Below are 144179 nucleotides of genomic sequence, written 5' to 3' on the forward strand. Positions count from 1 at the left end.
GTCGAGTCAACAATTTGATCTATGCGAGGGAGAGGAAAATGATCTTTCGGGCAGGCCCGGTTGATGTGCTTGAAATCAATGCACATTCGGAGCGATTTGTCCTTCTTAGGAACCATGACAACATTAGCGAGCCACTCGGAGTGGTATATCTCTCGGATAAATCCTGCCGCCAACAGTCGAGCCACTTCCTCACCAATGGCTTTTCTCTTCTGGACGGCGGACCGCCGAAGATGCTCTTTGACTGGTTTTGCAGATGAGTCGACTCTTAGGCGATGCTCAGCCAGTCCCCTGGGAACACCTGGCATGTCAGCGGGCTTCCATGCAAAAATGTCCCAGTTCTCACGGAGGAACTGGATGAGCGTTTCTTCCTATTTCGGGTCGAGTGTTGTGGAGATGTGGGTCGGAGCTGCATCGGGGTCGGTCGGGTGAATGTGAACAGGCTTTGTCTCACCGGACGACTGAAATGCAGATTCTGTGGCGGGTTTCTTGGATCGCAGCAAATCACTCGGATCTGCGTTTTGCTTGTATTCTTCGAACTCGACCGCTGTCACCTGGGAATCGGCAATCTTTGAGCCCTTCTGAAAGCACTCTTCTGCCTTTTTCCGATCACCGGTGACAGTGATCACTCCTTTGGGGCCGGGCATCTTCAATTTGAGGTACACGTAACATGGTCGAGCCATGAACCGTGCATAAGCTGGTCTCCCCAAAATGGCATGATATGCACTCTGAAAATCCACGACCTCAAACGTCAACTTCTCTTTGCGAAAATGTTTCGAATCACCAAACACCACGTCTAGAGCTATTTGGCCGAGTGACTCGGCTTTCTTCCCTGGTATAACTCCATGAAAGCTCATGTTACTGGTGCTCAGTCGGGACATCGGAATGCCCATTCCTTTCAGCGTGTCTGCATACAACAAATTCAGCCCACTACCACCGTCCATCAGCACTTTTGTCAGTCGAGTGCCTTCGACAACTGGATCGACCACCAAAGCTTGCCTCCCAGGGGTGGCAATATGAGTCGGGTGATCAGATTGGTCGAATGTGATGGGTGTTTGGGACCATCTCAGATAATTTGCTTTTGCTGGGGCGACCATGTTCACCTCTCGGTTAATGACTTTCAATCGACTCTTGCTTTCCACATCTGCAAAGATCATCAGAGTGGAGTTGATATGTGGATATCCTTCCTCACTGTCCTCCTTGTCTGCGGGCTTGTCCGACTCCTTCTCCTTGTCCTTAGACTGTTTTCCCTGAAACTGCTGGATCAGGAGTCGACATTGGCGAGTGGTATGCTTCGGGTAGATGATATTCCCCTCTTCGTCTTTCTTCGTGTGGATGTGACACGGCATATCCATCACGTCGTTCCCTTCCTTATCCTTTACCTTCTTAGGGTTCCAGGATCCTTTTGGTTTCCCTTTAAACTTTCCCTGAGTCACGGCCAGAGCCTCTCCAGGAGCTGCCGGTTCAGCCTTCCGCTTCTGTTTCCGACTGGTGTTTCCCTTTTCCGACTGACTCGGCTTGTGCTTGCCGCTTCGGAGTCGGTCTTCTTCTTCGCCGTTGGCGTACTTGGTAGCAATCTCCATCATCCGACTCAAGGTCATGTCACCGGTTCGACCAAATTTCAAACTCAATTCTCTATTCTTGACACCATCCTTAAAGGCGCAGACTGCCTGATGATCAGACACATTCTCCACAGTATGGTGCAAAGTGATCCATCTCTGAATATACTCCCTGAGAGTCTCATTGTTCTTCTGCACGCAGACTTGCAGCTCCGTCAATCCAGCCGGTCGCTTGCAAGTTCCTTCAAACGTTCTGATGAACACTCGGGACAGATCTTCCCAAGTGTAAATGCTGCTAGGAGGTAATTGAGTCAACCATGCCCTGGCAGAACCTTCCAGCATGAGGGGCAAATGCTTCATGGCCACCTCGTCGTTCCCACCACCAATCTGAACCGCCACTCGGTAGTCCTCAAGCCAAGTTTCAGGCTTAGACTCACCAGTGAACTTGCTGACTCCTGTTGCCAACCTGAAATTGGGAGGGATAACTGCGGCTCTGATAGCTCTGCTGAAACATTCAGGACCAGAAACATGCACTCGACTGCTTGTGGGCGCATCTCTGTCGAGTCCACCTCGATGGGCTCTGTTCCGGTCGACTAAGCCTTGCACGATAATGGATCGCGCGTCAAAGCCTGGTTCTCTGGGGTCGACTGGAACTCTTCGCCCCGCACTGAGCTGGCGTCTGTCATCTTGCTGCCGAGGAGCGTAAGACCCACCCCTCGGAGGGGAATTGGGCACTCGACGCCTATCATCTCGGTCGAGTCGGTCACCATATTGGTCTCGCCGATTCTCGCGCCCTTCACGCCGCGGAGGCGATCTGGGGCTGTGAGCCGACTGAACCGTATTCGCAGCGACGGATCGACTGTGAATTCTGTTGCGCGACTGCGACACGGCCGAATTCTGATCTCCTGCTGCCCGGAGCAGATCCCTGATCTGCATCAAGCCTCTGCCAGCTTCCGACTGAGAGGGCTGGATGGACTCTGCTATACGGGTCGCAGCTGCTAAATTCTGGATTGGGGTTCGATATACCTGAGTCGGCGGGAAGAGTTGACGTCGACTGGTGTCGGGAACTCGTTGCCGCGCGCGCTCGTCGAGTGCTCGCTGAAGATTCTCCAGTCGAGTGCGTTCGGCCAAATTGGCTAAACGAGCCTCCTCCAAGGCGCGAGCCTTGGGGGTTTCTCCTGCGATGGGAGTACGCAGGACATCCACGTTCCTGTGGCAAAGTTCCTCTCTTTGTAGAGAGTCGAGTGGCTCGGGCTGGTACTCTTCGTGGTCTCGTGCGGGGTCGCCTCCGTCGCCTGCCCCACCATCACGGGCGAAGCCAGGGGGACTGCGGGGCCCGTCGACCATCAGGATTTCCGCCGCTGGATCACTGCTATCGCACTCGGATGCAGTCTCTACGGAGCCAGTCGACAGGTCGAACAGGCCGTAGAGAGATTCGTCGGGCTCGATTGCCGCAACTTGGGTGGTGGCCGTCTGGCGAGCCACCGCGTGCCTCACCCACCGCTGAAGTCTCGACCGGCCCGAGCGCTTGCGCTGGCGGGAGACCGGGAGGGTGGTCGATGGGGGAGTCGACCGATACGGAGTCGACGGTTGCCGCAGCAGAACGCCGCGGACACATGCGCGAAAATGCGTCGCACCGCGGACGGGGAGCGCATCGACGTCGAGTGGAGCCTCCTGGAGCCAGGCGGAGTCGTCGGCGACGAAGGTGAGAGCACCGAGACGGATCTCTCGACCCTCAACCAAAACTCCAGCAGTCATCATGATGAAAGTACTCGGAAGAACCGCAACTTCTCCACAAAATCGCTAAAACACCTGCCCCACGGTGGGCGCCAACTGTCGTGGTTCTAAGTCTGACAGTAGAGTGGGGGGTAGGTATGGAGAGGCAAGGTCCTAGCTATGGAGAGGTTGTAAACACAAGAGATGTACGAGTTCAGGCCCTTCTCGGAGGAAGTAAAAGCCCTACGTCTCGGAGCCCGGAGGCGGTCGAGTGGATTATGTGTATATGAATTACAGGATGCCGAACCCTTCTGCCTGTGGAGGGGGGTGGCTTATATAGAGTGCGCCAGGACCCCAGCCAGCCCACGTAATGAAGGGTTTAAGGTGTATTTAGTCTGGGGCGTTACTGGTAACGTCCCACATAAAGTGTCTTAACTATCATAAAGTCTACTTAACTACAGGCCGTTGCAGTGCAGAGTGCCTTTTGGCCTCCTGGTAGTCGAGTGAGTCTTCGTGGTCGAGTCCTTCAAGTCAGTCGAGTGAATCCCTCGTTGGTCGACTGGAAGGTGACCTCTTCTAAGGGTGTCCTTGGGCAGGGTACTTAGATCAGGTCTGTGACCCTACCCTAGGTACATGACTCCATCAGGCCACATCTGCCCTTTTGACTAGTCAATTTGACTTGATCAATTCGGTTTAAACTAGTTATATTAATTTCAGAAAATTATTAAAACTTTGAAATTTAATATAAAATAAACCATACCTCGGATGAAAATACTTTGTACATGAAAGTTGCTTAGAACGACGAAACGAATCCGGATACGCAGCCCCTTCGTCCGCCACACATCCCTAGCATAGCGAACACGCAACTTTTACTCTCTGATTCACCTGTCCGAAAACGCGAAACACCGAGGATATTTTCCCGGATGTTTTCCTCACTTCACCGGTATCACCTACTACTGCGTTAGGTCACCCATAACACCGCGTATTGCCATGTTATGCTTTGTGATGCTTTTATTGCTCTGTTATTTATTGTGTTCCCCCTCCGTTATTTCTTTCCGTTAAACCCTGAGACCGCGGTTGAACCTGTGATCGACTACTTCACCTTCGAGGGTCCGTTTCTGTCTGCAGAGCAACCAGGCAAGCCCCCCGCCCTTGATCACAGATATCGCCTACTCTTCTCTATACTGCTTGCATTAGAGTAGTGTAGCATGTTACTGCTTCTGTTAATCCTATCCTGATGCATAGCCTGTCTTTGCTACTACTGTTGTTACCTTTACCTACAATCCTAATGCTTAGTATAGGATGCTAGTTTATCATCAGTGGCCCTACATTCTTGTCTGTCTGCCATGCTATACTATCGGGCCGTGATCACTCGGGAGGTGATCACGGGTATATACTTATACATATATACACGCTATACAGGTGGTGATTAAAGTCGGGTCGGCTCGTAGGAGTACCCGCGAGTGATTCCGATGTTGGGGGCTGAAGGGGCAGGTGGCTCCATCCCGGTAGAGGTGGGCCTAAGTTCCCGAAGGTCCCCGACTGTTACTTTGTGGCAAAGCGACATGGCAGGTTGAGACCACCTAGGAGAGAGATGGGCCTGGCCCTGGTCGACGTCCGTGGTTATATCAAAATAACACGCTTAATGAGATCTTGGTATTTGGTCTGAGTCTGGCTACTGGCCTATGCGCACTAACCATCTACGTGGGGACAGTTATGGGCACTAGACGTCGTGGTATCAGCCGAAGCCTTTGTGACGTCAGCGACTGAGCGGCGCGTGCCGGGTTGGACCGCGTAACGCAACTTCCTTTGTAATGGAGGTTGCTAGGTCTGCTCTCCGGCCGCGTACGCAACGTGCAGGTGTGCAATGGGCGATGGGCCCAGACCCCTGCGCCATAGGATTTAGACCGACATGCTGACCTCTCTGTTGTGCCTAGGTAGGGCTGCGACGTGTTGATCTTCCGAGGCCGGGCATGACCCAGAAAAGTGTGTCCAGACAAAGGGGATCGAGCGTGTTGGGAAATATGGTGCATCCCTGCAGGGAAGTTGATCTATTCGAATAGCCGTGTCCCTCGGTAAAAGGACGACCCAGAGTTGTACCTTGACCTTATGACAACTAGAACCGGATACTTAATAAAACACACCCTTCCAAGTGCCAGATACAACCGGTGATCGCTCTCTCACAGGGCGACGAAGGGAGGATCATCGGTTAGGATTATGCTACACGATGCTACTTGGTGAACTTACCATCTACTCTCTTCTCCTGCTGCAAGATGGACGTTACCAGAAGCGTAGTCTTCGAAATGACTAGCTATCCCCCTCTTATTCCGGCATTCTGCAGTTCAGTCCACATATGATACTATTAATCCATTTGATACCAATGCATACATATGTAGTGTAGCTCCTTGCTTGCGAGTACTTTGGATGAGTACTCACGGTTGCTTTGCTCCCTCTTCTCCCCTTTTCTATACTCGATTGCTGCGACCAGACGATGGAGCCCAGGAGCCAGACGCCACTGTCGATGACGACTACTACTACTCGGGAGGTGCCTACTACTACGTGCAGCCCGCTGGCGACAACCAGGAGTAGTTTAGGAGGATCCCAGGCAGGAGGCATGCGCCTCTTTCGATCTGTATCCCAGTTTGTGCTAGCCTTCTTAAGGCAAACTTGTTTAACTTATGTCTGTACTCAGATATTGTTGCTTCCGCTGACTCGTCTATGATCGAGCTCTTGTATTCGAGCCCTCGAGGCCCCTGGCTTGTAATATGATGCTTGTATGACTTATTTTATTTGTAGAGTTGTGTTGTGATATCTTCCCGCGAGTCCCTGATCTTGATCGTACACGTTTGCGTGTATGATTAGTGTATGATTGAATCGGGGGCATCACAGTGGGGCACGGCTTGGGCGCGGTGTGCACGCATCAGGGCGCGCCGGAGCGGGCCAGCGGCGCGGTGGTGATGTCGGGTCGCCTTGGAGCAAGTGGGGGGAAGAGGAAAGGCGGAGGCCGAGGCTCACGGCGGCTCGTAGGGCAATGATAGCGGTTGTCGAGGAGGGGGACGAGGGCGGCGTGACGTAGGGGAGGACGACGGTGTGGCGGTCCGGCGAGGAGGCGTGGTCGAGGCAGTGAGGCGACGACGACGACATCGGGCGGTGGCGTCGTCGGGGCGCCGCGGCGAGGCAGCCAGATCGGGAGGGAGAGGAGGCGAGGAGGACGACAGTGGGGCGGCGCCGACGAGGGGTGGCCAGAGGCGCCGGGCGGTGGTGGAGTGGCAAAGGGTTCGGGAGAGGTTAGGGTTCGAGAGTGGGGTGGGGTGGATAAGGAGGCCCGGCTGGGCCTGGTGGGCCGGCCGGTGCGGCGGCCAGCTGGGCCATTCGGCCCAGCGTGGGGGGGGGGTGTTTCTCTTTTTCTTTTTTATAAATCTTTTTCGTTTAACATTTTTAGCCCCAGTTTTGCATTTCCTTTTAGTACCAAATAAGTTTTATTTTGAATAAAACTTGGCACATAATTCTAACACGATATAATGAGATGGAAACAAAAATTATGGAGTGAAAAGGAGATGTCTAACCATTTAGAGAAAATGAAAAGGCCAATTTTAAAAGCTGCTGGACCACTAAATAATTTCCAGGGGCACTTTGGGAATCCAAAAGAGGTTGTTTCCAACATGACAAATATCTAGGGATTATTTGCCACACCTTGAACATTTTTAATTTGAAGTTTGACAAATTTGAATTTTGACTTTAGATTGGATTTGGATTTGAATTTGAATGGTGATTTAGATCAAGTGAAGGTTAGCAACAGTAACATGATGACATGACACCATTAACAGTGGATTACTGTAGCGTGACACTGGGGGTGTTACACTAGGTCAGGCCTATGACCCTACCCTAGGTACATGTCGCCGTCAATATATATTATTCAAATTTATGATTTGAGTGCCATTTGACCCTTCAAGTTGATTCGTGGAAGAAATATATTCAGCGGATTAGGGAGAATCAGAGAAGGTACTACTCTCATAGCATATGCCTGCATTTTTGCCATCATGATTTGCAAATATTTATATAGTAAAATGGTCAATATTTATAAATGATGATCAATATTGCTTCTTTGTTGTTGCAATATGCCCATTGATAATTGATCGATGGGACACAATTTAGACATAGATATTATTCAAATACACGAGTTTGGGTTTTTTATGTTAAGAGGCCCCGATTCTAGTTTCGCCCCGGGCCCCGAAATGTTAGGACCAGCCCTGAAACTATGTGAAGTCCATTATAGACATAGTTTTTTTCGCAATAGCTAAACGCAAGTCGCTTGAAAATAGAACTTAGGTCAGCTGATTTTCGTAGAAAGGAGGCAAGCGCCACTCGCTGGAGAAACTACCCCATGATCTATCTTAGGGTGGCAGGGTGCCCCATGATCTATCTTAGGGGTGTTGGGGGTGGGTGTGCAGTTCACCGAAAAAATGGATCATGGTGGTGGAGGGGGGGGGAGGGGCAGCACAGTGGTGGGGGTGGTTGCGGGGAGGGTGGAGAGGCTGGCGCGGTAGCATCGCCGGCCGCGGACGGTGGCATGAGATGGTTAGGCCGATGGTAGATCGGGCGGTTCGAGGTGAAGACGTTGGACAATAACCGTTTTCGAAAGGTTGAAGAAGCTGATCTGGTCATCCATCTTGCATCCGGCGGCTCATAGGAATCAATTGAACCAAATTTGGTTTTCACGCGACTTACATCTAGCCAATCCTTTTTCTCTCCTTTTGGCTTACTAGTGATTGCTCTTAAGCCCACTGGCTAACTCATAGCCCAAATGTTTCCATGTGGGAGACTTGTGTGCGATTTCACATTAAGTGAGATCAATGAGTTCGAGTTTTTTGAAAAAAAAAACATGTTCAAACATTCTCAAATTTTTGTAGACACACCTCAATGTTTGATGTACAAACTCAAAAAATTTCAACTTCTAGTTTGACTTACATTAATAGAAACAGAAAAGACAATGAATGTGAATAATATCAAAGTTTTATTCCCCAAAGATGTCAATATTCACATTCGAATTTGTCTTTTAATCTCTCAATATACATCGAGTTTTGAGCTGATTTTTTAGGGTTGTAGACATACCTCATATGAATGTTGTCAAATAATTTCAGATTTTAAAAAAATGTCTAAATATGATTTTTTGGGTTGATCTCACGGTCTAACCTAAGTGACAAGTTTTACAAATCTCCCCGTACATGGTCGGCTAGAGACGTGCTTTTCAATATCAAATCAAAAAAAAAAAAAGAAGAGATGGGCTTTGTCCGACTCCTTATCCTCGTTCTTTCACCGACCTCGTTCCATCATCCACGGCCACAACTGCCTATCGCCGAGAGCACGCGGCGCCGTGCATGCCATACTGCACTAGAACACAAGTGAAGCGGAGGAGCTGAAGCCAGCAGCGAGCTCGCGGCGCGATGGTGACGGCACTTTCGTCCACCGCCACCTGCGCCACATCCCTCCACTTTCCACACCCGTCTCCTCCCTGTAGTATCAGCAGTGGCGTCGGCCACGTCCAGTTTTTCCGCCGGCGCTGTCGCGGGCTGCAGAGGCGGGGAGGCGGCGAGGCAGCGCGCGCGGGGCTGGGGGGATTGCTGGGCGGCATGTTCGGCGGAGGCGGCGGCGACGACGGTGAGGCAGCGAAGAGGAGGTACAACGACACTGTCGCGCTCGTCAACAGGCTGGAGCCCGAGGTCTCCGCGCTCTCGGACGCTGACCTCCGCGCCCGCACCTCCGCGCTGCAAGAGCGCGCGCGCGCCGGGGAATCCCTCGGCTCCCTCCTCCCCGTACGTATTGGACAACATCCAGAATCACTTACAATCTCTTAAATACTCCAGATTTCTGTTCAGTTCCGATTCGAGGCAGAGGGAATGGATACGGAGTTTGTAATTAAATTTCGCCCTGACAATGGTTAATCAAATAAAGCAACTACTACCTCTGTACCTTAACATTTGAACTGCAAAAACGTCTTATATCAAGATAGAGGCAGTATTAGTTAGTTTACACTGTCAACTTATGGTCACCACAACTCTAGTTGTAAATTCCCTGCAAAAAATTTAAAAAACTATAGTTATAAATTGTGACTTTGGTGATTGCTTTTTCAGTCCACTTATGTGGGCGCCAAGAACTAGGTTAGGTTCAACATCTAAACATATCAAGCTGCGAAGGTAGTTCAGGAACGTTGTACAATAATTCCTTACTGAAGGCCGTGTCACCCAAAAAACAAGAAGACATTGCTTAGCTTGAAAGGCTTACCATTAGACATTGCTTAGCTTGGAAGTAACTACAATATAATATTACCAGTGTCATTCCTGTACATTGTCGTGAGTTAGTTTGGTATAAATGTTGATGGTACATATCTCTAAAATATAATATGGAATGCAATGTACAGGCACAACAAATGATGTGTTTAAATACAACTAGCCAATAATAGTGAAAAATTGTGTGAAGTACAATCTGAAGTTATGTGATGTGCTACACAGAAAAACATTAGTAAAATATCCTGTAGGCATATTTACAAATGTTTCTCAATAGTTGTAAAATGATTATTCAACATATATGTAATACAGGTAAAAGTTAGAATCCAATGTTAAGTTGCATATTTAATTATTCATTTGTTCTGACATCATTGGTTATTTTAGTATTTTCTGCAACTCAAGACTTTGATCATGAAGTTCCATACAGTATTTTTCTTTGTCAAATCAGCTTGCAAGGCAGTATAGAATAAATAACATTTCTAAATATGAACACAAATATCATGGCTGCATAGTACTTTGTCCCATATTAATTGTCGCTCGAACGGATGAGACAGACGGAGTAGTTTAGAAGCTGGTAAACGTATGTTTATATGTATAGATGGATGGAAGCTTCTGGTGTTGATAAGTGGGGACAGCATCCTAGAGTGATTTTGTAAATATCAGATTATGCCATAATTTGATATGCCATGACAAGGTCAAGGAAGTTGAACGTAACGTGCAACAAACGGACATAGAAATAACCTAAACAGCAACAAGAACATAGAAATAACTTAGCAACAAATGAACATAGAAATAACCTAGAAAGTAGAGTCTGCAACTGGTAATATTCTTGTCGCACGAGCCCACAGAGGATATTTAGGATTGTGAGCAACCAGCCCTAGCCTCAACCTCTTCACTGTCAGCACTGACGTTGTTTGCAGCTCCACCAAAAGAAGAGTGGCTGCCTGCCCCATGCCACTGCTTGCAGATGCCATTCCCTAGCTAGTAAGGTAGCAAGCAAGGAAGCAACAATAGCAGTTCAGCAGCAACTCAATTACTCGACAGAAACATCTAGCATATGCAACAAGCCAACAACAGCAGCAAGCAACTCAACAGCAGCAGGTATACAACAACAGCATGTGAGGTAGCATCAAGCCAGTAACGGCAGTGGCAGGTGGCAGCAAGTCAGCAGACAGCAAGCACTTGAACATTGAGGAGAACTGTCGGGAAAATTACCTTGCTTGCCGCCGGGAGATTCAGCGACGGGCAGTGGTGGCGCACTCGTGCATGGGATCGCGGGAGTCGGGACTGGATCGAGCTGCCCTGGTCGATTGAGGACTGGGACCTATCTAGGGTTGGGCTTTCCTCGAAATAGGCTTTCGCCCCCCTTTATAAATAAAGGCACAAACGGCCGAACTGATACAAAGTGGAGGAAACCCTCAACAAAGCAGGCCAAAAGAAAAATACAACAACATCCGAGCGAGTGGCACAAGTGCCCTTAACCCGAAGCCGCACAAGAAAACAGGAGACGCCACACCTAACAAGACGCCCAAAACTATTGAACAAGAGTGAAACCGCGTCGCCACTGAGAAAACCATCGGACCCTGTAGCACGGAACACACCGAGCATCTCCGGAAGGGGCCGACTCACCGTAGAGTCCTCCCCCCTCGCTCCGGGCCGAGGAGCGCCGCTCCTGCCAGGAGATCGCAAGGACCGAGAACGATAATCATAGGGATACGTCTAACAGATAGGAGACCATCGGGACCACCCCACGCCATATATTGGGTGCCACATGTCAGGAAAAAGGCAAGCCCGAAGCCGCTGGCAAGCTGCAACCGAAATGAGCCGGGGTTCCGCAACGACACCCCTAAGAGGGTGATGACACCACGCGCCACCGTCGTCGAGTCCGAAGGACGGACAAGGGTTTTCACCCCGGAGCCCAGGCAACACGAGGAGACCCACAACAACGCCCCCTGGAGGGAAGTGATGCCCGTAGCCGTCATCGTCGCCGGCACTGACGCGCAGAGCTTTTGCTCGGCCCTCACAAATGCCCTACACAGTACCAAGATTGCCGACCCAACCCGAGAGGGTTGGGCTTTACTAGGCTGCACTGATACTCGGGGATACACATATTGCCGCATATCCAGGGATCCCCGTATCTCTAGTGTTCTATACACTGATACGACAGAGTCTGCCGTATATGTGCTTTTTAGGGAATAACATGTAACAAGGATAGATGTTATTTGATTTCATAACATACAAATAGTAGAACCTCATTTTAAAAATTGAAGAACTCGGGAACTATATGACTACTTTGCCACTTCATTATTGAAAAATGTGATAACTCAAAAACATCTCCAAATGTGAGCTTCTCCCACATCTATATTCCTCAGTAGAAATATTTTGATGGTTTTGAAGCGCAACAGGATAACTAAATGTGAGCTTCTCCCAACTATTTTCCTCAGTAGCTACTAGCCTACTACAGTGTTTGTCTGAAAACTGCAAAAGTACTTTGTTCTATGATATATTCAACATGCCAACATGTCAACTGCTGAAAAAAGATATTTCAAGGTGGAAATATTTTGATGGTTTCTCGGCTATTGCAGGAAGCATTTGCTGTTGTGAGGGAGGCTTCCAATAGAGTTCTTGGTCTTCGCCCCTTTGATGTACAGTTGATTGGTGGGATGGTTCTGCATAAGGGGGAGATTGCAGAAATGAAGACTGGAGAGGGGAAGACACTCGTGGCTATCCTGCCACAGCGTACTTAAATGCATTAAGTGGTAAAGGAGTCCATGTTGTCACAGTAAATGATTATCTTGCCAGACGTGACTGTGAGTGGGTTGGTCAAGTTCCCCGCTTTCTAGGACTGCAAGTTGGACTAATTCAACGTATGTGATCACTCCACGTTGTTCATTATTGTTGTTTGTGCCATCTCCAAATTGCACACTTTGTTCAGTATCCACCTTAATACGCCAAACATAATTAAGGTACTAACGTACCAACTGAACTCTTGTGAATGAAATGAGTTGCTCGTGGAAGTACTGATATGCGTGATAAAAGAACAAAAATACCCAATAATTGTACATGTCTGGTCAGAAAACACATGACAATTGAGATAGATTTTTACTTGTCTGTTCCAGAAAACGCATGCCAAACAAGATGGATGTTTAGCTGATTGTAGTATTATTCTGAGTCCGTTAGCCTGTCACTGCTGCTACGCAACAACTTCATGTGCCCATCAAGCACTTATTTTTGAGTTCTCTCTTTTTCTGGCATCATTTATTGATTTCCTTTATTTGTTATTGATGTTTGTTGAACAGTTGGTCTTTGTTTTGGCAGAGAACATGACACCGGAGCAAAGGAGGGAAAATTACTTGTGCGATATTACTTATGTCACAAATAGTGAGCTTGGATTTGATTATCTAAGAGATAACCTTGCGATGGTAGGCCTCTTCCTTTGTGGACAATGTTTATCAATGTTTGATCGCATGCTTGCCTTTTAAGTTTGGGTAAAATGCACCAGAGGTCCTTACAGTATTTCCTGCGTCAACTAGGCCGTATAACTACGAAAATGCACATTTGAGCACTAAAAGTGGATAAATGGTTCACCATTGGTCCTACCCAAGTCTAACCTCATGGCCCGTTGTCAAATATGTTGTTGAAATGTATATGTGGATTGCCTGGCCCTTTTCATCAGTTCGAACTTTTGGTTGCGTTGTCTAGTGCATGAAGCTTAACATGGTATCAGAGCCTAAGGTCTTGAGTTCAAGTCTTGACTTTCGCAATTTATCCAAAAAATGTTGTTCCCCCTCCGTGTCCACGTATGGGCCTCTTGAGCCATATCACATGTTGACTTCCCGCGTCACATTTGAGGGGGTGTTGAAGTGTATATGTGGATTGCGTAGCCCTTTCCATCAGTTCTCGGACTTTTGGTTGCGTCGGCTAGTGCATGAAGCTTAACATGGTATCAGGGCCTAAGGACTTGGGTTCAAGTCCCGACTCCCACAATTTATCCAAAAATTGTTGTAACGCCTTTTGTGTCCACGTATAGGTCCCTTGAGCATACTCCGAGACTATTTATGTGTTACTTCCCGCATCATACGTGAGAAGGGTGATGAAATGTATATGTGGCCCTTTCCATTAGTTTGAACTTTTGGTTGCCTTGGCTAGTGCATGAAGCTTAACATGCTAGTGTATATGTGGATTGCCTAGTCCTTTCCCTCGGTTCGGATTTTTGGTTGCGTTGGCTAGTGCATGAAGCTTAACATGGTATCGGAGCCTAAGGTCTCGAGTTCAAGTCCTGGCTTTTGCGATTTATCTGAAAATTGTTGTTGCCCCCTCTGTGTCCAGGTATAGGCCTCTTGAGCCATACCTCTGAGTCTATTCACATGCCAACTTGCGAATAGATCCGAAGGTGGTGAGTTGGACAGCTAGGGACGACAGCTCTTGCCGTCGTCGTTGTCGGCAGCCAGGGCGACGTCCACCACAAGGCCGATCCCCGGCCTGGTCCTGCTTCGTAGGTCCTCGGCAAGCGTGGCGACTGAGCATGAGCGCCTTGGGATCGAGCAGCGACATTGGGCTCTGCTCTGACTCTCGTCCAGCGAGCGTGCGTACCAGTTGTGAGCCCGATGAACAGCCGCTGCACACCGGACATCATGCCACCGCTGCAGGGCCTGACCTCTCCACCGCATGTGAAGCCCGGGCCATGGTCAAGTACTATCCTGCGCAGCATCACCGCCCATCAGAGCCTGCCAATCACCTGAAACGGGGGATAAAGAACATGAAAAAAGGTCACATCCATAACAAGTTCTCCTATCTCAACGTCCACGCGAGCATGTGCACCATCCACAAGAAGTAGGTGACTGTGACATAGCGCACAACATTAGCACGGGACCACGGAATTACAATAGACTATTGTGTGATTGTGCAAAATATTACCTACATTGCATTTCAATGCTCCACGCGGGCAGGTCAGACCTGAGTAGGACCTGCGATGAATCACCTATCCTTTTGGGGACTTAAATGTGCATTTTCATACTTATAGGACTGAGCTGACACCCCCGGAATACTTTTAGGACCTTGGGTGCATTTTACTCTCAAGTTTTAAGGACCACTATTTCATTTCTTCCTGTTCTCTCAGGTTCACAGCTTCTGCACTTAACCGAATCTTTATTTGCAGACTGTAGATGAGCTTGTCTTGAGGAACTTTAATTACTGTGTGATAGATGAAGTTGATTCAATCCTTGTTGATGAAGCACGGACACCTCTTATAATATCAGGCCTGGCTGAAAAGCCAAGTGACCGGTATTACAAAGCAGCAAAAATAGCTGAAGCTTTTGAACAAGATATTCATTATACTGTGAGCACAATCAATTCTTACTCTTTTGTTACTGCATATTTCTTATCCCTGTAGAATCTCAGAATGAATGTTCTGTTCTAGATAGATCATGCAACAGCCAACAGATCATTTTAACTGAACAATGTAAAATACAACAAGAACAACAACAAAAACAACAGCAGCCTTTTGTCCCAGGCAAGTTGGGGTATGCTAGATATGGAACCCAACAGAAACATATGGAAACCAAAAAAGTGAAATATAGAAAAAAGTAAACTAAGAATAAAAGAGTAAATTAAGGTTCCGGCACATGGATTGCTGATCTCCATGCAGTCCTATCATGAGCCAAATTTCCAGGTACATTCCAATCCTTCAAATACCTCTTTACCGCCTCCCACCATGTCAACTTTGGTTGCCCCTGTCCCTCTTAGTATTTTTGCTACCCTTTAGAATCCCACTATTAACTGGTGCTTCTGGAGGCCCTTGTAGGATATGTCCAAACCACCTTACTCGCTGTTGGACACACTTCTCTTAATTTGGTGCCACCCTACCCTATCATGTATTACCTCATTCCTATTTTTTGTCCTTGTATGGCCACACACACCATAGCATGCACAATCTGTAATGCTCATTTGTCAGGTGTGTTGTCTTTTAGTGTGCCAACGTTCTGCTCCATATAGCATCACAATTTTGATTGTCGTCCTAGAGAACTTACCTTTCAGCTTTTATGGGACCTTCTTGTCACAGAAATGGCAGATGCTTGCCACCACTTCATCCACCTTTTGCTTTGATCCTGTGGCTAACATCTGTTAAGCAAGGTTTTCCCGCTCTTTCCTTAGAAGGACCACTGCACTTCCCCTTTGAGCTTCCACCATTTTGTTCTTGTGATTTTGGCACCTTTGTCCCGCATAACACAAGTGCGAAGTAGAAATTAGCCACCGCAAGCTTATGCTATGCCTGCACACACTTCCCAGGGTATCACCTTGAGAGAATTCCTTATTTGACACTCCCTTAAAATCATGTTCCTTATTTGACACTGGAAAAAATTTCTTCCCTATATGACCTATAGTCTTAATTTCTTTCCCTATATGACACTCTAGTTCATTTTGTACACATGAAAAGACCTTTTTACTCCTGTACATAATGTGACCAGAAATATGCAGCATTGAGCCTAATTATGAAAAATTCGTTTCTGAGAGTGAGCACAGCTGAACATGTTATCTCCTCCGTTGGTCTTTTTCGGGATGCGTGTGTATTCTGTATTCCTGAGCCTGAGCGCATGCATCCAATGTATTTAGAACGTATTCAGCTGTGGGTCTAGTTTCATGCAGTATGGTTTGTGAGTGCGACGTCGATCGACATTGATCATTGACGCTCTTAGCATTGGAGAAAAGAGGAAGAAACCAAGGCGGGGACCAAGTCCACGAGTAGGTGTGTGTGGGCGAGGTGGCCACTCCGGGCTCCGGCCGTGTTGCGGTTGCTATCCGGCCGGCTGACTCTGTCCGCCCACCCCGCCGCTCATCCAGGGGAAAATTCCTAAACGTAGTAGACTTGACCTGATTTTTTACCGGCCGGCCTAAATCAACAGACTCTTCGAAAGTGCGGGGGGTCAAACCAAACCACATGCTTTCTTGAGGTCAAATGTTTACGTGACCTTGCACGTACGCACCTACTTACGTACGGTGCTCCTCGTGTTGCACAGTTGCATGGTGATGCATGCTGGTGTGCTCCCATATTTAACAAAATGTAGCATGGATCATTTCCACAGATATGCTACTGCAGGTATACAATCTAACCAGAACAGTAGCAAATCGACTGGCATGACAATACCAGCATATCTGATGTCACAATACGAGGAAGAAGGCTTTGTGAGCCGAACACGGTGAACCATGGGGCCACCTGTAAGTGTGTGTGCGCATGTAGGATAAGTAGAGACCGTTGGCTTAGCGTGTGGGGTGTGAAATGAGTTGTATCTGAACTTTTCATCTCCTTTCTCTGAATCTCACCAACCCCTCTTCCTCTCCCACCTGTATCCTCTCTCCCGTCCCGAATTCTTGCCGTATCCTGGCATGATCAATTGAGTGAACGAATCTGGACATACAGTGAAGTTGGTGTTTTGTGCTGGAGAGGGGATCGATTAACTGAGATGGGATACCGGAAAAATAGATTGAGGGAGGTGGGAAACCAAGAAATCGATCGGAAGTGAGATGGACGGGTTGTGGCGCCGGAACACCCCCCCCCCCCCCCCCAAACCTGGGCTCCTGATACCATGTTAGAGGAGCAACTTATCTGTTTGCATAGGCCAAGGGGCAAATATATAGTACAGGAGACTTGGGATACAAGGAATGAAATCTAGACTAATAGGAATACGTATGGACACCTACACCAGTACTCCTTAACGCTCTGTAAGCACCCCGTCATCACGCTTCAGCCTCACAACTTTATTCTTTTACCGAAAAAGGCTTTTGCCCCGCTTTATATATAATAAAGCAACCACCAGAGCCACAAGGTCCAACAAAACAACAAGGTTCACGCCGCACACACACGCACAAACTCACATGGTAGCACACACAGGTCCAAAAAGGGGGGTTCTGCTGAGGGCACAACTCAACAAGCCCAAAAAACGAAAAAACACAACAAGCGGCTCATGCGGCATAACCGATGCATGTGGCACACGCAGCACATGAAATCATGTAGCTTGCCTTGAAAGAAACTTGTATTCTCTCCCCATCTTTCACCTGTGTTCTTGTTTGAATACCGGTACTAATATTCACTTACTGTTGTGTGTTGTTATGGGTGGCACTTGTTGCCTTGGCTCTTAACTCTTGTAACAATTGTGCTTCTCCTCTTAATGAAAAGAAGGGTAATTGTTTTTTGCACGTTCTGTAAGAAGTATTCTATTGCTGTTCACTTCAGAATAGTACATTTTTAAAATATACGAGTACATCGCTGATAGATCTTCTCTTTGACCTAGCCATAAATCTGTTCTTGTATTCATACTCCTGTTTACTAGTTTGTGAGCTGCAATCCAATTCGTTCTCTTATAAATATTATTTTTCAGGTTGATGAAAAACAGAGAAATGTTTTACTAACAGAACAAGGCTACGCTGATGCTGAAGAAATACTGGACATAGATGATTTATATGATCCTCGTGAACAATGGGCTTCATATGTTTTAAATGCAATCAAAGCCAAGGAGCTCTTCCTTAGGGATGTGAATTATATTGTTCGTAGCAAGGAGGTGCTTATTGTGGATGAGTTCACAGGTCGAGTTATGGCAGTAAGTATTGCATTATTTTTTCTCCAAACAAAGTAAGTATTGCACTATTATTCTCGGTGCTGTAAGGCAATTTTTGTATAGCCCAAAATTAAGTCAGTGGCTAACTTCACCGAAAAAGGCTTTCGCGCCGCTTTATATATAAAGCAATGACCGACAATAACCCGGTACAAACGCACGCCACCACAACACACGCACACACCCAAGGCAGGATACATAGGCGCTGAGCGCAGCAATACGACCCTTAGCACTACAAGAGCAACCGGGGACTCCAACAGTGACCACGGCACCGCAAAGAAATGAAGCCACATACGACGAACAGTGAGCTCCATGACGATGCCTTCAGGAAGATTACGACACTGGAGTGCCGCCACCGTCCAATCCGAGGATCAGAGTTTCCCCTGGATCCACACAACGGGCAATGAGAGCCGCGACGACGCCTTCAAGAAGGGAACGAGCAACTCCACCGCCGGTTCGTCCGAAGATAGAGCAGGTTTTCAACCCGGCCAACACTCACCGCCACCGAACGCCACACCCCGGCTACCACGCCGCCCACACGGCCATGGCCGCCGGGCAGCACCGAGCGACGGGCCGCTGAGTGCGGTTGTCCAGAAACAGACTGCAGATGGCCTTCCACAAGATGAAGGCGGAGGGATGGTCCTGCGGAACCATACCTTGGAGCTCGTCGGAAATCATGGTGTACAGCCAACGGACGATGCACCAGTCCACCTGTGTCCAGGCGACGTCGTGGCGGCGGTGCTTGGCGTCGACGGAGCCGTCGACGTGGTCGTAGATGCCGTACGACATGAAGAGGGCGTGGAAGAAGGAGCACCAGAGCTTGAACTTGGGAGGGTTGAGGTGGAGGGTGACGGGAATTTGGCCATGGATGTTGAGGGTGAGGATGGTGGAGAGAGGAACAGAGAGGAGGCTGGCTGGGGCGGCAAACGGATTGGAGCTGGAGGAGCCGCCGGAGGTCAGATCAGAGAAGTCCATGGGAGGGAGGCGGAAGCGAGAGGTTCGGATCGGGAGAAAGAATTAGGTATCTGATACCATGTAGTGGAACAGACTAGAACTGGAGCAATCACACGCTGTATTCATTCACAGGAGAGTACATATATATATACCAGTACATAGGCACAACGTGCACACACTAACTGATTAACTAAGTTCCTAGATGCTAGCTGCATGCGATCAGAGTGGAGGAAGGAGCGCAGGCAGTTGGGAGCAGGGACGTGGTCACGTCGGAGCTGCATGGACTGCATGTGCGGATGCATGCGTCCAACACTCAGGGCTTGGCAGAGGAATACGAAATGGGTGCTGTGGTACTGCTGGGTGAGTTGGTGCTGCTTGGCAGAGGAAGCACAGGTGCTGCTGCGTGCTGTACTGCTGATTCTGCTGAGAGCTGCTGGTGCTGGTTGGAGTTGGTGGTGCCGCTGCTGGCTAGCTTGGTGCTGGCGCACGTAGGAGAGGTCTCACAGCCAAGTGAGTGATCCTGGTTGCGGTGTGGCTGTTGATTGCAGAGGAAGGACGTAACCCTGTAGATGGTACATCCAGGAGAAGAGGAGGCGGAGGCAGTCATGGGGACTGAATTTACTGCTGATATAGGGAAACTTGTGTCGCTAATGATTATGAAAGCTGCCGAGGGGTCACCTCCTGCAGGTGGCGCCATTGTTGTGTCCCACACAGATCTGCTTGAGCTCATGCGCAATGATGTCAAGTTGAATGGCGTGAGCAGCTACCTGAGCTGGTCGAGGCGGGCCGACCAGGCAGGCCTTGTTGGTCTTGAAGACAAAGGGTGTGATGGGATATGTCCTTGGAACGGTTGAAGAACCGGTTGGCAAGGAGAGGTCAGAATGGAAAAAGTGGAGTGTCACTGACTCCATGATACTGGCTTGTATGCGCAATTCTCTGATTCCTGCTATTGCAGCGTCTGTTCAGGCATTCTCGAGTGCTTTTGATGTGTGGACCCTGCTGTCCAAAAGGTACTCATGTAGGGGAACTCTGATGCTCATGTCTCAAATTGAAGACAAGATCCATGCTGTGACGAACAATGTGGTGGTGTATGTGAATAAGCTGCAACACCTTTGGGCCGATCTGGATAAGTGTGATCCCCTTTAGCTTCCCCATGCATAATCCATGGAGATTGCCAGGCACACATACAACGCTTGTGTCTCTAGATGAGGACATTGTTGCGATGTCCCAGGAAGAGGTACACCTGCAATCTAGAGGAGATGGAAATGAATCTGCTTACAGAGTGGCTGACCAACGAGGTTCTAGGGATTGTTACAAGTGTGGTCAACTAGGGTATATCAGTCGGATTTGCATAGAACCACCCATAAGAGGCAGAGGGTATAGTGGTGGCAGCAGCAACAGAGGTGGTCGGAATGGGCATGGTGGTTATTGGAATGCTCTCAAGGCAAATGTAGCTACCTCAGCCGAGGTGAAACAGCGAGGACAGGAGACTGCTACTAGTTATGTCAACTTTGTCGATACAAATGAAGGTAAGATTGAACACACATCAATAGCAAAAACAACAACAAAGCCTTTAGTCCCAAACAAGTTGGGGTAGGCTAGAGCTGATACCCATAAGATCTCGAAACCAACTAATGGTTCTGGCACGTGTGATGTAGGGTAGAACCCTAATCGCCCGATCTTTCACGAAAGGAGCGGATCCCGCGAAGAACGCGAAGAACACGAGGAGGGAAACGAGAGAAAACACAAGGGGAAACACAAGAGGAACACTCAAACTAACAAGAACAAGTCACACATGTGCTAGATCCTCGGGTACATAGAACGATACAAGATCCAAAGTCAACAACGGACGATACAAGAGGTAACCGGTTCTTCTCTGTGAGGAGGTCTTGAATCCACGGGGGGATCTTCCCTTAGAAAGGGGGCTTGAATCCAAAGAGATCTTCTCCGAAGAGGTCGCGGTCTCTCACGAGGAGTAGATCCGATGTGGATGAGGGAAGCTCTATCTTTAAGTATGAGCTAAACCAACGCTAACCCTAGCTAGGATGAAAGGGGGGTCTATTTATAGTCTAAGTGCAAAAGGGGGACGAAGTGAAGGGGTACATGGGCCTCGGGCCCGAGTGGCTGCGCGCAGGCAGAGCCGGAAGTTCCGGGGAGGGTCCGGCCTAACCAGAGAGATGGCGCGGTGGAGCTGTGCTGGCATCCGGGGGCCGGAAGGTCCGGGCAGGCCGGAAGTTCCGGCGCCGGAAGGTCCGGGGCGGGATCCGGGCTAACCCAAGAGTTGGCACGCCTGGGCTGGTCGGAGTCGTCAGAGGCCGGAAGCTCCGGGTCGGCCGGAAGGTCCGGGGGCCGGAAGTTCCGGGCTCTGGCCGGAAGTTCCGGGCTGTCCAGAGAGTTGACGCCTGTCTCTTCTTCTTCTCCGTCTTCTCGTCCATCTTCCTCTTCTTCTTGTCCTTGCTCCTTAGCTTCTCTATTGTACCTGAGTATGCACAAAATATTCATATGAGGTAGTAGCCATGCTTCATGCGCATCGAAGTGGAATTTTGAGAGGAGAGATGTCACCTCGGTTTCAAAGGCTCTTGCATGTGATTGAGTCATGGGTCCAGTAGGCACTTGATGAGACGATGGTAGGTCCATGGGGATGACCTTGGGATGCTCCGCATCATCTCCCCTCCCTTGGGGAAGATCCGTCCTCGGATCAAAATCTTCATCACCATGGAAAGGAGAGAGATCTTTGACGTTGAAGATGTCGCTCACGTTGTACTTGTCGCGTGGAAGGTCGACTTGTAAGCGTTGTCGTTGTAGCGTGCAAGCACCTTGAAGGGTCCATCCGCTCGTGGGCGAAGCTTGGATTTGCGTTCTTGTGGGAAGCGGTCCTTGCGAAGGTGTAGCCACACTCGATCACCAATATTGAAGACCATAGGTTGCTTGTTGAAGTTGAGCTTGGTCGCAAGGCGTTGAACTTGGCGCTCGATGGTGTTTCTTGTATCTTCATGCATCTTCTTGAGGAAGTTTTTGCTCGGGCACTCGCGTCCAAGTTTGTGCGCTCTTGAAGAGGTAGAGGTAGAATGTCCAATGGGAACAATGGGTTGAAGCCATAGACGACCTCGAAGGGGGACTTGCCGGTAGTCGAATGTCTTGCTCGGTTGTAGGCGTACTCGGCGATGGGTAGACACTCCTCCCACTCCTTGATGTTCTTCTTGATGAGTACTCGAAGTAGAGCGGAGCGTGTGCGGTTTGTCACCTCCGTTTGGCCGTCGGTTTGAGAATGGTATGCCGTGGAGAAGAGTAGCTTGATTCCGAGCTTGGCGCATAGGGTCTTCCAAAAGTAGCTAAGGAACTTGACGTCGCGGTCCGAGACGATAGTCTTTGGCACTCCATGAAGACGCAAGATTTCCCTACAAAACAAATTTGCAATATGTGAAGCATCTTCTATCTTGTTGCAAGGAATGAAATGAGCCATTTTGGAGAAACGGTCCACGACAACAAAAACGGAATCCTTGTCATTTCGAGTTCTAGGTAAACCAAGCACAAAGTCCATGCTAATATCTTCCCATGGTTGATATGGAATTGGAAGTGGCATATAGAGGCCATGAAATTAGGCTTTAGACTTAGCTTTGCGACATGTAGAACAACGGTTGGTGAAGCGATTGACGTCGTGATGCATCTTGGGCCAAAAGTAGTTCTTGGAGAGCGTAGCAAATGTCTTGTCGCGACCAAAGTGTCCCATTAAGCCTCCTCCATGAGATTCCTGCAAAAGCAACAAACGAAGCGAGGACTCGGGAATGCAAAGTTTGTTAGCTCTCATAAGGTATCCATCTTTGATGTAATATCGATCCCAAGAAGTATGCATCAAACATTTGGCATAAGGAAAGGCAAAAGTTGTATCATGCTCATATAAGTCGTTGATATGCTCGAAGCCAATTACATCTAATTCAAGTTGCATGACAAGCATGCAAATGCGGGAAAGCGCATCCGCTATGATGTTTTCTTTACCCTTGATGTACTTGATGACATAGGGAAAAGAGTCAATGAATTCACTCCATTTAGCATGACGCTTGTTCAACTTAGTTTGATCCTTGAGATACTTGAGGGTCTCATGATCGGTATGAATGATAAACTCATGGGGATGAAGGTAATGTTTCCATTCATGTAAAACGCGGACTAAAGCATATAGCTCTTTGTCATAGATGGGATAGTTGAGTTGCGCTCCAGAAAGTTTCTCACTAAAGTAAGCTATGGGGCGCTTCTCTTGCGTCAACACACCTCCTATGCCATTACCGCTAGCATCGCAATGAATCTCAAAAGGCTTGTCGAAGTTGGGTAAAGCAAGCACGGGAGCATGAGTAAGCAAATTCTTAAGCTCATTGAAAGCAATATCTTGAGATGGTCCCCAAACAAAAGGCGCGTTCTTCTTGCTGAAAGCATGTAAAGGTGAAGCAATGGTGCTAAAATCCTTCACAAATCTACGGTAGAAACCGGCTAAACCAAGAAAACTACGCACTTGTTGCAAATTGGTTGGTTGGGGCCAAGTTTTAATAGCATTGATCTTGGACTCATCTACATGAACACCCTTAGAAGAGACAACAAATCCTAAGAAAACGAGCTTATCAACACCAAAAAGGCATTTCTCCATATTAGCATAGAGACGCTCTTTCCTAAGAGTTTGCAAAACGGTGCGGACATGGGTGACATGCTCTTGGATAGATTTGCTAAACACAAGAATGTCATCGAAGTAAACCACAACAAATATACCAATGTAAGGGCGAAAGACATGATTTATAAGGCGCATAAAAGTGCCCGGTGCTTCCGGGAGACCCATAGGCATGACTAACCACTCATACAAACCAAACTTGGTTTTGAATGCGGTTTTCCATTCATCACCCTCTTGTATGCGGATTTGATAGTAACCACTCTTAAGATCAATTTTGGAAAATATAGTGGCACCGCTAAGTTCATCAAGCATATCATCAAGGCGTGGAATGGGGTACCTATAACGAACAGTGATAGCATTGATAGGTCTACAATCGGAGCACATGCGAAAGCTACCGTCACGTTTTGGCACAAGAATGACCGGTACGACACAAGGGCTCAAACTTTCACGCACATGACCATGGTCTATTAGATGCTTTACTTGCCTTTGTATTTCTTTGGTTTCTTCGGGGTTGACGCGGTATGGAGCTTTGTTGGGAAGCGGCGCTCCGGGGATGAGATCAATTCGGTGCTCAATGCCTCGTAGTGGAGGTAGACCCGGAGGTAGCTCATCGGGGAAAACATCTTGGAATTCCTGCAATAGAGAAGATAACACCGAAGGTAGATCGTGAGAGTTGTTAGTTTGTGTGACCTCGTCCTTGCACAATAGGACATAGTGTAGGACACTTGATGGGTTCTCACACACTTCTCTCATCTCACGTTTTGTGGCAAAGAGAACTAAGTTTTTCTTGTCGCTCATCGTGGAGTCACTCAATTTTGGCTTGTGGCGCTCACTCTCTTTTTGGTGGATCGCTCTCTCACTATTTTCTCCATGATGGGTGGCTTGCTTGTCGGCGATCACTTGGCTTGGAGACATAGGACGTAGCACGAACTCTTTCCCTTTCATCTTGAAGCTATAGTGATTTGTACGCCCATTGTGAATGACACCTCGGTCAAATTGCCATGGCCGTCCAAGGAGGAGGTGGCAAACGGTCATCGGAAGGACATCACATTTCAATGTGTCTTCATAGGCGCCGATCTTGAAAGAGACTTGTACTCTATGCTCGACTTGTATGGTGCCGGTGTCGCTTAGCCATTGAACCTTGTAGGGGTGAGGGTGCTTCATCTTGACCAATTGGAGTTTGGAGCATAGTTCTTCACTTGTTAAGTTGTGGCAACTCCCTCCATCGATGATGACCTTGACGGATCGTCCATTGATCCCGGCCTTGGTGTGAAAGATATGGCATCTTTGATCTTCGTCTTGTTGATGTTGAAGAGTCAAGACCTTGGAGACAACAAGAGCGGGGCTTGAATCTTCATCGCAAAAGACTTGGTCATCTTCATCTTCATTGTTCACTTGTCGGTGCATGGCCACTTGCTCAAGAGCTTCCATTTCTCCTTCACTCATGGAGTCATAGGTTCCGTCGTCGTTGAGGATCATGGTGCGCTTGTTTGTGCACTCGAAGGACTTGTGGCCTCGGCCGCCGCATGTGAAGCATTTGATAGAATTTGTCTTGATGGTCTCATCGGGTGGAATAGATGATGATGGAGCTTTCTTGAAGTTGCTTGTAGTAGGAGGACGACTTGAGCTTGTCGAAGCTTTTTTGTAACTTGACTTGTCGCCGTTGCTTGTAGAAGGCTTGGTTGAGGTAGAAGGTGTTGGAGTCGTCGAAGCTTGATTGTTGGAGATGCCATAGAACTTGGATGAGAACTTGGCATACTTGAAGTCGTCTTGTACTTGCCGTTCCGCTTTGGTAGCTTGATGCACTAGCTCGATGAGGTTCGAGTATGGTTGGAAGTCGGCGATCTTCTTGATAGGATGATTGAGTCCATTCAAGAACCTTGCCATAGTTTGCTCATCATCTTCTTTGACATTGGCTCGTATCATGGCAATCTCCATTTTCTTGTAGTACTCTTCAACGCTCTTGTTGCCTTGCTTGAGTTGTTGAAGTTTCTTGAAGAAGTCGCGGTTGTAGTAGTTTGGCACGAATCGTGCTCTCATGACATCCTTCATTTGTGCCCAAGTAGTGATGGGTGGTTCACCTCTTGCCTCGCGGCGCTCAATGACTTGTTCCCACCAAATGAGGACATAGTCTTGGAACTCAAGGGATGCCATCGCGATTTTCTTCTCTTCTTTATAATTGTGCAAACGGAAGATCTTGTCAACTTTCAATGCCCATGAAAGGTATTCTTCGGGATCGTTGCTTCCGTTGAACTTGGGCATGGTGAACTTGAGCTTGCCGTAGCGTTGCTCTTCATTGTGTTGGGGTCGGGGATGATAACGCCCATGTTATAGATGATTGTTCAACTCGTGATGCTCTTGCCGAAGTTGGAAGTCTTCCTCATGTTGCCCTTGTTGAGGATTGGGTCCATTGTCTTCTTGTTCTCGATGGACGTGATGTTCTTGTCTCGCTTGAGGGGGAGCTTGTCTATCTTGACGAGGCGCTTGTCTATCTGGACGAGGAGCTTGTTGACGCACACGTCTTTGATAAATTCTTTCTTGAGCTTCATCGCGAAGTGCTTCTTGATGTAGTCGAGCTTGTCGGCCTCGGTCGGCTACGGCACGACTTGATTCATGAAGGGCACGTTGCGCTTGAAGTGCTTGAGCTGCACGTAGTTGTTGTTCTTGGCGTTCCGCCTCGGCGTCTTGTGCATCTTGATGTTGTCGCGCTCGCTCCTCTTGTTCGTGTTGACGTTGGCGTTGTCGTCCCCGAGCTAGCGCAAAGGCTTCTTCGGCTTGACGTCGTCGATGTTCTTGCGAGTCGGTGTCTCGAAGTGGATTGAGGTTTGCTTGACGCTCGTTGCGCGCGGCTCGACGAAGAGTGTGCGATGACGGTGTACTTGAACTGGAGATGGTGTCGTCGGAGTGTTGACTTGAACGGCTCCTTCTTGAAGTGGAAGAAGAGCGGTTGAGCAACAAAGCGCGAATCTCGTCCATCCCTGCGTCATTTTCTTGCTTGTGATCGTCGAGCTTGTTGTCAAAGTAGTCTCTTGTGCGTTGCTCGGAAAGTTGTAAGTCGGCGGCAAGGTTGTCGATGCGTTCACTCATAGCTTGTTGCTCTTGATGTAAAGCACGCTGTGCACCAAAGAGGTGACTCTTGGTGACGAAGGAGTTCATGTCGTCATCTTACTCCATGAAGAGCGGGTTGGTAGAAGTACTTGGCCTATCCATCATTCCAAGACAAGTGTGAGTGGAAGAAAGGGAAGAACCAATATCAAATGTACCTTGACCGATGTTGACAATGGATCAAAAATGACTCCAATGTATAACAAGGAAATAGCACAATTGGTACCAATTCTTGTCGGTTCTCACACCTACACAAGTAAAAGCTTTTGGTGGAGCTTGGTTAGGATGGTGGCACAAAATTTGATGTAATTGTAAGTGAGCTTCAATAATGTTGGAAAAGATTCGCAAGATGTAATGTAACAAGTAGACCAAGCATATAAGGTACACGGAAACACACACGCAAAAAGATAAGATGGGGTTGTGCAACCAAGGGTGAGCCAAAATGTGGAATCCACGAAAATGCTCTTGTTGCGCAACACTAGAGAGACGCTAGCACGATTGCACGATAGGCGGATACAAGAACTTGTGCACAACCTACTTAGCAAAAATGCAACGACTTCTATCCCAAATATGTTTTATGCAAGGTGTTGCTATGATATGATCCAATATGATTGAGTATGACAATCTTAATGTTGTATGATGCTATGGTTCTTGCTTAAAAGCTCTTTGCTTATCTTTCCTCTTTGCTTAAAAGCTTGTTTGGCTCTTTGAAGTTTGAGCTCTTTTCTCATGCAATGCTTGACGAACCAATATAGCAAGTGAGTATGCGATGACAACTTTGTGACACAAGAGATGATACCAAGAGATGCAACACGATGATGGTATGTATGCTATGGGAAGTATGATCACTAATGTGCATAAGTCTCGTTGCCGGCAATACTCAATGGCTAGTCTCGATGGGTAAGCAACGCAAAGGAGTAAGGCTATGATGGCTATCAATGTAATGGCAAGAGTGATATGTCCAATACCAAGATGAGGTTACCGGCCTTGCTTCCGGTATGGTGTCAAAATGGTGGCACGAGTACCAAGTCGTAGTCGAGGTGGTCGTTGTTGATGACCGGTGTTGATGACGCGTCCGTGGCGAAAATGAGCGGCGGTGATGTCGATGTCGAACCGTACCTAGATAGCCGAAACACAAAAGGATACGGTACCGCAACTCAAAATCTCAAAACCAAAGGCGACCAAAATCGTCGGAATAGGTGGCGGTTAGGTGGTGGTGTGGGTATGGATATTGGGACGGTTTTGCGGAAATGGTGGAGGTATGCGGAAGTATATATGGCATATGGTGAGCACCGAAACAAAATTTGGTGGAATTTGGCGGAGATGTGGAGGTAGTGCAGACTTTCTGTCGAAGCCGGAAGTTCTGGGCAAGACGGAGGGTCCGGGGTCCGGAGGTTCCGGGGAGGCCGGAAGGTCTGGGGGCCGGAATGTCCGGGCTGGACCGGAAGTTCCGGGGGTCGGGATTCTGCCAAGAACAGGGACTTAGGCTTCGTGGATTTGGGCGGAAAAACTTGGGGAAAAGGCCAGATCCAAAGGGGAAGAAGAAGAAATTGGAGGAAAATAAGGTGGGGAGGCTAGATCTACGAGCCACACACAAACTTCACGGATCAAAACCAACAAAATCTCAACACACGAACAAATCATAAAAAAAATTTGGGGCTATTTTTGTGGGGAATTTTCAGATTAGAACGAAAAACAACAAAATCAAGCTAGAAAAACAAAGAGGGGGGCTCCGAAATCGTGATCAACCTTGCTCATGATACCAAGATGATGTAGGGTAGAACCCTAATCGCCCGATCTTTCACGAAAGGAGCGGATCCCGCGAAGAACGCGAAGAACACGAGGAGGGAAACGAGGGAAAACACAAGGGGAAACACAAGAGGAACACTCAAACTAACAAGAACAAGTCACACATGTGCTAGATCCTCGGGTACATAGAACGATACAAGATCCAAAGTCAACAACGGACGATACAAGAGGTAACCGGTTCTTCTCCGTGAGGTCTTGAATCCACGGGGGGATCTTCCTTTAGAAAGGGGGCTTGAATCCAAAGGGATCTTCTCCGAAGAGGCCGCGGTCTCTCACGAGGAGTAGATCCGATGTGGATGAGCGAAGCTCTATCTCTAAGTATGAGCTAAACCAACGCTAACCCTAGCTAGGATGAAAGGGGGGTCTATTTATAGTCTAAGTGCAAAAGGGGGACGAAGTGAAGGGGTACATGGGCCTCGGGCCCGAGTGGCTGCGCGCAGGCAGGGCCGGAAGTTCCGGGCGCCGGAGGTTCCGGGGAGGGTCCGACCTAACCAGAGAGATGGCGTGGTGGAGCTGTGCTGGCATCCGGGGGCCGGAAGGTCCGGGCAGGCCGGAAGTTCCGGGCGCCGAAAGGTCCGGGGCGGGATCCGGCTAACCCGAGAGTTGGCACGCCTGGGCTGGTCGGAGTCGTCGGAGGCCGGAAGCTCCGGGTCGGCCGGAAGGTCCGGGGGCCGGAAGTTCCGGGCTCTGGCCGGAAGTTCCGGGCTGTCCAGAGAGTTGACGCCTGTCTCTTCTTCTTCTCCGTCTTCTCGTCCATCTTCCTCTTCTTCTTGTCCTTACTCCTTAGCTTCTCCATTGTACCTGAGTATGCACAAAGTATCCATATGAGGTAGTAGCCATGCTTCATGCGCATCGAAGTGGAATTGTGAGAGGAGAGATGTCACCTCGGTTTCAAAGGCTCTTGCACGTGATCGAGTCATGGGTCCAGTAGGCACTTGATGAGACGATGGTAGGTCCATGGGGATGACCTTGGGATGCTCCGCATCAACGTGGATAGCTAACTTCCACGCACCCCTGTCCATGGCTAGTTTTGAACACGCATCAATAGCATCCCATAAAATAAATTATGCATGGGTGTTTGACTCTGTAGCATCACAACATGTTTCTGGAGACTTTAATGAGTTCGCATCCCATATTCCGCAGTCCCACACACATTAGAAAACTATTTACACGGCAGTGGCACAACCTAGCCCATCACAACAGTTGGGACAGTCAGCTGCACTTTTCCGTCAACTTAGTATCCTTGAGTGCTTTGATTGACCAAATTAATTGTCGAATAATTATGGACAAGGTTGTGTGCTCGATCCAGGAGAGATCAATGGGCAAGAGTCTTGGGACTGCAGCGAGGCGTAGGGGGCTGTGGTACATGGACCGTAGCAAGACAGACCGGGAGGGAATGCACATGCTAGCTGCAGTTGCTGATGATAAGGAGACTAGAGCCTTAATCCATCACTGTAGTATGGGACATCTGTCTTTTGACAAAATGTATCAAGTATTTGTTGATGTAATGAGTGGTGTGGACAAGAGCAAGCTGAACTGTGATGCGTGTGAGTTTGCTAAACATACCAGAAGCTCATATGTGAGTAAGGAGATCATGAGCATATCTTCTTCTGTGTTAATCCATTATGATGTATGGACATGTCTAGTGTTATCTACCAGTGGTATGCAGTACTCCGTTACATTCATTGATTCCCGAGACATAAAGATAAGGTGTTCCGGTGTTCAAAAACTTTTTATGCACTTGTTCAGACTCAATTTAATGTGACAATTCAAGCACTCAAATCAGACAATGGCACTGAGTATGTTAACAAGGCCATTGGTGCCTTCATTTCTGACAAGGGCATCCTGCATCAAACATCTTGTGTGGACACACCTCAAAATCGAGTGTCTGAAAGGAAAAATCGCCACCTACTGGAGATGGCCCGGGCATTGATGTTCACCATGGATGTGCCCAAGTTCCTTTGGAGTGAAGTTGTCATGATGGCCACCTTCTTGATCAATTGCATGCATCCTAGGTGACAGGTACGAAATCACCGTGTGAGTTGGTTTTCACAGAAATAAATTTCCAGTTCCTCCCAAGGTGTTTGGTTGCACTTGTTTTGATCGTGATCATAGGCCATCAGTCAATAAATTGGATCGTCCGGCAGTCAAGTGCATCTTTATTGGGTATTCTTCAGGACAAAGAGGGTACAAATGTTGGAGTCCATCTGAGAGAACATTTGTGAGCATGGATGTTACATTTCGTGAATCGGAACCTTTCTAGGGTGAAAAAACTGATCTCGGTGTTATGTTTGAAGGCCTTGACCCATCTCAGGTTGGTGAAATTGGTCAAGAGGGGGAGAGTAATAGCACATTAGCTCATGTGACTCCTTTGACACAAGCATTGACCTACACCGGTGATGTGCAGGTTTGTGCACCGACTCAAATTGATAGCGTGCCTAGAGGTGTGCCGAGGTGGACAACAGAGCAAGAGGAGCACCTAAAGGTCTATTCACGGAAGCGAGGTGATGATGTTGTATCAGCTCCGATTGGTAGTGTGCCGAGGTGGACAAGATGATGTTGCATCTGCTCCGATTGGTAGTGTGCTGAGGTGGACAAGATGATGTTGCATCTGCTCCGATTGGTAGTGTGCCGAGCTGGACAACAGAGCAAGAGGAGCACCTGAAGGTGTATTCAAGGAAGCATGGTAATAGTGTTGCACATCAGGGGGAGCAACTAGACCAGCCACTGAAGGAACAACAGGGTAGTACGGATCTGATTTCCATCTCTCATGGGTATCAGGCTGAAGGGTGGTAGCTACAAAAGGTCCTTCTTTTGCTCCATTTATCTCTCCATAAGTTGTCGTACAAAGAAAATAGCTTCCATGGTCGACCTCCCAGGCATGAAACCAAACTGATTCTTGGTCACACTTGTCATTTTTCTTAAGCGGTGCTCAATGACTTCTGCTAGCTTAATTCTTGGCTCATCAGCTTAATTCCATGGCAACTAGTACAACTTTGAACATCCCCCTTGTTCTTGAAGATTGGTACTAATATACTCTGCCTCCATTCTTCGGTCATCTTGTTTGATCGAAAAATGAGGTTGAAAAGCTTAGTTAGCCATACTATCGCTATGTCTTCAAGGCTTCTCCACACCTCAATGGGATACAATCAGAGGCCGTCGCCTTGCCTTCTTTCATCCTTTCTAAAGCCTCCCTGACTTCAGTCTCCTGGATTTGTTGCACAATCGAAGGAGTCGTCCAGCTCAATGGTAGATCTCTCATTCTCCCCATTGAACAGCTTGCCGAAGTATTCTCGCTATCTATGCTTGATCTCCTCATCCTTCACTACGGCTTACAAATATTCATCCACGCAATGTCTGAAGATAAATGAGAGGGCAAAAGACACAAGCCTCAAGTGATGACTGACTTATGATTATTATTATATCAGGTTATTTTGATGGTCTGGCAAATCTCTTTATTTTGAAACAATTAGTGTATCTCAAAGATAGGGGCAAAATCTAGTGCAATTGTAAAATGTAAGCCATGGGTGATGATCTAAACATAAAGAGTTTGTAGATTAGTTTCTTTGTTTAAGGTATATTGTTTTATTTTGGCAGGGCAGAAGATGGAGTGATGGACTCCACCAAGCAATTGAGGCAAAAGAAGGTGTGCAGATACAGAATGAAACCATAACCCTCGCATCTATAAGTTACCAGAACTTCTTTCTTCAGGCAAGTGACGATCCTTTCGTTCTAATCCTTAAATGTATTGACCTCTGCGAAATGGTAAGTGCCAATAAGCCAATAATCATTGACTGGCTATATCATCTTCAACGCTAATTGAGCTTTAACAGCCGCTAACCATTGTTGAGCATTCATCTAAAAAGCCCATTGTTGAGCATTTCCGTTGATAGTGGTAAATTGTAAATGTGATGAAGAATGTATGGCTCACTGTGCTAGATTGATCACTCTCTTCCGTTTACTTTTGGAGATGTTCACTGGGTTATTTGGCAGGAAACTGATACGTTTTATGACAGTTTCCGAAACTCTGTGGCATGACTGGAACTGCAGCTACAGAAAGACAGGAGTTCGAGAGCATATACAAACTAAAAGTTACAGTTGTTCCAACGAATAAGCCTATGATAAGGAAGGTGATTGCCATCCTGTTTCATTGTGCACATTTAATTTGTAGTAATTGTAGGTCTCTCGATTCAATTTTCCAAGTCCCCCCTTTCTGAGAATATTCGACTATGCTTCTTCCTTTGCAGGACGATTCAGATGTTGTTTTCAGAGCAACAAGTGGAAAATGGCGTGCTGCTGTTGTGGAGATATCAAGAATGAATAAAGCTTGCCGTCCTGTGCTTGTTGGTACAACTAGTGTTGAGCAAAGTGAAACTTTGTCTGAACAACTACGTGAAGCAGGGATTCCTCACGAGGTATGCTTGTTAGCTTCACAAACGGTACCTAGTCCTGCCTTCCCTGTTTAGCACAACATCGTCACTGTCACGTTAATGGAAACTGCATAATAGTACAAAATAAAGTTTTTGGCTTTCTGCCTTCTCACACTCCACATAGTTAACTAGTTCTTTTTTCTTTCAAAATTTAGTTTGTTAGCAACTTTCTGTTAAATAGACTTTGTAAGTTTATTTAGGATCAGGTCCGGAATGATGATGTACGTTATAGAGTTGTGGTAGCACCGATTGAAGAGAAGCTTGTCCAACATCGTCTGAGATGGTTTGGGCATAAACAACGGAGGCCCCCAGAAGCGCCAGTGCGCAGCGGACAGATAAAGCGTGCTTATAGTGTCAAGAGAGGTCGGGGTAGACCAAACTTGACATGGGAGGAGTCCGTTAAGAGAGATCTGAACGATTGGAATATCAGCAAGGAACTAGCTATGGACAGGGGTGCATGGAAGTTAGCTAGCCACATGCCAGAACCATGACTTGGTTTTCGAGATCTTATGGGTTTCAACTCTAGCCTACCCCAACTTGTTTGGGACTAAAAGCTAAAAGACTTTGTTGTTGTTGTTGTTGTTGTTGTTGTTGTTGTTGTTGTTGTACAGACTTTGTAAGTTTATTAAATGTACTCCAGTTTACGTCTCCTCACCCTCTAGTTTGCGCCTGTTATATTTCCCAAGATCTCTAAAGCAATCTGAAGTTTTTTATTTTCAACTTTCTTTTGAAGGTCCTTAATGCTAAACCAGAGAATGTGGAGAGGGAGGCAGAGATTGTAGCTCAGAGTGGACGCCTTGGTGCAGTGACAATTGCCACCAATATGGCAGGACGTGGCACTGATATTATCCTTGGAGGCAATGCGGAATTCATGGCCAGGCTGAAGTTGCGTGAGATGCTTATGCCAAGGTATTTAAAATCCTTGTCAGCAGAATTCCCAAATAGTATCAGACACCGCATCTGATTATTTCCCTCTACAGGTGCTCAACATTGCTTATATCTTCTTTTGATTCTGAAGTCATGTTGCAGAATTGTCAATCCAGTTGATGGTGTCATTGTGTCCAAAAAGCAGCTTCCACCAAGAAAGACATGGAAGGTAAATAATGAACTATATGTTCAGTAGTTATTTTAATATGCATATGATGACTAGTTATGCAGAGGCCGAGAGTGATCTTAGCAATTGTATCATCTTGATGTAATGATCTGAGTTCAATAAAAGCTTCCTTATCAAAAAACAGTAATGACTAGTGGCCTTCAAGATTCTGTGAATTATTCTTTAGATTGTTGCGTTATGATTTAATATGTGATGAAGTTCAGTTCCCAATGGCTTATTGCACTATCCCCTCTTCCAGACAAATGAAAGCTTGTTCCCTTGTGAACTTTCAGAAGATACACTATCATGTATCAAAGATGCAGTTGAAGTGGCTGTCAAAGAATGGGGAGAAAAGTCATTACCTGAGCTAGAAGCTGAAGAGCGTCTCTCCTACTCATGTGAGAAGGTAGGCCTTTTGAAGTTATCACAAATTTTTGTATGCTCTATTAAGAGATATTTGGGTTACTTAAGTATCTATCACCAAATGATTATTCCACATGTATTTTTAGTTGAAATCTGAAGTATAAGTGTTAAAATAGGTGTCGAATATTGTGGTACAAGTTGTGGTACAGTTGGACTTATAATTAGCGGAGCGTTAGGTGTTTGAGCCGAACATGTGTAACCTGGGCATATTATATAAGGGGACTGCGGGGTAGCCAAATAGACTAGACATAAGCTGCTAGGCAAGACAGATATCACGAGAGGGACGGTCTGGCTCCCGTGGCAGGGGTGGCCGGACTGGCCATGCGTGGTGGTCAGAGCGCTGTCTGACGGCCTCAGCTGGCTTATCATCGACTGTATCATGTGATTTTGTACATGGGGAGGAGCGCCATAGTCATCCTTGGGGATGTATCCATGTTGGTGAATCTCGTTAACAAATCTCGGTGTCGTGCTTGTGTGATTGCTTGTCCTTGACGGATCAATGTGCGCCTCGAATTTTTCTAACAAGTGGTATCAGATCAAGGTTTCAAGGAGGTCATTGTCTTGATCTAGAAGATGAAGAGTAGTCGGGATCGGCAGCCACAAGTCGCTGGATCAAGTTATCAGATTGATCATGATGGTAAGTTTCGGATCCGAGTCAGAGAGTTCTCTTGTAGGGGCTGGCGAGTTGGCCTAGGGGGCTGGCCGAGCCAGGCCAGGAGCAACGGCCCATGCTGGCACGAGCTGGTCTATGAAGGGGCTGCATGCAAAGGGGTTGAGACCCAGGCGCTGGATGTTCAGCCTGGAGTCGTGCGTGGATATCATGAGGATTTGTTTCAAAAATAGACATCGGCACAAGGACTAAGAGTCAGGCCGTGATGCCATCAAGAAAGAAATCGGCATACGTGTGGTGAATAAGGAGTTTGGCTAGCTAGCTTTGTTGATGTCCTTTTTTTGTTAACGTGGGAAGGCTACAAGGGACTTTGCTTTAGTTTTCATCATGGCGATGGCGTGGGGTTGATTCAAGACGGTGTAGACATGAGAGCTTGAAGTCGACGGGCGGGGGTGGCATGTACAACCACCATGGAGTCATGTTGAAGGTGGAGCTGGGGTCTAATGGGACACTAAACTCGATGCTGACAGAGGTTACGGCGTAAGTCAAAATTATTTCAGCAGGAAAAGCGAGGGGCATGTTGTTCGGGCTGGGATCCAGTGGTTTGAAGGATACATGAGACTTGGCATCGGTCGGTGATGACCGGTTGTTCTCTGCAGTGAGGATTGAGGTGGTGTGGGTTCGCGACCTAGTATATTCGTCAGGGACAACAAAGGCTTGGACGGTGATAGCGGCGAGGCGTGCGGTAAGCATGGGACACAATGATAGATCATATCACTGGTGGTCAGACTTGTGGTTCGACGAAGTGTAGAGAGGATGGTGAAGCAGTCTTGGCGAGTACCAGGTTTGAGTTGGTGACTAGAGCTATCAAGTATGACGTGTCAGATGGATGAATGTTGACCATGGAGAATATGCAAAAGTGGCGGAAAGTCTGAATGTCAAAACCTTGGAGAGTACATGGCCGTATATTATGTGGTGTTCAGTGCACATGACAAAGTGCGGATGACAAATGCAAAAAGAGGCGGGGTACTATAGCTACGGGACATATAGACTGTTAAGAAAAAAGGATGAGACAAATGCGAATTTGACTCGAGATGACTAAAGGGCAACCAAGAATTCCTTTAAGTTCAAATATGCAGTCAACAATAGCGATAATGGTGAGCTCGGAAGTTCTTATATGTGGCATCTAATATACGAGTTGTTCACTTTCACACAGATCAAGAGGCTACCAGGGTGACGATACAATGGTGTTGTTGATATGGTGACTTTATGGTCGGTGTGTGATAGAGTTGACGGATACTCTGGGAGATTGGTAACACAAAACAAGAGTGCAGAAACATAACTTTTGTGGGAGCATTGACTATAATGGAGAAAAAGATGGAACTACAGTTGCAGGTGGAGTCATGTGAAGTCAAGGGTGTAGCAGCGAAACTCATGATTAATGGTTCAAGTCCAAGGCACACGAAGATTTGCACATGGTGGCTTCAAGATAGTGAGGTCATATTCGCCAAGGTGGAGTGTTAAAATATGTGTCAAATATTTTTTTCTGAGAAAACGCAAAAGACCTTTGCGTTTCTTTTCATTGGAAAGGCAGGAAGTCAGTTACAGTCGTCCTAGGACGAACAATCGAAGATCGGGTACAACGCTCAGTGCACATCACATGAAGGTGGTAGGACTACTCTAAGGCCTGCTGCTTCGGCCTTTGCCCAGGAACAGGCTTCCTCCTTGATCCGGTCGACTAGTGTGCCTAGGGAGGGCATCGTGTTGTCGAAGACACACCGGTTCCTATGCTTCCAGACCAACCACGGTACGAGTAGTGCAACAGATTGTAGGGCCTTGCATTGTCTTGCGGTGTGCTGTCCTTGGCGTGCTGCCACCAGTCCGTGAGGGTGGGCTCCTGGTTGGGAATCGGTGCCGGCATGCGTAGCCAGGCCAGGGTCACCTTGAGGCTAGACGCTCCACCAAACAGGGCAAGGATTTCCTTGGCAGCAGTCACGTCGGTCTTCGTGGCATGGCAAAAGTGCTTGACATTATCAACGTATAGAGATATAGCCGGTATCGGCCTCCGTGATGCAGCGGCTGGAGGATGCCTGTTTCATGGGCACGCCGTATCAGCTGACTGAGAGTGTCGACCGTGGGCACGAACAGCTGCGGGGACAAGGAGTCACCCTGCCGCAGCCCTACCTTATGCCATATCGGTGGGCCTGGCACACCGTTCATCAGGACCCGGGTGCTCGCCGAGGACAGGAGGATGGCGAACCAGATACACAATCACAGTAGTTCTCCCTTTACTACCCTAGCTAATCAGATGGAACGTAAGATAGCAAGCACAGGAGCTGGGCAACCCAACTGTTGACCAAAGACATGATTTGGAGCCGATGCATATAATGCCGAGCTCGGGACGCCGAATTGTGCTGTAAATCTATTCGGACTTTTGTTTGGCAACACATCTGTTGCCTTATAGAGCCCCTGGCAATTTTATGCCGAGGTATGTACGTGAGACCACTTACCAGGCGGAATAAAAAACGATACCGAATAAGAATTTTGGTTCACTGAAATCTGATTGATATGTCAAAACGTAATCTTATAGAAGGTACCATAATCACCAAGGCCATTTTACATGTTGGGGGTCTAGGGCTAAGGGAAAAGCTCTATACAGGTTCTTGAGCGAAGTTGTGGTCTGCAAAACGCTTTGCACCTTCCTGCCACACGTCTGCGCCACTTTCGCCCGAATAAGAAAGATTCCTTTAAAGGAATGGTCTTCGTCCATGTATATGGAACCGGGCTCGGAAAGAGTCCTAGTGGGTCCGAAGGATGAGTAGGTTTTGATTCGCCTGCGGTGGCGTTGTGTTTTGTGTGTGGTTTGTTCGGTTGTTACCTTGATACTTTGTGCTTGGTGGTTGCTTTATTTATAAAGCGGGGCGAAAGCCTTTTTCGGTATAGCACCATCAGAAACTGCTATTCTGATCTCTGGATATTCTGTTAAGACCCCTCTCCACAGGCATAGGAATCCAGACTCACCTATGTATTTTTACATGTCAGGGACCGACACGTGATGAAGTAATTTCAACTCTGAGAACCGCATTCATGAAGATAGCAGATGAATTTAAGATTTACACAGAGGAAGAAAAGAAGAAGGTTTGCACATAGAAAGGATATTTTATTTGTTTATCTTTGCTATTGAAGACCATAGTGATGAACTGATTATGGCATCATCGTCATTTATTCAGGTCATTGCGACAGGTGGGCTTCATGTAGTAGGAACTGAACGACATGAGTCCCGCAGAATTGACAATCAGGCATTCCCTCAGTTTCAGAATAGATGCCTTTTCAGCCTCTCCAGCTTTTTTCAAAATACTTGTCATTCTACACTCCCAATGCAGTTTTAGTTATTTATTCCTATTTTACCTTCATCAGTGCCATGAAAAAATATATCTAGATACTCATATGCCAGCTTGCACTTCCCTATTTTTTTAGTTCCCCTGCCTGCTGTGACTGTTTGAACTATTCCAAAAAATTTAATGCACTTGCATGGAACATCCATTTCTACTTTAGCCATAAAAAATCTCGTACTCCAAAACTGTCAGAACTTTACTGCCTTCGGAGCTATGTTTTCAAGGCGTCCAGGCGCTTTAAGGCGCTGGGGGGGCGCCTCAACGCCTAGGCGCTCAAAGCGTGAGGCGAGGCGACGCCTTAGACACTTATTATTAGGCGCTAGGGGTACTAATATGGCAGCCATGAGTGGACATGTAACTGATTCATACCTTGAATTTCCTGGTTGTTGAGCCCACATAGCATCCATTCCTCCCATCTTGTTTCCCATTTCTGCCTTCCACAATAGAAATCTGCATAAAGATGAACATATATCATATATGGTTAAAACTAAACTTAATTAATAGATCACCATTGGTAAAAAAACAGAGTAGATGACAGAGCAAGTGCAAAACAAGATGACAAACATGAGTGCATTACATATTACATAAACTAAGTCCACAACACAATAATTTAGGTTCACAAGTTCACAACATAAATTTAGGTTCCAAACAGGCAAACACATGATCATAAGCAAGGCTGGCCACACTCAATTCTCAATAGCCATCATCGAACTCATCGATGGTAGTATTTGTGTTGTCTTCGCCATCTTGGTCAGCACTAGTTGGATCTTCATCATCATCGGTCACATCAACATCATCTTGAAGAAAGTCTGAATCATCATCCTCTCCATTGGGGATACTTGGTTGTTGTTCTTGGTCATCCTCTTCGTCATCTTCATGAAGAAATGTTGGTGACGGAGCAGCCCTTTTGCGCTGCCTTTGGTACTGGACATTAACATTTGAGGCCCCCCTTGCCATGGTGCTAGCTCTAGGAAAGTTGCGACCTTGCAGCGACGAACTTGCACCAACAGCCTCATCAACAAGCTCCCATGAAATGTCATCGGGACACCCTCGAGCACCTTGGGGTGGAGGTATTGTTGGGTCAACCCACTCATTGCCCCAATCAAAATCCTCAATGACTAGAGGGTCATAGCTATTGCCACCCATCTTCTCACGCCTCTTTTGAAACCTATCCAAGTTCTTCCGGTTGTATGAAACAAAAACATTGTCATTCAAGAGTCGGTGTTGTAACCGGTTCCTTTTCTTGGTATGGATCTACAAATAGCAAATAGAGTGAATAAATAACTTGCTGAGATTACTTGCTGAAACTAACTTTCTCTTGATGAAATAAAGACAAAGAAGTTACTCACATGTTCAAATGCGCTCCAATTCCTCTCACAGCCGGATGATGAAGCACAAAGACTAACAGTACGCTTTGCAAACCTTTGTAGCTCAACTGCCCGACCACCATATGAACGCCACCAATCAACTAAAATGGTAAAATAAACACACACATGCATTAGGAGTTTATACTTTGTACAGAAAATAACAAGCTGAAATTAACTTGCTTGTTGCTGAAATTAACTTTAGTTCACTTACGAGGGTTTTTCTGGACCATGTTATCGATTGCCATCGGATTAGCAAAGGGTCCTCTCTTGTCCTCATAGAGAACGGCTTGTGCATCAATCTTGTTGCGAGTATTGACATCAAGTACTGTTCGTGCAAGGACATCATTAAAACAACTTCTTAGCTCCCCAATTAGGGCATCATCACCACTCTCAGCAATAGAGAAGTATTTTCCAGGGTTCAAAAACAAAGCAGCCCCATATAATGGATGATCCATTTGATTCTCCCAACGTTTGTCAACAATGTCAATGATCTTCTTGAGCAAAGCTTGCTTGTTTTGGTGGGGGAAACCTTGATTGATCTTCTCCTTTGCAAACCTCATTAGTGCTGTCATTTCTGGCATGGCAGGAATCTCATCACCATCCGCTACCCTAAGCACTCGAAGTAGTGGACCTGAAGCTCTAAGGCAGTCCTCAATTGCATGCCACCAATCTGCTGAAAGCACAATGTCTTGCACATTCAAACCGGCTGCAGTTTTGGCCAATTTGTTTCCAACCCATGCTTGACATGTAAATAGACTCCTCAATGCTTGCTTGTGCTTGACCAAACTCTTAAGAGCAAGAATGGATGTGGCAAAGCGAGTGGCTGCGGGTCTCACAAGATCCAGCCCACCCGTTGCCTTCCTCATTAGACTAAGAATTCTGCCATGCCTATAGATGAAAGTGGTGACTCGTCTACCCCGTGCAATAGGCCTCTTAAATGGCTTTAGCTTCCCTATATCTTCCAACATCAGGTCCAAGCAATGGCATGCACATGGACTCCAATATAGTGTAGGAATCCTTTCCATTAGTATCTTACCCGCTGCCTTGTAGTTAGCACCATTGTCGGTGACAACTTGGACAACATACTCTTTACCGACATCCTCGATTCTCTTCTCTAGCAAATCTGCTATCATCCGAGCATCTTGGCATTCACTTGATGCATCAACCGACTCCAAGAAGTAAGTGCCCGCCGGGCTGTTTACAAGGAAGTTGATCAAGTGGCGTCCCCTTTTATCGGACCAGCCATCTGACATTAGTGTGCAGCCATATTGCTTCCATGCTACCTCGTGCTTCACCCTCAACTTTTTTGTTTCCTTGACACAATCCCTAAGCAATGGCTCTCGCAGCTCATGAGGAGAAGGAGGCTTGTAACCTGGGCCATATTGACAAGAGGCTTCTATTGCAATCTGGAATTGCCTACAGCTTGCAACATTGAAAGGAATGCCACACTCATAGAAAAACAATGCCCACTGCATACTCACATAGTGCCTCTCTTCCGGTGTTTTTGTGCTGGACTCCATGGTGCTTTGAGAGCAACCGGAGCGTCTTTCATCGACAACATCCTCAGGTTTCTTCCTAAGCATGGAAACAATTGACTTGAGAGCAACAGATTGACACTTTTTGCCTGATATTTTTACTGCAAAGGCTTTCTTGTTCTTGGCTGCTGTCCCTGAACTTGGTCTTGTAGCGAAGCATTGAGCTGTTGCTTCATTAGTGGAGCTTTGAACTGTCCCTGCTACATCTACCTCCACTACATCATCATCATCATCTGGCTGTCCTATGTTTCTCCTGTTCTTTTCCAAATATTCTAACATCTCCCTCCTAAGCTGTGTGGTAGCCTTTGGACAACCCGTTGCATCCCCACCGGTGCCAGCAAGATGCTCTTTGTGTCTCTTGATCCCTCCTTTAGTTATCTTGCCACAAAGATTGCACACAACATTATTGCTGTTGCCAGGTGTCAACCAATACCCATAATTCCAGCCTGGATCATTTGACCTCCGTGGCCTGCGTTCTGGATCTTTCATTGGATCATAAGCATCACCACCCCCATCAGCTCCTGAATCTGCCATTGTGGGACTGCAAAGTGCAAAGTGCAAACAATTAACAATATAATACAGCCATAGAGGGCAGAGCCACAGAGGACAAACAGCTACTATTCTAATAATAAGCTAGTATAAAGAAGATCCACTAACCTACTATTCTAATCAGCTAACAAGGACAATCAGCATCTATTTTAATCACAACTTGCAGCTAACACTACTATAATAGAGGGCAGTGGGCAGAGGGCAGAGGCACAGCACCACATCTACACATGCATATACTAAACAGAGGGCTAGCTTAGAGGCAAAGCAGTGAGGCACAAGCAGCAGCACCATCAGAAAACATGGGCAGGTGAGGGGAAAAGAGAGGCAGAGAGGAGCCGTACCTTGGGAGAGGGCTGCCGGCGGCCGAGGAGCTTGGCCGGAGAGGGGGATGGCCGGCGGAGATGGATCTTGGCCGGAGAGGGGAAGGGCCTGCGGAGGAGGAGCTTGGCCGGACAGGGGGAGGCCGGCGGAGGAGGAACGGATCTGGGCCGGCGGCGTGAGAGACTGAGAGGAGAGAGCTCCTCTCTCTTTTCCCCTCGATTTGGAGTCACAGGTGTGTTCCCCTCTCTCTCCTGCCTCTGTTTACCCCCTCTCTCCCGCCCAATTTCTCTTCCCTCCCGCCAATTCCTCTTTCTGGCGCGCGCCAGCTGCTGGTTCCCGCTCAACCTGCCCGCGCATGTCCAGGGCGTCCAAAATCAAGCAAAGCGGCGCCTTGGACGCCTAGGCGACGCCTTGGACGCCTCAACAGCACAAGGCGGACGCCTTAGACAAAAAACTAAAGCGACGGCGACGCCTTGACGTTCGCGAGCGCTCTGACGCCTAGGCGTCGCCTAGGCGACGCCTAGGCGACGCCTTGAAAACATAGCTTCGGAGGATAAAGAGATGGGGCAACATTGACATTTTACTCAAACCCTTAATTCTTGAGCCCAACTCTAAAAGAACATCCATTCTCAAATGGAGGGAGTACTGTTCAAGGTATTTTCATTAGTATGCAAAAGTTGGCCTCCTGCAGAATGAATATATAGAGAAGTCGGCTTCCCGCAAAGAAAAGCTGAAAATTGACCTTGTAGCCTTACGCAAATCAGAAATGGAGGGAGTACCCATTCAAGCTATTGTCATCAATACGCAAAAATTGGTTTCCCGCAAAAAAATGCATGCCGAAAATCGGCCATATAGTCTTACAAAAATCAGATGAGATGGAGTACTATGATCTTTTGAGGCCTGTCATGATTTTGGAGTCTTCACAATCATGATAATTTTAGGGAATGGATGGAGTTATATGATTTTTGGCTTCTCGTCATGATTTTGGAGTCTCCATCTGTGCCAAGTTTTGGGTGCAACAAATGTTGGAGTCTCCATCTGTGCACAGATTGCAATATTATCTTGTCATGTGCAAATGGAGCAATCTAGTGTTTCTTGGGATTACTCTTTTATTTCAAAGATGTGAAGCATCATAACATATGTTTCACAAGATGTTGAGTTTCAGAGAAAAACGTAATCAAAGATTTTTGACAAGTAATGCGCATTATCCTATATCAACATGAATTGTCCTTATTAGGGATATTTTTTCAGAATGAATAGTATTATAACTATTGGTAATTGAGCAAGTAGCAGGCCAGCTATTTTCTTGCTTGAATATGCAATCCATACATTAGAGGATTGGGGAGGAAGTAATAATTGTAATAACGAGTTAATTAAGATAATTCAATACTCTTTAGGCCATCAAATGGGTGATTAGATGGTCGACATGGGATGACAGGCTTGACTCTAGTATGAACCATTAGATTTAGCTAGTAGAACAGAAAAAAAAAATCATTTGGGGTCACAATGGGGTTAACTTCGCAAAGAACAGATCTACCTATTATATGTTGAAAACACCGAAACATTTACCAACTTCCCAACAGGGGTATGATCCCTTCAGACTTGGTTGTGTATCATACCACCATTGTATCTTTTTATAGATCCATCATTACCTTTGATTGGTTTGCTTTTATCTGGTGTAGCTTCGTGGCCGAAGTGGCAGGCAAGGGGATCCTGGGAGCTCTCGCTTCTTTCTTAGTCTTGAGGATAACATCTTCCGAATCTTCGGAGGTGACCGGATACAGGTATATTTTATTTCCTTCCTTTATTTTATATTATTCCCTTAGGGTAACGTGGCAGCAATATCAAAGGCTGCACAAAGTTTCTGATTGTTGCATTCAAAGCCCTGTCATTTAGCATTTCCCATCTTTTCTGTTGTACTGTACAACTTTACTTGACTCCACTTAAAGCTTCTGATTAATAGAATATTTGGTCAACTTGAAGTTTCGATTATTCGATAATCTGTATATTCCTCATTCATGAAGGTGGTGTGCAACGAATTCGAATCCGTTCGCTGCTAAACAAAGCACCTCATGCCTTCATAATGTAGTTCACCTACCTCTCGCAACTACTAAGTGTCATAAAAAGTTCAGATTAGACTATCAGAATATTATGGAAGATATGGGTCCATGTGCAGTTCAAAGCAATCGCTTCTGCTTGCAATAAGATGCCCTTAGCCAAAAAAATGAAAACCTTGCACAATTCTTCTGCTACACACATCTAAGCTTTTAGTCCGAAGTTCCAAACCTGTTTTAAATAGTACCCGCAGCAGTAATAAATTCGATGTTTTACTACCAGTTACAAGCTTTATGTAGGGGCAGTATCCAAACTGGAACTTGCAAGCAAAGAATTGCTCAATCAATACCATCTACTTTAGGCATGTCTTTTTATAATTTGTTAAATCTTAAAGTCCAGTCCTTCCTACAGATTAGTGAATTAGGAGGGGAGAGGTTCTGTGTTGTAGGGTGAAACCCTAGGGAAGATCTTTTCACACTTGGAGGGGGGAAAAGGATGAACACACAAGAACACAAGGGGGAAAATCACTCAAACATACCCAAATCGCACATCCACTAGAGTAGCATACATGAGATCCACAAGCATACAAGAACAATTCAAGGAAAATAGCACTAGGGTAGAGTTCTTCCCACTCCAAGGAGATGAGGTCTTGATGTTGATCTTCTCCAAGAGGAGGCCTTGATAATCCACAAGGATTCTTCCCAAAGAGGGGTATTGATCTCCAAGAGGAGGGGATACAAGGAGCAAAGCTCTCTAGTGTATCATATACTTTGCTAACCCTAGAAATGAGCTAGATATGGAGTACTTCTAGGCTAGGGACGAATTGGGGGAAAAACGGGGTTACAAGGGTCATTTCGCCCTAAGTGCGCGCAGGCACAGCCGGACATGTCCGGGCACCCAGGGTAAAGAGGCCGGGTACCCGGGGTCATTAGCGAGGAGGTGGCCGGGCACCCGGGGGTGAGGTCCGGGCACCCGGGGTAGCGCCCAGGGAGGTGGGGCGGGCACCCGGGTGTGTGAAGGCTCGGGCACCCGGGGTAGTCAGGGGGCCGCGCCCCACGGGGCCAGCCGGTGCGGGCACCCGGGGGTGGATGGTGTGGGCACCCGGGGGTGGAGGGTGCAGGCACCCGGGGTGTCCAGAGAGCCTCCGGTGCTTCGTGTCTTGGAGCTCTTCCTTCTCCTTCTTCTTGAGGCTCTTGCCTCTTCATGAACTTCTCCTCGATACCTAGTCATGCACAAAATTTCCGTTTGAGGTAGAAGCCATTTCTCATATGAAATCAAAGGGAGCTCGAAGAGAAAAGAGGCAACCTCGGTTTCGATTTCACGTGCATGGGCTCTCGTCATTGGTCCATTTGGTGTTCGAGGTGATGATGAAATGTCCATGGGGATGACAGTAGGATGCTCCGCATCATTCTGTTTGTCTAGGAACAGAAAAGACAGGGCATTCTTTCAATGTGCATCCCAAATATGAAATGTTTATACTGCAAGAGTTTATCTGGTACACTTTGAGTCTCAGACCACACCATTCAGCACATGTGGCTTTTACAGACTACTGTTTCAGCATTCCATGAGAGTTAAAAATAGTGTACATTCAAATTGAAAACATTGCGAACTGTGTCATGTAGGGTCTGATGCAAGCTTTCAGAGTTGAAGATCTTCCTATTGAATCAAAGATGCTAACAAGGGCCCTAGATGAAGCTCAACGGAAAGTTGAGAACTACTTTTTTGATATCAGGAAGCAGCTATTCGAGTATGATGAGGTATTAAATAGCCAGCGGGATAGGGTATATGCAGAAAGAAGACGTGCCCTAGCATCTGGTAGCCTGGAGTCACTTATTGTGGAGTATGCTGAATTAACAATGGACGACATATTAGAGGTTAGTTAGTAGGTACCACCATTTTCATAACAGATTTATTTTGGTAATTTCTCCTAATTATTTAATGCCAAAGTTTACAACTGCAATTGAAAGTTAGCAACTAGGTACCCTGAAATGATGCTAGTTTTCAATGCTTGTAACACTAGCCTCCTAGGAGGACTGTACTCTCCCCATCTTTTCAATGCAATGAAGCGCAAACCCTTTGCGTTTTCTCGAAAAAAATGATGCTAGTTTTTCATCCTATTTGAAGGCAAACATAGGTCCTGGTACCCCAAGGGAAAGTTGGGATCTTGGCAAGCTGATAGCTAAAGTTCAACAGTGAGTTTTCTGATATTATGTATATTTCAGGCGATCTACTAAGTGATTTATTATCTCCTTCATAATGTTTCTATTTTTTTTCCAGGTATTGTTACCTTTTAAATGACTTGACACCCGAACTGTTGGAGAGTAAATGCTCAAGCTACGAGGATTTACAAGAGTACCTTCGAACCCGAGGGCGTGAAGCATACTTCCAAAAAGCTGTTAGTTGCTCTTTCTGGTCTCATGGGTAGAGTTTTCTTGCATGATACACACTGAAAATTATAAAATAGTTAGATTAATGCAACAGATATTTAACCATTGAAAACAAGAATGGAAGTTTCACCTTGCAAATACATATGAATATATTTTACTACTCCCTCCGTTCCATAATGTAGTGCATATAGATTTTTTGAAAAGTCAAACATCACAAACTTTGAACCAATTTATAGAGAAAAATATTTACATCTTGAATGTCAAACCTATATCATTAGATTCATCATAAGATGTAGTTTTTTTTTTGAGAAAACGCAAATGGCTTTTGCGTTTCATTGCATTGGAAAGAAAGAGAATGTACATCCTCCTAGGAGGCAGGGTTACACAGCCGCCAAGAGATCAGTGGACATCCCCGGATGATGGCAAAACGACCCTGAGCCCTCGAGCCCCGGCCTTTGCCCAACATCGGGCCTCGTCCTTAATCCTGTCGACAAGCTCATTGAGCGATGGGCCCATATGGTCAAAAACACACGCGTTCCTATGCTTCCAGATCATGCACGGCACCAAAAGCGCTGCAGATTTCAGCGCCTTGCAGAGCGCTGGCGGTGTGCATTCCCTCGCGCGCAGCCACCAGTCCATGAGCGAGTCGCCGTGCTCGGGCGCCGGCGCCGGTAAGCGCAGCCAAGAAAGGACCTCATGCCATGTTTGCCTAGTGAAAGGGCACGTGAGCATCAAGTTCTCGATCGTCTCCGGTTCCTGGTCGCACAGAAGGCACCGCGGGTGGTGCTGCAGGCCACGGCGTGCGAGCCGCTCCGCGGTCCAGCAGCGATCTTGACATGCCAGCCAATGGAAGAATTTCACTTTTGGTGGCGCCCAGCTCCTCCATATGAGCTTCCAGGAGTGGCATACCGTCGCTCCCTGGAAGGTGGCCCGGTAGCAAGACTGAGCGGAGGGAGTATTATAATGTGGTTTCATATCTTATATAATTGATATTATATATATAAATAGTTTTCTCTATAAACTCAGTCAAAGTCTACAAAGTTTGACTCTTCAAAAAATCTATACGCACTATGTTATGGAACGGAGGGAGTATCATAATGTGGCCAACCCAATCTCAGCAGAAAAATTAAGCAATAGCTTTCTCAGTTCAGACTTAGATTCAGAGATCAAAGGTGCTTTCTTCAAATGACACATGATAAAACAATATCTTCAAAGTAGTTTTGGCCTCATTATATCAGGAAGTTTGGCAAAAACAAGCTGTAATTCCACATTTGCATGTTTCCTAACTTATCTGTTTATATGGCAGGAAATTGTGGAGAAGCAAGCTCCAGGCTTGATGAAGGAAGCCGAGCGATTCCTAATCCTAAGCAATATTGATAAGCTCTGGAAAGAACACTTGCAAGCTTTAAAGTTTGTGCAACAAGCTGTTGGGTTAAGGGGCTATGCTCAACGAGACCCCCTTATCGAATATAAACTTGAGGGATATAATCTTTTCTTGGATATGATGGCTCAAATCCGGAGAAATGTTATTTATTCTGTATATCAGGTTTGTCCACCCCTAATGTCTAACTCATCCTTCCTTTATTTCCCTTATTAAAGGGATATGGATACTACTTTATTTTATCATTTTTGTTACCTTTTAGTATTTTTTTCCTGAATACGCACGGCTGTGCGTATCATATGATATAGAAGAAATGGGAAAGACCCCGTGATATGTTACAAGATGCGCCTACACGCAGGCAACGCCCAGTCCACTCCACCTACATCGAAGACAATGGAGTGGATTACTCGCCACATGCCCACCGCGAAACCGCCGCTAGGAAGCCATCTAACTCCCGACCTACAAGCCCTGCAAGATGCCAAACCTTGCTCTCGGATGCAATGCGCCTAAGTACAGACCTAATGCTCGGCGTCGCCCCATCGAAGACGATCGCGTTCCGATGCTTCCAGAGTTCCCAAAGGCATAGAAGGTGAATAGCCCGCTCCGCCTTGCCGAGGCGACCATGAGCCCCAGCCCTCAAACACCAATCCTGAAGCGAGACCTTCGCTGTCGGAGCACCATCCGTATGGCCCATAGCCGCACACACCCTGTCCCAAATTTCTCTTGCAAAGACACAGGTGACCAGCAAGTGATCAATCCTCTCGTCGTGCTGATCGCAGAACGGGCATCCGTTTTGATGGGGTAGGCCTCTACACGCTAACCTGTCAGACGTACAACATCTGTTCTCGAGTGCCAGCCACGCGAAGAACCTGCAGCATAGCGGTGCGCGCGATTTCCAAGTGAAGTCCGTGGTGGGTGCCACCTCCAGGGCCGCAAATTTCGCCGTGTATGCGGATTTGGCCGAGAATGTACCGTCTCCTGTCCAAGACCATCTCCATTGATCCTCCTGTAGTGGTTGTAGCTGAACCATCGCGACTCAGGCCAAACCTCCAGGAACTGCGCCAGCTCCATCACAGTGAGTCACGTCCCCACATCACTAGCCCACGCATTATCAGTTAGGGCCTCCACCATCGTGCGTGAGGCTCTGACCTCGGACGCACCTTCGCATAAAGCAGCGGTGCGAGTTCCTCGATCCGGGAACCATCCAACCAACTATCCTCCCAGAAGAGTACCTTGCGACCATTGCCAATGATAGCCCTCGTCGCTGCTCCGAATAATGACCTAGAGTCCTCCGGTACCGAGAAGTTGAATCCCGCCCAAGGTATGGAAGCATCGGTCTTTTGAAGCCGTAGCCACTTCGCCTGCAAGGCGACATTCATCCACCGCATGTTCATAATGCCTAGTCCGCCAGCCCACTTGGGCCGGCAAACACTCTCCCAAGCAACCGAGCAAGATCCCCCTCCGGCCTCTGCCGTGCCCGCCCATAGGAACTCTCGGCAGATCTTTCCCAAGGCAGCTAATGTCTTCGGTGGTAAACTCATGGCGAGCATCGTATGGATTGGAATGGTGGAGAGTACGGACTGAATAAGCAGAAGCCTGCTGCTACGTGTGAGCGATGCAGCCTTCCACCGGGGCAGGCGCGCAGCCAACCTGAACAACCATGTACTGAAATTGGGCTGCCGTTTGCTTCCTGATCGTGAGGGGTAACCCAAGGTATTTGCAAGGGAAAACTGTGGTGGAACAGCCCAGCGTGTCCTGCTCCAATCCCATCTCCTGAGAGCAATCGTATAGACACCGCCGCACTCTTTGCCATGTTGATTCTTAGCCCGGATGCATGCCCAAATAGCTCCAAAATGGAAGTAGAGGCTCTAAGATCCAATTCCTTCGGCTTCAAGAAAACGACGACATCATTCGCAAACATAGATAGCCGATGTTTAAGCCCCGATCTTGCCAGCGGTGTGAGGATGCCCGCTGCTGTAGCGCGCTCAAATAGACGCTGCAGAAGCTCCATGCATAGAATGAAAAGCATCGGGGATATGGGTCTCCCTGACGCAGTCCCTGGCAGTTGAATATTGTTTCCCCAGGAACCCCATTCACCGCAATCTTCGTTGGTGATGTCACCAAAAGTCCACAGATCTAGTTAATCCACCTTGTGCAGAAGCCCGTTTGCTTCATCACCTCGATCAAGAACGGCCATTGCACCGAATCGAATGCTTTGGAGATGTCCAACTTGAGTAGTAATGCCGGGTCTCTGAGTGCGTGTAATCTCCTAGCGGTGCACTGGACTAGCATGAAATTGTCATGCAATGACTGCCCGCGCACAAGCGCGCTCTGGTGGTTGCCCACGAGGTGCGGTAGTTCATCAGCCAATCTACAAGCCAGCACCGTGTCGAATAGTTTGATCGCACCATGAATGAGGCTCACGTGTCTGAAATCTTTGATGTCAATTGCTCCCGGCTTCTTCGGCAATAGTGTGACTGTCGCTTTGTTAATGGCCGGGAGTCCCCTCATGTCTCCACGGAAGAATAAATCAAAGGCTCTCATAATACCCACCTTGATAATCTGCCAACAGGAGGCGAAGAATCGCCCCGTGAAGCCGTCCGGCCCCGGTGCCTTGTCCAAAGGCATGCTCTTAATCACCTTCTCCACTTCTTCTTGAGACAACGGGCTCTCCAGGAATAATCTAAGAGTGTTGTGATTGCAAACTGATTAACTCTTTGTTGCTTCAATAATCTCACAAGTCCACTGTGCAGCATTATGCAATTCGGAATGAAAAGTTAGTTTATCAATAGTGGCATTGTGAGACTAACTACATCTCTACTGTGATATCCTGCTAGTAGTAGGTGTGAAGAAAATATGCAACTTGTATTTCCATGAGGCCAAAAACCCAATATATACACACGTGAAGGTGTGGGTTATGCAGATTGCTCCTTATATAACGGCTATGCATGACTGTATAAACTACTCTAACACAGCCCCACAAACTCATGGTAGATCAACAACACTGCTGGATGCGCGTGAGCGACACCGCACACGTCAAGCTGGTCGGCACCTAGAGGTGCACCTCGCCGCGGATGCCATCCCTTTGGCTGAAAACAAACTGATTCACAAACAAACACATGTTGAGAGGAATCCAAGGACATAGGATGATACATACATTTCTCAATCTGCAAGTGATAGTCAAATTGAGGTGTTTTTCGCAATGTACCTCACAAAAGTAAATAAGTCGTACGCAATTTGTATGACAGTGGGATATCACCTCAAGTTACCAAATGGACATGGGCATTGATTTACCTAGGTTCTGGCCCCTGCTATGCGAGCAACAAGCCTACTCCTGCTTGTATGTGAAGGATTACAATGGTGGTGTACAAGATGTGCTTGGCGAGTTGGAAGTCAACTTTTCGATGTCTAGATCGGATCTACTGATTGTGCTAATTGGCTGGAACTAGTGTTTCCTGAGATCTTGGCAGTTGAAGATCTCCTCATCGGGTGGACGCCTATTTGTAGTAGTCTTGGTTAATTGCCTCTCACTCGACGTCTTGGTTTCCTTTGATTCGTCGCGGACTCCTCCGTTTATGGTAGTTGTGTGGCTTCCTTCAAGGAGACCAGGGGTGGTATGATTGTGTAAGTCGGCGGCACCACCTCCACCTGACACATAGGACCCGGTCCCTGCAGATTTGGCCCAGCCAGCGGAGTGCACCCCTCCTGCGTGAAACTTAGTATCGCCCTGGTAGTGTGTACAGCAAGAGTGGGGGCGTCAATGGTGGAGCCTCCTGCTCCGCCCAGTTGTCGCCATCCACACGCTCGCTCTAGAGCCGACTAGGAGCCAAGGCCGCCGCAAACGACCCAAATCGAATACTCGTACTCGGAGAAGCAAAGGAGATCGCCTTATTAACCACAGGCGTTGCCAGCAACCCAGAACGTGGAGTAGTCCCCGAAGCCCCGCACTTATCATTACCTCCAGACCGTTCACCTTCAGCACCTTTCTCATTTGGTGCACATTTGTTCAGACCGATGCCCAGCTCCATCCTTAGGATCATCAATATCATCATCCAAGTGCTCCTCAGCTAGAAAAGGACGACCTTCAATGTCAAGCGTGACTCATACCCTTTACTCTTATAGTTACCACTCTACATATTGTGGAACATCGCCAATACTGACTACATCTACCAAAAGTCTAGCAACCCCATGCATGTCCACCTTTTCAGTTTTACCTATCATCGAACCAATGCTCCAAACCTTCATAAAATCATTAAGAGGCTTGGAAGGAGCCCCATAGAACCACACCCATATCTCATGCAGAGGGATTCCATTTGGCTCATGACTAGACCACTCCTCGAACTGCAGCGAATAAAGGACTGTCAGGCACTTTGAAAATACCAAACACCGTCAGCCTTGTCAAATCTTCCTTCTTTGGGAAGTCCACCTTAAACACATTCTCTTCTAACAAAATAGGTGTCCATCGAATATCTCCCGGTACAAGTCTCCGAAGCTGCCGCACCACCTGATCATCCGACAACGAACCTCCAGAGACACACACTATCCTTGTCCTTGCATTTTTCTCAAGTTGGAGCATGGAGATTCGAAAAACATAAGCCTATTATTGCAGACACCATAGATCGTAACCACAGGTTTTGGCATAGTCAGAAGCGGACAATCATCAGATTCATGCCCAGGCTTCAAACAATTATCACAAAGCTCGGCCGTGCAATGGACCACAAAGTGTCCCACAAAACCACACCTAAAGCAATAATTCTTCTCTTTTCTCGAAGTATTTTTACTTGCTAACTCTGTGGGTAGTGGTGAGCGCTTCGCCCGTTGGTGTAAGTGTCGTGGTTGCCCCTCATGCCATGACGCCTATTTGTAGTGGTCTTGGTTAGTTGCCGCTTGCCTGCCGTCTTGGTCTCCTTCAATCAGTCGCGGACTCCTCCGTTTATGGCAGTAGTGTGGCTTCTTTTAGGGAAACTAGCTAGGGTGGTACGGTTGTGGAAGTCGGTGGATCCAACATGGGCCCCTTGCGCCTCTTCATATGGGTAAATACGGCCCAAATACGATGGACGCAGCAAGAGAACATGGCGAAATTCACCCCCCTCGACTATCACCGTTTGCTTCAATTGCAGCAGTCGGGTCATCTGGCCGTTGAACTCACCTTGCTGGAATTCCATGATCACCGCCACCATGAATGTGTCCTGAGAGATGAGACGCTATTTCCACTTGTACACTTGGAACCAGAGAGCGGCATGACCATCCAGGTAGAGTGTGGCTATGCTGACCCAGAAGTGCGTCGGGACTATGTACATGTCATGGCCATCGCGTTGAAGCGGGGTGAGAATCTCATCCAGCTTCTGCTACCGCATCCATCCTCTCAAAACAAAATTCGTATATGCCGATAGTTTGCTTGACCTGGAAGGCGCGGCTGGGCCTCCTTCTCTGGATCGGTTCCAACCTAGCGGGGGATCCTCACCAAAGTGATACAACACCCTTCACAGTGGAATTTTACGATCCAGTCTTGAGGATTTGAGCTCGAGTGCAGCAATCTGTATGTTGTCTGTGATACCAAATTTTGATGTCCCACTAGTAGTAGGGATGATCACAAGAGAGAATCGGGGTAAATTTTTCGAAAAGGGGCGCTTTAGTACTTAAAAGATTTAAGCATTACACCCGGCCTCTGCATAGCTAAGATGCACACAGCCAAACAATGTCCTCTCATTCAAATAAAAAAATATATAAAGGTGAAATACAAGGAAAACATGCAGTATCCGTATAATGCCTAAAGCGGAGGGGGACCAATCCTAAGATCATGCTGCCACCCATGTTGGGTAAAAGTATCCCTCGCCGTAGCCTCCAATCGTGTACACACCTCCATAAACAGTTCTCAATTCTCCACACGTTGTAGAGAGGACTATAAACGAAGTTTCGGTACATCTGTATATAACCTGCATAAGAGATGTACTTTTGTCGTTAAAAACCTTATCATTTCTACACAGCCAAAGCGACCAAATAACGGCAAGCACTCCCACCCTGAGAAGGGTTCTAAACCTGTGATCAATCCCATGTAGCCAGTTGCCAAATACATTAGCAATACTAAGGAGGATACAAGCCAGAAGCTATTTGGATGACTGACCATATAGAACAAGCCAATTTGCATTGGAAGAATAAATGTTTTATTGTCTCGTCATGGTGACAGAAGACACATTGCAGACTTCCATGCCAATTCCTCTTAATAAGGTTATCTTTAGTAAGAATGACTCCACAACGAAGATACCATGCGAAGATTTTATTCTTAAGCGGTATCTTCATCTTCCAGATCTTGTTATTATCAACTGGCACATCAGATTGTATTAACGCTCTATACGTAGACTCCACTGAGAACTGTCCATTCCCATGTAGGTTCCATCAGAATACATCGGACCCATGTGACAATTGCACCGTGGACAACCGCTGAAGCAGGATTTTCCACGATTGTAGTCTGGGTCCAAATAAATCCCTTCTGAATGTCACATTTGGCGGAAATGATTCCATTACCATGGCGTTAGTATCACCCTTGTGACGCACAATATTGTATAGAGCTGGATATTGTTCCTGGAGAGTGGCATTTCCTAGCCACTTATCCTCCCAAAATCTAATTTCCGAGCCATCCTTAATCGAGAAAGATCCATGGCAGAAGAAATATTTCTTCATAGCCATTAGACCCGCCCAAAAGTGAGAATCCCCAAGCTTCCAGTATACTTGGGATACCGCCTTGGAGCCCACATATTTCTGTCTAAGGAGGGTTTGCCATACACCATCTTCCATCAGTAATTTAAACAACCATTTACCGAGTAGGGACCTATTCTTAACCTCAAGGTCATGAATGCCCAACCAGCCTTGGTCTTTGGGACGGCAAACCACACTCCATTTAGCCAGTCGATATTTCTTTTTCTCGCTATCTCCTTGCCAAAAGAATTTTGATCGGAAATAATCCGATCTATGTAAAACTCCTTTCAGCAACTGGAAGGAGATCATATATAGTACCATATTACTCCCTCCGTCCCAAAAATAAGTGTCTTGAGTTTGGTACAAATTTGTACTAGAACTAGTACAAAGTTGAGACACTTATTTTGGGACGGAGGGAGTATTTAGTACTGGATTTATTAGGACTAATCTTCCTCCTAGAGACAGCAACTTACCTTTCCAACTGCCAAGTCTTTTTGCAGCCTCTCCTCGACGTGTTTCCATTCAACATTTGTGAGTCTCCGATAATGTATCGGTATCCCCAAATATGTGATCGGAAACTGGCCCAACCCGCATCCGAACAGGTCGGCGTACAGGTGAGCCTCGTCTTGGGCCTCGCCAAAGCAAAACAATTCACTTTTATGAAAATTGATCTTAAGACCTAAGAGTTGCTCGAATGCTGGTAAAATTAATTTCAGATTTCTCGCTTTCTCGAGGTCATGATCCATGAAGAGAATCGTATCGTCGGCATACTGCAGTATGGAGAGGCCACCATCAACTAGATGATTCACTACCCCATCAATTTGTCCATCAGCCTTAGCACGCTCAATCATGACTGCTAGCACATCCGCCGCTATGTTGAATAGCATGGATGATAGCGAGTCACCTTGTCGCAATCCCTTCTTCGTTTGAAAATAGTGGCCAAGGTCATCATTGACCTGAATGGCAACACCGCCTCCTGAAACAAAGCTATGGATCATTGCGCGCCACTCTGCAGAAAATCCTTTCATTCTGAGAGTCTGTTGAAGAAAGGGCCATCTGATTTCGTCATAAGCTTTTTCAAAGTCTATTTTAAGTATGACCCCATTTAACATTTTCCTATGTAATTCATGGACAGTTTCATGAAGGATAACAACTCCGTCTAGGATGTGTCTACCTTGCATAAAAGCTATCTGTGAAGGACGAACCACATGTCCAGCAACCGGATTCAGCCTAATAGTTGCAACCTTCGTGAATATTTTAAAACTAACATTAAGGAGGCAAATAGGTCATATTGTTGTATCCTTTCAGCCTCATTAACCTTACGTAATAAAATAATCTCACCGAAGTTTAAGCAAAACAAATCTAGTTGGCCGGCATGTAGACAGCTAAACAAGAGGAGGAGATCCGGTTTGATGACTTCCTAGAAGTTCTGATAGAACTCTGCGGGAAAACCATCCGGACCCGGGACTTTGTTGTGCTTCATTAGGAAAACCGCCTTTCTAACTTCCTCCTCGGAGTATGGTGCTGTTAGAAGGTTGTTTTCCTCATCAGAGACCTGAGGGATGTCATCTGTTCGGGACTCATCCATCGAGAAGTTTCCTTCCTCTGGGGCTTCGGACAAATTTTTATAATAATTAGTGATATAAGATTTAAGTTGCTCATGCCCTTCAATTGTGCCCTCATCTTGTTGAAGTGAATGAATAAGTTTCTTCCGGTTGAAATGAATGAATAAGTTTCTTCCGGTGTCTATTGGCGACGCCATGGAAATATCTAGTATTCGAATCACCTTTCAGGATAAATTGAGAGTTAGAGCGTTGGTACCATTTGAGTTCCTCTTCACGCATCATGCTAGCTATCGGTGCATTCAATTGACTCTTGATCTCAATTTCATGCTCAGATAATGGCCTAACCTCTGCCAAAGCTTCTAATTCATCAATGATAGATGAAAGACGAAGCTTCTCCTTTTCGAGGATACCCACCGTATGCCTAGCCCAACCTCCAAGGAATTTACGTAATGCATGCATTTTGTTATTTCATTTGTGTATTGGGGTATGCCCGGCCACCGGTTTCTCCCATACCTCCTTGACCATGTCATGGAAGCCATCCTGGAGCAACCAACCAAGTCCGAACTTGAACTTGCGTCTATGTTGTGGTCGTGGCAAACCAGTAGTTAGGAGAATTGGTGCGTGGTCTGATATGGCCTCGATACGAGGTAGAGCATGAACAGACACCATAGGAAATTTAGATTCGCAGTCGGTATCCATTAAAACGCGATCTAGTTTCTCGTATGCCGGTCCCGGAAGACTGTTCGCCAAGTGAATTGTCTTCCAATCATGGAAACCTCTCGCAGATCGAGACTGTCGATGACATCGTTGAAAAGGAAAGGCCAATGATTATCAAATCTACCGCGGCTTTTCTCATTTGGAAATCGAAGCAAATGGAAATCCCCTCCTATAAGAATGGGGTAGGGATTATCTTTCGCCAGATTAACCAATTCACGGAGAAAATCAGCCTTGAGTTCATCCTGGGCTGCCCCATACACGGCGGCGAGGGTCCATGTGAAGTTGTCGGCCTTGTTGCGAATATGGAGTTTAACGTGAAACTCACCATCCGAACTAGCCAAAACATCCATTGTCCCCGTGTTTACGCCAAGTAAGATGCCCCCAGAACGACCTCTAGGCGGTCGTGAAACCCAAGTGTATTCTATCCCACCAGAAAGACGGTTAAGCAGACTTACGGAGAAGTCACGTCTCCCCGTTTCAGAGATAGCCAAAAAATCTAAATTGTATTTCCTATTACACTCCGCAATGAATAAATGTTTAGCCACGTCACGAAGACCTCTGCTATTAAAAAACATTACATTCATGGGGAAACAATAGGAGATTTAGAAAATTCCGCCTTCTTATGGGACTTACTAACTTTTTTTGAACTTGTGGTCTTTGATTTACGTCCGGAGGCTGTAAGCTCAATCAAAGAACTAAGCCCGGGTTCATCTAGACCCACATCTGAAACCGCTCCTACTAAATGAGAGGGTAGCTGACCATATGCATCTTTCATATGCAGAGGCCGGAGGTGAGCCTCCTTTTCAAAAAAAAAAATTCCGATGTGGCATGCAGCTCCTCCTTGTCAGTAGGGGAGGCAAAAGACTTGCTAGAAATATGTGGAACAACTTTTAATCGATCATATTCAAATGTTTCAAAGCGCTTGTTGAAATAGAAATATCATTCTCATTCTTTCCCAGACTAACACCCACATTATTCAACTTAGAAACGGTGCTAGTATTGGAAAAAGCTAAAAAGGATTTGGGTGGCGACGTAATACCTTGGTTGTCGAGGTTTTGCGTTGCTTTACGCCGCATAGCCCTGGCCAAGGAGTCCTCATGTGTGACCAAAGTACCATCGTCGGCAACCGTATGCCGACTACTCCGGAGTGTAGGTGTCACCCTCCTCGATGGTTGAGGCGCCAGCTCTACTGCTGGTGGAGGGGAAGAATCGGGGTAAATTGGCGGCATGAGGGTAGGAATTGGAGAAGGGGGTGAAATGTTCAGGGAAAGAGAGATGGGAAGTTCGGAGGTCTCATTTCAACGACATTTTTTACAGAGATTGGCACTTGGCCTTTTAACGCGACACACTCATGCTTAGAAGTGGACCTCACTTGTCCATACACCCGGTTCACTGAACTCAACATCTTGCGGGTTAGTCCAGCTCCTTCTCTCTCTGGACATGGGTCCTCCATCGTCGTGTGCCGGACCCCTTCATCATCCTAAACTGGCATCTCCGAGTGTACGCCTCGCCACTGTCATTGCTGCGGTTACCGGTGGTGCAGGCGTGACATCTGCGAGAATTAAGGTTGTAGGCTTGTAAACTGATGGATTTGTTGCACTGTCAATAATTTTGCGTCCCTTGCCTTTGACTCTGGTCCATGCTCTTCTCCTTTGTTCTTTGTAGAAGCAATGCTCCTATCTCATTCAGCTTTCACATGTCTGTATTTGGTCTGCCTAGCACTTGTACCATCATTTGTGGCTGCTGAATGTGCTTTAGCCCAGTTCTCTAGTGACCTTATCCTTTGTTTTGGAACAGTTCAAACCAGTGATGAAGAAGCAAGAGGAGGAAAGTTCTGAAACGAAAGATCCAAAAAAGAATCTGCAGAAGGGTGCCAAGAAATTTGGTGCAGCCCAAGCTGCATCTTGAGTTTGATGTGATTTTTTTTTGTAGCTACGGTTTTTGCTGATTTTGAGAATCCAGGTGTATATGTTCTCTTACAGTTTACGATGGCTGACAGTGTGGGAGGACAGAAGTACAAATGATGCGGTGGCGTTTTGTATAATGTAATTACTTAAATCTTGATAAGTTTTTCCAGGACGTGCTTCAGCTCATCTGCTGCTACGTTTTCGCTTTGCTGCCGCTTATAGCTTCGTTTGGTCTTTCTTGTGACTGCAACATCAATTCTCCAAACCATAGACAGATAGCAACACAATCACGAAATCACAGCGCAGTGACACAATGTCACAAATTAACAGTCCATCACATGAATAACGCAGGTGGTTTCTCTAAACAAAAAAAAACATTTTATTAGGACTCTGGACAACATCATGATCAGTTCTCTCAGCGTCCTCCTCACTGTTAAATATTTGTCATTAATAATCCGTAGTGTCACAACTGTGACAGTTCAAGATATTTAAGTGTGATATAAGTAACCACTGCTTGAAAAAAAATACATGTAATGTATGCTATTTCTGTAGATAATAACTACTCTCTCCCGTTTATAAAAATAAATCTTTTTAGAGATTCCAATATAGACTAAATACAGAGCAGAATGAGTAAATCTACACTCTAAAATACGTCTATATACATCCATATGTAGTTTATATTAAAATCTCTAAAAAGACTTATATTTAAGAATGGAGGGAGTAGATAACAATACCGATCAAGATGTAGATGTTTTTTTTTTAAATGTGATGCTACTATAGGGTGAGATGCGTAATATGCAAAATGTAAAGATCTATAGGACAAAAGTACATCAGAAAAGAAACTCAATTTGTGCTGGAAATGCATTGCTATGACTTTCTGTTGTACCGGATATCATGTATGTATTATTGAATTGGCTCTTACAGTATACGGCAATCAGGTGGTGGTGGTGCGGCCGACGCTCTCATGTAGGGCTGTACTCCCGTGCGGGTGGCCGGGGTGAAAACCTCGTCTGGCTCGGGCAAGACTGATGGCAGTGGCGTCCATGTGTTGTTCCATTCTTGAAGGCTCTATTGCGGTGGCCCTGCGTCTTTCGTGTTACTCCGAGTGAAAACTCAATTTCTTGGATCAGGCAGTGGCGGCTCTTTGGTGCCGTTTCTTTCCTGGAAGCACCGCTTTGGAGTCCCTGATTCATCGAGTTGCGGCTTCGTCTCGTTGTGGTGGCTCGTTCACGATGGAGAGCTCTTTAGATCCTTAGCTATACTCTTCCGTCTACTTGTTGTTTGCTTTGGGTTGTTTGGAGTAGCGTTGTTGTTTGTTAGCTCCCTTATATCTGTCTTGAGTGTGTGTGGGGTGTAGGGTGGTGTGCTTCCTGTATGTTGATCGTTGCTTTATATATAAAGCGGGGTGGAAGCCTTTTTCAGTAAAGCAATCAAAACTATATAACACAAATTTAAAATTCTCAATTTCAAAATGATCTGGTAATGTTAACTGGTGAATCCTTCACTGGGAAGGAACTCCCCGTGAACGCCCTCGCACGCGTCTGATCGAGACCAAATTATGGCATTTAAAGAAAATTGTCTGATCGAGGTCAAATTATGGCATTTAAAAAGAATTGCCTTCTCTGCGAAGGCATGCTAGTCTGAAGAAATTATGAACCCCACAAACTAAAATTGCCATGAAAATCGTTGCGAATATTATCCTCCCCAGCAAACATTCGCGAGCTATGAGGGTCCAAATGATTTGCGCCAGCTAAAAGGAAAACCTACCAAATAGTATGAGCATAGCCTATCATCTTTTAGTTCATTTATTCATTGACACTAACAAGCATTATAAGTTATTTTTTGCAAAAAAGAACATTATAAGTTAATAACTGAGGTTAGCAAGGAAGTAACGTTTCTTTTTTTTTGAAGTTAACTGCATATATCATTAATCACAAATAAGATGAATACAAGCATACACGCGGAAGCGACCAGAAGGGTCGAAAAACAACTCGTGTCCACAGAACTTTGCAGGAAAACTCTCCAAGAAAAGAAAAGTACAAAGGAGTCCTTAAGTAATCTTGCAACTACCATCGCCACCGCTAACATGTCTAGATCTTTCTAAAAGGGCAGCTCCCTAGGTGATTAATGTCAACATATCTTTTGTTGGACTAATAGTTTTATCTAGTATATTTCAGTTGAGTTCAATGATACATCTCCATTGTATCTAATTTTCCAAACTCTTTTGCCCTTATTTTGGACTCTAATTTGCATGATTTGAAAGAAACTAACCCGAACTGACGCTATTTCAGCAGAATTGCTATGGTGTTGTTTTTGTGCAGAAATCAAAATTCTCGAATTGACCTGAAAATTTATGAAGAATTTTTATGGAATATATAAAAATATTGGTGGAAAAATATACCAAAGGAGGGCCCACCCAGGAGCCACAAGCTCTGGGGGTGCGCCTACCCCCCAGGGCGTGCCTCCCAGGCTTATGGCCCCCTGGACCTTCGACAACCCTAACTCCAACTCCATATATACCTATTCACAGAGAAAAAAAATCAGAGAAAATGATTCATCGCGTTTTATGATACAAAGCCGCCGCCATCTCCTGTTCTTCATCGGGAGGGCTGATCTGGAGTCCGTTCGGGGCTCCGGAGGGTGGAAATCGATGTCGTCGTCATCATCAACCTTCCTCCATCACCAATTTCATGATGCTCACCGTCGGGAGTGAGTAATTCCTCCGTAGGCTTGCTGGACGTTGATGGATTGGATGAGATTTATCATGTAATCGAGTTAGTTTTGTTAGGGCTTGATTCCTAGTATACACTATGTTCTGAGATTGATGTTGCTATGACTTTGCTATGCTTAATGCTTGTCACTAGGGCCCGAGTGCCATGATTTTAGATCTGAACCTATTATGTTTTCATGAATATATTTGTGTTCTTGGTTCTATCTTGCAAGTTATACACACATATTACGAGTTATGATCCGCATGCCCCAACATAGCAATAATTGAGATTCTTTCTGGTGATTACTGTAGTTTGAGGCCTTAATATCCCTTAATTTCCTAATGGACCCCGCTGCCATGGAAGGGTAGGACAAAAGATGTCATGCAAGTTCTTTTCCCTAAGCACATCTGACTATATACGGAATACATGCCTACATTACATTGATGAATTGAAGCTAGTTCTGTGTCGCTCTAGGTTATGACTGTTACATGATGAATATTATCCAACACAATTATCCATCGCTGATCCAATGCGTACAAGCTTTTTACATATTTATCTTTGCTAAGTTACTTTCGTTGCTACTGCTATTACAATCACTACGAAACTGCTACTGTTACTATTGCCACTGTTGCCGTTACTATCATACTACTTTGCTACTAAATACTTTGCTACAGATATTAAGTCTTTCAGGTGTGGTTGAATTGACAACTCAACTGCTAATACTTGCGAATATTCTTTAGCTCCCCTTGTGTCGAATCAATAAATTTGGGTTGAATACTCTACCGTCGAAAACTGTTGCGATCCCCTATACTTGTGGGTTATCAAGACCTTTTCCTGGCGTCGTTGTCGGGAAGCATAGCTCTATTTGCTGAGTCACTTGGGATTTACATCTGTTGACCACTATGAGGAATCTTAAAGATACCAGAACCAAGATTTTCCCTCTAAGACAAGGGGAGGTAAGGAACTGCCATCTAGTTCTGCACTTGATTCACCTTTTGTTTTGAGTAAGCTTGTGACACTTGCACCTGCTATTAATCCTGATATGTCGCAAGTAATTGATGATGCTACTTCGGCTATGAATGATGCTTATGATGATGCTAGTACTTTGCTTGATGATGATGTGCCACTAGGTGAATTTCTTCAACTTGCTAGAGCTAGAATTATTGAGAATACTGAAACTGATGATGTCTTTGAAACTAAAAACTTTGAAACACCTATTAGATCTAGCTCTCCTAGAGATGAATTGCCTGATATACCTGAGGGTTATGTTATGGATGGAGAGGTAGCTAGAGACTTTCTTGCTTGTAAGTATAGAGATGATCTTAAGGAATTACTTGTCAAGTTGAAAGAAAAATCTTTGAATACTAGAATGAAATATGATCCTAAGTTTGCTACTTCAACTATATTTGTTACCGATGAGGATTATGAATTCTCTGTTGATCCTAAGTTAATTATTTTGGCTGAATCCGATCCATTCAGTGGTTATGAAAATGAAACTTTTGTGGCACATCTTACTGAACTGAATGATATAGCCACCCTATTTGCTCATGAGGAAAAAACCCGCTACTACTATATTCTTAAGTTGTTTCCTTTCTCATTAAAGGGTGATGCTAAGATATGGTTAATTCTCTTGCTCCTGGTTGTGTGCTTAGTCCCCAGGATATGATATATTACTTCTCTGAAAAATATTTTCCTGCTCATCGAAAACAAGCTGCTTTACAGGAAATATTTAACTTTGTGCAAATTGAAGGAGAGAGTCTCCCACAAGCTTGGGGGAGGATTCTCCAATTACTTAATGCTTTGTCTGATCATCCTCTCAAGAAAAATGAAATACTTGATATCTTTTATAATGGACTAACTGATGCTTCTAGGGACCACCTAGGTAGTTGTGTTGGTTGTATTTTCAGGGAACGAACTGTTGAACAAGCTGAAGAACTATTAAATAATATATTGATTAATGATAATGATTGGGCTCTTCCCGAACCACCGCCTAAGACAACTCCGAAGAAGAGAGGTATTCTATTTCTCAGTCCTGAAGATATGCAAGAGGCAAAGAAATCTATGAAAGAAAAATGTACTAAAACTAAAGATGTTAAGAATTTACCACCTATTGAAGAAATTCATGGTCTTAATACCCGGACACAGGTAGTAGAGGTAAGTTCTCTCTATAGATTTGATGAAGGTGATATTCCGTATACTAAATCTGCTAGTCAATGATTGGTTGAATTTGATAAATTTATTGTTAAACAAGAAAACTTCAATGCATATGTTAGTATACAATTGAAATGAAATGCTTATATGATTGAATGCTTGAGTGATTATATGTTGAAAATTGTTAATGATCTCAAGCGTGTGAGTAAATATGCTTCCATGATAGAAACTCAAGCAAAAAAGGTTCTCAAAGCACAAAATGATTTACTTAATGAGATGAACAATAAGAAGAATGATCATGCTGTTAGAGTTATGACTAGGGGTGGTAAAATGACTCAGGAACCTTTGTATCCCGAAGGCCATCCTAAAAGAATTGAGCAGGACTCTCAAAGAATTAATACTGATGCACCTAGTCCTTCTAGTAATAAAAAGAAAAAAATGATGATAGGACTTTGCATGCTTCTAGTGAACCTACTATAGACACAGCAAAAAATCCAAATGATATTTCTATTTCTGATGCTGAAACACAATCTGGTGATGAACATGAGCCTAGTAATGATGATAATGATGATGTTCATGAAGATGCTCAGCCCAATAATGATAATGCTGTAGAAATAGAACCTGGTGTTGGTCTTGATAACCCACAACCTAAGAATAAAAGATATGACAAGAGATACTTCATTGCTAGAAAACATGGTAAAGAAAGATATGATGAAGAATTTGAGCGCTTTGTTGAAATGCTTAGGCCTGTCTTTTTGCGTTTGTGTTTGACTGGTATTCTGAAAATTTCCCCTTATGCTAAGTATATGAAAGATATTGTTACTAATAGAAGAAAGATACCGAAAGCTGAAATTTCCACCATGCTTGCTAATTATACATTTAAGGGTGGAATACCAAAGAAACTAGGCGACCCAGGAACACCAACTATACCATGCTCCATTAAAAGAAACTATGTTAAAACAACTTTATGTGGTCTAGGAGCAGGTGTTAGTGTTATGCCTTTCTCTTTGTATTGAAGACTTGATGTGAATAAGTTGACAACAACTGGAATTTCTTTGCAAATGGCTGATAAATCAACCGCTATACCCATCGGTATTTGTGAGGATGCACCTGTCGTAGTTACGAATGTTACTATCTTTACAGACTTTGTTATTCTTGATATACCCAAGGATGACAGTATGTCGATCATCCTTGGTAGACCCTTTTTGAATACTATAGGGGCTGTTATTGATTGCAATAAAGGCAATGTCACTTTTCATGTTAATGGTAATGAGCATATGATACACTTTCTGAAGAAACAACCTCTAGAGTATCAACTCTATTGGAAAAATTTCAACAATTACTATTGAAGGTTTTGAATTCCCTATTCCCACTATCAAAAAGAAATATGAAATTCTTATTGTTGGGGACATGCATAGCCCCGTTGAGGTAACCTAGTGTTATACAAAGATTCTTCAGTTTCATGTCATTCAGAAGAAGTTTGTTAATAAGACTTGATCAACCTTATTAATGGATTCCTTTTGATGGGCATGTGATGGATGAATTTAGCAAACACTACTTTTTGTACCCACATTTTAGTTTATGTTATTTAGAATTAATAAAGTAGAAATACTATTATTATGCTGCTTTCTGAATTTTCTGTGCAATAAAAAATGACCAAAAAAATAAAAGTTCTCTAATTGACCTAAAATTTTATATGATTTTTTCTACAACATTTGAAAACTTTTGGCACTAAACACACACCATGGGGGTGCGCCTATGAGCCACAAGCTCATAGGGCCCGCCTAGTAGGCTTGTGGGGCCCACATAGGCCCCTCACTTATTCCAGCCACCCATGCACTTTGTCTTCCTCTAGAAAAAACCACTTCATTGTTCAAACACGTGTTCTTGCTCATCTTGCTGCCATTTTCGATCTCCTTGCTTGGAGCTCCATTTCCGAAACTGTTTTGGGGGATTGTTCATCGGTATGTGACTCCTCTAATGGTCCAATTAGTTTTTGTTCTAGTGCTTTATATATTGCAATTTTTTACTGTTGTGGTGACCATGTTCTTGAGCTTGCATGACAAATGTATATGGTTCAAAGTAGTTTTGTTGCATGATATAGCCTATAGGCACTTGTAGGAGTAGTTGCTATCAATTTTGTTGAGTTTTGTTCACTTTAATTTTGAATCACTAATAATTTCAGAAATTTTCATAGAAAAGAAAAAAAAACATGAGGATGTGATTAAGGGGCTCATCAAGTCGCAATTCGGAGAAAACACCGGAGGAGTAGCCCAAGTACAATCTTCTGTGTGCGGTAGAGGTTAGGTCGTGTGAGTGACCAAGTGACACATTTTTGAAGTAGGCGGGAATTTATAGGATTTCTTTTATTTCACTATTGCAGGATGCTGCTAACGCGACACTACGATCAGAGACCCTTGACGAAACTGTGTGCGATGCATTAATCGCAAACAGTGATGTAAAAAATTGTCAAAAAAGATGCAAAATATTTGCGATGGTGGGTACATCAAACATGGTTCAGATTTTACTTGCGTGTGCGATGTTGGGCATATGGTTGATCCAGACGAATTGTTTGCGATTAGACAGAACAACAGAAACGGACAGCCATATCAATGTGTGTGCGATATACGACATATAGATCATTCCGAGGAACTATTTGTTATTAGGGAAAGCAACAGAAACAGTCAGCCATATCAAGGTGTGTGTAATATACGGCATACGGTTCACTCAAATGAACTATTTTTGATTAGGGAAGAGAACATAAATGGTTCAACTTAACAAGATGTGTGTGATACGCGGCAAACATGCCCAGAGGTTAATTTGAGAACAAGTACATAGAGGTTAATTTGACATACATGACTTATAAGTTTCATAGAAATCATATCACTTTTTTGGAAAACATTTAATTGCGTTAAATGTATATAGTGCTCTGTCCTATTAGTTGAATTAACCTCGAGGTCCATGTTTTGGAAACATGTCGTGAAGTAACAGGATATACCTTCATTCAAGCCAGTCAACATGTGTTCAAAAAACAAAAAACATCAAAAAGTAACGAGATAGACCTTCTTCAAGCCAATCAACATGTGTTCAAAAAATAAAAAATATCAAAAATTACAAACAAGGACCTCGAGGTTAATTCAACTAATAGGACGAAGCACTATATACATTTAAGACAATTAAATGTTTAAAGTGACCCATCCCATCAGGTAATTCAACATCGAGGCCACTTCCCATCCAGTCACCCATCTGATGACTACTCAAGCCTTAGGACAGTTAACTTGGGAGTTCTGTTAGATGAGCTATCGGTAGGGAAGCTGGTCCTTGCTGCTGTAGGATCCCTCTTTGCATCCTTTATTGCGCACCTGGATGATGGACTGTTGCCGCCCAATGGTCAATGCCACGTCCCCCGCGAATGACTTCCCTCCCTTGGATGAGTGGCAAATGGTTAATCTAGAAGAATTGTTTGCGATGATGCAGAACAACAGAAACGGGCAGCCAGGTGAGGGTGTGTGCGATATACAGCATACAGTTCACTAGGATGAACCGTGTGTGATTAGGCAACATAATAGAAACAGTTCAACTGAACAAGATGTGTGTGATACATGGAAAACAGGTCCGTAATCAGAAATGTGTGTGAAGACCAATAATAACATAGGCGATAGCTGCTAATAAGCCGTGTGATTTGCTCTGTCTATAGAAGAATAATATATAACTAAATAAACATCCAATTACATAAGTGACTATACAGATCATTCACATACACCTCAATAAACAATTGTATGCATTCTAAACTAGGAGAAACGATCGTCTAGTCATCTACTTCTTGTGACGCTCACGCCACTGCTCTGTTGCTCGATCTCTCGTCTGGGCGGGAAGAAGATACTCCCTCATGTCAACGATCCGCATGTACATCTCATAGCTTGTGTACATGTCCTTGGTTGCGTACTTGACATGTTGTTCATCCAGTTACTCATGCCAGACACTATGCTAGGCGTTCTTGTCCTTCTTGCTCTCATCCTTCATCTTCATGTAGTAGGGGTCGATGATGGCCAAGGCGAGGTCAACCAGGGAGTTCTGTTTGTTATTATCGCTGCCCCAGACCTTGTATGGTCCTGGATGTTGACAAGATTCTAGCATTTCAAGCCCGAAACCTTGAGCGCTTTTAGATCGTTGGTGGTGTCCACCGTAGCGAAACTGTAGTCGGAGCTATTGATAAACCTGGAGAAACATTCGCGGGGCCTTGTGGTCAGGTGGTAGTGGTGGACGAGGACGTCATGTCGCACGCACAACTGGGCGACGACAACCTTCTAATAGTGTCTGGAATGACCGATGGTGTACTCGAGGTCGAAGCCAACCACTTGGTACTTGTCCTCGGCAAGCAACTGCTCCATGGTTTGGATGGAGCTCTCCATCGAGACCGGATCATTCGTGTACACCACCGAGAGGGCCTTCCCCCTCACGTGGGTGTCCACTACGTCATGCATGGTGAACTGCCCGCCGTTGTCATCGTCGGCCGCTAGGAGCGCCATTGGAGCCACGGGGAGCGCCATTGGAACAACTGGATGTCCTCTCTGTATGTGTCATCGTGGGTGTGCTTATTGTGTCATGTGGCGTGAGAAATGAAGGTAAATGGCCGCAGGAATAAATGGGGGCCGGGTGGCCTGGATTCTCGGCGCGTCTGCATGGCAGTTTTTGCAGCGGGTAACTGCATCATCGCGCCACACCCGGCACAACCGCATGCACATGAACATGCGTGATCGTGCGCCGGCCCCAAACACTGGCAGTGCGTGTGAAGGGACAAGGGCAGAGCGCGCGCGACGGGACGCGAGCAGAGTGCGCCGCGGCCGCCTCAACCGCAAGCAACCACACACATAGAGCAGTTCAACACGTAGGAAATGGTCGTCTACATGCCGGCCAATAGTTGCATCGCTGCGTAGAGAGCGACCGTGTGCTACTACCACCGTCTTGGTCTATTAGTCCCCTTTATTTTCTGTGCCATATTTTGACCTTAAATTTAACCAACAAAATGTTAATGCATATTACAAAAATTATATAATTGGAAACTATGTTCAAATACGAATCCAACGATATAATCTTTGGCGTCATGCATTCGTATTTTATTAGTTAAATCCTACTTATAAACCAGGACGGGGGTATAGTAGGTAATTAAATCGCAAACATTTTTTTATTAACCGTATGTGTACGTGTCCTTTCATCCTCGTCTTGCACGTCTTGTCACCCTGCTGCCGCAGACGGCTTCGAGCGCAAGCTTGAGCAGCGCGCGGGGGCGTTCTTTTGGGCAAATAGTGGTGAGCCCATTCCCGCGCAACCGCCCAGTTTCCCGTGCAAGCTTCCCGCCCGACTCGATGAAATCCCCCAAAATCCCAATGCTTACCAGCCTACTATATAAACCCTTATGGCCGGCGAGTCCTGCATCGCAATTTCCCCTCCCTCCCTGTAGCTTATCTCGTCCGCTTCTCCCACAATCGCCAATGGCACCGGTCCGTCGTCGTCGCTCAGCCACTCGCCGTCATCAGAGGACAGCTCCAGCTAGGAGGCTACACCGTGGCGGCGGCGCAGTCCCCGGCGGAACACCCACCACACGCTCCGCTGCCGCTGCCCGTCGGCAGCTATTGCTAGTCGCCGTTGCCGCCACACCACCGTCTGCTGCCGTGGCCGCCACACCACCGTCGAAAGCCAGGGCCATCGCCCACTCTGCCGCCGCGGCCCGAAGGCAGGAGGTGGCCGTCGTGGCACCACTCCACTATCGGCCACCGTGGCCATCACCTGCTCCTCCATCGTGGCCCGAAGGCGGGAGGTGGTGGTCGTGGCCACCACCCCATCATCGGCCGCCATGGCCGCCAGCCCACCGTTGACTGCCGGGATCATCACCCGCTCCGCCACCACCGCCCGAAGGCGGGAGGCGGAGGTGGAGGCCCGCATGTGCGTCAGTGACCTTGCGCGCTACATCGAGTTCCTGCGGGAGGAGGAGGAGCGCCTCGTCGAGCACGCAAAGAGCCTTACCACAGCCATGGCCGCAGCACACGCCAATGCAGAGGCGAGGAATCAAGAGATCTATGAGCAGTCCCACCACTTCGAGAGGGGTCATTTGGAGCGACAGAGGGCGTTCAAGGTGAGCTTCGCTGAAGGTGCAGCAGCGGCAGACACCGTATTGCAGTTGTCCAGCTCGTCGGTAGGCTTCTCCTCCTCTTCCTCTTATTGAGTGCACTCGGCAGAGGAGAGGCTGCCGGAAGTAGTACAAAGCCCCTCCGTAGTAGTATTTAGGGGCTATTTTGTTCAGTTCATCTGATGGTAGATGTGGTGGAACTGTACAATGTACTGAAAATTAGCTAGTATATATAGTTGAACTAGCTATTTCAGTACATGGTGGGCAACAATTGGGGAAAAGGTTGGTCGGTTCAGCTGTCGAGTTGAACTTTTGTATAAAGAACGACTGCTTAATCTATGAATGAAATCTATGCTTAATTACTGAATTTTAGTTGCAAAAATTAGATAGTGCTAGTGATTTTTAGCTACATATTTTGACAAATCGCAGTGTTACAATGTTGAAAAATGGCAATGTTACTAGATCAACAAATGTCAATCTTTCCAGTTTGACAAATGACAATATACCCAATATGACAGGTGCAAATCTTACCAAATTGTCTGTACTTGGTTGCACACGGGTCATCCGAGAAAACTATTTGCGTTGAAGGGAGGTACAAATCCTGCTTGCCAGATTTTCTCTTGGCTTAGCGCTGAAGTCTTGCTTTGCATACCTTATTCAATCTAAAACCGCTTGCCTTGAAGAGATGCACAAATCCTGCACGGTGAATTATCCCTTGGCTTACTGTGGAAGACCATAGCTCTCACTTTGCATATATGTGTTTTATCTAAAACGTTTGCGATGAAGAGCTGCACAAATCCTGCTGGGCACATTTTCCCTTGGCTTACTAGGGAAGCTGTCGGTTTACATACATTTGTTCTATCTAAAACGTTTGCGATCAAGAGCTGCACAAATCCTGCTCTACACATTTTCGCCAGGCTTCCTTGTGAAGCTGTCAGTTTGCATACGACTATTCTAACTAAAACGTTTGCGATGAGTGTTTTATATTTAAAATCGTATTAAACTGCGGCTTGGGCGCCATTAATGGAGAGGATGCAAGCAAGGCGGGCGGCCATGGAAGTCAAATGACTTGCTTCCCAGTGAGCCTGCACGGCGTACAGCTCGCACGCTTCCCGGTGAGCCTGCGCATTGGAGTACAGCTCGCACGCCCCCCATTTAGTCAAGCACCTGTTCGCATGGCATCTCCTAGCCATTAAGAGTGTGAGGCGTGGCGTCACGTGAATGGTTAATAGAACGCACACGATTTAAATTATAGAAAACGTTTGAGATGTTACAGTGGCAACTATTTGTTTCAAAATGCCTTTGTTGGCTGTTATTCGGGTGCGCCTTCTCTCAAAAGGGACATGAAAAATACCACAACATGTTGGGTGCCATTCAATGATAGCATGCCAAGTTTCATGAATTTCATACAAGTTTTGGATTTACTAGAATTTAAAAACAAAGTATCTCAACATTTTGCCGGCAATCAACAGTGCCCTGGTGTTTGAAATTCATTCCCATTTCTTGCATGGGACCTAAGCATGCACCCAAGGACACATATTTGATTTTTAACCAATTTATATGCACTGGAGCATATGCATGTTGTTCAAATTTTAATTATGCACATAAAATGCCTAAAAAACCCTCTTAATGTATAAAAATGTCCAAACGAACCCCGAAAATTTCCAAAATTTAACACAACACTCCTATTGTTCTATGTTGACACTAGAAAAAAATTGAAAGCAATAAGAGGCAATGAATATCGTTTCGTCCCCAAAGGTGGCACGTTCCCTATCGAAACCATCAGGCTTGTTGTGAGAAGCTCTTATTTGTGAGAGGCTTATACCCAAACCTGCCCCAAATGGGACAAAACCTTTACCATGGCATGTTGATGCCGCTCCATGATAGCATGCCAAGTTTCATGGATTTCAGACGAGTTTTGGATTTACTAGAATTTAAAAACCATGTATCTCAATGTTTGTGACCGAGTGACAGTGGTAGGGTGTTTGACATTCATTCCCATTTCTTGCATGGGACCTAAGCATGCAACCAAGGACACATATTTGAATTTTCAACCAATTTATATGCATTAGAGCATGTGCCTGTAGTTCAGATTTGAATTATGCACATAAGTGCATTGAAAACTCAATTAATGTACAAAAATGTCCAAACGAACCCCGAAAAATTCCAAAATTTAACACAACACTCCTGTTGTTTTATGTTATCACTAAAGAAAAAATTGAAATCAAGAAGAGGCAACGGATATCGTTTCGTCCAGAAAGATGAAATGTTCCCTACCGTAACCATGAGACTTGTTACGAGAAGCTCTGGTTTGTGAGAAGCTTATACCCAACCTGCCCCAAATGGGATAATATTTTTACCACTTCATGTTGATGTCATTCCATGATAGCATGTCAAGTTTCATGAATTTCAGACGAGTTTTCGATTTACTAGAATTTTAAAACCATGTATCTCAATGTTAGCGGGCGAGCGACGATGGCAAAGGTGTTTGACATTCATTTCCATTTCTTGCATGGGACCTAAGGTTGCAACCAAGGACACACATTTGATTTTTCAACCCGTTTATATGCACTAGAGCATGTGCATGTAGTTCAAATTTGAATTATGCACATAAACGCATAGAAAACTCAGTTAATGTATAAAAATGTCGAAGCAAACCATGAAAAATCCAAAAAATGACACAACACTCCTGGTGTTCTATGTTGACACTAGAAATGTTTAGAAAGCAAGAAGAGGCAACATATATCGTTCCGTGCACAAAGGTGACACGTTTCCCTATGGGAACCATGAGGCTTTGTGTGAGAAGCTCTAGTTTGTGAGAAGCTTATACCATAACCTACCCCAAATGGGACAATATTTTTTATCCCAACATGTTGATGCCATTCCATGATAGCATGCCAAGGTTCATGAATTTCAGACGAGTTTTGGATTTACTAGAATTACAAAAGCAAGCACCTCAACGTTTGCCGGAGAGCCACGGTGTCGTGGTGTTCGAAATTCATCCCCATTTTTTGCATGGGACATAAGCATCAACCCATGGACACATATATCATTTTACAACCCATTTTGGTGCACCGGAGCATGTGCATGTTGTTTAATTTTAAATTGTGCGCCTGAAATGCCTAGTAAACCAAGTTAATGTATAAAAATGTCCAAACGAACCCTGAATAATTCCAATTTTTTGGGCAACACACCTATAGTTGCATGTTCACTGCAGATAAAAGTTCTAGAAATTCAAACACCATCCTTTGTAACTGTGACCCCATTATGTAACTCAAATCAAGACGAAAAATCAAGTAGATCACACAAAATATATTATCACCAACCGTGTGAGATGCAGCACAAAATATCTTGGAGCACTGTTAGAGTATAGTACGCATACGGCTTACATGAGAAGTGTCGGATTTCGGGTTCCAGCAAAACCCTTAAGGTTGGAACACTGGGGTGCGCACGAAGATCTCCCCCTACCAACTCATGCCCTCGACCTCGCCACGATCTCAAAGGAAAGCTCGACGAAGTCTCAACACAAGGGACACAAGATTTATACTGGTTCGGGCCACCGTTGTGGTGTAATACCCTACTCCAGTGTGGTGGTGGTGGATTGCCTCTTGGGCTGAGGATGAACAATACAAGGGGAAGAACAGCATCCCGAGGAGAGGTGTTCTTGTGCTTGGAGGGTGTGAGGCTAAGGATAGAATGGCTCCGATCCAAGATCAGGTCGATCCCTTAGCTATGGTGGTGGCTAGTCCAATTTATAGAGGCCCTGGTCCTCTCCCCAAATATTGAGCGGGAAGGGAGCCAACAACGGCCAATTTGAAAGGGGACAGCTAGTACAAGTTATCCTGACAAAAGCAGTCTTCACCTGCCAAAGGCTCTTGTGGTGATGCCGCCTTGGCCTCCACGGTGACCTTCGTCCTGGCGTCCTGCTGGTATGTCTCGTTGCATCGAAATGGAAACCTTTGCTTGACACCTCGGTACTCTTCGTCTACGCTTGCCTCCTTAGCACCGAAGAGGAAACAAGGACACTATGCACGCTGTCACCCGCCTGGCGCCCACCTGGTCTCGGTCGTCATGGCTCATGTCATAGGAACCTCGCGAGGTTTGCCTTGCCTTGATCTCTCCGCCCCTCGCGAGCCAGCCTGGTGAGGCCGCTCCCGAGGAGGTCTTGTGTCATTCGCCTTGCGAGGCTTGGCCCCTCGCGAGGGTCTTGTATGCTTGTTGGTGAACATGGGCCGTACGGGCCCGCATGCAGAGCCACGCCGTGGGCCGCAGGCAGGCAAGTCTGGGGACCCCCGTTCCCAGAACGCCAACAGTAGCCCCCGGGCCCAAGGCGCGCTCAGGCTTGGCTTCGAGGCAAAGCCAAAGGGCAAGTGCGGAGTGCCACGGGCCCCAATAGCCTGCGACCTTGGTCGACGTGTGGCGGTTGATTGGACGTGGGCGTCTCCGCTTCCCCACACAGCCTCGGCAATTGCCCGATTTGACGAGTCCCTGCTGCATGCAAGGAAAAGCCATCATTACCTATGATCGTGGGGGGCGCTGGTTGGCCTTCTTCTGCTATAAATGGGGAGGGGGGCAGTGCCCCTATCGCCCATCCCTTCCCATTCCACTCGCTTCTCCCCTTTGCACCATCGCCAGTTGTGACACCAATGGCGCCGCTGAAGAGGTTCCCCGCCTCGGAGAAGGGGAAGGCCCCTCGCGAGGGCCCCGGCACTTCGGTGCCCAAGCGTGGACGCGGCCGTCCCCGCGAGCACATCACGACCCCCGCCGTGCCCCCCCGCAGCCATGGTGGTGCCGCCTCGCGTGGCAGGGGTTGCACCGGTCGTGGCAGTCCTGTTGATGAAGGGAGACGTGTCGTGGTCGCGCAGCCTCCCGGCCACGCTTCCACTCGGCGGAGGTGCTGCCGGAGTTCGTTGTTTGGTTGGAGAACCCGTCCGGCAACTGGCTTTAGCTCCCGCGCTTCTTCGCCGGCGAGCTGCCGACCTCACGTCCAAGAGGGCTCTGGCTACAGGCGGACGACTGCTGCAGCAAGGCCTCATGGGTTGCGGTTGAGGTATGCGTCGCGGGCAACATAGCCCTGGACCGCTGCTGGCAGATGTTTGCCCACGCGCGCGGCCTGGGCAGGCGGTGCAACCTCCATTTCAAGTATGACGGTGACGCGACCCTCTATGTGAGGGTGTTTGGGGAAGTTGGTCGCCGCGCCGGGTGTTTCCCCGAGGTCAATGATGGTGAGGAGGTGCTCGGCCTTGGCGATGGTCGTGATGAGGATGAGGGCGAACCCGCCCTTGGGGACGGCCACGTCTCGTCCAGCTACGATGGATCTTCCTCTAGCGACAGCTCCAGCAGCGGCGGTTACGACCAGCCGCCACGCCGTCGCGCCCGCTTCGAAGGCGGTAGTGGGTCGTCTCGTCACTGCGCCTCCATGAAGTGCGAGGAGGGGTCTGGCTGAGCTCAGGACGGCGCCAAGAGCCCGGCCTCGTGGATCGCTGTAGGGGAATGCACTGCCTTTATTTCGTTCTTCCTTTCCTTCCTGTTTTAAGAAAAAAGCTAGTATGGGCTCCCGAGGGGCGTGCAACGAACTATGATTTCTCAAGTATTATGCTATGTTTACCGTTCCTGTTCTATGTCGCAATATCGTTGTTTTATGTAGGGATAACTTAGCTTGACTTGCTCGGAGTAGCCTTCTCCTCATGAGGCGCTTGCTTCCTGGTGCCTGCCAAGGCCTCTTTGGCCTGGTAGGCGCTTATGGATTGCAAAAAAAATTCGTTAAGAGGTTTATCATTCACCCGAGCCTTGGTCACAGGCGCCGCTAGCGTTGACCCAGCGCTTCGTATCGCGGTACCCGAGGGGCACAAATTAGGAGAGGTGCACCAACTTGTGAGCTCGAACGAGGGTGCCTCGCGAAAAGCAGACGAAAGGCAGAAAAGGGAAAACGCTCACGAGGGCACCCGTCTAGCACCCTCGCGAGGAATGCGAGAGAGAGTACAGGCTAAACTGAAGACAGAAACAGAGGCAGAAGGCGATGGAACCAAATCAGCGAAGAACACCAGAAGCAAACTTCAATTAAAAGAGGGGCGAGCCAACCTCGGAAAGCAAATGAAAAGCCGTGTCGGGCACCTAGTCTAGTCTTCATGTCTTCTCACCAGCGCGGAGCTAAGTGCTGCCACTAAGACGTGGGAGGGAGCCCCCAAGGCCTAAGGGCATCACTCCTGAGACTCCGGGGCGTGTACAGCCCCACTCATTACTACGTGAGAGTGTCATGGGCGGAGACCTTCACAGGCACGGGGCCTTGCTTCACAGGCGCTGGGCCTTGCTTCATGGGTAGAACTTCCGGAGGTGCTGGATGTTCCAGGCGTTCTGGATGGGTACCCCGTCCTGTGTCTCCAGGCGCGCGGCGCCAGGCCTGGAGACATGGACGGCCTTGAACGGGCCCTCCCACATGGGTGAGAGCTTATGCAGCCCTTCCTTAGAGAGCACCCGCCTCAGGATGAGGTCACCCACCTCGAGCATCCTGGAGCGGATGCTGTGACAGTGGTACCGCTGCGGCGTCTGCTGGTATCTTGCCGCCCGTAGTGCTGCTTCACGGCGGCGTTCCTCCCCCAGCACGAGGTCCATCCCCCGCCTGGCGTACTGCTGAGTTTCATCGAACGCCAGGACCCGTGTGGAGCGATGTCTGACCTCTTGAGGGAGGACTACTTCTGCTCCGTAGACGAGGAAGAACGTGGTCTCGCCCGTCGGCTTGGTGGCGGTGGTGCGAATGGACCATAGCATGGACTGGAGCTCATCGTGCCAGCCCTTGCCACAGGCCTCGAGGTTTGTCTTGAAGGTCCTGGTCTTGAGGCCTCTCAGGACCTCCGCGTTGGCGCGTTCAGCCTGGCCATTGCTCCCGGGGTGCGCCACCAAAGCGTAGCAGATCCGCGTTCCAAGGTTAGCACAATATGTTTTGAAGAGATTGCTGGTGAACTGCGAACCATTGTCGATGATGATGCGGTTGGGGATCCCAAAACGGCTCACGAGACCCTTGATGAACTTGACCGCAGAGCCAGCTGGGATGGTGCGGACGGCTTCCACCTTCGCCCACTTAGTGAACTTGTCAATGGCGACGTAGAGGTATCGATAGCCCCCAGACGCCCGAGGGAACGGGCCCAGGATATCCAGTCCCCAGACTGCGAACAACCACGAGAGTGGAATGGTCTGGAGGCCCTGAGCTGGCTGATGGATATGCTTGGCGTGGAATTGGCAGGCCTCGTAGGACTTCACCAGCTCAACCGCGTCATTGAGTGCCGTAGGCTAGTAGAACCCGCTGCGGAATGCCTTGCCTACGAGGGTTCGTGACGACGAGTGGTGCCCGCAGTCCCCGCCGTGTATGTCGGCTAGCAGCTCCTTCCCCTGTTCCCTGGAGATGCAACGCAATGAAACGTCATTTGGCCGCTTCCTGTATAACTCACCGTCCTGGATGCAGTATGCCGTGGCTTGCTGGGCCACACGCTCCGCGTCCTCCTCCTTCTCTGGCAGCGTCCCTTGCATCAGGTATTCCTTGAATTCCTTGGTCCAGCATCCCTCCTGGGGCTCGAGGGCCAAGAGTAGACGCGCTCCCGAAGTCGGGCCACAGGCTGGGGCTCCCGCAGTAGGTGGTTGCGGGAGCTCCTCCCGAGGATGTGCTGTCCTTGAAAGTGGTGGTGTCGCCGATGGCTTGAAGAGCCACTCCTCGAAGATGCCAGGCTCTTGGGGCTGTCGCTTGGATGCCCTTCTGGCGATGTCGTCGGCTTCCTTGTTGGTTCCTCGGGGCACGTGCTGCAATTCCAAGCCCAGGAACTGCTTCTCCATCTTGCGTACTTCCATGAGGTATGCCTCCATGTGTTCATCTTTTGGCTCGTATACCTTTTTGGAGAAGTTGACGAGGAGCTCCGAGTCACCCCTGATGGTGAGACGCTTCACCCCTAGTGTCGCCACAGCCTTCAGGCCGACTATGAGGCCCTCGTACTCTGCAATGTTGTTGGAGACCTTCTCGCCCTGCTAGAAGCAGAGCTGCACGGCATAGTAGAGCTTATCCTCAGTGGGCGAGATGAGAACTGCTCCAGCCCCCGTGCCTTGGCGCGCGAAGGCACCATCGAAATACATGACCCAGCCGTCGGGTGCCTCGCTTCCCAGCGAGAGGGACCAGTCCTCACCTACTTCAAGTGCCGGGGCGTCCATCCATTCTGCCACAATATCGGCGAGCGCGGCCCCCTTGATGAACCTGGTGGTGCTGACTCCAACTGGAATGCCTGCAGCTCGATGTTCCACTCGGCGACCCTCCCGGCGGAGTTGGGGCTCCTGAGCACCCTCTCTAGTGGGTAGGACGAGATGACCTTGATGGGGTGGCCTTGGAAGTAGTGCCGCAGCTTGCATGAGGCCACCAGGAGCGCGAGTAGGAGCTTCTGAGGCATGTGGTACTGTGCTCTTGCATCCCGCAACACCGTGCTGACGAAGTATACAGGGTGCTCGACGAGGGTAGGCGCGCTCATGAGGCTTGTGCCTTCTAGGAATTGGGGTGCCTCCTAAGGTGGCGGAGCCCCCAAAGCTTGATTGCTTGTCGGGGCCTTTGCGGGTTCGGGGGCGTCATCCTGCTGAGCTTGATCCTCTGCTGTCGCTGTTGCAACCCTTGTGGCGCCCTCTCGGTCTTGCGTCGTCCCTGCTGGGGGCGTAGCTTGGCACGATGCGCCCTTAGCTTGGTTTTCTTCCCGAACCGCCACTAGAGCCATGCTAGCGGAGTAGGGAGTGGCAGCAAGATAAAGCACCAGGGCTCGAGAGGTCGCGGCGCCACCATCACTGGAGGGCTGGTCAGGTATCTCTTGAGGTCTTGAAATGCTTGGCCGGCCTCCGGGGTCCACTCGAATGGGCCCTCTTCTTCATCATCTTGAAGAAGGGTAGGGCACGCTCTCCCAGCTTGGAAATGAAGCGTCCCAACGCAGTCACCCGTCCAGCAAGCTTCTGCATTTCCTTGAGGGTTTGCAGTGGACTCATGTCTTCAATGGCCTTGACCTTCTCCGGGTTGGCCTCGATTCCCCTGTGGGACACAAGGAAGCCCAGCAGCTTGCCGGAAGGGATGCCAAACACACACTTCTCTGGGTTGAGTCGCAAGTCCACCTGGCGGAGGCTTTCAAAGGTCTCCTCCAAGTCTTGGATCAGGGTCCTCGCCTCCCGAGACTTCACCATGATGTCATCGACGTAGGCTTCAGCGTTTCTCCCGAGCTGCCGACCCAAGGCGATGTGCATGAGCCGCTGGAAGGTTGCGCCTACGTTGCGCAGCCCGAAAGGCATGCAGGTGTAGCAGTATACCCCACACGGGGTCAGGAAGGCTGTCTTTTCCACATCTTCTACCGCCATCTTGATCTGGTGATATCCTGAGAACGCATCCATGAAGCATAGCAAGTCACACTCGGCAGTGGAGTCGACGATCTGGTCGATGCATGGAAGCGGGAGCAGATCTTGGGGGCAGGCCTTGTTGAGGTTGGTGAAGTCGATGCACATCCGCTCCTTCCCTCCTTTCTTGGGGACGACGACGGGGTTTGCCAGCCACTCGGGGTACCGAACCTCGCGAATGACACCCGCAGCCTCCAACCTGCGGGCTTCTTGGACGATGAAAGCTTTCTTCTCCGTGGACTGCCGCCTCGCCTTCTGCTTCACGGTGCGTACGTTGGGGCACACCTTCAGGTGGTGCTCTATCACCCCTCTTGGGACCCCCACCAGCTGATCGGGCTCCCAAGCGAACACTTCCTTGTTTTCGCGCAAGAACTTCACCAGCGCCTCCTCCTGACTAGGCTCGAGGTTGGTGCCTATGGTAAAGGTTGCCCCCAAGGACCCGTCCTCCTTGACTGGCACTTGCTTGGTTTCTACCTTGTCCTGAGTTAAAAACTGCTTCTTCTTGGTTGGTGCGGCTCCCTTGGCCTTGAAGGTATCCGCGTCAGCGGGCTGCGCTGTTGCGGCGGTCTTGAGGGCGAGCTTGAGCGTCATCAAGGCTTCCTTGGTGTCCCCAACTACTGTGATGACACTCTTGCTCCCGGGCATCTTCATGAGGTTGTAGGCCAGATAGGCCAGGGCTGGGTACCAGAGGATGGCGTTGTATGGGAGGCCAATGTGGGCGATGTCGAAGTCGATGAGCTCGGTGCGGTAGTTTTCGCGCATGGAGAAGGTCACGGGGAGGCGGATCTGCCCCAGGGAGCAGGCGGAGCCTCCACCAACCCCTGAGAAAGGCTTGCTAGGGCAGAGCCGCTCGAGCGATACGTGAAGAAGGCTGAAGGCCTCGACAAAGAGCATGTTGAGGCCGACGCTGCCATCGATGAGCGTCTTGGTGATGGACACGTGGCAGATGGTGGGCATGCAAAGCATTGGGAGTGCACCCGAGCTGACGGTGAAGGCGGGATGATCCCCTGAGTCGAAGGTGAGGTCGGCCTCGGGCACGGCCCAGCCCGGCGGAGCCCCCGAACGCTTGGATGTGGCGCCGATCTGGCGAAAGAACGGCTTGACATGACGATCCGAGGGTGGTGCTTGTGAGCCGCCGGGGAGGGCCGCAACCGTGTGGTGCGCCGGCGCCGTGTAGCGCGCGGCGAAGAGGCTGCACAACTCCTCCCAAGATGACACCATGGATCCGGGGAGGTTGAGCAGCCAGGCGTGCGGTGCGTCAGTGAGGGCCATGACCTTGTCATCGCCCCCGGCCTTAAGGACGGCCTCCTCATACGCTAGCAGGAAAGCCGACGGGTCCGCCGCGCCGTCGTAGTGCGGCGGCATCTCCGGCTTGAACTTGGGTGGCCATTGCACCTGCCGCAAGGCAGGAGAAAGGGCTCGGAGCCCCCGAGCGCCACTGTGGGCACCCGTAGATCTAGCCGAAAGGCGGCGCCAGCCATGGAGAATGGGCGCGAAGATGGTGGAGCGTGAACCGACGGAAGGAAAACTCCGGTGGACCCCTACGTGGCGCGCCAAATGTCGGATTTCAGGTTCTGGCAAAACCCTTAAGGTTCAAACACTTGGGTGCGCGCGAAGATCTCCCCCTACGAACTCACGCCCTCGACCTCGCCACGATCTCAAAGGCAAGCTCGACGAACTCGCAACACAAGGGACACAAGATTTATACTGGTTTGGGCCACCGTTGTGGTGTAATACCCTACTCCAGTGTGGTGGTGGTGGATTGCCTCTTGGGCTGAGGATGAACAGTACAAGTGGAAGAACAACCTCCTGAGGAGAGGTGTTCTTGTGCTTGGAGGGTGTGAGGCTAAGGATAGAATGGCTCCGATCCAAGATCAGGTCGATCCCCTAGCTATGGTGGTGGCTAGTCCTATTTATACAAGCCCTGGTCCTCTCCCCAAATATTGAGCGGGAAAGGAGCCAAAAACGGCCAATTTGAAAGGGGACAACTAGTACAAGTTATCCTGACAAAAGCAGTCTTCGCCTGTTAAAGGCTCTGGTGGTGACGCTGCCTTGGGCTCCACGGTGACCTCCGTCCTGCCGTCCTGCTGGTCTTGGTCTCGTTGGACCGATATGGAAACCTTTGCTTGACGCCTCGGTACTCTTCGTCTGCGCTTGCCTCCTTAGCACCAAAGAGGAAATAAGGACACTGTGCACTCTGGCACCCGCCTGGTGCCCGCCTGGTCTCGATCGTCATGGCTTATGTCATAGGAACCTCACGAGGTTTTCCTTGCCTTGATCTCTGCGCCCCTTGCGAGCCAGCCTAGTGAGGCCGCTCCCGAGGAGGTCTTGTGTCGTCCGCCTCGCGAGGCTTGTCCCCTCGCGAGGGTCTTGTATGCTTGTTGGTGAAGATGGGCCGTACGGGCCCGCATGCAGAGCCACGCCGTGGGCCGCATGCAGGCAAGTCTGGGGACCCCCGTTCCCAAAACACCGACAAGAAGGTGCGTCGGCTATAGTCCACAGCCGGCGTGTCAAGCACACTAGCTCGCTCCCTAAATATCATTTCACTGTTCAATCGTCGCTGGTGAAAGATGGGGACGTGGACCCGCTTTGTGAGGGCAACTTCGGCGGCCCACTCCACATTCAAACTCATCACACATGGGTTAAGCTATATGAATCGTTTGTGATGTTCACATCTCGTACACAATGCTGAATAAGGGACCATGTCTAATGACACATTGCACGCTAGTTTTTTTGCTGAACCAATTCAAAATTTTCGGCTTCCGCGGAAATATCTACCTCCCCTCCCCCTTACCAAAAGCCACATTTCCCCTATTTCCGCCTTCCTTTCCAAGTTGAAACCTTCACTCCTTGCTTGCAGCGCCGCCTCCTCGCCGGCGACCCTCCTTCACGCTGCTCGGCCTTGTCTATCCAAGCAGGTAATCCACACCCGGCCCCTATCCTCCTCCTCCTTCCACATTCAACATGCCCCGACCGCCGGCACGACGCCTTCCACCCAAATCACCGACCCCTCCACCAAATAAGCGTTGCCCTAAGCCATGGTGCAGGCAGTATAGCCAGGAGCTCAAGGATCATTTGGCAGCGGAGAAGCAAATCGTGGCCGCACGCGCGGATGAGGTCGCGATGGCTGACATTCGTGCCGACCCCCAGACCTTGGAGGAGCACATCACCGTCTAGGCCATCATCGACGCCTCGTGTGCTGATGCTGTGATGCGGTTGGCTGCTTTAGATGGCAATTTGTGGTGTTTTCTCGAGGCCACCCTCGGTGCCTTTGACAAAGACTACAAGGTGTTTTCTCAGCATGCACGTGCTTACCTCAACTCGAGAGCGAGCAGGTTGGTGCCCGGAGCGGCTCAGGCAACACACTACTACGAAGAGGGCACCCACGATGTGGAGGCCTTGCCCTCTTCCTTGTCCAAGGAGCCAATCATCATCGATAACTCCGATGATGAGGAGTAGCTTCTCTTATTATCTCACTATAAGGACCCATGTTCAGTTTGCTAGTTACTGGCTTTCCTTAATAAATTCTAGTGAATTGTGTACCATGTGAGAAATAAATCGAATTTGGCTGTACCAAATACATGAGAAACAAATACAATTGCTATATTTCCAAGTTGTTAAGCATGCTTGGTTTGGTTAATTGTATGATCTTCTATTAGGAGTATGTCATATTGTGCAATGTGGTGCTCATTTAATGTTTGGTTCATTTGTTGTGGTGTTTAGTTAATTTCTTGGTTCAATTCTACAATGCGACGCTCAATTGTCGTGGGTAGAATTTTGTATTGTTTGGCATGTGAGGAATAAATCGAATTTGGCTACACTTAATACATGAGAAACATATACAATTACTATATTTCCTAGTTCTTAATCATGCTTGGTTTGGATAAATGGGTTTTCCATGTGGCTTGCATTAATTTGATGAATCTGCAATGTGCTTATTTTTAATCAACATATTTTACTAATAGCATGCGAACCCTCACTTAACCTGATCACTAACTACCTTATATGTGTTGCAGGGAAACAATGAGAAGCACTAAGGTTTACAATCGAGGTTTGCACATGCATTATCCTTTGTCTAATAGCACATTATTGTGCAATTGCAGGAACCATTCTAATATTTAGGGTTTTAACAATTTGGTCTTGCACATGTAGGTCCTGCTATCAGAGGTTTTGACCCACTGTTTGACCCTTTTTTCATATGGGGAAATGAGTTGTCCATGAATATCAGTTAACTCAAGAAACTCAGAAAGATTGTTAGGATAAAGAAATTAGCGACAAAAAACAACAAGATCTTTGTCTACACAATGAAGAGGACATCAGTTGCACTACAGGATGGTACTAACTATTATACCTTGCCTTTTTTATTCCTTTACCCCATTTCCAATATAGAGAAGATATTTATGCACATCCTTGTTTTCCGGCCTTTCCAAAGCAATTCACTGATGATTACCTCTCAAACCACCTGTATGGTCAGGAGGCGAGGAAGGTATTCATACAACACCCACGGTTCAATATTGAAGTGTTCCTGAAGAGGGCGAAGGATGGACGGTCAATCATCCACATGCACTGGCCTAAAGTTGCAAAGACCTTCAACATCAATGAAGGCTCAATATCCGCCTTCCACTTCAGTAGTTTTCTTGATGAGATTCATTTGTCTATGTACCATCTATGATGCTAATTTCGAAAGGTTATAGATGTTGCATGTCAAACTTGGTGCTAGTGCAGTTGTGTAATGGGGTAGCTGAGTGCTGAAGCCATATGATGTTGTATTATGATGTATTTCAATTATGAAATCATGCTTCCTTAATATGAAAATGAAATATATTGTGTGCTTAATATGAAATGTCAATTAGATTAATAAATGGATTATTAATAACAGGACAATTAGCCTGCAAATGGGCTAATTGGGGTTTTCTATTGCAAACGGTTATTTAGAAAACACTGTGGGCGATGACCTCAGGCAACTCACACAGTTTCTAGGAATAAGCCATGTTGAATTAATGAACAATCACACATGACATCCTCTTGAAAACTATTTGCGTTAGGCTACCTTGCACAAACGTTTACCACATAAAAAGTGTGTGTGATGGACAACCTTTGCCACACAGTTTCTTCTACGCACCGTGTGTGATTTATTCAATAACGCAAACGATAAAATTGTTAATATTGTGTGCAATTGCAATGCTATCACAAACGATTTAATGGGGAAAATTGTGTGTGATGTACATGTGAACAAAAACGTTTTCCTTGGAGCGACCGTGTGGGATGTATATACGAACGAAAACGTACTTCTTGGATTAATTGTGTGGGATGTACATACTAACGGAAACGTATTCCTTGGATTGACTGTGTGGAATGTACATCCGAACAGAAATGTTTAGCCGGGACTGACTGTGTGGGATGTACTTACGATCGGAAATGATTTCGCCTGTATAATTGTATTTTTAGCACTACTATACGTATAACCGTATTTGATCGCTCGCCGGTCGCACACGCCCTCATTTTGCCGAGCATGAGTGCTAGGAGGGCATATCCCCGATGGTTTCTGGGTCGTGTGGGAAGGACTCCCCTATCGCAGTCACTCACTAGGAGACGGTTCCAAATGCCATCGCGGAAAGGGGTTAAAAACCGTTTCTATAGCACCTCACTGTACTAATGTTTGGCAAACAATGTCGGCATCGTCCCCTTCCTCCAAGATAAGTGTGACCAATACCTCCTACTCACTAATACCTTTGTGCAAAACTTTCACTTTTATCCTAGGAAGGAACCACCCATGGTAGAATTTCACTTGTATGATTTTCGCAAAATTTGCAAAATACCTTTTGAGGGTAGTATCAGTGAGCCACATCCTAGAGACATGGAGGATTTCATCTCTAAAACTACTGTGGGGGAAGAGAGAGGAGTGTCGGAAGCGAGAGTGGCTACTTTACATTTTCCTATTTTATGTTACTATGCATTATTTACCGGGAGGTGTTTGACTGGTTGTGGGGAGAGTGGAACTCTCAATGCACCTAACCTTGCCATTTTACGCCATGCTTTTTATGCTGATATAACTTTTAGTTGGGCGCTATAGTTGCTCTATAGTTACACACAAACCGGGCGAAGGGTGTCATTTACGGTGGTATTTATGCCTCCCGCCTCGCTGCACATTTCGAGATTCGTATTAGACGTGATGATGATGAGGAGATGCGGCTACCCATTAAATACTTGGACTATGCTAGTATGGTAGCGCATCACTTTATTAAGAATGATAAGAAAAAGTGACTCCTGTACAACTTGGTATTCAGTCAGGGTACTTGTGAGATTATTACCTTGCCTGCACCTTCTTTGTTCAATATTTATTCAGGCAGGTACATTATTATGCCCGAGGACATCTATGCACACTAGGGGTCTGACACAACCCCTAGTACATGAGCCAACACCAGCACCTGAGCCATATCAGGAGCCTGTTTATCAGTGAGAGCCACAAGAGCTTGCCAACTAGTGGAACCCTCACTACAAAAAATACACTTCTGTGATGATACGTGTTTGTCACAATAGGTCACGTTTTCTGTCATGCATGTACATCCATGACGATTTTATGATAGAATCAAGATAGTCATACATGTGCTGTCGTAGAAGTGTTCCATGACATTACCAAAATTATCATCACGGAAGTGTCCACTTCCATGAAGATAAATCGCGCGTCATGGAAGTGCTTTCGTCAAGGGTGACCAACACGTGGCATCCACTGTAACGGGTCGCCGTTAAGCTATCGGGTCACGGTTTGGATCTGATAACCCGTTAACAGCCCCAACCAATGGGGATTTTCCACGTGTAAAATTCTCATTCGTCGGATAATGCATGTGTCAGCTAATCGTTGTGACATATGTCATTCCTACAATGGACGGAAGACGCCTATGATATGTCGACACATGGCACAGCCCAATAGTGGCCCATTTTAGGTAAAAAGGGCGGCCTAGCTAAAGGCCCACCATGTTTTTTAGACACTCGTGGGCTTGCCCGTTAACAGCTTGCCATGTTTTGGGTCAAATTGAGGCCCATACCAGATCAGGCCCGTTCACAGCCTGCCGTGTTTTGGGCCAAATTATGGCCCATACGCGCTCGTCACCAGACCATTGTTCTTTTGGGCCCATTCTAAGATAGGTTTGTATTTCAGCCTGTTAAATGCCCGTTTACCAGTTCAGCCCGGTAATAGTTTCGGCCTGTTAGTGGCCCATGGTGCATCTGGGACGTTGTCGGCCCGGTTTAACTTTAGGCCATTTAACGACCCATGCAGAAACTAGGCTATTTCTTGTTCGAAGTAAATTTAGGCCTCTTAACGGCCCGTAGTCTTCGTGGATAAATTTCAGCCCAACTGGCCTATCGACCTGTTAATGGCCCGTGTAACAATTGGGCCTAATTACAACTTGCATTGAATCCGTCCTGCTTACAACCCATCTGATAATGGCCCATGACACTTTTGGGCCTATAGCCCGCGTGGATACTGGCTTGCTTAAAGCCCATAATTTTATTGGGCCAAATAGGCCCGAGATATATTTTGGCCTGTTAACTGCTTATCCTATTTGGGCCAAACATGGGCCTTAAGAAGTTTCGACCTATATTGGCCCGTGATTTTTTTGGCTCAACGCTAGCCCATTCTAGGTTTTAGCCTGTTAAAAGCCCATGGTATTCTCTGGCCCAGCTGGCCAGAACTTTACTCGGCCTGTTAAAGGCGGGAAAATACTATAGGTTTGGACTGCTAATGGCCCAAGATGATTATAGGCCCACGTTTTGGCCCATATGAGTAACGGGTCGGCCTGAAGACCGACAACACTGAGATCCATTGAACCTTCTGGCCTAAATTACAGCATACCGACCAAAGAATAAACCTAGACTATATAATAAAGAAATTACAGCATATTACATCCACTGGGAATCAAAGTTCGCTACCGGTGATAATAAAGTGCAACGTGACCGCGAATTACATACACTAGGCATCAAAGGTCACCACCAGTGCATATAAACGCGCCGACAAAAGAATATACAAAACCGAGAGCACTTCAGAAGGCACTAGGCCTGGCCAGGATGGGCCCTGCAAGCAGCCGAACAAGCTTATGAGACCTCAGTTGTGTCAATGATAGATGCTCCATCCACAGCTGTATAGCCGACAAAGGGAAAGAGGTACTGACAAGAGCAATGCAGAGACCAGTATTGTTGTGAGATCCTATGATCCTTTGAGAAAGGAGATTCATCTGAAATTAGTTTTCATACAAGAGAGAAGGTAAGGCATATGTAGAAATTTAGGAGTTCAAATTTTGAATTGATACCATAGACAGTACCTAACGCTGGGCTCTCAGCAATTCTAATAGGGGTTTGGCCAGTGGAGTAGGGGTAAAGTGTGGTACAGTTGGGCCTATGTTTTCTATGGCCGCTGATCTATCTGATTTAACATGTATCACTACCTTTTCTAAATACCTAGTTTGTACTCCTTGAGGATCTACACTCGCCCTCTTCCTTTTGGACATCTATTACGAAAGAACAACATTTGACTGGAAAAACATAGTATGACGACACATGGAATAGGTACAGAAAATGGATAGGTATGGCATATACTCATATATGATGCTTAAACTAAGCAAATGGTGTAATAAAGTAGAATTAATGCAAGAGGTCAGATACAAAATATGTGCGACCAATACAACCTTACCAAGTTAGAGCAAACACCTTCATGGGTGAATAAGATAGGCCATCCTCCACCATGCAAAGTTTGTTAGCCAGTGGATTGTTCCGCAATATTCCTCTTGTGCGCCCATTCTCATATTCATTTTGATAATGTTCAATACCTGACATGCATGAAAACATAAAAACAAGTGAGATTATCTTTGTAATGCAGAAGTGATCCTAATCCAATACTGCCTCCCTGTAAACCCCTTTGTGCTATCTCTGCAATTCTCATGAGAGATGCCATGCATGCTGTAATTTGGTGTGTGCATTAATATAATGTGGCCTACTACTCAAAATATGAGAGCTTCAAAAGTGATGATACTTTGCAGATGACAACTTCAACATATAGAAAAGAAGAACAAGTCGACCTGACCTGACAGATTCAAAATATACTAAGGGAGAACAACTCGACCTGACCAATCGACCACAAATGTCTCTGCAACTCTTCCAAACAAGGAACATACTTATTAAATAAGAGAAGAGGATCATCTTAAAGTAGAGCAGAAGAGCAAGCAGATTGAAGATATTACAAGTCTTTCTATACAATGTCGGTTGCCCACCCATGATGAACCAGAGCGCACAGAGAAATACTATTCCTTCCGGTCTCTCCATATGTGGCTCACATGCATTTTGAAACTAAAGTAGGAACATTTAGCCGACCAATTAAACATCTCTCAGTTTTACTTCTTACCAGCATAATATCAGATTTGAATTTGTACAACTAAGCTTGTTTAGCTCGATGGGTGGAGCAGTGCTATTATGACACGAACCACGTAGGCTGATCGTGGTCATCATAAAATGGGGAAACCATAAGCATGATGAGTATAGTGTTGACCGTGGCAGTGGGATGGCAGATCTGAAGCTGCAAACCGCGCAAAGGGTAGTTAGCAACCGATGTTTTCTTTGAAATAACAACTAAGATTTGGTATGGACAAGAAAGTACAGTCAACAAGTGACAAAGAAATGCAATTCTACTGTCTCTCTATATGTCGCGACATGCATTTGGAAACTCAAGTGGGACCTTTAGCTAACCAATTAATTGTGTCTATTAACTAATATCAGTATCATATCACAATCATATTTGAACAACTAAGCTTTGGAATTTTGAGTGTTGTTTTTTTAGCTTGAAGGGTGGAGTAATGCTAGTACGCCAGAAAGCACCTACGCACATCATAGTAGAGTACATAAAAGGGGAAAACCCTAAACATCAAGAGTAAAATCAGGAAAGTGGAACTAACTGGACCAGTGGGTGGCGCACATGCTTTTCGAAACGAATATCGGAACACTAGGTGACCAATTAAACGTTCTCTGTTTTAGTAATATGAGCATCATATCAGATGCGTATTTCAACACCTAAGCTTTGGAATTATGAGTGGCATGTTGTTTCGCTTGATGGGTTGAGGTCTTGAGGAGAAGTGCTAGCATTACACGAAGCACGTACGATGATGGTAGTGAATATAAAGGGGGGAAACCATAAGCTTTACGAGTATAGTGACCGTGCCATGGCGGATCTGAAGGTGCAAATCGGACAAAGCTACATTGTAACCAATGTTTGCTTTCAACTAGCCACTACGATCTGGTACAGATAAGAAAAGTATAGTAAACAATCTATTTTCCGGGTGAGATCAATAACTTAAGCACATACAGAAGAGTACCACCTCTCTTGCGACGCCGTGTAGGCCCCTGCTGATACGTTGAGGGTGCTGTGGGTGCGATGGCTATCGGCGGCGGGGAAGAATACTTTAGACGGCAGACAGCCGGGTCAGGGGATAAATCCTGTTACCGTGGACGAGGCGGTCGTAGGAGCGACAATGACTAGGTGGACAACTACGCCGATGAAGCGAGAGAACGCGGTGAAAGGATCCTGGTCCGGCGCTGTGGATGAGAGAGTTCCATCTATTGAAGTGGACGATGGGGTAGGGGTAGCGGCTCCAGCAAGGTGGAGGATGGGGTGGTGGACGGAGGAGGCTGGCCGCAGTGGGGAGGTTGTTGTGGAGCCGATGGTGTATGAATGGGGAAATGGAGGGGGAGGGGGGATCTCAAACTTTGGGACATGCTTGTCTGAAATGTGGGACAGTTACAAACTTATTCCCCGTTTAAAATTTTGAACATCACGTCGGTTGGGGATAGGACAGTAATCTCGCATCTCCCAAATATTTACCGGTAGCGATTTCAAGCAAGGAGAGGGTGTTTTTCCGCCCACGGTTGGCGCCCATGGTGTATGAACGAGGCTGACAGGTAGGGCGGTTGTGTCATGTCTGAGGGAAGTTACACATCTGCCCCTATTTAAAATATTTGCCTATATCGATTTCGGACGAGGAGAGTTTTCGTTTTGCCGCCCACCATGTATGAATGGGGAAATAGAGGGAGCGACACATGTCTTTCGGACGAGCTTCAATCAAATGTGTTTTGCCGCCCACGTTTGGCGCCTACCGTGTCTGAATGGGCTCAGAGGCGGTCGTGTCACGTCTGATTGAAGTTACTAGTCTACCCCTATCGACAGCAGTGTAAATCCGGTCGATAAGGATGTCAAGTGTTAGGGGTAGAGAGTAATTTCCATCTCGCAAACACTTGCCTCGGGCAGCCCACAAATGATAGTGGGTGTTTAGCCACCTCGTTCAAAACTTGGGAGAATTAGCATTCATGTTTGCCCTTGGCCCTAGCAACTAAATTCAAATCGAATTTGTATTCAATTAAGAATATCTACAGATAATTCTACATTTTGTTATTTATTTATTCAAAACCACGACAAAGATTTATTCGCCCTTTATATATGATTATGATTTAGAAATGCCATGATCTTCGAATTCAGTAGGTTGGATACACTTTGAGTCAAACATTTATTTCATCCAATACAATATGCTCACACGAAAAACAATTCAACTTATGTAAATCATACAAGTACTGAGGATTACCTCGCCTAAAAAATTCAAATCATTACAACACATGGACAACATAGGGGGTCTTACAACATAATCCATTCAGAGACATGACACAACATGCAAGTACAATGATCTAATGACAATTTCAACTCGTATCTAAAGAAGAACTGGGATTACCCTGGGCTTCAGATAGCAGAAACAGCAGGACCTCCTCCATCTTCAAATGCAACATTCTTACTTCCTTCAATTCTTGGGTTGCTTGCATAATGCGTGCAGCTAATTGCATAATTTCCAGCCTCAAGATCAAGATTACCTCATTCATGGCAGCCACACCATCTCTTTCTGCCTCTAGTAGAGCCTCAAGAACTATAATATCTGTGCTCAGACTACTCTCTGGCGGTGTTGCCTCTGAACTGCTACCATCTGGTAACATGGATGGTGTACTGCTTCCACAAATAGATTCTGGGGCTGTACATTGTGTCCTAGTGTGAACATCATCCTGAACCTAGTGTGAACAACATCCTGAAAGGTTTCCGTTGGACATAAGTAAGAGAAAGTTAGCATGATCCAGGCAGTAAGCTTACATGGTAAACGACATACGAATTATTGCCGAGCATGGCAAGCTATATTTAAATGGTTCGAAGCTAAAAGCACAATTGCTCCCTGGGTGATTTTGGTAATTAATGTCAACATATCTCTTGTTGGACTAATACTTCCATCTAGTATATTTCAGATAAGTTCAACAGTGGAGTGGCATGGACAAGAGGATGTGGAACCCCTTCAAGAAGATAAGGACAAGGATTGGCTAAAGCTCAAGACTACATTTTCATTTTAGTGATCGAAGATCACATTGAGTCCATAGGAAAGCCAATACTATTAAAAGGGGATGAGGTGTTGCTTAATGGCTTGCTTGCTCAAAGTGCTTAGTGATATGCTCCAAAGCCCTCAACCACTTTCTCATTTCCACTTATGTCCTAAACCTAAAGTCAAACTCGGCCCCATTGATTTGATCTATTTGGCGCCACCGAGTTCACTTGACATAGCCACTGCCAGAAACCCTAATCAGTTCGGTTTCACTGATGGGATCTCGGTCTCACCGAGATGGGCTTGCAAACTCTCTGTTGCCTATTGCAATTATTTCGGTCTTACCGAGATATGCAATTGGTCCCACTGAGTTTGCTTGACCAACTCTCTGTTTTGCTTATTACCAAAATCGGTCCCACCGAGTTTGTGTAATTGGTCAGACCGAGTTAAGGTTTTACCCTAACCCTAGCACATCAGTCCCACCGAGTTGATCATATCGGTCCCACCGAAAAGCCTAACGTTCACATTTTGAACTGAATCAGTCTGACCGAGTTTGTGTATTCGGTCTCACCGAGTTTGGTAAATTGTGTGTAACGGTTAGATTTTGTGTGGAGGCTATATATACCCCTCCACCCATCCTCCATTCATGGAGAAAACAATCAGAACGTGCCTACACTTCTACCATTCATTTTCTAAGAGAGAAGCACCTACTCATGTGTTGAGACCAAGATATTCCATTCCAACCACAAGAATCTTGATCTCTAGTCTTCCCCAAGTTGCTTTCCACTCAAATCATCTTTCCACCAAATCCAAATCTATGAGAGAGAGTTGAGTGTTGGGGAGACTATCATTTGAAGCGCAAGAGCAAGGAGTTCATCATCAACACACCATATATTACCTTTTGGAGAGTGGTGTCTCCTAGATTGGTTAGGTGTCACTTGGGAGCCTCCGTCAAGATTGTGAATTTGAACCAAGGAGTTTGTAAGGGCAAGGAGATTGCCTACTTCGTGAAGATCTACCCAAGTGAGGCAAGTCCTTCGTGGGCGATGGCCATGGTGGGATAGACAAGGTTGCTTCTTTGTGGACCCTTCGTGGGTGGAGCCCTCTGTGGACTCTCGCAACTTCTACCCTTTGTGGGTTGAAGTCTCCATCAACGGGGACGTAGGATAGCACCACCTATCAGAACCACGGCAAAAATCTCCGTGTCTCCAATTGCGTTTGCACACTCCAATCCCATCCCTTTAGTTTCTTGCAAGTTGCATGCTTTACTTTCCGCTGCTCATATGCTCTTTCCATGCTTGCTTGAAATGTATTGTGAATGTTTAAACTTGTGATAAAACTCCACCTTAACTTAAAGAAATTAAAAACTGCTACTTTTCTTTGTTGAGGGTCTAATCACCCCCTCTAGACACCTCTTCTCGATCCTACAATTAGTATCACAGCATTGTTCTCCATTGCTTTGGTTTAATCACCATTGGAGGAAGATGGATGAGTCTATGTTGGGGAGTCTTAGACGTAGAGTACCTATACTTGATGGAGAGTTCTTTCATGAGTGGATGAGATGCTTGAGATTTTCAATGAATATCACTTGAACAAGTACATTACTAGCCCTTGTGCACCCCTTGTTGACCCCTTGTATCCTACCCTTGATGAGTCTATTGACATGACCCGTAATCTTAGAACTGCCAACTTAATCGGTAGAGGATTACCTAGAAACTTGATTGCTAGCTTGCCTGCTCTTGACTGTGCTTACACCATATGGAGATTTCTTGAGGAATGATTTCCAAACTATTCCTTGCAAAACTTAGATGAGATTCTTCACAAGTCTATTGCTTTGAGTAAGATGAAGTCCAATGATCCTAAGTTTGGTGATTGTCCATTTGAGCTTACTAACCTCATGCATGCCAAAGGAGATGTTGGAATCATTAGCAATATCATCTCCGAAGCCATTAGAATTCATAAAGATGAACACTGTGATGATCACCTATCTAATGAATCACTCTCTCTAGGAATTGATCAATCACAAGACGATGTTGAACATGGATACTATGATGAGGATGATGGTAGTGACTTTGATCTCGATGAGTCTATGAGACATTTTGGTCTTACATCAAATCTACGCGGCTACATGGCTGGAGGAAAGGAATGGGTACTTGATAGTGGATGTACCAATCACATGACCAGAGACAAGGACATGTTTCGTGAGCTTGCTGAAAACAAGGACCCTCGAAAGTATGTTACTTTTGGTGACAACTCAAAGGGTAAGGTGGTTGGCCTTGGTAAGGTGGCCATCTCACATGATAGTTCCATACAAAATGGTATGCTCGTTGAATCCCTTGGCTATAATTTACTTTCCATATCTAGACTTGCTGACTTTGGTTTCAATGTCCTATTTACTGAAGTAGATTGCCAAGTGTTTCATAGAGATAATCATAATATGGTCTTTACCGGTATACGTAGAGGTGATCTATACATTGTTGATTTCACTAAAAAGGCTCAACCTAGAACTTGCGTAATTGCTAAATCTTCTAAAGGTTGGTTGTGGCATAGAAGGTTAGGTCATGTGGGCATGCGAAATCTTGATAAGCTTATTAAAGGTGATCATATCCTTGGAGTGAAAGATGTTATATTTGACAAGGATAGACTGTGTAGTGCTTGTTAAGCAAGAAAACAAGTTGGAGGAAGTCACCCCGTGAAGAACATCATGACCACGAGAAGACCACTCGAGCTACTTCATATGGATCTCTTCGGTCCCAATGCCTATAAAAGTCTCGGTGGAAACCCATTTGGTCTAGTCATAGTCGATGATTTTTCAAGATTTACGTGGGTATTCTTTCTTGATGATGAATCGCAGGTCCAAAAGATCTTCCAGAACTTCGCTAGGAAGGCCAAAATCAATTTGAAGTGAAGATCAAGAAGGTTCGCAGCGACAACGAAACGGAGTTCAAGAACACAAATGTGGATACCTTTCTTGATGAAGAAGGGATCTCACACGAGTTCTCAGCTACGTACACGCCTCAACAAAATGGAGTTGTTGAGAGGAAGAACTGGACTCTTATCGAGATGGCGAGAACGGTGCTTGATGAGTACAAGATGCCAAAACACTTTTGGGCAGAAGCAGTTGCGACAGCTTGTCATGCAACAAATCGCTTATATCTTCACAAGCTACTTGGCAAGATGGCATATGAGCTTCTCACCGGTAACAAATCCCAAGTTGGATACTTTCGAGTATTCGGCTCAAACTGTTACATTCTTGATAAGCATTGTCGTTCTAAATTTGCTCCTAAATCTCATGAGGGTTTCCTACTTGGTTATGGCTCAAACTCTCACACTTACCGTGTCTACAACAATTTCACCCGAAAGGTTGAAGAGACAGTAGATGTGAAGTTTGATGAATCTAATGGATCGCAAGTAGAGGAATTGCCAATTGATGTAGGAGACAAAGACCCTTCGGAAGCAATCCAAGACTTTTCTATTGGCAAGATTCGTCCAACAGAGGTGAAGGAGAGTACCTCATCTGTCCAAGTGGAAGTTTCTACCTCATGACAAGGTGAACCAAGAGTTGACATGGAAGCATCCACAAGTGGGACACACCAAAGTGAACAGAATGAGGAAGTACACCAAGATGAACCTCATCAACCTCCTTCTCCACCTCGACAAGAGAACGACAACGTCAACAATGAAGAAGGCCAAGAAGAAGAACAAGATGATGAAGAAGATGTTCCACCCTGACCCAAACAAACGCTCTGACGAGTTAGAGCAAGAGTTTCACGAGACCATCTCATTGAGCAAATCTTCAATGATATCCAAACTAGGAGAATCACTCGCTCTAAAACTTGTTTGGCAAATTTTTGTGAACATTATTCATTCATCGCTAGCATTGAACCTATGAAGGTTGAAGAAGCATTGAAAGATCCGGATTGTATAAATGCCATGCATGAAGAGCTACACAACTTTGAGAGGAACCAAGTGTGGACATTGGTTGAGAAGCCCGACAACAACCACAACATCATCGGTACCAAATGGGTGTTTCGCAACAAGCAAGACGAAGATGGACAAGTCATTCGCAACAAAGCATGTCTCGTCGCCCAAGGCTACACTCTAGTCGAATGTATGGACTATGGTGAGACATATGCCCCCGTTGCTAGACTTGAGTCCATCCACATCTTACTTTCCTATGCTAATCACCATGATATTACCTTGTACCAAATAGACATTAAAAGTGCTTTTCTAAATGGTGAAATTGAGGAGGAAGTTTATGTTAAACAACCTCCCGGCTTTGTTAATCCTAAGAAACCCGATCATGCTTACAAACTTCACAAAACTCTTTATGGTCTTAAATAAGCTCCTAGAGCATGGTATAAATGCTTGACCAAGTTCCTTATTTAAAAAGGCTTTGAGATTGGAAAGATAGATTCTACTATTTTTACTAAAAGGGTTAATGGTGAATTATTTGTGTGCCAAATTTATGTTGATGATATCATATTTGGTTCAACTAACCCTCATTTTAGTGAAAAGTTCGGGAAGCTAATGTCGGAGAAGTTTGAGATGTCTATGATGAGTGAACTCAAGTTCTTTCTTGGTTTACAAATCAAGCAAACTAAGGAGGGTACCTTTGTTTCCCAAACAAAGTATACCAAGGACTTATTCAAGAAGTTCAACATGCAAGAATGCAAAGGTATGAAGACACCCATGCCTACTAGTGGACATCTTGACTTTACTAAGGATGGCAGGGTACGGAAGGTTGCGGCGGTGGAAATAGGGTTTTGTGGTGCTCCTGGATGTTTGCGGGGTATGTGAACATATATAGGAGGAAGAAGTAGGTCGGTGGAGCTACGAGGGGCCCACGAGGGGGAGGGCGCGCCCCCTGCCTCGTGGCCGCCTCGTTGATTTCTTGACGTCCACTCCAAGTCCTCTGGATCACGTTTGTTCCAAAAATCACGTTCCCGAAGGTTTCATTCCGTTTGGACTCCATTTGATATTCCTTTTCTATGAAACACTGAAATAGGCAAAAAAACAGCAAATTTGGGCTGGGCCTCCGGTTAATAGGTTAGTCCCAAAAATAATATAAAAGTGTAAAATAAAGCCCATTAACATCCAAAACAGATAATATAATAGCATGGAACAATCAAAAATTATAGATACGTTGGAGATGTACCAATACACAAGTGCTCTTCCTTGCAAGACTAACTCATGTAGGTAGATGAACTCAAAACTACAAGCGGTGCTCCCAACTCTTGATGAGCTACATCCCCACCCAAGTTCAACTACATGATCAAGATCAACACCACCACCCAAGGTATGTTATTCCATCTTAGAGAAGCTTTACCCCAAGTCATGGGTCAAAGCAGCTCAATGTAACACCCACGATGCGGCTATATCTCCCACGTGTCGGAGCATGACTTAGAGGCATAACCGCATTGTAGGCATGTCGCAAGAGGGGTAATATTTACACATCCCATGTACTGAATAAGAAAGAGATACTGAGTTGGCTTACAATCGCCACTTCACACAATACATAAGTATAGCATTACATCATCCAGAATACAATCAAGGTCCAACTATGGAACCAAAATAAAGACAACCCCAAATGCATAGATCCCCGATCGCCCCAACTGGGCTCCACTACTGATCGTCTGAAAAGGAAACATAGTAACGTCCTGAATCCTCGTCGAACTCCCACTTGAGTTTGGTCGCATCCCCTGGACTGGCATCATCGGCACCTGCATCTGGTTTTGATAGTAAACTATGAGTCACGGGGACTCAGCAATATCACACCCTCGCGATCAAGACTATTTAAGCTTAAGGTAGGAAAAGGGGGGGGGGTAAGTGAGGTGGAGCTACAGCAAGCACTAGCATATATGGTGGCTAACTTACGCAAATGAGAGCGAGAAGAGGAGCAAAGCACGGCCGTGAACTAGAAGTGATCAAGAAGTGATCCTGAAACTACTTACGTTCAAGCATAACACGAGACCGTGTTCTCTTCCCGGACTCCGCCGAAAAGAAACCATCACGGCTACACACGCTGTTGATTCATTTTAATTAAGTCAAGTGTCAGGTTTTCTACAACCGCATATTAACAAATTCCCATCTGCCCATAACCGCGGGCACGACTTTCAAAAGTTCAAAACCCTACAGGGGTGTCCCAACTTAGCCCATCACAAGCTCCCACGGTCAACGAAGGATATTCCTTCTCCCAAGACGACCCGATCAGACTCGGAATCCCGGTTACAAGACATTTCCACAATGGTAAAACAAGACCAACAAAGCCGCCCGATGTGCCGACAAATCCCGATAGGAGTCGCACGTATCTTGTTCTCAGGGCACACCGGATGAGCGCTCCCTACAACTAAAACCAAACCTCGAGTTTCCCCGAGGGGGCGCTACAAAGGACTCTAGTTTGGACCAACACTCAGAGGAGCACTGGACCGGGGGTTTAAAATAAAGATGACCATTGAGTCTGCGGAACCCAAGGGAAAAAGGCTTAGGTGGCAAATGGTAAAACCAGGGTTGGGCCTTGCTGGAGGAGTTTTATTCAAGGCGAACTATCAAGGGGTTCCCATTATAACCCAACCGTGTAAGGAACGCAAAATCAAGGAACATAACACCGGTATGACGGAAACTAGGGCGGCAAGAGTGGAACAAAACACCAGGCATAAGGCCGAGCCTTCCACCCTTTACCAAGTATATAGGTGCATTAAAGTAATCAAGATATAATAATGATATCTCAACAATAATCATCTTCCAACAAGGAACAAACTCCAGTCTTCACCTGCAACTAGCAACACTATAAGAGGGGCTGAGCAAAGCGGTAACATAGCCAAACAACGGTTCGCTAGGACAAGGTGGGTTAGAGGCTTGACATGGCAATATGGGAGGCATGATATAGCAGGTGGTAGGTATCGCGGCATAGCAATAGAGCGAACAACTAGCAAGTAAGGATAGAAGTGATTTCGAGGGTATGGTCATCTTGCCTGCAAAGTTCTTTGAGTTGACGTAAGCTTGATCCTCGTAAGCGTACTCAATGGGTTCCCTGATCATGAACTCGTCTCCCGGCTCTACCCAAGGCAAGAACACAAGCAAAATAAACCTCAATCAACCACGGTGCAATGCGCAAGCAACATGATGCAAAACATGGCATGATATGCGGGATGTGCTATGCAATGCATATGCGTGCTCCGGAAGGAAAAGATTGAACCAGGCCTCAAATTGGCAAACCAATTGCGCCGCTGGAAAGATGAGTTTATTTCGGTCGAAATCGATATAAAGATCACCGGAATCGGATGCACGGTTTGCAAATGGCAAGCAAAACAATAATGGCACAATTCCGCGATTAACAGCACGATGCCATCTAAAATGCAACAAGAAACTAAGCTACTGCACTCTAACATAGCAACAAAACACATGGCAGTGATCTACTCAAGACGCTTGACAAAAGGTGAACACTGAGCTACGGCTAAATCACACAATAGCAGGTTCAAACAAGCAAGGCAAAAGTGCAAAAGACATCAGCTTCACATACTTAGTGAAAATACTAACATGCCAGAAATAACATCAGGAAGCCATGTTTAGAGCAAGGTAACAACATGCTACATGAACAGAACATAGCAAACAAAGGCATGGCATGAATCTAATCAAAGCATAGAACAAAAGTCCCTTACTGACCATAAGCCAAAAGGGCACAGAAAATATGATGGTACCCATGTAAACATAGCAAGTTTCGTTAACAGATTCAGACTTAGCAGAAAATTGGACATGGCATCAACAAAATTATGAAGGCACATTCGCGAGCTCGATGCACTCAACACAAGGCATTGCATGACAAGCTAAGAATACTACCAGCAAGAAGACATGTTCATGAAGCTAACCAAGGCAAGAACAAGCTCATAACATGCATGGATCAACTACAACAACCTTGGCAAAATTGATTAACACGTAAATAATCTGCCAAGAACATTTTATAGAAAAAGTAGAGCAAGATTGAGTCATGCTAGGGCACTCCATGGATGGATAGAGCATAACCATATGTCCAAATCATCCTTACTGAACATACTCAAAAGAAGCATGGATCCCACTGTAGCAACATGAATACATGGCATAAAAAAATAACAGTAGGGAAAAGACTTAGTGAAATTCTAAGTCCCTGAAAATAGCAATATTACGAGATCTACTTTGCATGCTTGTTTCACTCATCAAAGTGCACAAAGAGACATGGCATAAATATTAGCATGTAGCAGGCAAGAAAAAGAAACTAACAATGGGACAAACACCTACATAGCATGATTGAAATAAATCATACAAAAATGACAAAACAGCCTCATGATGCAAAATGACATGTGTGCAAACATTCTCAAATGCAGAAATGGATGCCACCACTGGATTCATTGGATTTTTCTAGCCCAAAAACATATATAATATGATGGGGTTCTTATAGAAAAATCTTCACAAATGCTCTAAGTTGAAACCTGCTTAAAATGGAAATAAACAGAAATGGCATTTTCCGTATTTGGAAATGTCCAGAAATGGACCTGCCCAAAATGGAATATGGCATATTTCCAGAAATGGAAATTCGCTGGAACAAAAGAAATAAAAGAGAAGGAGGGGGGTTTGTGGCTGACTGGTGTATGACAGTGGGCATGTGATTGTGTGTGGATGACAGTGGGGCCAAAGATTCACACTGAAAGAAATAAAAAGGCCACAACAAACAAAACAAAAATGTGTGGAGCCTGGGACTCGAACACATGTATCTTAGGCGAGGCAAAGGGACGTTGACCACTGCGCTAGAGGAGGTCGGTATGCAATGTGATGGGCGCCTGGCCTCTTTTGACTCAGTGCCAGAAGGCCGAGCCTTTGGGTATGGCGATACACAGATCACCGGCGCCGGCGGTGATGAGCTAGGAGGCGATGGCTCATGATGCAGAGCAGCGGCGGGCCTGTGGGAATGGGGTGAGGACGCACGTGTGCAAGCGGAGCAACGATGGAATGTGCGTGGCGTGAGCATGAAGCTCGCGAGCTTCAGCCATGGTGGCTTCTGCTTGATGCCAAGCGTGTGTGTGCATGGCTGGGCTTGCGTAAGGATGCGGTTATGCGCATGCGCGTGTGTCGGGAGAGGCGTGCGCACAAGATCAGGTGGAGGCTTCGCTTGCAGGGGAGTGCGTGAGCCAGAACAGGAGTGCCCCAAACAAAAAATATACTGCGCCTATGGCCAGAGCACGGAGGACATGAACTTGGCACGAACGCTACGTCGCAGTACGAAAGAAAATGACGATGAGAAGGGCAGCGGGGATACCTAGCTCACCTAGGACATGAAGAAGTGGATGGATACGTGATGGAGATGGGGTGACACCGCTCTGAACTTGGCGGGTTTCTGACCGGGAAGAAGAGGAAGAAGACAATGTTGTGGAGGTTGAACCTGAGGCCGTGTGGACGCGGACTTGGAGGCAGGGGACGTAGAGGGACTTGGCGCTCCTCTCCATGGTGGCCGAGGGGGTCGGAGGCGTGGCGACGAGCTACTCCGAGCTCGAGCTCAAGCTTGGCCGGAGCATGGTGGGCAGGGCGACGACGTGGTGTGGGCTAGACTTACTTGGCGGCGGAGAGGGAAGGAGAGGGCCTGGATGGACATAGGAGAGACCGGGGTAGGGTTTGGACATGCTTTAAAGGGGCTAGAGGCGTCAGATGGCTGTCGAATCAACCGGGGCGTCGACGTGGACATGCTGGATGCGTGCCGTACAGGAGGTTGATGACGCCTCTATACGCGCGGGCTGACTGGGCCGGAAGAGGTAAGTGGGCTGGCTAGCTAGAGGGAAAAGGCCCAGGTGGCTGCACTAGGAGGGTTGTCCCCTTTTACTTAATTCTGTAAATTTAAATGCACAGCTGTAGAAAAGGAACAGTCAAGGGAGGTTTGAGAGGTATTTGGCAGAAACAAAAATATCCCCGAGCTCCTGGAAATATGCTCTATTTAAATAAATTGGTATGGACAATTTTTAGAGGTAGAAAAATAAAGCAAGTTTGAATATGATGCATTTTTGAACCCAACCAAATCAATTCTAAATGAGGTGAAATTTGGCAGGGGGTTCAAGGCATGGTGCTAGAATTTTGGGAAAAAGATGAGCATTAAAGGAGGAGGGTAGAGGTGCACTTGCCAAAGAAAGAAAAGAGGGGAAGAGGTGGTGATGAATGAATGGGAAAGATGATGCTTGGATTCCAAGGATCATGCCACAAAGCAACATGCTAAAATGAAGATGCACATGATGATGCCATGATGCAACACGATGAGCATGATATGGAATGCATGACAAGAACAAAACAAAACGAAGGCAAAAACCCAACCATGAATCTCATAACTTAAAGTCGGAAATGGCAAGAGTCGGAGTACAAACATGGTAAGTTACATCCGTTGTGTTACAACACTCCACCACTACGAAAGGATCTCGTCCCGAGATCTAGGACTGAAAGAACTCCGGATATTCGGAACGGAGGTGATCCTCGCGTTTCCAGGTGGCTTCTCGGTCGGAATGGTGTGACCACTTCACTTTCAGGAATTTGATAGACTTGTTGCGAGTCTTGCGCTCAGTTTCTTCAAGAATAGCGACGAGATGCTCATGATAAGACATGTCTTCTTGGAGATCAATCTCTGATGGTGCGGTCAGGAGTTTTGAAACACTTGCAAAGCTGAGACACGTGAAACACGTCGTGCACATTTGCAAAGTTGGACGGAAGCTCAAGTTGATAGGCGAGATCGCCTCTTTTGCCAATGATCTTGAAAGGACCCACGTATCTAGGGGCAAGCTTCCCTTTGATACCGAAGCGACGAGTGCCATTCATTGGAGAGACGCGGAGGTAGACATGGTCTCCGATCTCGAAAGCCAAGTCAAGATGCTTGCTATCATAGTAACTCTTCTGACGCGATTGCACGGCTTTGAGATTTTCACGGATGACTTTGCACATTTCTTCAGCTTCTGTGATTAAGTCATTACCAAGAAGTTGGCGTTCACCAGACTCTGACCAATTAAGAGGAGTACGACACTTTCTGCCATAGAGAATCTCGAATGGGGCCTTGCCCAAGCTCGCTTGGAAACTGTTGTTGTAGGAGAACTCGGCATATGGAAGACAATCTTCCCACTTCATACCGAAGGAAATGACACAAGCCCTAAGCATATCTTCAAGAATTTGATTGACTCGCTCGACTTGTCCACTAGTTTGAGGATGAAAGGCTGTGCTGAAGCGGATGTTGGTGCCCATGGCCTTCTGAAAGGAGTCCCAGAACTTAGAGGTAAAGATGCTTCCACGATCTGAAGATATCAACTGCGGTATGCCGTGTAAAGAGACAATCCTGGAGGTATATAGCTCTGCCAACTAAGCTGCTGTGATAGATTCTTTGATAGGAAGAAAATGAGCCACTTTAGTAAGCTTGTCGATGACAACAAAGATAGCATCATTGCCACGCTTGGACTTTGGAAATCCAGTTACGAAGTCCATCTCAATGTGGTCAAACTTCCATTCTGGAATGGAAAGAGGTTGGAGGAGACCAGCTGGCCATTGGTGTTCTGCTTTCACCCTTCTGCAGACATCGCATTCATTCACGAACTGAGCAATCTCGCGCTTCATTCGAGTCCACCAATACGACTGCTTGAGGTCATGGTACATCTTTGTACTTCCAGGATGAATAGATAGGAGTGAATTGTGAGCCTTGTTCATAATGACTTTACGTAGATCACCCTTAGGAACAACAATTCGATCCTCGAAGAATAGAGTATCTTTGTCATCAAGGCGATAGCACTTGTACTTGGGTTGACTCTTGGCAATCCCATTCTTCACCTTCTTTACCATTGCGTCAAGAAGTTGTGCCTCACGAATTTGATCTTCCAAAGTAGGAGAGACTTGGAGGTTGGCAAGAAATCCTTGAGGAACAACTTGGAGATTAAGTTTGTGGAAAGCTTCACAAAGATCCGGTTGGAAGGGCTTGAGAATCAAACTGTTGTAGTAAGCCTTCCTGCTCAAAAGCATGAGCTGGCCTTGCCTGGAGTATATTCAATACTCGGATTATACTCTTGAATCATTTCGACCCAATGAGTCTGCCTGAGGTTGAGGTTGGGTTGAGTGAAGATGTACTTGAGACTCTTATGATCCGTGAAGATGTCCACTTTCCTTCCCAACAAGAGATGTCTCCATGTTAAAAGAGCATCGACAACTGCTGCCAACTCGAGGTCATGAATGGGGTAGTTCTTTTCATTGGGATTCAACTGGCGAGAGGTATAGGCCACAACTTTCTTCTCTTGCATTAACACAGCACCCAGACCTTGCAGGGAAGCATCACAGAAAACTTCGAATGGTCTGCATTCATCAGGAGGAGTCAGAACTGGAGCTGTGACTAACTTCTCTTTGAGGGTGTTGAAAGTGATGTCACATTCAGGCGTCCAGACATACTTCACATGCTTCTGGAGGAGGTTGGAAAGAGGCTTTACAATCTTAGAGAAATTCTCAACGAATCTTCGACAATAGCTTGCAAGCCCAAGAAAGTTGCGGAGCTGCTTTACATTCTGAGGCGGTTCCCAATTCACAATTGTAGAAACCTTCTCAGTATTAACAGCTATGCCCTTGGCTGGGATGATATGACCAAGGTAGAGAACCTCATCGAGCCAAAACTCGCACTTTGAAAACTTCGCATAGAACTGATGTTCTCTGAGTTTGTCCAGCACCAATCTCAAGTGCTTGGCATGATCCTCCTTGTTCTTGGAAAAGACCATAATGTCATCGAGATAGACCAAGACGAAAGTCATTTGTGTAGGGGTTGAAGATGAAGTTCATCATGCGAGAGAACATTGGAGGAGCATTGACAAGGCCGAAAGACATGACACTGTATTCATAGGAACCATAGCTTGTTCTGAATGCTGTCTTGGGGATATCTTGTTCACGAATGCGAATATGATGATAGCCCATACGGAGGTCAAGCTTGGAGAATACTTGGGCACCTTTGAGTTGTTCGAATAGCTCATTGATGTTGGGAAGTGGGTACTTGTTCTTTATGGTCTTCTTGTTCAATGGACGTAGTCGACACAAAGTCGGTCCGTGCTATCCTTCTTCTTGGACAAAAAGAACACCACAACCCCATGGAGAAGAAGTCGGTCGGATCAGACCCATACGCTCTTGTACATCGAGTTGTTTCTTCAGCTCCTTCAACTCTTCTGGTCCAAGCTTGGTAAGGACGTTTGCAAACAGGTTCTGTGCCAGGCTCAGGATCGATGACGAATTCAATTGGCCGGTGAGGAGGCATTCTTGGAAGTTCTTCTGAAAAGACGTCTTGATATTCACAAACGACTGGAATCTGAGAGATGGCATTCAACTCGCCTTTCTCATTGAGAGAAAACAGTCGAATGGTATCATCACGAGCGGCAAAGATGATCACATCCTCAGAAGAGTGTGTCAATTGAATCTGCCTGGCAGCACAATCAAGCTGAGCCTTGTGCTTAGAAAGCCAGTCCATGCCGAGAATTAGATCAATATCCGACTCACCAAGAACAATTGGAGAAGCCAGAAATTTGTAGTCGCCCATCTCGATAGAAACATCCAGGACGCAGATATTAGCTGACATTTGCTTGCCCGGGGACACAATTGATAAAGTTCTAGGCAATTGTTGATAATCACTCTCATACTTTGATGCAAAAGGTTTTGAAATGAAACAATGTGATGCACCGGTATCAAAGAGAACTTTGGCAGGAATAGAGTTAACTGGAAGGTTACCCATGATCACTTCTGATGAGTCCTCTGCCTGAGCTGCGTTCATCATGTTAACCTTGACATGCTTGGGATTATGCTTGACCACTTCATTACTGTCAGATCCCATAGGAGGAGGAGGAGGCGGAAGACACCTCTGGTTGAAGCATTTGTTCGCATAGTGCCCCTTCTGCTAACACTTGTTGCTCGTAACCTCTGAGAGCGGACGGTGATAAGGAGCACTTGACCTTGGAGCATGAGACTGCGGTTTGTTCTGATAGCCTGGGTTGGGTGGGTGGGAAGATCCATTGCCACCTTTACTCTTCTGATGGTAAGGCTGACGGAACGGAGGAGGAGGAGGCAACCAGTACTTTTGCTGCTTAGCTGCCACTTGAGTTGAAGAAGAAGGAGTTGCATCCCTGACTCTCTTCTTAGAAGCATCGCACTTGAGCTGAGCAGCCTCTTGCTTTAGTGCCATGTTGTAGAACTCATCATACTGTTTTGGCTCAAAAAGCATGAGAGGTAGTTGCAGATCTTCTCTGAGGCCACCTCTGAATTGATAAATCATGCTCTTCTCGTCAGGGACGTCTTGTTTGGCAAAGCGAGCGAGCCTCTGAAACATTATGTTGTATTGGTAAACAGACATATTGCCTTGCTTCAGATTGCGGAACTCCTCACGCTTACTCTCAGCAACACTTTGAGGAATGTGGTGAGCTTTGAAGTCTCGGCGGAAATCATCCCAGGTAATCACACGACCTCCTCTGGAATCTTTGTATTGTGGATACCACTCAGCAGCTTGGTCTTTCAATTGGAAGGAAGCAAACTTGACAAAGTCCTCAGGCCTGACATTGCTCCACTCAAAATGTTTGCAGATATCCACAAGCCAATCGTCAGTGTCTGTGGCCTCGACATAGTTACTGAAAGACTTCGGCTGGTTTGCAAGGAACTGGTTGAGGGTAGCAAATTGAACTTGATTGTTGCCATGGCCTTGATTTCCTTGGTTGCGCTCTTGCAAGAGTTGCATAAGCATCTGCGTGTTGGCGTTGGTGGTGGCCATGACAGCTTGCCATGCCTCCGGAGGTGGTGGTGCTGGCGGAGGTTATGGATTCTGATGCGTTGGAGGAGCCATCCTCACGAGGTTGACATCCGTTAGCATCTTGCAAGACATATATTCAAGCTGAATCAATGGATCGCAATTGCAACATGTAGCCTTAACATTCGAACAAGAATGAACGAATGAATTCCAAAGTAAATGATCACACTTCCATAAATTGAGAAGCCACTTAGATAGAGATAGATGAATAAAACAACAAGGTACGGACATGAACAAATAATTGGTAAGAATTACCCAATCACAAACCAAATATCTGCGGGAAGAAATACTAGAGCTACATGAATTCCCATCTATGAAACTCCTGAAATTTTCTGGTTATGCAATCAGGTGTTGGGGATAGAGGGGAAGCATAATATCTCACCCAAAACCAGCAAATCCTACATCCAGCTGTATCCATCCTTCAACATATAACCAAGAAACCTTCGGAAATCATTTACCTCAACCTTCGAAAAGCATCCGTTATACGAGTTATGGCAATACTCCTGAACTCCCGCCCCAGTACTGGGTGGCGTCGAGGTTATCTCACTAACAACTGCATAAAGGAGATTTTCGATGTCGACGAAACTCCGGTATTCAGAACTGCAATGATAAAATTGTGACGACAACACCTCGAAGCTCAACTCCCCGGGACACTGCCACAAACCCCTAAATGTCAGGAGGCACCAAGAACAATGTTCTCATCACAAAACCATCGAAACGATTCCAAGATACCCGCGTGATCCTAAAAAATTTCATGAAATTTGAGAAGAGAAGAGTCAAAACTCTACGTCAGGAAGCCTCACCAGAGCGACGAAGGGACTGAGGAGTAAAAAGAATCCTACTCTCCGATATATATAGTCCTATAAGACTCAAAACATTTTTCTAGACTCAACAACGCCAGCGATTCGATCAAGCAGGGGCTCCTAAGTCGGGGAAGGCTCTGATTACCAACTTGTAACACCCACGATGCGGCTATATCTCCCATGTGTCGGAGCATGACTTAGAGGCATAGCCGCATAGTAGGCATGTCGCAAGAGGGGTAATCTTTACAAATCCCATGTACTGAATAAGAAAGAGGTAGAGAGTTGGCTTACAATCGCCACTTCACACCATACATAATATAGCATTACATCATCCAGAATACAATCAAGGTCCGACTACGGAACCAAAATAAAGACAACCCCAAATGCAATAGGTCCCCGATCGCCCCAACTGGGCTCCACTACTGATCGTCTGGAAAGGAAACATAGTAACGTCCTGAGTCCTCGTCGAACTCCCACTTGAGTTCGGTCGCATCCCCTGTACTGGCATCATCGGCACCCGCATATGGTTTTGGAAGTAAACTGTGAGTCACGGGGACTCAGCAATCTCACACCCTCGCGATCAAGACTATTTAAGCTTATGGGTAGGAAAGGTGCTGAGGTGTATCTGCAGCAAGCACTAGCATATATGGTGGCTAACTTACGCAAATGAGAGCGAGAAGAGAAGAAAAGCACGGTCGAGAATCTATAAAGATCAAGAAGTGATCCTAAAGCTACTTATGTTCAAGCATAACACGATACCGTGTTCTCTTCTCGGACTCCGCCGAAAAGAGACCATCACAGCTACACACGCTGTTGATTCATTTTAGTTAAGTTAAGTGCCAAGTTTTCTACAATCGGAAATTAACAAATTCCCATCTGCCCATAACCGCGGGCAGGGCTTTCGAAAGTTCAAAACCCCGCAGGGGTGTCCCAACTTAGCCCATCACAAGCTCTCACGGTCAACGAAGGATATTCCTTCTCCCAGGACGACCCGATCAGACCCGGAATCCCGATTACAAGACATTTGGACAATTGTAAAACAAGACCAGCAAAGCCGCCCGATGTGCCGACAAATCCCGATAGGAGTCACACGTATCTCATTCTCAGGGCACACCGGATGAGAGCTCCATACAACTAAAACCAAACCTCGAGTTTCCCCGAGGGGGCGCTGCAAAGGACTCTAGTTTGGACCAACACTCAGATAAGCACTGGCCTGGGGGTTTAAAATAAAGATGACCCTTGAGTCCGCGGAACCCAAGGGAAGTGGCAAATGGTAAAACCAAGGTTGGCCTTGCTGCAGGAGTTTTATTCAAGGAGAACTGTCAAGGGGTTCCCATTATAACCCAACCGTGTAAGTAACGCAAAATGAAGGAACATAACACCGGTATGACGGAAACTAGGGCGGAAAGAGAGGAACAAATCACCAGGCATAAGGCTGAGCCATCCACCCTTTACCAAGTATATAGGTGCATTAAAGTAAACAAGATATAATAATGATATCCCAACAATAACCATGTTCCAACATGGAACAAACTCCAATCTTCACCTGCAACTAGCAACGCTATAAGAGGGGCTCAGCAAAGCGGTAACATAGCCAAACAATGGTTTGGTAGGACAAGGTGGGTTAGAGGACATGGCAATATGGGAGGCATGATATAGCAGGTGATAGGTATCGCAGCATAGCAATAGAGCAAACAACTAGCAAGCAAGGATAGAAGTGATTTCGAGGGTATGGTCATCTTGCCTGCAAAGTTCTCCGAGTTGACGTAAGCTTGATCCTCGTAAGCATACTCAACAGGTTCCTCGATCATGAACTCGTCTCCTGGCTCTACCCAAGGCAAGAACACAAGCAAAAGAAACCTCAATCAACCACGGTGCAATGCGCAAGCAACATGGTGCAAAACATGGCATGATATGCGGGATGTGCTATGCAATGCATATGCGTGCTCCGGAAGGAAAAGATTGAACCAGGCCTCAACTTGGAAAACCAAGTGTGCCGCTGAAAAGATGAGTTGATTTCGATCGAAATCGATATAAAGATCACCGAAATCAGATGCACGGTTTGCAAATGGCAAGCAAAACAATAATGGCACAATTCTGCGATTAATAGCACGATGCCATCTAAAATGCAACAAGAAACTAAGCTACTGCACTCTAACATAGCAACAAAACACATGGCAGTGATCTACTCAAGACGCTTGACAAAAGATGAACACTGAGCTACGGCTAAATCACACAATAGCAGGTTCAAACAAGCATGGCAAAAGTGCAAAAGATATCAGCTTCACAGACTTAGTGAAAATAACAACATGCCAGGAATTAACATCAGGAAGCAACGTTTATAGCAAGGTAACAACATGCTACAGGAACAGAACATAGCAAACAAAGGCATGGCATGAATCTACTCAAAGCATAGAACAAAAGTCCCTTACCGACCATAAGCCAAAAGGGCACAGAAAATATGATGGTACCCATGTAAACATAGCAAGTTTCGTTAACATATTCAGACTTAGCAAAAAACTGGACATGGCATCAACAAAATTATGAAGGCACGTTCACGAGCTCGATGCACTCAACACAAGGCATTGCATGACAAGCTAAGCATACTACCAGCAAGAATACATGTTCATGAAGCTAACCAAGGTAAGAACAAGCTCATAACATGCATGGATCAACTACAACAACCTTGGCAAAATTGATTAACACGTAAACAATCTGCCAGGAACATTTTATAGCAAAAGGAGAGCAAGATTATGTCATGCTAGGGCACTCCATAAATGCAAACAGGGGCATAGATGGATAGAGCATAACCATATGTACAAATCATCCTTACTGAACATACTCAAAAGAAGCATGGATCCCACTGTAGCAACATGAATACATGGCATAAAAAATAATAGCAGGGAAAAGACTTAGTGAAATTCTAAGTCCCTGAAAACAACAATATTACGAGAGCTACTTTGCATGCCTATTTCACTCATCAAAGTGCACAAAGAGACATGGCATAAATACTAGCATGTAGCAGGCAAGAAAAAGAAACTAACCATGGGACAAACACCTACATAGCATGATTGAAATAAATCACACAAAAATGACAAAACAGCCTCATGATGCAAAATGACATGTGTGCAAACATGCTCAAATGCAGAAATGGTTGCCACCACTGGATTCATTGGATTTTTCTAGCCCAAAAACATATATAATATGCTAGGGTTCTTATAGAAAAAATCTTCACAAATGCTCTAAGTTGAAACCTGCCTAAAAAGGAAATAAACAGAAATGACATTTTCCGTATTTGGAAACGTCCAAATATGGACCTGCCCAAAATGGAATATGGCATATTTCCAGAAATGGAAATTCGCTGGAACAAAAGAAATAAAAGAGAAGGAGGGGGTTAGTGGCTGATTGGTGTATGACAGTGGGCATGTGATTGTGTGTGGATGACAGTGGAACCAAAGCTTCATAGTGAAAGAAATAAAAGGCCACAACAAACAAAACAAAAATGTGTGGAGCCTCGGACTCGAACCCAGGTATCCTAGGCAAGGCAAAGGGACATTGACCACTGCGCTAGAGGAGGTGGGTATGCAATGTGATGGGCACCTCTTTTGACTCAGTGCCAGAAGGCCGAGCCTTTGGGTATGGCGACACAGAGATCATCAGCGCCGGCGGTGACGAGCTAGGAGGCGATGACTCACAATGCAGAGCAGCGGCGGGCCTGCGGGAATGGGGTGAGGACGCGCGTGTGCAAGCGGAGCAATGATGGAATGTGCATGGCGTGAGCATGAAGCTCGCGAGCTTCAGCCATGGTGGCTTCTGCTCGATGCCAAGCGTGTGTGTGCATGGCTGGGCGTGCGTAAGGATGCGACTATGCGCATGCACGTGCATTAGGAGAGGCGTGCGCGCAAGATCAGGTGGAGGCTTCGCTTGCAGGGGAGTGCATGTGCCAAAACAGGAGTGCCCCAAACAAAAAAATATACTACGCCTATGGCCAGAGCACGGAGGACACGAACTTGGCACGAACGCTACGTTGCTGTATGAAAAAAACGACGACGAGAAGGGCAGCGGGGATACCTAGCTCACCTAGGACATGAAGAAGTGGCTAGATACGCGATGGAGATGGGGTGACACAGCTCTGAACTTGGCGGGTTTCTGACCGGGAAGAAGAGGAAGAAGACAACGTCGTGGAGGTTGAACCCGAGGCCGTGTGGACGCGGACGTGGAGGCAGGGGACATAGAGGGACTTGGCGCTCCTATCCACGGTGGCCGAGGGGGTCGGAGGCGCGGCGACGAGCTACTCCGAGCTCGAGCTCAAGCTCGGCCGGAGCATGGTGGGCAGGGCGACGGCGTGGCGTGGGCTAGACTTACCTGGCAGCGGAGAGGGAAGGAGAGGGCCTGGATGGACAAAGGAGAGACTGGGGTAGGGTTTGAACATGCTTTAAAGGGGCCAGGGGCATCAGACGGCAGTCAAATCAACCGAGGCGTCGACGTGGACATGCTGGATGTGTGCCGTACAGGAGGTTGACGACGCCTCTGTACGCGCGGGCTGACTAGGCCGGAAGAGGTAAGTGGGCTGGCTAGCTAGAGGGAAAAGGCCCAGGTGGCTGCACTAGGAGGGCTCTTCCCTTTTACTTAATTCTGTAAATTTAAATTCACAGCTGTAGAAAAGGAAAAGTCAAGGGAGGTTCGAGAGGTATTTGGCAGAAACAAAAATATCCCCGAGCTCCTGGAAATATGCTCTATTTAAATAAATTGGTATGGACAATTTTTAGAGGTAGAAAAATAAAGCAAGTTTGAATAAAATTCAAACTTGATGCATTTTTTAACCCAACCAAAACAATTCTAAATGAGGTGAAATTTGGCAGGGGGGTTCAAGGCATGGTGCTAGAATTTTGGGAAAAAGATGAGCATCAAAGGAGGGTAGAGGTGCACTTGCCAAAGAAAGAAAAGAGGGGAAGAGGTGGTGATGAGTGAAGGGGAAAGATGATGCTTGGATTCGAAGGATCATGCCACAAAGCAACATGCTAAGATGAAGATGCACATGATGATGCCATGATGCAACAAGATGAACATGATATGGAATGCATGACAAGAACAAAACAAAACAAAGGCAAAAACCGAACCATGAATCTCATAACTTAAAGCCGGGAATGGCAAGAGTCGGAGTACAAATATGGTAAGTTACATCCGGGGTGTTACACTCAATAAGATGTGAATACATCAAAATGCTTAAACGAAAAATGGTAACCCCATTTTGAGCTTAACCCCTACTTGAGTCCTCAGCCAATATACTCTAACATAGGTGACTTTGTCGCCGACCAATTTTAAAGGGGACATTGATCTTAAGTATGCACACCTTAAGCTTCTCCAGATGCTTATTATCCATAAGGAGAGAAGTCACATGTCTTCAAGAGGGGAAAGACATGTTAGTATGTGTTATGTGTGTTATGTTTGTTTTGCTCTGATTTTCTTTTCCCTCTCTTCTCCCATTATCCAATATCAGATTCAGGGGGAGAGAGCACAGTTCCAAGGGAAGAAAATCTTTCGAATTCATTGCATATCTTTACTCTTTGGGGACATGTCTATATTCAACAGAGTACTAAGTACTCACTCACTACATGTTATCCCAATCTTGGTACTCTTGTGGTTTTCTCAACTTGCTTTGTCTAGTAGGTGCTCTTGTGTTATCTAACCTTGTTTACTCAGGTTCATCTCTTCCAAAGCCAGCTCAAGACCACAAGGTAAGTATATGCATCACCATGTGCATGATGATTTATTGCTAATGTACATATTGTTTGCAAGAAGGACTCATCAACATGAAGGTATATTTCCTTTAGTTACATCTTTTGCTCTGATGCATATAACCAAGATACATGTAACTCATTGCTTGCTATGACATGCTTATGCACTCACATGCTCTTATATTCTATCTTCACATGATTGCATACATGTAGGGGGAGCCTATGCATGTTACATGTCCTTCCAAAGCTTTACTTGTTATTTTTCATATCTTTATCTAAAGCTTTGATGTATGTTGTCATCAATTACCAAAAAGGGGGAGATTGAAAGCACAAGTGCTCCCTGGGTGATTTTGGTAATTAATGTCAACATATCTCTTGTTGGACTAATACTTCTATCTAGTATATTTCAGATAAGTTCAACAGTAGAGCGGCATGGACAAGAGGATGTGGAACCCCTTCAAGAAGCTAAGGACAAGGATTGGCTAAAGCTCAAGACTGTACATTTTCATTTTAGTGATCCAAGATCACATTGAGTCCATAGGAAAGCCAATACTATTAAAAGAGGATGAGGTGTTGCTTAATGGCTTGCTTGCTCAAAGTGCTTAGTGATATGCTCCAAAGCCCTCAACCACTTTCTCATTTCCACATATGTCCTAAACCTAAAGTCAAACTCAGCCCCACCGATTTGATCTATCCGGCGCCACCGAGTTCACTTGATAGAGCCACTGCCAGAAACCCTAATCAGTTTGGTCTCACTGATGGGATCTTGGTCTCACCGAGATGGGCTTGCAAACTCTCTATTGCCTGTTTCAATTATTTCAGTCTTACCAAGGTATGCAATTGGTCCCACTGAGTTTGCTTGACCAACTCTCTGTTTTTCTTATTACCAAAATCGGTCCCACCGAGTTTGTGTAATCGGCCAAACCGAGTTATGGTTTTACCCTAACCCTAGCACATCGGTCCCACCGAGTTGATCATACCGGTCCCACCGAAAATCCTAACGTTCACATTTTGAGCTGAATCGTTCTGATCGAGTTTGTGTATTCAGTCTCACCGAGTTTGGTAAATTGTGTGTAACGGTTATATTTTGTGTGGAGGCTATATATATACCCCTCCACTCATCCTCCATTCATGGAGAAAGCAATCAGAACGTGCCTACACTTCTACCATTCATTTTTTGAGAGAGAACCACCTACTCATGTGTTGAGACCATGATATTCCATTCCAACCACAAGAATCTTGATCTCTAGCCTTCCCCAGGTTGCTTTCCACTGTAGCAACTCGACCTCAGACGGTCAAGTCTCTGTGCTTAAGTGTCATCCCTGGATCGGTATGCTGACACACACAGTACTCGAGGATTTATAACAGAGGTAAATCACATGTATTAAGTAACGTAAATACTATTACCTCAATCCAAATAGCGGAAGTAACAACAAGGTTGTAGATTCCCATTAACACCAACGACAAAGTTGAGTGTAGAAATCGTAACCCTAACGTATTACTTACTTGTCGTGATTCCTACAACATGAGACGTTGCAGCCATGTAGGTCAGTACATTGAATGTACTGGCAAATTCACACCATAGAGCAATGATGAATAATAGCTATCACTACATGCATATTTGGCTGGTCGAGGCTCTAAGTTTAAGTTTTGCATTAAGCTATTTCCCTACAACAAAGGAATATATTTTATTTAACTACAAAGTTTGTTGAAAACATTGAGAAGGTAACCCCATCTCAATCCCAATTAAAGTAATTATTAACCCAACCAGTTAATTAAATAAAGTGATGAGATCAACATGATAATTCAAGAACCAGATACTCAAGATGTCCATAACCGGGGACACGGCTAATCATGATTAGTTTGTACACTCTGCAGAGGTTTGCGCACTTTTCCCCACAAGACTCGATCTCCTCCATTGGATTTCTCGCACTACATGGTGTTTGAGAAACAGATGGCCGAGACATAGTCTTTCAGAAGCATTAACTATTTACTCTAGGTGGAAAGTTACACCTACTATTCCCTACATCTGCTAGCCCACCACTGAAAGAGGTCATGCAACATACTCAACTATGCTAGAGCCCATAATAGCTTGTGGCCGCACATGGAAGTTTCTAGCATGAATAATCTTATGATCCCTTTGAGCCTGGGTGGCGAACCATAGGATGATCACACGGTAACCCCGGGATCTCCTATGACAACACTGGTATAACCCCAGGTGTCCGGGCAAGCCACTGGTATATCCCCAGGGTGCCCCAACCAATCCACGCAGATGTGTATTAAAGTAGCCACCTTAAGTTAACCCTTAGATATAAATAACTCTCACATCTTTCATCAATCTCACAAACCAATCCACGTCTACGAACATATCATAGTAGTATAAGCATAACGTAGTAACATCCAGGGGTTTGAATATAAGACAGTAGGTTCCTACCTTATCAACTACTTCCCAGTACCCACATGTTAGCAAATCCTAACCATGCAATGTTTGAGGGTTGAAACTAATGCATAAAAACTGGGTATGAGAAGTATGATCAAAGTGTGAACTTGCCTCGTACTATTGATGAAGATGATTCACACTCATAACTCCTGATAGTTCTACTCGTCACACTCCAGTCAATCTATCATGAGCAAGCAATAGTAACCACACATAAGCAATCACTCAAAAGATCGGAAAGAACGAAGAAGACAATTCGGAAAACATCAAAACCAAGCAAATAACTCTTGCAACATAAAAAATTTCTAATAGTATCAAAATTATGTGAATTTGGCCTTATCAGAAAGTTTAGGTCAAGAGCTTCAATTTGCGAAAGAATCAACTCAAACAGAGTTATAAAACTCAAGTTACGATCAAACGAAGTTCAAATACAAATATATTTGAATTCAAATTTTAAAACTTTCAAAAACATGTTTAAGTTGCTTATATGGATAGAGGATATCATAACAAAGAATGGGCGTTGGTTTCGTTGGATTTGGATAAACGAGCGAGAAGTAGCGAAGGTTTGAAAATTAGGGACTAATCTGTAAATAAAATATTCACGGATGGGTCCCTGGCCGAAATTAAAAAAGAAAAAGAAAAAACTATCGAGTGAACGCTCGCTAACCGAACCTAGGTGATGAAACCGTTCTCTCTAGAGGTTTAAACTATGGACGTTTGCTAATTAGGGAATACCAATTCGAAAAAAAACAAAGCCGATCTAATCCTAGCCATCTATTCTAGATCAGATGGATGGGAAGGGGCGGGGGGTTACCGCGGCGGCGACGGCAAAGTCCGGCGACGCGGGACGGCGGCGGCGGCTTTGCTCCGGTTAGAGAAGGCGGCAAAGAGCACGGGGAGGTGCGGCGTGGAGCGACACGTCCGATGGTGGCGTCACCGTCGGTCGGGGGCGGCGGGACGGTGCGGGGCGACGGCGGTAAAGCTTGTCGGCAGCGGTGGCGGTTGCAGCAAGATGCGGCGGCGTGGCGTGATAGGAGGAGGAGAGACGGGGCCCGAGGCCTCAGGTTTTATAGGAGGGGCGAGGGGTGGCGTGGGGAAGGGGCTAAGCGGCGGGGAGAGTTCGGCGGCGGCGGCTTCCCTCGGGACTCTGTCCCGACCTGGAGATGGGGCGGTGGCGCTGCGCTGGGCCGGCTGGGCCATGGCCTGGCGAACTGGGCCGGCCCGGTCCGGTCGTTTCCAACCTTTTTTTGTTTTAAACATTTTTCCAGACAAACAAAAAAATAAAATAAATAAATAAAAACATTATATAGGCATATAATATATCAAAATTTTCAGAAAAGATTTTCTACAACATGGACATTTTTCCAGCGTCCAATAAAATCCAAAAATGCAAATAATCCAAACAGTGCTACTGCTACAATAAAACCCAATAAAAATCATTTTAAAAATACCAAAATGATTTCAAATTTATTTCTCTCCAATTTTCTAATGTAGGGAATCATTTCACCCTAATTTCCATATATTTATTTTTGGAGAAAAATAATTTGAATAAAACCCAAATAACGCCAAATTGAAAATAATTTCAAAAGGATTTTAAATTTGATTCTTCCAACTCATATTTCATATGTTTTGAAGAAGTCATTTTATCTTCTCTCATGAAAATCATTGAGTTGCTTAAAGTTTCTAAATTAGAAATGTTTCCAAATGAAATTCAAATCTTTTCAACAACCCTTTTCATTTATTTAAATGGAAGAAGTCATGTCATCTTCTCTCTAGGGTTTTGTGATGAAGTAAATTTGAATTCTTGGAGATTAGAAAGCAGAATGAAAGTTTTCGGAAAGTCGTTTTATTCCCTCTCATTTAACTTTCAAAAGTTTCAAATTTCACTCACTTTTAGTCAATCAATCACACAACAAGCAAACAATCAATCAAAACTATTTATTTATTATAACATTCCAAAATTTAGAATTTTGGGATGTTACATCCACTCAAATCATCTTTCCACCAAATCCAAATCTGTGTGAGAGAGTTGAGTGTTGGGGAGACTATCATTCGAAGCACAAGAGCAAGGAGTTCATCATCAACACACCATCTATTACCTTTTGAAGAGTGGTGTCTCCTAGATTGGTTATGTGTCACCTGGGAGCCTCCATCAAGATTGTGAAGTTGAACCAAGGAGTTTGTAATGGCAAGGAGATCGCCTACTTCGTGAAGATCTACCCAAGTGAAGCAAGTCCTTCGTGGGCAATGGCCATGGTGGGATAGACAAGGTTGCTTCTTCGTGGACCCTTCATGGGTGGAGCCCTCCGTCGACTCGCGCAATCGTTACCCTTCATGGGTTGAAGTCTCCATCAACATGGATGTACAATAGCACCACCTATCGGGACCACGCCAAAAATCTCCATGTCTCCAATTGTGTTTGCACACTCCAATCCCATCCCTTTACTTTCTTGCAAGTTGCATGATTTACTTTTCGCTGCTCATATACTCTTGCCATGCTTGCTTGAAATGTATTGTGAATGTTTAAACTTGTGCTAAAGCTCCACCTTAACTTAAAGAAATTAAAAACCGCTACTTCTCTTTATTGAGGGTCTAATCACCCCCCTCTAGACACCGCTTCTCGATCCTACAGAAGCAACATCAACCGAAAAGAAATTAAAATGGTAAGATGAAACTAGGGATGTAAGTGGAAAATAAACAAAATCCTCCAGTCCCATCTAGTTAATTTTTGCTAGCTCCCTAGTTCACTTTCCTCAAAAAAACAAAAACTCTTTTGAACTATCATACCACTAGTGGACTTTAATCGGGATTAAACGGGACCCAGTTGGCATCCCTAGTTGAAAAGGGGTGTACCACCGCTATATTTAAGTTGCCAAGGCATCTAAGCAGTTGAAACAATCTGAGAAAGCACTTAACAGTGTGGCCTCATATAAACTACGAAGACAGTCTTGTAGTGAAGTTCATAGGAAAAGTTAAGGACGGAAATGAACTAGGCATGCATTTCTTTACGATAGTACAACAGGCATTGCTGACATATTGGCCAACTCATGTATAGCCTAACAAGTAACAAACAAGCATTCGAATCAAGCAATATAGCAAAGCAAACAACTAAACTATTTGTAATTCTGTAGGATTACAGGTTCAGGGCACAAGCCAAGAAAGCAGCCCACACGCTTTACATTTCACATGTACTAAAACACACTGGCTTACCATATGTTGCTGTGAAGCCTCGCTGTTGCTGCAATGTTCTTTCAAGATATCGTCAGCATCCCATGGTTGCAAATCTAGTTGTTGTAGTTTATTCCGCACCCTCTATTTAGGTAAAATTAATTTCAATCGCATGCACTGGTTCAAATTGATCATCAATGGTTCATCTAAACTAATGAAAGAAGGTGTGTGCTTACATGACAATATATGTGCTTCACTCTATTTTTATGCTTGTTCGAGGTGCTAGCCCCGAAAGAACAAATATTTTGCTTGATGGGGTCAGTAGCTCCATAATTAATAGAAGCATCAAATTAGTCATGCAACTTGGGAAGATCAAGAACACACAAAAAAGTAACGAACAGAGGCTCGAAGCAGTGATGTAATAGCTAGCATGAGAAAATGTAGGGTAAAACAAATGAAAAGCAGCGGAACCACATGCTAGTTTGCTGATGTGTAATTAAGCATAGAGAACATGAAGCAGTCTGATGGAACCAACAGGTGGCATCAGAACAACACCATTATCATAAATATAGCATGCAAGAAGTAAAATAGTAGGCAGTAATATCTAGGAAGTACAATAATACTTAGGACAAAACTAAAGCATCGTAACTATATGCGCACTGGTTTGTAATTTAGCACATGTAACATGTTCACTGCCAGAAGTATGGCCCTACAGGTGCAAGCAGAATAACGCGTCTCATAAAAAAATGAATGATGCCCTAAAGAAATTCAAAGGTGGAGTGCTTATGCTAAGAAAGTGAACGTAGGCGTCGGTCGTTGGATAATAGTACATGATTCTTAGCGGCGTATGGGTATCATTGTCATACTTGATAGCTAAGGATCGTCAATGGTGCTTGTGTTGTGGTTGAGTTTGGGCCAGCTGTCGCCATTGTTGAAGCGGCTCCGATGCTTCGGTTGTGGCGCCTGTCAACATACAAGAAATCTCATATGTGGTAAGTGAACAATTGCACGATAAAAGAAGAGAAAAACTGAAGGAGTACAAATCGAAATAACCTGATAAGGCTGCGGCATCAGTACATCAGGGCTGGTGGAGTTGAATATGACGTCCGTGGAGCGGGTCCGGTGCAGTGGACGAAGGCTTCGGCGGGTGCGGTGTATAGTACTTTCGGTGAGGCGGATCTGTTGCGGTGGACGAGGGCTTGTATGAAGGGCCAGCGATGGGGTGGACGAGGGAGTCAGTGAAGGGCCTACACTCACTACAAAAAAAGACACATCCGTGACATTTTGGGCCGAATAATTTTTTTTCTGTCATACTTATGACACTTCTATGATGATAACTGTGACAAAACCTGGTATCATCATAGATGTGGTGGGGTCCTACTTATATGACAAAAAATGGGCCTTTCGTCCCGGGCGGGCCGGAGACACAGCTGCATGACATTCTTTGGGCCATCCATGACGGAAAAAACCGTGGTAGAAGCGAGGGCGAGGAAAATATTGGGGAGTTCCTGGTTACGGTGGGTGGTCGGGGGCCTTGCGATGCGCATTTCTCTCGTACACGTACGCGCGTGGGTACGAGGCATTGGGCTCTAACTGAACCCGAGCGAGGCTTTGGGCTCTAACTGAACCCGAGCGATTGCACTAGCTACGTTACTGAACCTGAGCGATTGATCCCTTGCTGTTAACTGAACCCGAGTGATTCCTTTGCCACTGCTGCTAACTGAAGCCGATCGATGCTGCCTCCGTATGAACAGTGAGCATTGTTGGGGGTTTGGATGAACAGTTCCCGGTGGGGGGTTGGATGAACAGGAACCCATGGTAGTAGAGGCCGTTGCCGTTGGATGAACAGTACCCCGATCGATCGAGCCGGTGGATGAACAGACCCCCGTGGAGGGGTGGACCCCATTGAGGGCTGGTTGAACAGTAGCTAGTGGAGGGCTGGTTGAACAGTAGGCGGTGGAGGGCTGGATGAACAGTAGCCCGTGGAGGGGTGGTTGAACAGGACCCCGTGGAGAGGGCTGGTTGAATAGTAGCTGGTGGAGGAGCGCGCGGTGGAGGCTGGATGAACAGGAGCCCATGGATGAACAGTGCAGGTGGAGGCTGGAGGAGGTCGACGGTGGATGAACAGGAGCCCGTGGAGGTAGTCGACGGTGGATGAACAGTAGCCCGTGGAGGCAGTCGACGGTGGAGATAAACAATATCCCGTGGAGTCCCGTTTTGCGGTACGCCACACCCCTCCCGATGAACAGGACCCCCGTTTCGACCGTAGCGCTCCAACACAAGTCCGTTTCCTCCTTTTTGCACTACGCCACACCCCTCCCGATCAACAGGACCCCGTTTCCACCGTAGGAGGTCTGTTTCCTCCGTTTTGCGGTACGCCAGACCCCTCTCGATGAACATGATCCCGTTTTGACCGTGGCCGGTCGAACACAAGGCCGTTTCCTCCGTTCTGCGGTACGCCAGGCCTCATTTCCATCGGCTGTTCCATCCAAGCCGGTTGGCTCCCAATGAACATCACGCGTTCCGTTGCCTCCCGATGAACACAACACATTCCGTTGCCTCCCCATGAACATGACGACGAAGCAGTTTCTCCGTTCTGACCCAGCCATGTATAGGAGCCCTGGCCGTACGTATGCGCGAGTAGGCGTTCGAGACCCTGCCCGTATGTACGTATGTGGCCGTATTTACTTTCTTGCACCCTGGCCGTTGTACATATGTGTACAGGCTATGTGCGCGTCTCTACTACGACACGTGCGTGCCTCTACTACAACACGTGCCCTTCCTTGCACGACCACGGTTCATCGCTGCAGCCTGCAGATAGACCGATCGTATGTACGTACATGTTCGCGACCAGAATGACAATGCTACGTACGCTTCGACCAGGTGGGTCCCGACTGTCAGTCACTTCCTTGCGTGCGAAGATGTAGCTGGTGGGTCCTAGCAGTCAGCGGGGAGAATCATTTTTTCCTCGTAATATGGATGCACTTCCTTGCATGCGAAGATGTAGCTGGTGGGTCCCAGCAGTCAGGGGGGAATGTTTTTTTGTGAAATACGGTGGCCCGTCCAGTGGGTCCCTGCTGTCAGGTGGAGGAATAATCATTTTCCACGTAATAAGGAGGCACTTCCTTGCTACGGCCGTGGACCCAGCTGTCAGCCTCTCCACATACAGTACTCTTCCGATGGAAGTCGTCCGTTGACCGCATTGACCACGCCGCAGCGAGAGCACCAAGGCGGTGGATGACGGTGAGGCCTGGGAATGGGACGACGCGGAGCCGGGGAAGACGCGGCAGTGGATGCCCACGCGGAGAGCAGTACGAGGGTTCATTCGTTCGGCTGCGGTGTGAGGTCGCCGTCGCCTCAGGGCCTGGCCAGCGGTGGGAGTAGTAGGGGGCGGTGAGGCCTCTGCGGCAGCACAGCCGGCCAGGGGAGGCAGGAGCAGGCGGCACAACCGGCGCTGCTTTGAGCGGCTGGAGCAAGAAGACCAAAGGTTGAAGAAGCACTACAGCCGTTGGATGGACATCGTACGGTCACTGGAGCTAGAATCGTTCATATTGACTAAGTTGACAAAGCCCTCCATCCCCGTCAACTTAGTAGGCCCACAAGTCAGCCTCTGCTACCTCTTGAGCACTTGCGTTGGTTTTCCCTTGAAGAGGAAAGGGTGGTGCAGCAAAGTAGCGTAAGTATTTCCCTCAGTTTTTGAGAACCAAGGTATCAATCCAGTAGGAGGCTACGCGCGAGTCCCTCACACCTACACAAAACAAATAAATCCTCGCAACCAACGCGATAAGGGGTTGTCAATCCCTACACGGTCACTTACGAGAGTGAGATCTGATAGATATGATAAGATAATATTTTTGGTATTTTTATGATAAAGATGCAAAGTAAAATAAAAGGCAATGAAAATAACTAAGTATTGGAAGATTAATATGATAGAAGATAGACCCGGGGGCCATAGGTTTCACTAGTGGCTTCTCTCAAGAGCATAAGTATTTTACGGTGGGTGAACAAATTACTGTTGAGCAATTGACAGAATTGAGCATAGTTATGAGAATATCTAGGTCTGATCATGTATATAGGCATCACGTCCGAGACAAGTAGACCGACTCCTGCCTGCATCTACTACTATTACCCCACACATCGACCGCTATCCAGCATGCATCTAGAGTATTAAGTTCAAGAGAACAGAGTAACGCTTTAAGCAAGATGCCATGATGTAGAGGGATAAACTCATGCAATATGATGAAAACCCCATCTTGTTATCCTCGATGGCAACAATACAATACGTGCCTTACTGCCCCTACTGTCACTAGGAAAGGACACCGCAAGATTGAACCCAAAGCTATGCACTTCTCCCATTGCAAGAAAGATCAATCTAGTAGGCCAAACCAAACTAATAATTCGAAGAGACTTGCAAAGATAACCAATCATACATAGAAGAATTCAGAGAAGATTCAAATATTGTTCATAGACAAACTTGATCATAAACCCACAATTCATCGGTCTCAACAAACACACCGCAAAAGAAGATTACATTGAATAGATCTCCACAAGAGAGGGGGAGAACTTTGTATTGAGATCGAAAAAGAGAGAAGAAGCCATCTAGCTAATAACTATGAACCCGAAGGTCTGAGGTAAACTACTCACACTTCATCGAAGAGGCTATGGTGTTGATGTAGAAGCCCTCCGTGATCGATGCCCCCTCCGGCGGAGCTCCGGAACAGGCCCCAAGATGGGATCTCGTGGATACAGAAAGTTACGGCGGTGGAATTAGGGTTTTGGCTTCGTATCTGATTGTTTGGGGGTACGTAGGTATATATAGGAGGAAGAAGTACGTCGGTGGAGCAACAGGGGGCCCACGAGGGGGGAGGGCGTGCCTGGGGGGGGGGGGGGGTAGGCGCGCCCCCTACCTCGTGGCCTCCCTGTTGGTTGCTTGACGTAGGGTCCAAGTCTCCTAAATCTTGTTCGTTCCAGAAATGACGTCCCCGAAGGTTTTATTCCATTTGGACTCCGTTTGATATTCCTTTTCTTCGAAACCCTAAAATAGGCAAAAAACAACAATTCTGGGTTGGGCCTCCGGTTAATAGGTTAGTCCCAAAAATAATACAAAAGTGGATAATAAAGCCCAATGATGTCCAAAACAGAAGATAATATAGCATCCAACAATCAAAAATTATAGATACGTTGGAGACGTATCAAGCATCCTCAAGCTTAATTCCTGCTCGTCCTCGAGTAGGTAAATGATAAAAACATAATTTTTGATGTGGAATGCTACTTGGCATAATTTCAATGTAATTCTTCTTAACTGTGGTATGAATATTCAGATCCGAAGGATTCAAGACAAAAGTTTAATATTGACATAGAAATAATAATACTTCAAGCATACTAACTAAGAAATTATGTCTCTTCAAAATAACATGGCCAAAGAAAGTTATCCCTACAAAATCATATAGTCTGGCTATGCTCTATCTTCACCACACAAAGTATTTAAATCATGCACAACCCCGATGACAAGGCAAGCAATTGTTTCATACTTTTGACATTCTCAAACTTTTGCAATCTTCACGCAATACATGAGTGTGAGCCATGGACATAGCACTTTAGGTGGAATAGAATGGTGGTTGTGGAGAAGAAAAAAGGGAGAAGATAGTCTCACATCAACTAGGCGTATCAACGGGCTATGGAGATGCCCGTCAATAGATATCAATGTGAGTGAGTAGGGATTGCCATGCAACAGATGCACTAGAGCTATAAGTATATGAAAGCTCATCAAAAGAAACTAAGTGGGTGTGCATCCAACTCGCTTGCTCATGAAGACCTAGGGCAATTTGAGGAAGCCCATCATTGGAATATACAAGCCAAGTTCTATAATGAAAAATTCCCACTAGTATATGAAAGTGGTATCATAGGAGACTTTCTATCATGAAGATCATGGTGCTACTTTGAAGCACAAGTGTGGTAAAAGGATAGTATCATTGCCCCTTCTCTCTTTTTCTCTCATTTTTTTGTTTTTTGGGCCTTCTCCTTTTTTATGGCCTCTTTTTTCTCTCTTTTTACCGTCCAGAGTATCATCCCGACTTGTGGGGGAATCATAATCTCCGTCATCCTTTCCTCACTTAGGACAGTGCTCTAATAATGATGATCATCACACTTTTATTTACTTACAACTCAAGAATTACAACTCGATACTTAGAACAAAATATGACTATGTGAATGCCTCCGGCGGTGTACCGGGATATGCAATGAATCAAGAGTGACATGTATGAAAGAATTATGAATGGTGGCTTTGCCACAAATACAATATCAACTACATGTTCATGCAAAGCAATATGACAATGATGGAGTGCGTCATAGTGAACGGAACGGTGGATAAGGATGGCAATTTTATCCATGGACATGGATATCCATGGATATCTGACCCGAATGGATAGGGTTTGGATATGCTTTTGTGTCCATGGGTGGCGCCCAAACCCGACCCGATTGTTCGTGGATAGGGCATGGATATAATCTTGTACCCATGGATATACCCAAACCCGACCCGATAGTATGACTTAATGGGGGAAAATCTGCTATCCCTGCCCCACGGTCGTATGTCCCACAGCAATTTTACAATATTTTTAATCTAAAACATGCATAAGAAATTACACAATCCCCATCGTAACTTTTTTTAGTTGACATTCAATCCCCTCTGTAACATACTCCAACACCCCTTCCCTTATTTTTACCTCCTTCTTAAATGACTCGTCATTCTCATGTGTTAGAAAAATACTAAATGATCTTAGATTGTTAGTGGATGTTGATTTACCATAAGTGAAGCCTAGCCTACCACGAGGTGAAGAATTGAAGAGTTTATGTTAATATTGCGTTATGTCTTATTTATATGTCTCGAGAGGACCCAATGGATATCCAATGGGTATGGATATCCATCGTATTTGGACATGGACACAATTTTTCACCCATGGATTTTTCATGGGCGGGCAAAGACTGTCTTCATGGACATGGATATGGATTTGAGATTGTTCAACCCGATCCAAACCCGACCCATTGCCATCCTTAACGGTGGAAAGTTGCATGGCAATATATCTCGGAATGGCTATGGAAATGCCATGATAGGTAGGTATGGTAGCTGTTTTGAGGAAGATATATGGTGGGTGTATGATACCGGCGAAAGGTGCGCGGTATTAGAGAGGCTAGCAATGGTGGAAGGGTGAGAGTGTGTATGATCCATGGACTCAACATTAGTCATAAAGAACTCATATACTTATTGTAAAAATCTAAAAGTTATCAAAGCAAAGTATTATGCGCATGCTCCTAGGGGGATAGATTAGTAGGAAAAGACCATCGCTCGTCCCCGACCGCCACTCATAAGGAAGACAATCAATAAATAAATCATGCTCCGACTTCATCACATAACGGCTCACCATACGTGCATGCTACGGGAATCACAAACTTTAACACAAGTATCTCTCAAATTCACAACTACTCAACTAGCATGACTCTAATATCACCATCTCCATATCTCAAAACAATCATCAAGTATCAAACTTCTCATAGTATTCAACACACTCATAAGAGAATTTTATTATTAATCTCGTATACCTAGCATATTAGGGTTATTTAAGAAAATTACCATGCTATTTAAGACTCTCAAAATAATCTAAGTGAAGCATGAGAGTTCAATAGTTTCTATAAAACAAGTCCATCACCGTGCTCTAAAGGATATAAGTGAAGTACTAGAGCAAAACTATATAACTCAAAAGATATAAGTGAAGCACATAGAGTATTCTAATAATTTCCGAATCATGTGTAAAAAGGTGTGTACAACAAATATGATTGTGGTAAACTAAAAAGCAAAGACTCAAATCATACAAGACGCTCCAAGCAAAACACATATCATGTGGTGAATAAAAATATAGCTCCAAGTAAAGTTACCGATAGAAGTAGACGAAAGAGGGGATGCCTTCCGGGGAATCCCCAAGCTTTGGTTTTTGGTGTCCTTAGATTATCTTGGGGATGCCATGGGCATCCCCAAGCTTAGCCTCTTTCCACTCCTTGTTCCATAATCCATCAAATCTTTACCCAAAATTTGAAAACTTCACAACACAAAACTTAAAGTAGAAAATCTCATGAGCTCTGTTAGCGAAAGAAAACAAAAGACCACTTCAAGGTACTGAAATGAAATAATTCTTTATTTATATTGGTGTTAAACCTAATGTATTCCAACTTCTCTATGGTTTATAAACTATTTTACTAGTCATAGATTCATCAAAATAAGCAAACAACACACGAAAAACAGAATCTGTAAAAAACAGAACAGTCTGTAGTAATCTGTAGCTAGCGCAAGATCTGGAACTCCAAAAATTATAAAATAAATTTCTGGACGTGAGAAATTTATCTATTAATCATATGCAAAAGGAATTAACTAAATAGAGCTTTCCAAATAAAAATGGAAGCAGTTCTCGTGAGCGCTAGTGTTTCTGTTTTTTACAGTAAGATTAACAAGACTTTCCCCAAGTCTTCCCAATGGTTCTTCTTGGCATAACAAGACTAACAAGACTTTCGCCAACACTAATTAAAAACAAAAAACACAACCAAAATAGAGGCTAGATAAATTATTTATTACTAAACAGGAGCATAAAGCAAGGAATAAAAATAAAATTGGGTTGCCTCCCAACAAGTGCTATCGTTTAACGCCCCTAGCTAGGCATAAAAGCAAGGATAGATCTAGGTATCGCCATCTTTGGTAGGCAATCCATAAGTGGCTCTCATAATAGATTCATAAGGTAATTTAATTTTCTTTCTAGGAAAGTTTTCCATGCCTTTCCTTGGAATCTATTATTTCCTTCCTTCATATCAATAATTGCACCAATCATTCTAAGGAAAGGTCTACCAAGAATAATAGGACATGAAGGATTGCAATCTTTGTCAAGAACGATAAAATCTACGGGCACATAATTCCTATTTGCAACAATAAGAACACCATTAATTCTTCCCATAGGTTTCTTAATAGTGGAATCTGCAAGATGCAAGTTTAAAGTGCAATCATCAAAATCACAGAAACCTAACAAATCACACAAAGTCTTTGGAATCGTGGAAACACTAGCACCCAAATCACACAAAGCATAGCATTCATGATATTTAATTTTAGTTTTAATAGTTGGTTCCCACTCATCATAAAGTTTTCTAGGGATAGAAACTTCCAACTCAAGTTTTTCTTCATAAGATTGCATCAAAGCATCAACGATATGTTTGGTAAAAGCTTTATTTTGACTATAAGCATGAGGAGAATTTAGCACGGATTGAAACAAGGAAATACAATCTATCAAAGAGCAGCTATCATAATTAAATTCCTTGAAATCCAAAATAGTAGGTTCATTAACATCTAGAGTTTTGACCTCTTCAATCCCACTTTTATCAAATTTATCATCAAGATCTAAAAACTCCAAATTTTTGGAACGCCTTCTAGGTAAAGGTGGATCATATTCAGTCCCATCATTATCAAGATTCATATTGCAAAACAAAGATTTAATAGGGGACACATCAATAACTTTTAGATCTTCATCTTTATTATCATGGTCTTCCGGCTTAGCGGCCATCTTATTAACTAAGGTAGCCTGCTTATCCGAAACTTCAGCTATTAACTTCTCAAGACAAGCAATTTGGGATCTCAAACCATCAAATTCTTTAGACATATCATCGAGCTCTTTATTCATATAACTCATAAAGCCTTTTTGTTCGTTAAGCTCGTTTCTAAAGAAACTATTATGCTCAAATTGCAAGACCATAAAACTCCTAATATTGCTTTCGATTTCTTCTAACCTTTTAAGGTGAAGATCACCAAATCGGGGAAGAGCCATCGTGACAAGCAAGCAATCCAACACACAAGCAAACGAGGAGCAAGCGAAAAAGAGGCAAATAGAGAAAGAGAGGGAAGATAGAGAGAGAGAGAGGGTGAATAAAACGGCAAGGGTGAAGTGGGGGAGAAGAAAACGAGAGGAAAATGACAAATAATGTAATGCGGGAGATAAGGGTTTGTGATGGGTACTTGGTGTAACGCCCCGAGACTGATGTGCCAGGTGTCCTCCAGTTTTTTGCTATTGTTGCCTTGTCATTTGTTTGCGTGTCATGCATTTTCATATCATGTCATCATGTGCATTTCATTTGCATATGTGTCCTTCGCATGCTTCCGAGCATTTTCCCCGTTGTCCGTTTTGCAATCCGACACTCCTATGTCGTCCGGCGTCCTCTTTTGTCTCTTTTTGTGTGTGGGTGTTAAACATTCTCGGAATGGACCGAGATTTTCCAAGCGGCCTTGGTACACTACCGGTAGACCGCCTGTCAAGTTTTGTGCCATTTGGAGTCCGTTTGATACTCCAATGGTTAACCGGGAAACCGTAAAGGCCTCGTGTGTGTTGTAGGCCAACACCCCTCCAAAGTGGCCCAAAACCCATCCAAACCCCCTCCATCCTCTCAGTCGTTCGATCACGATCGCGTGGCCGAAAACCGCACCTCATTTGGACTCTCCTAGCTCCCTCTACCTATATATTTGTGCCCCTCTCCGAATTTTTGCGGATGAAACCCTAGTCCCCTTCCTCCTCGCGCCGCCGGACATGTCCATCTCGTCGCCGGACATGTCCACCACTGCCGCCCCGTCACTCCAGCCAATATGCTTCCGCCACCTCAGTGCCCCGCGCCAATCAGGGCGCGACACCTGTCATCGCCAGCCTCCCCATCGCGCCGCGGCCCGCGGAGCCCACGTCCGGCCCGCGCCGGGCCCGTTCGTCGCCGCCCGATCCGGAGCGCTGCGCCGCCCGAGAGCCTCGTTGTTGGCCACCGTCTCCGGTGAGCCCTCGCCGGAGCTCCGCCACCGCGCCGCCATCTCCGCCGCCGTCACCTGCTCGCACGCTGGCGCGCGCCACCTTGCTCCGCCCCACATCGCCTGATGCTCGCGCCGCGCGCCGCCCGCTCCTTCGCACTCCGCCGCACCACCACCGCCGCCATGAGATCCGTGCACCGCCTCCTGCCTCCATGCGCTGCCGCCGCACTTCATCACCTCGTCGGAGAGCTCGCCGCTGCCCTACCATGGCCTCCCGCCTCGCCTCCGACGCCGGATCAGGGATCCCGTCCCCGGATTTCCTCGTTCCGGCTGACCCCGGTGCTCCTCGCCCTCCTCCCTCACCGGAGCAAGCCCCACCTCACCGGAGTTGACCTCGGTTCGCGTGAAGAACCCTAGATCTGATATCTGAGGAGGGGTAAAATTCCACTAAGTCTTTCTCTGTAACTTTTTCTAGCCCTGTTCATCATGTCATATCTTCTCATCCGCAGCTCCATTTTGAGCGTTCCTTATATCGTAATGTTCATCATGATGTCCTCTTTAGTTTGTTCCATTGCACCATGCTTCTTTGAGTCCATCTTGATGCCCTAATTGCTTTTGCAAGAGTGCTATAAAATGTTTGTTCCCGATTCTTATCAGTTTATGAGCATTTGTCATTTTTGCCATGATTATTGTGTGCTGCATATGGTAATGAGCCCTACATGTGTTTTGGGCTATGCCATGCCATCTTTACAGGGGTGTATGCCATGTATTTTTGTGATCAATGTGGTGACTAGCACAAGTATGCAAAGTAGCTCTCATAATGTTGCTGGTTTTAGAGACTTAGAGTTTCACTAAGTCTTTGCTCTGCTGATATTTTTATGCCATGTATTCATGTTGCTACAGAGTGATCCATGCTTCTTTTGAGTATGTTCAGTAAGGATGATTTTGAGATATTGTTATGCTCTATCCATCCATGCCATTGTTTGCATTTATGGAGTGCTCTAGCATGACTCAATCTTGCTCTACTTTTGCTATAAAATGTTCCTAGCAGATTGTTTACGTGTTAAACAATTTTGCAAAGGTTGTTGTAGTTGATACATGGATGATATGAGATTGTTCTTGCCATGGTTAGCTTATTAAACATGTCTTCTTGCTGGTAGTGTGCTTAGCTTGTCATGCAATGCCTTATGTTGAGTGCATCGAGCTCGCAATATTGCCTACGTACCTCTGTTTATGCCATGTCCAGTTTTCTGCTAAGTCTGAATCTGTTAACGGAACTTGCTATGTTTACATGGGTGCCATCATATCTTCTGATCCCTTTTGGCTTATGGTCAGTAAGGGACTTTTGTCATATGCTTTGAGTAGATTCATGCCATGCCTTGTATTGCTATGATCTGATTGATAGGGGCAAAGGTGTCCCGTCTTTCGATGAGATGGTGGCTATCGTTTTGGAGGAAGTCAACTTTGATGATCTGACTACGAATGTGCGAGAACGTCGCGCCTTATCAATCGCTAAACCAACTCCGAGAGGTTATTGACCACGCCGGAGCACGATCAACCTGACCACGAAGGTCTGTTTCCTGTAGGCAAACAAAGAACAAGCAAGAAACTGAGATTGCAATCTAGATATTGCGAATATAAGATGAAAGCTTTATTGATCAAGGTGGGGTTATGTGACATCTTGGTCTGGTCGTTGGACACAAACGAAGTACGCGAAGTTGCAGCTATGGCAAACTTTTAATCTAAACAAAACCCAAAGTCTAAACGACGCCCTAAGGGCTGTATATATGGAGGAAGAGGGGGGGGGGAATTTCGTGGCCCTTGGAGGAGGGGTCCGAAACCAACCCTAACTCTTGTTTCCCCACACATACGAACTCTAAAAACAACCTATACTTAAGTATTTCGAAAATACATGGGCCTGGCCCAATAATAAGGTGACGCAGCACCTAAAATAGCCTCTGGACGAAACTTATGAAGTGGCATCTTGTATATTTCGTCCAAGGCTTCATGCACTCCTTATGGTGGCTTCAAAGTCCTGAAATCATCACTTGTAACTCCGTTCTTGATTCCCTTGCGCATGCCATCATCTCCATGCTTGATCTTACTCCAAGGTTCATCTTTCTTGTCCAAGCTAGGCCCTTCATTTTTAAGCAAAACAAATGTATCCAATTTAGGCAGCATCATATTCTCATGAACATTAGAATCATTACCAAGAAACGAAAGTACCTGATAATTCAATTGGCGTGCGCGAGCTCTAGTAATTGGTCCAGTATGTATAGCAGCAGGGGCTGTGGGTGTAACAATGGTATTGATGTCCTCATCATCCTCCTCTTCTTGAAATGAAGTCGTCCTCGATGAAAGTTCATCGTCCTCACCCAAGTAAGGCTTCAAATCTGCAATGTTAAAAGTGGGACTAACCCCAAAATCTGCAGGCAGCTCAAGTTTATATGCATTATCATTTATTTTCTCTAACACCTTAAAAGGACCATCAGCACGTGGCATTAGCTTTGATTTGCGCAAATTAGGAAATCTATCCTTACGCAAATGTAACCAAACAAGATCTCCAGGTGCAAACACAACATGTTTTCTACCCTTATCTCCAGCAAGTTTATATTTAGCATTCATACGCTCAATGTTTTCCTTAGTTAGCTCATGCATTTTAAAATCAATTCAGCATGTTCTTTAGCATCAAAATTAACCTTCTCCGAAGATGGAAGAGGCAACAAATCAATAGGTGCACGAGGTAGGAAACCATACACAATTTCAAAAGGGCACATCTTAGTAGTAGAATGCAATGAACGATTATAAGCAAATTCAATATGAGGCAAGCATTCTTCCCACATTTTCTTGTTATTCTTCAAAACAGCCCTAAGCATAGTAGACAATGTTCTATTGACTACTTCAGTTTGTCCATCAGTTTGGGGGTGACAAGTAGTACTAAAAAGCAGTTTAGTCCCCAACTTAGCCCATAAACATCTCCAAAAGTGGCTAAGATATTTAGTATCACGATCTGAAACAATAGTATTTGGCACACCATGCAAGCGAATAATTTCAGGAAAGAACAAATCAGCAACATTAACAACATCATCGCTTTTATGACATGGTATAAAGTGTGCCATTTTTGAGAACCTATCCACGACAACAAATATGCTATCCCTCCCCTTCTTTGTTCGAGGTAAACCTAAAACAAAGTCCATAGATATATCCTCCCAAGGAACACTAGGTACAGGCAAAGGCATATATAAACCATGAGGATTGAGTCGTGACTTAGGTCTTTTACATGTCGTGCAGCGAGCAACAAAACGCTCGACATCCCGTCTCATCTTTGGCCAAAAGAAATGTGTAGCAAGTATATCCTCCATCTTCTTGACGCCAAAGTGTCCCATTAATCCTCCTCCATGCGCCTCCTGCAACAACAAAAGACGAACGGAGCTAGCTGGAATGCATAGCTTGTTAGCACGAAACACAAATCCATCGTTAAGAACGAACTTGTTCCAAGTTCTCCCTTCCTTACAATTCTGCAATACATCTTTAAATTCAGCATCATGCACATATTGATCTTTGATGGTCTCCAAACCAAATATTTTAAAGTCAAGTTGTGAAAGCATAGTATAACGACGAGACAATGCATCAGCAATAACATTTTCTTTACCCTTCTTGTGTTTAATGACATAAGGGAAAGTCTCAATGAATTCAACCCATTTAGCATGTCTACGGTTCAGTTTTGCTTGACTTTTAATGTGTTTCAAAGATTCATGATCAGAATGTATAACAAATTCCTTGGGCCATAAATAATGTTGCCATGTTTCTAAGGTCCGAACAAGAGCATATAATTCTTTATCATAAGTAGAATAGTTCAGACTAGGCCCACTCAATTTTTCAGAAAAGTATGCAACAGGTTTGCCATCTTGTAATAACACACCTCCTAATCCAATTCCACTAGCATCACATTCAAGCTCAAAAGTCTTATTAAAATCAGGAAGTTGGAGTAAAGGAGCATGTGTCAACTTATCTTTCAATACCGTGAAGGCTTCTTCCTGTGCGGTACCCCAAACAAAAGGCACATCCTTCTTTGTAAGCTCGTTGAGAGGTGCAGCAATGGTGCTGAAATCTCTCACAAAACGCCTATAGAAACCAGCGAGGCCAAGGAAACTCCTCACTTGTGTGACCGTTTTGGGCTGCGGCCAACTCTCAATAGCTTCAATCTTGGCTTTATCAACTTCAATTCCCTGTGGAGTAACAACATAGCCAAGAAAAGATACTCGGTCGGTGCAAAAGGTGCACTTTCCAAGGTTACCAAACAAACGTGCATCACGTAGAGCAATAAAAATAGCACGTAAATGTTCCAAATGTTCCTCCAAAGATTTGCTATAAATCAATATGTCATCAAAGTAAACTACCACAAATCGTCCAATGAAAGCACGTAAAACTTCGTTCATTAACCTCATGAAAGTACTAGGTGCATTAGTTAACCCAAAAGGCATGACTAACCACTCATATAATCCAAACTTAGTTTTAAATGTTGTTTTCCATTCATCTCCCAATTTCATACGAATTTGATGGTATCCACTACGCAAATCAACTTTGGAGAATATTGTAGAGCCACTCAATTCATCAAGCATATCATCTAGCCTAAGAATAGGATGACGATAACGAATAGTAATATTATTAATGCCTCTACAATCAACGCACATACGCGACGTACCATCCTTTTTCGGCACTAAAATGATAGGAACATCACAAGGACTAAGGGATTCGCGTATATAACCTTTGTCGAGCAGTTCTTGTACTTGACGCATAATCTCCTTCGTCTCCTCTGGATTGGTACGGTATGGTGCACGGTTGGGTAATGATGCACCAGGAATTAAGTCAATTTGATGCTCAATCCCTCGAATAGGTGGTAATCCCGGTGGCACGTCTTCTGGAAAGACGTCAGCGAACTCCTGCAAAATGTTAGTGACAGCAGGAGGCAAAGAGGAAGGCACGTCCTCGAATGAAAATAATGCATCTTTGCACACAAAAGCATAGCAAACAAATTTGCTGAAATCTAGATCATCAATATCAGATTTTGTGGCAAGTAAACATGCACTTTTCAATTTAATTTCAGAAGCAACACTAGATGGTTTATTATTAGGTTTCATTTGTTGCTCAAATTCTTTTGCCACAATCTGATTTTCACTCTTATTTTTCTCCTGTTTTGCTTTATTAGCTCTATTAATATCATCTTTCAAAATGGATTCAGGAGTCATAGGAAGCAAAGTAATATTTTTATCCTTATGAACAAGAGTATACTGATTGTTTCTACCATGGTGTACAGAATTTTTATCAAATTGCCATGGTCTACCAAGTAATAAGGAACATGCTTGCATAGGTACCACATCACAATCAACATAATCAACATATGTAGAGATACTAAAATGCACACGAACAGTACGTGTTACCTTAACCTTGCCGCTGTTGTTGAACCATTGGATGTAGTAAGGATGTGGATGTGGTCTTGTGGTGAGAGATAGCTTCTCCACCATCTCCATGCTAGCCAAGTTATTGCAGCTCCCTCCATCTATGATGACGCGAACAGAACGTTCCTTCACAACGCCCTTTGTATGGAACAAATTATGCCTCTGATTTTGCTCAGCTTGTGTAACCTGCACACTCAAAACACGTTGAGCAACTAAACATTCATACCTGTCAGCATCTTCAGCAGCCATGTATTGCGTCTCATGATCAGAATCCTCTCCACCGTGTTCTTCATGTGTAATAAGAGCCAAAGTCTCCTCATCATAGTCACTAGCGGACTCATACCCACCATCCTCAGTAGCAATCATCACGCGCTGAGATTGGCATTCTCTCGCAAAATGTCCTCTTCCCTTACAACGACGACAAATAATATCACTTGTGTGCCCTGTTGATGCCATGGAAGAAGAAGAGCTCTGCGCAGGTCCGCAGGTGTGCTCTTGGCAGATAGTGGTGGTTGTGCCTGCTTTCTTGTATCACGGCTGGAGGTGGCACCTGATGGAGGTGCTGGTGGAGTGGAAGTAGAGGATGCACGTGGTGTCCATGATGAAGATCGACCTGCAGAAAAGTTAGTTCGCGCCAATGCCTGTCGATCCTCCACTTCACGTTCAGCTTTACAAGCAAGATGGAATAAACGAGTGATATTAGTATACTCCTTATACTCTAGAATGGTCTGAATCTCCCTATTTAATCCACCCATAAAACGTGCAAGCATAGCTTCATTCTCCTCAACAATACCACATCTAATCATGCCAGTTTGTAATTCCTGATAATATTCTTCTACATAATTTTTTCCTTGTCGTAAACGCTGCAATTTTTGAAGTAATTCACGTTGATAATATGGTGGAACCCAACGAGTACGCATAGCAGTTTTCAAAGCAGCCCAAGTAGCTGGAATAGGATATAATCTACAATGTTCAGACCACCAAACACATGCAAAGCTAGTGAAAGCACAAACAGCAGCAGGAACACGTCTCTCCTCAGGATATTGTAAACATGTAAATCGTTGTTCAGTTTCTAACTCCCAAGTAAGATATATATCAGGAACATATCTACCCTCAAATGGTGGAATATTCAATTTTAGTTTAGGAAGATGGTCATGTACCTCAGGTGGTGGTGCAGCCCTACCGTTGCGATGATATGCATGAGGACGACCTGGTGGTGCTGGTGCTGGTGGTTGCACGTAGTTCTGATTTTGATCAACCTCATCCTCGTAATGGTCTTCCACCTCTGCAGTAGCAGCAGGAGCGACAGAAGCACCAACAGTAGGTATAGCAGCACCAGAAGTTTGACCAGGCTCAATGGGAACGCGTTGTGCTCGTCCCACTTGATTTGGAAGACGATGTTGTTGTTGTTGTTGTAGAGGTGCGACAGGTGCAGCGGGCGGTGGAAGACGCGCGAGCAATTCATTAAACTTGTGATCGAGCTTTGTTTCGAACGCCTTCTCAATGCCATCTATCTTCTCCATGGCCTCTTCAAATCTATTTAGCACATCTTCCACCTGTCCACTCATCATTTGCTGAAACTTATCATGTAACTCTTTGTTCGTCATGTTCTCCCAGTCAGTCTCATCGGCTTGTGATCCTGCCATGGTTAGCAGCAATAGAAACACACAAGAATATGATCCTACAGACTACTAGTAAATGGTGGACAATCACAAATCCGTCAAGCAAATCTCAAATTCTTACCAGTTCTTACCCAGCAGCAGGCGGTGATCGGCAACCGTCGTAGTCAAAACTCTCAAAGCTTGGATAGAGCGATTACCAGGGAGAGTCAAACGCACGACGTAGATGTATGTGGAGCTAGGAAGGCTTATAATATGGTAGCAAAAAGGGTCAGCAATAATCAATTCAGAGATGCAAAGTTGAATAAACGCTCAACGACGGTACTGTGCTGGTCCTAGGCTAGACCGTACTAGAGACACGAGCCTAGAACACTAACAAAATCATGGCGCTGCATGTAAACAAGGGAGGAGCACACTTTGATTTTTTTTCTTTTTTTCACATTTTTTTCACTTTTTTTCCTCTTTTTTTTGCTCCGCAACAATTTTTTTTCGAAAAAGTCTACAAATGTCCTAAAAACTACCTAGCCAGAATTTTCCAGACTTAGTTTTTTTTTGAGTTTGGAACTATTTTTCTTCTGCGGATGGCTCAAAAGTTGGGGAGTCCTACTCTGTCACGACACAGAGTATCGCGTGATCCGGAAATCGAAAAAATGCAACAATTACTGGACTCGGACTAGGACTGGTGGCGGAGATGAATCTGGTGGAATCTCGGACTGGTGGCGGCGATGAATCTGGTGGAAATCGGACTGGTGGGGGATATATGTTGCAGGTGGACTCGGATTGGCGTGATGGCGGCGGATATGTGGTGGCGTATATGGACTCGGATTGGTGGTGAATATGTGGTGGTGAATATGGCAGCAACGATGATGATGATGCGGTGGTGATATATGGCAGCGGCGACGTGACAACCTGTGAACAGAACTTGAAACTCTGAAGGACTAGACGCTAATACCAGCAACTTGACACGATGATGCAACCGCAAATTTAACAAAGCAAATACAGAAAAGATTATGCAAAGGCTCAGATTGGTTCGGATAGGATGAACTAACCCTATTTTTTTGGCTTTTTCGTGGACTATAGGTACGAAGAACAGACTCGATCTAAACTACGAAAAACTGTAAAATCTCACCGAGCAACCTGGAAATCTGATACCACTTGATAGGGGCAAAGGTGTCCCATCTTTCGATGAGATGGTGGCTATCATTTTGGAGGAAGTCGACTTCGATGATCCGACTATGAACGTGCGAGGACGTCACGCCTTAGCAATCACTAAACCAACTCCGAGAGGTTATTGACCACGCCGGAGCATGATCAACCTGACCATGAAGGTCTGTTTCCTGCAGGCAAACGAAGAACAAGCAAGAAACTGAGATTGCAATCTGGATATTAAGAATATAAGATGAAAGCTTTATTGATCAAGGTGGGGTTCTGTGACGTCTTGGTCTGGTCGTTGGACACAAACGAAGTACGCGAAGTTGCAGCTATGGCGAACTTTTAATCTAAACAAAACCCAAAGTCTAAACGACGCCCTAAGGGCTGTATATATGGAGGAAGAGGGGGGAATTTCGTGGCCCTTGGAGGAGGGGTCCGAAACCAACCCTAACTCTTGTTTCCCCACACATACGGACTCTAAAAACAGCCTATACTTAAGTATTTCGAAAATACATGGGCCTGGCCCAATAATAAGGTGACGCAGCACCTAAAATAGCCTCTGGACGAAATTTATGAAGTGGCATCTTGTATATTTCGTCCAAGGCTTCATGCACTCCTTATGGTGGCTTCAAAGTCCTGAAATCATCACTTGTAACTCCGTTCTTGATTCCCTTGCGCATGCCATCATCTCCATGCTTGATCTTGCTCCAAGGTTCATCTTTCTTGTCCAAGCTAGGCCCTTCATTTTTAAGCAAAACAAATGTATCCAATTTAGGCAGCATCATATTCTCATGAACATTAGAATCATTACCAAGAAACGAAAGTACCTGATAATTCAATTGGCGTGCGCGAGCTCTAGTAATTGGTCCAATATGTATAGCAGCAGGGGCTGTGGGTGTAACAACGGTATTGATGTCCTCATCACAGATCCTGTAGCATGTTGTTATCTTGCTCTAAACATTGCTTCTTGATGTTAATTCCTGACATGTTAGTATTTTCACTAAGTCTGTGATGCTGTTATCTTTTGCACTGTTGCCATGCTTGTTTGAACCTGCTCTTGTGTGATTTAGCCGTAGCTAAGTGTTCATCTTTTGTCAAGCATCTTGAGTAGATCATTGCCATGTGCTTTGTTTCTATGTTGGAGTGCAGTAGCTTAGTTTCTTGTTGCATTCTGCTGTTAATCACAGAATCGTGCCATTATTGTTTTGCTTGCCATTTGCAAACCGTGCATCCGATTCCGGTGATCTTTATATCAATTTCGACCAAAATAAACTCATCTTTCCAGCGGCACTCTTGGTTTACCAAGTTGAGGCATGGTTCAATCTTTTCCTTCCGGAGCTCGCATATGCATTGCATATCACATCCCGCATATCATGCCATGTTTCGCATCATGTTGCTTGCGCATTGCACCGTGGTTGATTGTTGTTTCCTTTGCTTGTGCTCTTGCTTTGGGTAGAGCCGGGAGACGAGTTCGTGTTCGAGGAACACGTTGAGTACGCTTACGAGGATCAAGCTTTCGTCTTCTCAGAGAACTTTGCAGGCAAGATGACCATACCCTCGAAATCACTTCTATCTTTACTTGCTAGTTGCTCGCTCTATTGCTATGCTGCGATACCTACCACTTGCTATATCATTCCTCCCATATTGCCATGTCAAGCCTCTAACCCACCTTTCCTAGCAAACCGTTGTTTGGCTATGTTACCGCTTTGCTCAGCCCCTCTTATAGCATTGTTAGTTGCTGGTGAAGATGGAGTTTGTTCCATGTTGGAACATGGATATTTGTAGGGATATCACAATATCTCTTATTTTAATTAATGCATCTATATACTTGGTAAAGGTGGAAGGCTCGGCCCTATGCCTGGTGTTTTGTTCCACTCTTGCCGCCCTAGTTTCCGTCATACCGGTGTTATGTTCCTTGATTTCGCGCCCCTTACGCGGTTGGGTTATAATGGGAACCCCTTGACAGTTCGCCTTGAATAAAACTCCTCCATCAAGGCCCAACCATGGTTTTACCATTTGCACTAACAACCTATCACCTTCCCTTGGGTTCTGTAGACTCAAGGGTCATCTTTATTTTAACCCCCCGGGCCAGTGCTTGTCTAAGTGTTGGTCCGAACTAGAGCCCTTGTAGCGCCACCTCGGGGAAACTTGAGGGCTGGTTTTAGTTGTATGGATTGCTCATCCGGTGTTGCCCTGAGAACGAGATATGTGCAGCTCCTATCAGGATGTCGGCACATCGGGCGGCTTTGCTGGTCTTGTTTTACCATTGTCGAAATGTCTTGTAACCGGGATTCCGAGTTTGATCGGGTCTTCCTGGGAGAAGGAATATCCTTCGTTGACCGTGAGAGCTTGTGATGGGCTAAGTTGGGACACCCCTGCAGGGTTTTGAACTTTCGAAAGCCGTGCCCGCGGTTATGGGCAGATGGAAATTTGTTAACGTCCGGTTGTAGAAAACTAACACTTAAGTTAACTAAAATGCATCAACCACGTGTGTAGCCGTGATGGTCTCTTTCCGGCGGAGTCCGGGAAGTGAACACGGTTCTTTTGTTATGCTTGAACGTAAGTAGTTTGAGGATCACTTCTTGATCACTTTTAGTTCATGACTGTGCTTTTGCTTCTCTTCTCGCTCTTATTTGCGTAAGTTAGCCACCATATATGCTAGTGCTTGCTGCAGCCCCACCTCACTACCATTTCCTACCCATAAGCTTAAATAGTCTTGATCGCGAGGGTGTGAGATTGCTGAGTCCCCGTGACTCACAGATTACTTCCAAAACCAGTTGCAGGTGCCGATGATAACCGTGTAGGTGACGCAACCGAGCTCAAGGAGGAGCTCAATGAAGATCGTGCTCGTTGTGTTGTTTCGTTTCCACTTGATCAGTAGTGGAGCCTAGTCGGGGCGATCGGGGATCTTTTGCATCAGGGGTTGTCTTTCTTTATTTGGTTCCGTAGTCGGACCTTGATTGTATTCTGCATGATGTAATGTTATATTCATGTATTGTGTGAAGTGGCGATTGTAAGCCAACTCTTTATCCCTTTCTCTTATTGAGTACATGGGATGTGTAAAGATTACCCCTCTTGCGACATGCGTACAATGCGGTTATGCCTCTAAGTCGTGCTCTGACACGTGGGAGATATAGCCGCATCGTGGGTGTTACAAGTTGGTATCAGAGCCTTCCCCAACTTAGGAGCCCTCCTGCTTGATCGAATCGCTGGCGTTGTTGAGTCTAGAAAAATGTTTTGAGTCTTATAGGATTATATATATCCGAGAGTAGGATTATTTTACTCCTCAGTCCCTTCGTCGCTCTGGTGAGGCTTCCTGACGTTGAGTTTTGACTCTTCTCTTCTCAAATTTCACGAATTTTTTTTAGGATCACGCGGGTATCTTGGAATTGTTCTGATGATTTTGTGATGAGAACATTGTTCTTGGTGCCTCCCGACATTTAGGGGTTGTGGCAGTGTCCCGGGGAGTTGAGCTCCGAGGTGTGGGAGTTGAGCTCCGAGGTGTTGTCGTCACAATTTTATCATTGCAGTTCTGGAATACCTGAGTTCGCCGACATCGAAAATCTCTTTTATGCAATTATTGGTGAGATAACCTCAACGCCACCCAGTACTGGGGCGGGAGTTCGGGAGTATTGCCATAACTCGTATAACGGATGCTTTTCGAAGGTTGAGGTAAACGATTTCCGTAGGTCTCTTGGTTCTGTGTTGAAGGATGGATACAACTCGATGTAGGATTTGCTAGTTTTGGGTGAGATATTATGCTTCCCCTGTATCCCCAACACCTGATTTCATAACCAGAAAGTTTCGGGAGTTTATAAGTGGGAATTCAAGTAGCTCCTAGGATATCTTTTCGACAGATGCATGATATGAGATTGGGGTTCGACGTCTAGTGGTCCGCCTATCCACGGTTTGTTTTATAGTGGTCTCGTTGTGTCTTAAAGAGTCCTTGGCTATGCTGACTCGGGGACGCTTTGTATGTCATGTGCACTGCCTTGTACATGATGGTGCTGTACCATCGAGCCCGTGTGGGCCCCACCACGAAAACTTCAGACGAAATCTCTATCATATGTTTGTTCCAGCTTATTTTGCAAGCCAATCCTTTGTTTTGTTTTCAGTTGTGGTATTCGAGTTGCTTCAAAGTCAAGTGTTGATTCCATACCTTCCCCAAATGGTGTTCTCATACTCCTATGTGAATACCAATCCTTCATGATAATTGAGATTGTCATGTCAATTCTATTCAACCGGTGTGATTCTCTTCAAGATGATCCTATCATTTCAACATCCGCAAGATCAACTCAAGTCTTCTCAATGTTGTTTGTTTCATCCGTCTCCAAGTTGCCTTTGTTTTTCCCGCCCACCCACCCTTGTTTCTTCAAGGACTCAGATTTCTCAATGAAGTATCTATTTTATTGATGGGAAGTCTCCCCATTCTTTTCCGTCAATGTTCGTATGCTGTGATTCTCAGGAAGATGCTAACGGAGCTTCAAGATCATCATTCATCATTCTTTTTCTTCTCCGGTGGATTCAATTCAAGCTTTCGGTGTTGATCATATCTTTTTCCATGTTTCAAATGCTTTCCCATGCCGATGCACCTCTTAATCTTTCACTTCTCGCTATTCATTTGTTCTGGAGTGCTGAAGATATCTCAGAAGGCTCGTCTTTTCATTCAAGATCCGTTCAACCTATTTCGAGGTTGTTATCTCATTCAGGCCATTTAATTCAACTGGTACAATCTATCTCTTAAATCGTTCAATGGTGTATCTTTTGAGTGAGCCCTAACCCACAGGTCTTTTCCGAGGATCTTACCTGAATCTTCTATTTTCCCGGAGTTACTCTCAAATTCTTCTCCAAGTTTGACGTAAGAATGAGTTATCATCAGTCAGATGCCTTTCTCCAAGATCTTTCAATTTCTTTTCATCATTGGCTCAACCTCTTCGTTTTTTTGGATTCTCCCGGAGTGTCTCATCAATTGTCATGGTGGTGTTTCTCGTCGTAACTCTCAGATTTTGAAGACCGAAGTAGAGTTGTTCCTCCAAAAACTTGCTCCGTTCTTGTGAAGATTCATGGTTCTAGCTTGTTGGCACCCTCTCATAATTATTTTCGATTGTGAGATTTCTTTTCACCCATCCGGAGCATTTCAAGAGTCTTTCAGTTTGATTATCCGAAGTCCATCATTTCAGGATTATTCATTAAAGCTTTCAGCTCTCGTTCTCCAAATCTTACTGGTGCGTCGTTCAAGTGTTCTCTAATCAGCTCGTCATCTCTTCGTTCTCATGTATCTAAATTCTCTCAAGCATCTTCATTTATTTTCTAATCCTTCCCGGTGTGTCTTCATCTTTTATCCGTTCATTTTCAATTCTTACGGTGGTTCGTTCAAGAGTTCTTCTCCTTCGTTATCATACAAATTCATTAGTTCTTTCATCCTACCGGTGGATCGTCGAAGACCTTCTCAAGTTTGCGCTATATCTCTCTTAATCCTTTCTACGAGAATAAGTAGTATGCCAAATCCGTTGCTTGTCATCAATCTAAATTGGTGAAGGACACGCATAACGTAATTCTTATTCGTGTTTCATCCAAGTGATCAATTCCTTATTCCGGAGGTTCATCAAATTCTTGATTTCATTTGTTCATCTTTTCTTCCGGAGTTCCAAGTTTCCACTTTATCTCGTTGCAAAGCTTCATCTAAATCTTTGCAAGGCTTCACCTTGTGTTTTCAACTTCACTTTCCTTTCGTTTGATCATTCTTTGTTACCGGAGTTCTTCATGGAGGCTCTACATGATGGTTCATAAAGGATTTAATTACTTCTCGAAGAGTTCATCAAGATTCTTTTCAGAGGAGCTCAAGTATTCTTCATCTTGCATAATGAAGTGCAATTCTTTCTACCTTATCTTTTGAGGTGGTGTTATGTCATTATTGATAATTTCCCTTCGTGTCTCATGATTCACAAGTAATCAAGAATGAGGTATTTTAAATCCATCAATCTCTTCATTGGAATTATCTTGGGTTATTTTTCACCTAAAGATTTCCCTAAGGATTCTTGCTATTTATGGTGGTGATAAATGAACCATGTTCTTCAGTCATCCTCCCGGTGGAATAAGCTTCTCGTCTTCTTGTTGATATCAATCCAATCTTTTGTTTTCCATTAGTGGCAGAAATTTCACCTCATAGTTTTGAGCTGTTCTCCATAAGCCCACTACAAGCTTATTCTTTTCGTTGTTGGTTTTCCAACAACTCCGTTATAACCTTCTTGGAAGGGTGCTCTCCAAGCTCTTTTGTGGCAGA

General features: G+C 45.7%; 1 protein-coding gene and 1 pseudogene across 1 annotated transcript; one reads left to right on the forward strand and one right to left on the reverse strand.

Annotated features, from left to right (window-relative positions):
* The first annotated feature begins 8609 nt into the window (after positions 1–8609).
* Positions 8610–59314, forward strand: LOC123061244 (protein translocase subunit SECA1, chloroplastic-like; annotated as a pseudogene).
* Positions 39195–42931, reverse strand: LOC123061246 (uncharacterized). Its single transcript, XM_044484250.1, has 4 exons — positions 42431–42931; positions 40217–42081; positions 39988–40106; positions 39195–39892 (listed from the first exon to the last, which is right to left on the reverse strand). Exons 2-4 carry the CDS (start codon positions 42072–42074, stop codon positions 39332–39334), a joined length of 2538 nt encoding a protein of 845 aa, XP_044340185.1. The 5' UTR covers positions 42075–42081; positions 42431–42931; the 3' UTR covers positions 39195–39331.
* Positions 59315–144179: the final 84865 nt, after the last annotated feature.

Source organism: Triticum aestivum, chromosome 3A, assembly GCF_018294505.1.
Source record: "Triticum aestivum cultivar Chinese Spring chromosome 3A, IWGSC CS RefSeq v2.1, whole genome shotgun sequence".
In the NCBI taxonomy this organism is placed as follows: Eukaryota; Viridiplantae; Streptophyta; class Magnoliopsida; order Poales; family Poaceae; genus Triticum; species Triticum aestivum.

Coding starts and splice junctions, on each gene's coding strand:
- LOC123061246 (XM_044484250.1), bottom strand. CDS start 42,074: ATGGCAGATTCAGGAGCTGATGGGGGTGGTGATGCTTATGATCCAATG. Junction 40,107..40,216: donor CATGGTCCAGAAAAACCCTC/GTAAGTGAACTA, acceptor TTACCATTTTAG/TTGATTGGTGGCGTTCATAT. Junction 39,893..39,987: donor ATTGGAGCGCATTTGAACAT/GTGAGTAACTTC, acceptor TGCTATTTGTAG/ATCCATACCAAGAAAAGGAA.